Here is a 121,896-nt window from a genome sequence, read left to right as displayed (position 1 = left end):
GTTCGTTGTGTGCACACTACTCTGCCCTGTGTGGGTTACCTCAATAGCACCAGCCGGGGAGACCTATGCTTGTGTAACCTACTGCCTGATTACTGAGGGAATGGTATGTTATCCATGACTTGCTTGTGCATGGCTGCAACCCTACAGTATCATCCAGGCTTCACAAAAAATGTGGACACAGGAGCACACTATCAGTACTGTATTAAAGGGGCACTATGGCGAAAAATTTTAAAATTTAATGTATGTGCAAATAGACAAATAAGAAGTACATTTTTTTCCAGAGTAAAATAAGCCATAAATTACTTTTCTCCTATGTTGCTGTCACTTACAGTTGGTAGTAGAAATCTGACAGAAGCGACAGGTTTTGGACTAGTCCACCTCTTCATAGGGGATTCTCAGAAAGGCTTTTATTCTTTATAAAGATATTCCCTAAAAAGGATATAAACTGATGCTGGCCAGATTCCCTGCTTGCTATACCGTTTTTTGGCAGTTGGACAGAGCAACTGCCATTCACTAAAAGTGCTTTTGAAAATAAATCCCTGAGAATCCCCCACGAATAGATGGACTAGTCCAAAAACTTCTGATATAGCAACTTACTTTGCCCATTTAAGGGGAGTTTACTACAAAGGAATTCCACTGTACTTTGAAATCAAATGCATTTCAGAGCTTGGCCTCAAAAAAAAAAAATCTGACCACAAGTCCTGGGTCAACTGCAGACAATGGCATTTATTTTTAGTAAGGGCTTTTTCACACAAGGAGCTGATCCGTCTGTTTTGACTGATCGCCCCTAGGTCTTTCATGTTAACTTTCACATTAGTCAAAGCGTTCCAGAGCATTACTTTGTGACGTCCAGCGACAGAATTTTCCCGTCAGGTAAATCAGAACTACCGCCACTAATCAGCATCACACCGCAACTTCTCTGTGTCACGCCGCAGGTCATTCTGTTCCTGCACACGTTATGTAGTGTGAAAGAGCCCTAAGAAGATGAAGACTGCAGCCCATACATACTTCCTGGTCACGCCTACGCTCCATCATGGCTGCCCTGCCGATCAGCACAGATTTTGATTGGATGTTTAGGAGGATGCGCTATGCTGTGACATAAAAGCACAAAAGACACGGGACACTTCATTATATTTTATATTAACAGTTTACCAGAATTTTGTTTTGTAACAGTTATAGAATACAAGAAAAACATAATATATATATTTATATATAAATTACATGTATAAAATACAATTCTGAAGCACTTAATAAGAGCAGAAGCTTTTTACATGTCAATAAGCATGACCGAGTTCACATTGGGTGGTGTAAACAATTTTACCAAAAAACAAAAAGTGGGAGAAAGTAACATGTAAGTAAAATAATAATAATAATAATAATAATACAGACAGGTGTGTTTGTGTTATAGGTGCAAAATACTTCAATATTTCTTGTTATAAAATGGCACCAGCTGCCCTAAAAAATATCATCTTATTGCGCTGAATACAAAAATAGACCTTGGTGCCTTATATAGTAAAAATATCTGTACCTCATGGCCAAATCTGGCGACCACTCAAGAGACTCCATCTCCTGCCTCTAGTTGAGAATTTCCCAGAACCCTCTGCTGCTGTTTGGCGCTATGACAAGATGGCGGCAGCAGCAGACGAGATTGTGCTGCGCCAGTCGTAGACGCTTTCCCAGACCTTACAGTAACCAGTACTGTCTATGCATGAAGCGGTCTATAATCTGGCACTGCAGAATAAATGTAGCAAAACTCGAAAAGGAGAACGTTCTTTTCAGCAGGGTCTGGCCGTTTTTGAAGGGTTATTGCACTCAAATGCTTAATTTCAGTTCTGTGTAGATGCTGGTGGGGTGGTTTGTTCACTAGCCTTCTAAACTTGTCAAAAACTCTCAGAGCAGATCTTGTCCCAGGTGTCCATCTTCCTGCTGCCTTTATATTGAGGAAAATCCGTAGAAGCATTAAGACTCCTCCTGGCCAAACAAATATTAGAACTGACAAGAGCATCAACCCAAGGAAGGAGATCTCTTGATATGGAGTGGCTAAGATGAAATCAAAGGAATGTCACAAAAAAATTAAAAATGGGCTTGTGCTTTCCCCCCCTATATGAGAGTTAGTGAGTAGAAGCTTCCTAACCTGGGTCACAGACAGCAATACAAAACGACAGTGGTCCTAGAATGCCAGCCGCAGTATAGGTACACTTACATTGTTATTGAGGCACTCAATGCTGCTATAGTCTTGACCATAAAACATAAAATATTTTGGCTTCCATAGCTGTGATTCGAGGACGTTCCAACTGAAAACTTTTTGCCCCAGCTCTGTAAACAGGTAATTTTCAGCCTCAAAGGACAACTATCAATAACATGTATTTTGTAAAAACCACATTGATAGGTTTAAATTAAAGTGGGATAATACTCTGACATAACATTCAATAAAATGTTGTATTCCTTCTTTTTATTACAAATACAGTTTTATTTGTTTGTGTGCACAAGTAATATTGTCTGTTAACAAATGACAAATTCCCAAAGTACAATTTATCTGCTCTGAAAGCTGCCCTTGCATTTTATTGCATAGCTGCTGCATTTATATATTTAAATCTATCGAGTGCTCACTTCTCAGCTCTTTCTGCTTCTCAGTTCAGTACAGCTCAATTCCTGCAGTTTGCTAATGTTTTCACCTCTTTCAATGCTGCCAGAAGCTTTCCACTGAAGCAAGGAGCATTCCACTGAAGAACAAAGTGCTGTGTTTCACTGTTTGAATGCTGTTCTGCTACACTTTTTTGTGCTGTAAATATTCTTTTAGAATAAAGAGGAAATACTGAGTGTTATACCACTTTAAATTGCACATGCTCTTCGGTTATGTTATTCCCTGCTTCTTTCCATTTCCCTTCAAGAGTTGTTTAAGTTTAGTTTTAGGGCCCTTTTACACTTTATGCGTTAATTTGCATTTTAATGTGTTTTATTATTTCTCCATTCCAGTGCATTGTGAAAAAGTTTCAGTTTTTTCAGAGTATAGTGTGAAAGAGGCCATTGGGAAACATGGACACTGGACTGCACATCAGTCGTCCTTTCGGTTACAACTTCCGCAGTAACTGATATAGTGTGAAAGGGCCCTATGGTGATCTAGGCTGCCAGATTCTGCTGATCACCATGAAACAAATGTGCAGAGGAGCCTCTTGTCTCTCCAGTGGCACTGGCCCTGGGAGGAGATAACCAGTTGGACTGTCATACAGAGATATATATGCTCTGCCTGGCCGACAGAAGAAACTGGAGTAGCACAGTGTGCCCTTTCCTCTGCATTCCTGGGATTTATTGTTCCTGATTGACAGAAAGTAAACATAAGTAAATTCCAGGAATGTAGAGGAGGAAGCACACTATGCCTCCTTCAGCCTTCCAAGCAGAGGATATCGCTCTGTACTATTCGGCGGCTCTGTTCCCACTTGGTGCCGAAGCATGTGTGGCCAGCGGGAGTGGACAGTGTAATGTCCGCTCTGCTGGTCCGCAGTGATGTGGGCTAGAGCCGGGGCAGATGCGTGACCTCCACAGGCTATATGGGGAATGCATCCGCCTGCCCGGGATTATCACGTACTGCACAGGAGTTCGGCCCGCTTACCGCAACAAATCTGCAGATCCGTTAAAGGGTGACGAGTGTGAACGGCTCCTACTTAATACAATAGGAGCCATTCACTGTGGGAACAGAGCCTTACCACGAATGATCATCTCACTCCAGCAATCAGCACTAGTTTCCAAATGCTACAAAGATCAAAAATTCACACACATACAAGTGACCATCGGAGCCACTGCTGACCTGTGCACGGACTTTTTTGTTTCTTGTAAATGATAGTTGTCCTTTAAAGTCACACACCTGTGAAAACCAGGAGGGCCGGGTGATCTCTCCAGTGATAATACAGAGTTACAGACTACCCAGCAAGCTCTTGGTGAGCCAGAACTCCTAGGAGTGTCTAAGGGGCTACAAAGGACCAAAAAGCCCTCTTACTAAAATGCTATGAAAAACAAAAAGTTTGCTTTCTTAAAACAGAAAGTATTTGCGATACTTCAGGTTGGAGTGAGCTTGAGATGTCTCCCAGTGCATCACTGCTGAATATATGCAAATTATCCATGGTTGTCCCTGTAAGCTAGCCACACCTCCAGAACACCTGGAATGCATTGATGTATCAGCCTGTTAAATATAATACACATAGAAGTAAACTCTAAACGAGGTTCCACCCAGTCTACCAGAACAAACATTTTTACAAAAAGAAAGAAAAAAAAACTTGATCTCCAGCCTGTGGACCACCAACATCCACACATAACTGAAACGGCTATAAGTGGGATAACCCTTCAGAGTAGACCCTTTGTCTCCTGCGGTTTTGTGGGCTGACACGGAACTCTGGGTATGAATCCACCAGGAAGGAGATGGGGTAGTAAGTGCTTCCGCAAAGTGACGTCACTTCCGGGGGGATTCACAAGCCCTGTTCTCCTAACTGACCAGCTCCGCAGACAACGAGTTGAGCTCAGGCCCATCCTAAACTTGAAATACAAGGACCTGCCGACCACCTCCTCATCCGTTCACCGCAACGGCCAATGAACTGGATTGCACCTTTTAGAATATTCACAATATAAAATATTTATAACATTAAAAGATATTTATATATTTTCTATGTACATATATATATGTATACTCATTAAATAGCCACATGAATTATGTTGTCAATGTATACTTTAGACCGATTCGCTCTTTATATATATATATATATTTATACTTATATTTATCACCATCCCAAGTACCTTGAAAGATGTGGGACCTCATTGGCGTCATGGTAAAGTTTCTATATACACAAAACATTGCATAAACTTGTAATGCACATTACACATAGATTAGCACAGCATCACCAGTATTAGAGATGGGAATAGTGTATCTATATATTCAGAGTACAGACGTACGTTTCAAAGGCCTTATGGCTTGTGAGGGTCAGTGAGATGCAAATAATTCTGACCAGATAAAGCTTGGAACTGGCCAATCAGCCACACTTCCTGTTAATTCTGATTGGCCACATTCCAAGCTTCATATAATTTGCAGGGAGGCTGGAATGATTTGCATATCATCGATAATCTCTAATTCGCACAGACCTGAAGAAAGCTTTTTTTTTTTTTTTGGGAGTGAAACTAAATACAAACAGCCAGTCATTTTACAGAAACATGAAGACATCAAACAGAGGAGCTACCCAAGTGACAGAATCAGCTATGTAGGTGCGTCCGAAGAAATGGTTGGTGAGCTTTCTGTACTTGGATCCAGGTCAGTACACCTTCCATGTCTGCTACAAGGACTTGCTAACACACAGAGGAACTAATGCCAGGGGATCACCATGGTAAGAAGACAACTGTGCTGATTTACATCTACAAAGATCCAGTAATGTTTAACTGGGCTCTGAATTACTGGTTGCTAACTGAAATTCACTTATCTGCCTCCCTGGTGGTGCCCCCCTTTTCCAACCACCCTCAACCTCTCCCCGATTATACAAAAACTCTTAGCTCCACTCTCTTTCATGACCAATACTAATCAAACCTCCTTTCAGACAGCTACAACCCTATATGCAACCTTGACCCCTCCCAAACGCCTATCCTTTTACCCAAGTCTAACCCAGGCCTTTTAAAGGCCAACTGTATTGAGAGGTATATGGAGGCTGCCATATTTTTTACTTTTTAAGCAGTACCAGTTGCCTGGCAGCCCAGCCCTCTATTTGGCTGCAGTAGTGTCTGAATCAGACCAGAAACAAGCATACAGCTAATGTCAGATCTGACAATGTCAGAAACACCGATCTGCTGCATGCTTGTTCAGGGTCTATGTATAACAGTATTAGAGGCAGTGGATCAGAAGGGCTACCAGACAACTGTTATTGTTTAAAATGAAATAAATATGGCAGCCTCCATATCCCTCTCACTTCAGTTGCTCTTTAACCGTTACTTATTTACCAACGTACTGTTTTCCTAACCCAGCCTGGTACATTTCCCCAAATCGCAATGCTAAACCCTTGTTTGCCTTATTCTCTAACCAAATACGAGACTGCTTATAACCAAGCCCATCAGAAAGGACAGTGTTGATGGTTATTGTGGATGCACATGCATGCAAACAAATTATTGCTTTGTAAAATGTAGTCTTATGCTGGGAATACACAAGGAGGTTTTTTCTGGCAGATAATTGGCTCAATAGATAACCCACCCATCCACCTCTCTAGGTTGCCTATGGCAGCACATCTGCAACTTTCACAGAGTGAGGAGTGTGAACTCACCTCCTGCACACACCAGATCTTACTAGGAAAAGAGAGGACCTAACTCCCACATAGTAGTGTTCCCACACACAACCCAGATTTCAAAAGGTAGGGAGAACTCCATTCCATCAAATTTCAAAGACTCCTCCCCCACAAGGTAGAGCAGGGACATCCCTGCACTAGGAAGAGTAAGGACCACTCCCCCACCAGGAAGAGTAAGGACCACTCCCCCACCAGGAAGACTAAGGAGCAGTCCCCCGCCAGGAAGAGCAAGGTCCACTCCCCTACCAGGAAGAGAAAGGACCCCTCTCTCACCAGGAAGAGCAAGGATCCCTTCTCTCAACAGGAAGAGCAAGGACCACTCCCCCACCAGGAAGAGTAAGGACCACTCCCCCACCAGGAAGAGTAAGGACCACTCCCCTACAAGGAAGACTAAGGAGCAGTCCCCCACCAGGAAGAGCAAGGTCCACTCCCCTACCAGGAAGAGAAAGGACCCCTCTCTCACCAGGAAGAGCAAGGACCCCTCTCCCACTAGGAAGAGTAAGGATCCTGGAAAAACATTCCTCTCTGAAAGTAGATGGTGCTAGTCCTCAAGCATTATAAAAGCTTGTTCATAATTTGATCGTTCAACATTTACAATATGAAATGCCTCTGGCTGTGCGAGTAGATCAGTTTTGTTTGGACTTGGAGGAAGGAGACTAGAGCTTTCATATCTATTCTGTAAGTATGGGGCGATGCTTTAAAGTCCGCAGGCCTGGTGTGTATAAAAAGGATCACAGCTTATTGGACAGAGTTGGGACTATTGCTACTGCAGAAGTAAACTTGTAGTGTAGGTAGTGTTTAAAGCGAGACCAGAGGATAAAATGGAAATGAGAGAAGAACTCTTACTAGACAGTATGCCCATTGCTTTTCATTAACACCTCTAAAGAAACTTCGTTAAATCCCCAGAAAGAAAAACGTGTGGCAGTTTTGCATAGTGTGGAAAGGGGACAGAAACGTATGAGGTCTCGTATTGCTGTCCTAGGGACCTCCAATTAAAGGTATGGCATGTGGCTGAATGCTCGTAGCCTGGGGGACAGGAAATAAGGAACAGCAATATACATTTCAGGGGTTCTCTCTTTTCAACTGAATGAAAAGAGGTTTTATTTGTTGTCTTGCCTTATACTGTTTCAGAGTTATCCACATCCTGTCTGGACAGGAAGTGAATTTCTCACAGATAAAAGCCCAAGATAGCGCTTTTAAGTTTCCACCAATAGACCAATTAACACACTCTGTCTTTCAGTCAGGACAGGTTAAAACCTCTATGAGGCCAACTCTCTGGTATTTGTAGTCACCCAGCGTAGGGACAGACTAACAGGCAGCCACCACTAAATTAAAGACAGAGAAGGCGACAAATTCTGCAATTCACAGTATATTCATCCAAGCTTTTTTGAAGCATAAATACAAATAGGTATAATAAGTCCCTTACATTGTGGAGCCCTATGCACAGGACCAGTTTCAATAAAAACATTTATTAAGCAAATATGTAATGTAATGGTAGCGCCCACTCTCTAACCCGACTGGCTTTGCCCTTCCGGCATAGTCATGGGTATTCTTTCGCCGGAAGGGTGAAACCAGTCGGGTTGGAGAGGTGGCACTACCAATTACACAACTTGTGTTTTTACTAAATACGGTTTTATTCAAATGGGTCCTTTGTGTGTATTTCCCTACACTGAGTGACTACAGATACCAAAAGGATACAGGTTTAAGCCTGTCCTAACTGGAAGACCAAGTGGATTATTTGGTCTGTTGGTGGAAACATAGGTGAGTTGATCCTATTTGGAGTACATCTGCATACAATTGCCGATGATTGTAACCTCTAGCAGCTTGACTTGTGTTCTTGAGTACTATTTCTTCTGAAATCTCACTGAAAGTGGTTGTGGAACCAGTATAGCAAGCAGGGCTACGAAATCTGTTAAACTCAGACGTTTATGAAATGACAACTCCAGGTACCCCAAAAAATTGCCCTAACTCCTCGACTCCAACGCCCTGATAACAACTGTACTAGAAGCCTAGGACAGCAACAACAAAAAAAGTGTCTGTAGCCCCTTTATACAATATGCAAAACTAAAACAAAAATATTGCGTGAATGCCTAAACAGTTCACAGACCTCAAACTTTCAGTGAGGGTGGTTGGGTGCCCGTGCTTTCTGTGGGGGCATTCTAACAGTAGAGGTAATCACCTCTTAATTAGCCTCATTATGGATTCTAATAGCCTCAAGTTAACACTGACCAGAGTTCTTCCTCAAGTTTCCCCATATTTTGCTGTACACAGTTACATTTGGATTAGTAATTCTTAATTGAAGGTAGAAACCTCAGGCACTTGAAATAGCCTTCCATGGACTTTCCTCCACCATGGAAGTCATGACAGTTTATCGACAGGGCAGCATAGAACACTGCCACAAAACACATCCCAATAGATTCACACTTAGTGTTACAATGCTTTATAAGTAAAACAAAAAAAGATGTAGTCTTTGTGTTTTTGTAGTTTCCATTTTTTACTGGCAGACCAGCAGCCATGGCAATACGCGTCCGACTTGACCGCAGAGGGACATTTAAATAACCCTACAATACATCACTGAGCCGGCAGCCGATATCTTCCTCTACGAGGATACGTACCATAGAAGTGTTTATTGCCAGGAAATCCTGCCGTGCACGACGGGAGGAACTGTACACATGGAGTGCTGGCATGCGACGACACCAGACTGCTGTACAGGCGGAGACCCTCACGGGGTTAAAGGGTAAACATTCTTCTAATAAGAAGAGAATAGTGGAATGGTGAGCGGGGGAATCAAACGGTGACGTTCAGCCGGTTCTTACTCAGCTCTCGCTCCAGGTTGCCTATTAGAGTGTCTATGCTCTCCTGCAGGTCCTGGAGGTTGACGTCCGGCTCCTCAGGCCCGCCTCCTGCGCTGACGCTTAACGCGAAGACCGCCTGCGCTTCTTTGGCTGTGAAATGCTGATTGGTTTCTTCCACCCGGACAACGCAGGTGTCCCGTGGCAGGGGGCTCGCCGGAGGGACGTCAGCGTAGTCTGCTTCCTCTTTGGGGGTCGGTAGGTAGTTGCCCTGGCAGCTGCTCCAGTCTCCTGCATAGCGATTGCTGGAGGGGCTGTCCAGGCGGGCCGCCCTTGGCCTTAGCACTCCGGATATCTCAGAGCCGTTCAAATTAAGCATCTGTGGGCGTGGCTTCTTCCTGCGCAGGCACGGCTGCGGCTCCGCTCGTGGGCTCTCTGGGGTGGGGTCTTTGGAACGTTCGCTCTTTACTGCAATCAGATACAAAACAGCATTAGTTTACATTGATTAAAACTAGGTAACATTGTTTACAACTTTACACAACAGGAAGACCATATATTTGAGCTTTAAAGTGACCCAGAGAGGAAGCACGGATGCATCTCAGATCACTGACCTCCCGCATGCCACCGTTAAGCCACGATCAGCTCCCGGTATTCGTCTCAGTCGGGCCCAGTCTGACTCAGGGAAGCCAGCCGGGGTCTTCTGCACTTACGCAGATGGTCCACGCATGCGCAGAAGACCCCTACTGACATCACTGAGCCAAATACCGGGGCGGATTGCCACTAAACAGAGGCACGCGGGAGGACGGCGAGGGACGCATCTGTGCTTATGGAGCTGGAGGTAGTCCCACGTAAGTAAAAACCTTTAATATTCGTGGTCTTTGGTACATTTTAAATAAGCCGAAAAGAGGTAAGAACCCATTTTGGGGTTTTTAATTCTGTCTACACCCTACTAGGGAGATTTTCTTTTCTCTCCTGGCCTTAACATGAACCATGGCAGTGCTGAGGACAGGAAACTAAAGAGAAACTTTAACCCAGGATTTAACTTTATCCCAATCAGTAGCCGATAACTAGTTTTCCATGAGAAATCTTTACCTTGTCTCAAACAGATCATCAGGGGGTCTGTACAGCTAGTATTGTGGTGAAACCCCTCCCACAGTGTGATGTCAGAGCAATGTCATTAACCATTTCCTGGATGTGAACCCTGTTGCATTGTGGGAAATAACAGCTGTTCCCAAACGCCTAGTAAAAGCAAGCATCATCACCCCCGTGTGTATATATGTTACCGTCAGAACCTGAATTCTGGCCACTTCGGGTTCTGGCCGGTCCAATCTAGAGGTGGCCGTCTCACTGCGGCCAATGCGCGAAAAGGATTGAATCCTGGCCTCTCCTCCTCCTCCTTCCCTGGCTCTGGCACACACCTTTCCTAATTCATACCCATCAATTAATTTGAGCTGTGTCAAAAATGGGCAAGGACCTCGGCGGACCGGTTTTGGGTCGTTTAGCACCGTGATCTCGCATCCCCCTGCCGGGTGAAGAATGCTGAAATCCGCTGAATGCTTTTCTGCACACTCACAGAAAAGCATTAAGGCGAGATGCTGGCTGGCCGCTTGAGACACCCGTCTGTTTATAAGCAGTTCATATACTTTTCAGGCAAACAATCTGAATCGTGGTTATTCGGAAGTTATACACAAGAGCTGCTCCACAGCAATACAAACAATGCAGCCAAGGAGGGGGTAAGGGAAGTAGATTTATTCATTTACTACAATGACAATGGACTAAAATGAGATTCCAGATACAGAAATAGAACAGCAGCGCCCACAATGCCACGGGGCTCAACTCATCCTGCAGGTGATAACTGACTACAAACATATCCAAGGAGCAGAAGTTTGATGGACAGGCTATTGCGTCAAACAGCACAACGTTGCTGTTCGATCGATTTTCAAAAGATTTCCAGCTGTAATCTATTGGCAATCAATGTGCTGTGTGTAGGCAATTAATCACAATTCTAATCTGTCAGTGATCGATCGGTACATCAGCTCATAATCGTCGTGGATAATTTAATTGCCTTTATCTGCTCTGTGTTTGGGGGGTGGTGGGAGATTTTAGGAAATTGGAGAGGACGGAGAACTTTCTTGATCAACTTTGCTGAGGTAACATAACTGCACATTACGTAAACCGAAAATACTTTTTACAAGTAACCTATAATTACCCTAGATGGGGAGAGGAGGGACTATATGTTGGAAAACCGTACATATGGCGATAGGTACTTAGTGTGGCCTTTGTGGCAGAAAATGAAGAAAAAATAGGAATCCTCTGATGAGGTTCAAGGAGGAGAATGCTAAAGTTGATCTTAGTTGGCGGCAGCCAGCTCAGTGCCCCCCCCCCCCCCAGGGGCTGACTTTGTTGGGTTGAAGGAGGGGGGGGGGCTGTAGGAGGCTCCCAAGTTACCTTCACTCCAGGGCCCTCATGCCACTTAAACCAGCACTGCTTGAATTAATATGGTAAGTCTCCTGTAGAGAACATCACCACCCCAAAACCGCAGGTACACATCACATTTTCTGTTACATTTAGTTCATGTTAACAGGCCTTGTTAAGAAATAGAGAGAAAATGAGCTGCAGCATCTGATTCTTACAGGAAACGTGGCAGACAATATTGTAATACTGAACAAGAAGGCGGCGTACACACCAAAATATAATACCTGAATGATGCAAACCTGAGGATGCAGAATCAAAAGCTGCATGCCCAACTGATCCCAAAGGGAACAAGGCAAATTCTCAAAGCAGTCATGTTGATTAGCGTAGATTAGAAGTATTAACTCTGGAAACAAACCTTTATTACTGAAAAATCACGTTTGTCTGCAGCTGTTCGCCTACCCGCGATATCTACATGCTTACGTGATATAGGACAGAGTCTTCCCATTCTCCTGTCGGTCTCCTCGTTTCCCCGCAGGCAGGCACGGGCTCACAAGTAGTTACGAGTGGTATTTAAATGAGGCTTAATTGCCTCAGGTGTGCAGCTGGACGAGAAAGGGTTAGTTACCCATAAGTCCGTCCTCCCTGCGCTCCAGACAGATTGCTCGCATCCTATTGGACAAGCCTCACCACCGTCCACTTCCTCCTTCAAGCCAGAAGGAGGAAGTTGGCGGTGGTGAGGCTTGCAACGCGTCCAATAGGACGCATGCAAGCTGTTTGGAGCGCAGGGAGGACGACGGACATATGGGTAACTATCCCTCTCTCCCAGCCACACACCTGAGGCAATTAAGCCTCATTTAAATCACAAATTCCAGTCCTTAGGGACTCATAACTACTCGTGAGCCCGTGCCTGCCTGCAGGCTCCTCCGTTAGAATCTCCCGCCGCAAAAGACTTCGGAAGCGCTCAGGCTTCTGATGACCGGCGGCTCTGTACTGTGCATGCGTGAGTGCACCAGAGAGGGCGCTCACACGTGCGCAGTACGGAGTGGCCCATCTTTGGAAGCTGAGGTGCTTCTGAAGACTGCTGAAGTCTCCACAACCCAAAGAGAGCAAATGGGGGAGCCAGCAGGGGAACGAAGACACCGTGAGGAGAACGAGAAGGCTCTATAGGACCCAGAGCCTTCCCTCTCCTTAGGCGAGTGTCTGTTTTATTTATTTTTAAACTCAATTCAGTCTCCCTATAAAGTCGCGCTTAACATGTAGGAGCTGTGCATCCACTCCAGTTGGACAGGCACTAAATACAGCCTCATTGGTCAGTGAAACATTCCCCACTGAGTAAGCCATGCACACTGCACACCGGAACTCATAGCATCTCCATACTGCACGTGCGTTACCTGGACAGCAGTCTCCCTCCGCAGTGTCATCTACCTATCAGCAAACAGCACAGCCGGCTTTATCACCACGCCAACAGGTCACTGGATCACATCGCTATACTAACAGAAAGTGGGGTCTGTAGCATGCATGGGACACTTATATACAACTAATAGGCGAACAGATGATTACCTGAGATATTATACAACGATATAGTTACCTGCTCAGACGTTTTAAAGGGGACCCAAAATGAGAGGCATATGGAGGCTGACAGTTATTTCCTTTTAAACAATGCACATTGCCTGGCTGTCCTGCTGATCCTCTGCCTCTAATACTTTTAGCCATAGCCCCTGAACAAGCATGCCGATTAGATGTATCTGACAAAAATCTGACAAGATTGAATCACACACCTGAAACAAGCATGTGGCTAGACACTACTGACCTGAAAGATCAGCAGGACTGCCAGGAATCAGGTATTGTTTATTAAAAGGAAATAAATATGGCAGCGTCCATACATCTCTCACTTCAAGTGTCCTTTTAATTCTGAAGTTCCTTTGCTCATTGCCTGCCAGAACAGTAGGTTTGATAATATCATGTAAAATGTAAGCAGTAACTCCATAATACCCATATAAAATGTACATTTCCTCCCAGTGTAAAACACATTATAAAATTACTTTTTGCCAATTAACTGTACAATTTCTAGTATAACAATTATATTTTCGACCAGATTAAAGGGAAGGTTCAAGCAAAATAAAAAAATGAGTTTCACTTACCGGGGGCTTTTACCAGCCCCATGCATCCATCCTGTGCCCTCGTAGTCACTCACTGCTGCTCCAGTCCCCCGCTGGCAGCTTCCTGACCTCGGAGGTCAGCGGGACGCATTGCGTACATTTTTACGCATTCCCGATAGTGCAGGAACATTAACGCATACATTTTTACGCGTTACTGGTTCAATGCGTAAAAATGTATTTGATAATGTTCCTGCACTAGCGGGAATGCGTAAAAATGTACGCAATGCGTCCCGCCGACCTCCGAAATCGGCAAGCTGCCAGCGGGGGACTGGAGCAGCAGTGAGTGACTACGAGGGCACAGGATGGCTGCATGGGGCTGGTAGAAGCCCCCGGTAAGTGAAACTCATTTTTTTATTTTGCTTGAACCTTCCCTTTAAGGAATTCCTTTGAATCTCCCATCAGGACATGGACTAGTCCAAAATCTGTGAGAGGTATAATAACTTACCTACTGTAAGGTACACTGACAAAAGAAAAAAGTAATGTATGGTGGATTTTACTCTGGTACTAATGTACATCTTATATGTATCCATACACATGTATTTTTAATTTTACAGTTTTTTGTGAAAATGGTCCTTTAAATTCAAACTAAAATCCCAAGAGTGAATAAGGCAAATTCTAAAAGCAATTGTACTACTTTGTGTAATTTATAATTATAGCCTTGATGGAACTGTGTAACTGTGCTTGCTGCAGCTATGCACCAATCCGTACAAGCTGAAATCCTCTACAGTCCGTTTCCTATTACCAGAGGTGAGGTCTTAAAACTGAGAACATCTATTTTTCTGTGAACATAGTAATGCTGGGATTCAGGGAAGCGTAGTCTGGTATCTATTGCCCTTTCTACTTTGTGTGTCACATGATCTCACCTGATTGACCCGCCCAACAGTTGAATTCAGAGAGAAGAGGAAGAAAGCTGCATTGCAGTTTAGAGAGAACTTGGTCCATGAAACATGTATTCTGTCTGCCACATTACTTGTATAAACTACTAACATTCATTTATCGCCTTGATTGCTGTTAGAATTTGCCTTGTTAACTTTTGGATTTGGTTGAGATTTAAAGCCTAGCTTCATGCAAGATGACACAGAGTTCAGTTGCCACAGAGAGTCCTGCACACGGCAAAAGTAAAGCAGCTACTGGCACAGGACGCATTGGAAAGCTTGTCAAATTGTCACAAGAAAAGACGAGGTACTCCCAACACTGGGAGTAAAACAAGAGCCAAGCATAGGAAATCTAGAGCTGGCATCTGCAGTGCGCTAAAAGCCTCCACTGATTGGACAACAATAACTGTAGAGCGATGCAGGAGGTGGTGCATCACAACCTGCCCTCTCTGCTATTACCACACAGCAGTCTCCCTGCTGTATGTGGCCACAAGAACGTATATGACAAGCTTGTGACGGATGTGTTCTGAGAGCCTGCACGCGGCAACAGTGAGGGCGAGGCGTGCGTGCGTGCGTATATGTTTTTTATTTGCTGCCTTGGGTTCACTTTAAAGGAGTTGTCAGACAAAAATAAAAACAAAAAACAAAAAAAAACACAGCTTTACTCACCTGGGGCTTTCTCCAGCCCCTTGCAGCCGACTGTTCCACGCTGTCACCTCCGCTCCCCGCCGCTGTCCCGCTCTCGCCACAAGGTGCAGAGGCCTGCGCAAACCGCTGCTGTCAATCATGGCCACGTGGTCCGCGGTACACTGCGCAGTTGGCCGCGGGCCACGTGGCCATGATTGACAGTGGCGGTTCGTACAGGTGCAGTAAGGTCGACCCCGCATCAGCCTCTGCACCGTGTGGCGAGAGCGGGACATCAACGGGAAGCGGAGGTGACAGCGTGGGACAGTCGGCTGTAAGGGGCTGGAGAAAGCCCCTTTTTTGCCTGATGACTCCTTTAAGGTAATGGATTGTGAACCATCTTGTGGTGAATTATAAATTGCAACAATGACGGTTGTCACTGATAATTACAAAACAGCCATTTTTTTCTTTAAATAGGTCTTCAAAAATCAACCCTGACCTCTGCATGGACAATTTATATCTCCTCAGGAAACACTCCACATTATTAATACTAGAATCATTTCTAATGCCTAGCCAGAAATGGTCTCTTTCCAACCGCTTCATTTTCTCTCATTTAGGGCCCGTTTCCACTAGCGTAATGGATGAGGGGTAATCGCCTCGCATCCCCCCGCAAGTACTTATGTTTGCCATCCGTACAACCGGATGCGGCGTCATGCGACTTCCCGTCAGCCGCTATGGGGACTCGGATGCATGCTGCGGAAAACTGCAGCCTACTATCCATAATTTTCACCGCGTCGCATCGCGTAGGTCAATTTGCTTCAATGGAAACTACTCCATTGACATGAATTGGTTGCAGTTTCCTTGCATTGCGATGCGGAGCGGTTTACCGCATAGCAACGCGTCTAGTGGAAATGGGCCCTTAACAAGGATGGAGTCCCACTGAAGTCCACAAATCCTCTGCACAGCTGCATAAGATGTAACATGAAACGTCCCCAGTCTCCCTTCCAATATGCATGTTCCTGTATCTGCTTCAAGCAAAACATTCAGATTGCTGGTTCAGTTACATAAAGATGCAATTTCTAAGAATTAGTCAGGGTATCAGTTTATGAACCACTGGTAATCGGACATGTTGGGAAATCTCGCAGAGTCAGGGGAGGATTGGCGGGGAATCGATGACCACACAATGAGAGGTACAACTAGTGATGACGACTAATTTAGTGGTTAATAGCAAGGCCCCCGTACATACTATCATCAACAAAATTGCCACAAATGATAAAGGGGAACTGAAGTAAGAGGTATACAGAGGCTGCCATATTTATTTCCTTTTAAGCAATACCAGTTGCCTGGCAGCCCTGCTGGTCTATTTCTCTGCAGTAGTATCTGAATAACACCAGAAACAAGCATGCAGCTAGTCTTGTCAGATCTGACTTTAAAGAGAACCCGAAGCGAGGTTCTAACAATGAAATCCCCATAGAGAGGCTGAGTCTGCTTATATTGCCCAGCCTCTGTTGCCATTTAGATTCCCCCTAAGCCCCCCCCCCCCTGCTCAGCGAGACCCCATAATTCACAACCGCGCTGCCGACACTGAGCGTGTCAGCAGCTGCTGTGTTTATCTTTGTAATGCCAGTCCCCGCTCTCCCCCGCCTCCTGCATCGCTCCGATCCCCGCCCACATCCCTTCCCTCCACGCTGATTGGAGGGAAGGGACGCGGGCGGGGACCGGAGCTCTGCAGGAGGTGGGAGGAGAGCGGAGACTGACGTTACAAAGGTAAACACAGCCGCACAGCGCGGCTGTGAATAATGGGGTCTCGCTGAGTGCAGGGGGGGGGGGGGGGGGGCTTAGGGGGAATCTAAATAGCAACAGAGGCTGGGCTCTTTAGACAGCCTTCATTCCCAGAACCCCGCCTCGGGTTCCCTCTGAAACACCTGATCTGCTGCATGCTTGTTCAGGGTCTGTGGCTAATAGTATTAGAGGCAGAGGATCAGCAGGGCTGCCAGGGGACTGGTATTGCTTAAAAGGAAATAAACATGGCAGACTCCATATACCTCTCTCTTCAGTTCCCCTTTAAGGAGAAGAGTTGGAACAAGGAAAACATTTTCAAAAAAACCTTATAGTTTTTGAGAAAACTGATTTTAAAAATGCAAAGGATAAAATGTTCTTTACACCGTCATTATTCTGAGTTACAAAAAAAACAAACCACCACAAAAACACATTTTACCTTTGGATTTTTAAAACTGATTTTCTCAAAAACTTTAAAGGTCTTTTTGAAAAAAATATGTTTTTGCCTTGTTCCCACCCTTTTTATACGTAGCAATTTTGGTGACAATGGCACGTCTGGGGGCTCTGCTAAAGTCGGCACAAAATTAGGAAGGGATTCCACAAAATCAGTTGAATGTCCAAATCGTAATCGCGCATCGTCGTAATTGCGAAAAAGTTAAGCGAAATTTTGTGTAAACCTAATTAGCAGATTACGACCATCGCTAGGCACAACCACAAGCAATGCTATAGATTCTCAATTTGATTTCTTCTGAGACCCGAGATCGAGAGGACATGCGGGTGAAATCAGTCACTTCAAACTGATCAAACATATTGGTATGCAACCACACCCTCCCAGTGTTGCTTAAAGGGACACTTAAAGAGACTCTGTAACAAATTGTTTATCTTTATTTCTTCTATGCTATAAATTCCTATGCCTTTTCTAATGTGGTCTGGCTTACTGCAGCTTTTCCTAATTGCACAGTAGCTGTGTTATCTCTGTTATATGATCTAATCTTCTCTCTATAGTCGGCACAGTCAGGCTGAGGCAGTCAGACTGGAATGTGCAGGGCTGCTTGTGATTAGCTAGAAGCTGTACACACCCCCTGCAGGCTCTGTGTGACTAACACACTCTGCTTAGCTGAGCCTATTAGAAGCTGGTTAGTTTGTTTGTAAACACTGCCTAAAACTGGCAATTACAAGCCAGGTTTGCAGCAGAGAATGGCAGAAACAGCACAGAGGGGACCAGGAGCACATAATGAATAGAATGGTATGCTTTTTATTGTAAGAATTTCAGAGTACAGATTCTCTTTAAAGAGAATCTGTACTCTGAAATTCTTACAATAAAAAGCATACCATTCTATTCATTATGTGCTCCTGGTCCCCTCTGTGCTGTTTCTGCCATTCTCTGCTGCAAACCTGGCTTGTAATTGCCAGTTTTAGGCAGTGTTTACAAACAAACTAACCAGCTTCTAATAGGCTCAGCTAAGCAGAGTGTGTTAGTCACACAGAGCCTGCAGGGGGTGTGTACAGCTTCTAGCTAATCACAAGCAGCCCTGCACATTCCAGTCTGACTGCCTCAGCCTGACTGTGCCGACTATAGAGAGAAGATTAGATCATATAACAGAGATAACACAGCTACTGTGCAATTAGGAAAAGCTGCAGTAAGCCAGACCACATTAGAAAAGGCATAGGAACTTATAGCATAGAAGAAATAAAGATAAACAATTTGTTACAGAGTCTCTTTAAGTCAAACAAAAAAAAATGAGTTTTGCTCCCCTAGGGCTTCCAATAGCCCCCTGCAGCTGTCCGGTACCCTCGCCGTCTCCCTCTGATCCTCCTGGCCCCGCCGACAGCCACTTCCTGTTTCGGTGACAGGAGCTGACAGGCTGGGGACGCCAGTGATTCTTCGCGTTCCCAGACACATTAGCACCCTCTATGCTGCTATATGGTATATGGTATATGCTATAGCAGCATAGATGGCGCTATTGTGGCCAGGAACGCGAAGAATCACTTGCGGCCCCAGCCTGTCAGCTCCTGTCACCGAAACAGGAAGTGGCTGCCGACGGGGCCAGGAGGATCAGAGGGAGACGGCAAGGGTACCGGACAGCTGCAGGGGGCTATTGGAAGCCCCAGGTGAGTAAAACTCATTTTTTTTGTTTGACTTAAGTGTCCCTTTAAGGCCCATACACACATCGGACTTTTGCGAACGACGGGTCGTTTGAACGTCCCGTCATTCAGTCGTCCGCACGCGAAATTGGGCGTGTGTACAGACTGTCGTTCGGGTGATAAGACTGAGTTTGAGCGATCCGCCGGGCGGATCGCTCAAACTCAGTCTTATCACCCGAACGACAGTCTGTTCCGCCGGGCGGATCGCTCAAACTCAGTCTTATCACCCGAACGACAGTCTGTTCCGCCGGGCGGATCGCTCAAACTCAGTCTTATCACCCGAACGACAGTCTGTTCCGCCGGGCGGATCGCTCAAACTCAGTCTTATCACCCGAACGACAGTCTGTACACACGCCCAATTTTGCGTGCGGACGACTGAACGACGGGACGTTCAAAAGACCCGTCGTTCGCAAAAGTCCGACGTGTGTATGGGCCTTTAGCCTAGGCTGTTTAGCTATGCAGAATTCTCCTCCCAGTGCATTCTGGGACACCAGGCATTAGTTTCACTGGCTTCAGAACTCTCAGAAACAAACGTTCCGCAGAGCTCATCTGACAGGACTAAAGAGAACACCACCTGGGATTAATTTCAGTATGTAAATCAGGGTGAGGGAAGATTTTACAAACTCTGACTAAATGATTTATAAATGAATATTGGAAAAAAATTAAACATTTTATTCATTACGTTATTTTTACTACAGTCCCTCTAAGCACCCAAAGAATGAAAGGAAGGCGTTTGTGCAGCCTCATGATCTACCTGTACTGCAAAATAGCCCAAAGTAAGCATTTAAAGAGAAACCGTAACCAAGAATTGAACTTCATCCCAGTCAGTAGCCGATGCCCCCTTTCTCATGAGAAATTGTTTCCTTTTCACAAACTGATCATCAGGGGGCTCTGTATGGCTGATATTGTGGTGAAACCCCTCCCACAGTGTGATGTCAGGACCATGGTTCTGACATCACACTGTGGAAGATCCTTGTTGCATTGTAGGGAATAACAGCTGTTTACAGCCGTTTCCAACTTCCAAAAAAGGCAAGCTGCATCTCCTTCCAGTGACATCACCTGCCAGCAGTAAAAATGTCACCATGTGATAAATGTCAGAATGTAAATCAGGGAGAGGGAAGATTTTACAATGGGCAAACACTGACAATCATTTATACATAATTATTGTAAAAATGAACCACTTTTTTATTACATTATTTTCAATGGCGTTCCTCTTTAAGAAGAACATGTGAGCAACCCCCCATTGAAGCAAGAAGCTTGTCAGGCTGTTGTGCCTACCTGGCCATAACTGCAGCAAGTAATGAAGGACTTCAATGTGTTTCTTGAAATCTAAGGCACTAGCAAGCTCCTCCGAGTCGATGAACACTCGGTTGTTGTGATTGGACGTCTCCTGCCGCTGACTCAGCAGTACCGGTCCGAAGCACACGGCCAGGTTCTGACAGGTCATCTTGTTCACTTCATGGTAGGACGCCACCAGCTTCAGGTGATCCAGCAACATCTTCAAGGTGGCCTGAAGGACAGAAGGTAAGAGGATATGAACTCCCTGAAGGCTCTATGCATCGGGCGGTCAACATAAATCACACTTGTGGGCTTCTACCCAGCAAAAATGTGCCCTTCAAATGTAACCACCTACCTGACACACCTACTTCAATAAAGGACAATTGGCAGTTCCAAACCCCTTAAATAATAAATAGGAATGTGAGGGAACGGGACGGTGATGGGAGAGGGAGGGGAGGGTGAAGGGAGGGGTCTTGGAGGGTGAAGGGAGGGGATGGGGAGGGTGAAGGGTGGGGATGGGGAGGGTGAAGGGTGGGGACGGGGAGGGTGAAGGGTGGGGACGGGGAGGGTGAAGGCAGGGGACGGGGAGGGTGAAGGGAGGGGACGGGGAGGGTGATGGGAGGGGACGGGGAGGGTGATGGGAGGGGACGGGGAGGGCGATGGGAGGGGCCTGGGAGGGCGATGGGAGGGGCCTTGGAGGGTGAAGGGAGGGGCCTTGGAGGGTGAAGGGAGGGGACGGGGAGGGTGAAGGGAGGGTGATGGGAGGGAACACTGCCACAAGGCTGCCTTCTTCCTGTCTGAAAATTTGACTTCAGATGAAATTTTTCAAGGCGTGATTAAAGTGAACCAGAGACGAAGCACCCTCATGTATTTCACCATATATATCAGTGGGAACATTAGAGAAAACACCTACCTTGCTCTCTGTTTCATCCTTCACTGCTTAGCCTGCTTGTTATCAGCCCTGATAAAATCCCAGACTGAGCATTCAGTCTGGCTTTGCTCAGGAATAATAGCTGAGTCTGTCTTCTCTGGTGTCTTTTTAAGCCCAAGCCTGCCCCCTTCTGGCTCTGCTTTCCTGTTCTGTATACTTGCAGCATCACAGAGAGATGTGATGAGATGGGAGGAGCTGCTAATGTAAGAGGTATATTGAAAATGTTTTTTTTTATCATTTTTTTTTTTATCTATATTTGTTAGTCATTAGAAGTTTTTAGAAATGGTGATTTCATTTTGCACAAAGCCCACTAAATACGATGCTTTTCTGATGAACTGTAAGCCCGCAAGGGCAGGGCTCTCTCCCAGTTTTGTGTTTTGGAAATCATTATACATTTTATTCATCATGTTACTTTTATCACTGTCATTACCACTTCTGTATTTTGTATTCTGTATGCGGTGTCATTTTTTGTATTTTGTCACTAATTATGTATCTTGTATATTAGTGTGCACCATTGTCTGTATTATGTACCCCATGTTTGTTTCTTACTTTATACAGCGCCACGGAATATGTTGGCGCTTTATAAATTAATAATAATAATAATGTTTTGCATGGAGTTATAGTAAAAAACAAACAAACAAAAAAAAAAAAAACGGCACACCAGAGCAGCGAAAATAGCAGGTATAGTATTTATTTTGTAAAATCTATCAGGGGATATGTTTATTTAGTGCCAAAGTGTTAATCTCTGGTTTCCTTTAAGGGAGAACAAGGAGAGGAACGGACAATGCACAGAGGCATGCAGATCCAGCATGAATATTCCTATGAGCTTACCTTGGGTAAATCAGGTGTGCTTTAAGGCAGAAAGAGATTATACATGATAAGTCCAGGGCTGTTTTAACTACATCAGTTTGGTGAGAATCTCTGGCGAACTGGCAGCAGCTTAATACAAACTGAAGGCAATGGTAGATAAATAGTAGTTCAGCTGCTGTGAAACATTCCTTCTTTCACCTAAGGAATATTGCAAAAATTAAGCACCTCATACCTTCAGCAGATCTTCCAACCCTAGTTCACCCCTTTATCACATTACGGCTTGACTACTGCAATGCCCTCCATGCAGGCCTTCCAAATAAAGGCCTACATCACCTGCAACTAGTTAAGAATGCTGCCGCAAGACAGCTAACAAGCCAACCACACAACACCAATCCTTTGCACTACGCTGGCTACCCATAAAATGGAGCATCCTTTTCAGAATTGGCATTCAAATCCCTACACGACCTAGGCCCTTGATATCTGAAGGATTTGTTGCAACTGCGTCACGCCTCCCACAAGCCTCAGATCATAAGGATCCAATAACTTGACCACCCCCAGAGTCCAACTAAAACCTTTGGAGCCATAGCTTCCTGTCATGCTGCCCCTACCTTGTGGAATGCCTTGCCAAACTTCATCAAGACAGCTCCAAACCTGGACACGTTTAAATTTAAAACTGAAAGCCACCAGTTTAGACAGCCATTTATGATAACATCATTTTTTCCCCTGTACACATCACTATGTACTGATCTGAGACAAGCTTATGCGATTTGGGTCCTCAGGGAGAAAAGCGCTTCACAAATGTTTTGTTGTTGTAAAATTGTCAATTTTAAGCTTAATTTTTGTATAATATACTAGAATTGTCGCTTAGCCAAGTGTTTTTATGCCACCCTTTAATTGTCTGATGAAGAAGGGTTGCATATGCGAAACGTGTTGCATTGTGGAGTAGTCAAAGTTTTATACGGAATTGAAATGGACATATTCGTGTCTTCTGTTGGGGAGGCAAGTCCACCACTACCTCCCAATTTATAATTTTTAACAAAAGTTGTTTTTATTCTTTTGGCACCTCTGTTGAAGTTTACAGTGGAGGCAATAGTAGATAAACTGTACAGGGTAAAAAACACATGGCAGCGATTTCGCACGTACGATTGATAACCAGAAGTGACCATAGCAGCACTCACCCTCTCCACGTCCGGCAGGCAGCTGAGAAGCTCCACAGTGTGTTCGGAGTCCCGGGGGTCATTGTCACATCCGTTCCCGGACATCTTCAGCGGTTTCTCGGCCATGGCGTGCAGAACGGCCTCGTACAGCTGCTTGGTTATCAGAGGGGAAGGAAGCTCCCTCAGGTAATCCTTCAGCACTCCTACACAACGACAATAGGAGGAAAATCAGCCAAGCCTGCAACACTTAGCACTTATCTCCTATACAGATTAATATGGACAGTCCTATTTATAGCTCTTCTCCTGATGGAATTTCTACTAACAATTCTCTCCTATTCCCAGCACTCATGTAACATAAGCATAAACGTTTTAAAGAGACTCCGTAACAAAAATTGCATCCTGTTTTTTATCATCCTACAAGTTCCAAAAGCTATTCTAATGTGTTCTGGCTAACTGCAGCACGTTCTACTATCACCATCTCTGTAATAAATCAACTTATCTCTCTCTTGTCAGACTTGTCAGCCTGTGTCTGGAAGGCTGCCAAGTTCTTCAGTGTTGTGGTTCTGTGATGCATCTCCCCCCTCCAGGCCCCTCTCTGCACACTGCCTGTGTATTATTTAGATTAGTGCAGCTTCTCTCTTCTCTCTTATCTTTTACAAGCTGGATAAATCCTCCTCTGAGCTGGCTGGGCTTTCACATACTGAGGAATTACATACAAGGGCAAAGCTGTCTGCACTCTGCAGGAAGAAACAGCCTGACACTTCAGTGGAAGATAGCTGCAGGGGGAAAGAAACACACAAATTATCTCTTGAGATTAAAAAGGAATGCTGTATACAGCCTGCTTGTGTATGGATGTATTTTCTATGTGTGGACATACTGTACATCAACCTACTTCCTGTTTTGGTGGCCAGTTTGTTTATAAACAAACTTTTTAAAACTGTTTTTAACCACTTTTAATGTGGCGAGGAGCGGCGAAATTGTGTCAGAGGGTAATAGGAGATGTCCCCTAATGCACTGGTATGTTTACTTATGTGTGATTTTAACAATACAGATTCTCTTTAAAATGTACACAAATCCCTAAAATGTAAAGGAAACATTAGGTAAAAAACCCTGAAACAGACTAAATACATGTTCGTGTAAGGGTACAGAAGAGGACAGGTTCCTGACACACACCCCACCCCGTTATTTGGTCCAGACTAGGCACGACGCCCTGTGTCAGGCCTTTGACCCAAAGAGAGTATTCCTCCCAAGTTAGCGCTGTGCAGAAGGCCTTCGGGAACACAGCCACGGCGTCCTATTGGACCAGGCTGCACATGCACGAGATGTAAACGTGCCCCAACTGCGCAATCAAACACTGAAGAAAAACCATTGCAAACAAGCAAGGCTTCGGTAATTGCCCGTGTCATTTCTGGGAATCCCACCTGGGACACCAGTGCCACCACACTGCCAACTCAGGAAAAACGGAGCAGGGGTAGACAGATTCTTACAGCAGACCAGAACTCTTGCACAGCACACAATGAAAAGTCTTTATTCCACATAAAGTTGCTGAAGCAATTCACTTATCTGTGTTCCGTTTGTTTTTAGGCAGGTCAATGTTCCTAATTAGTTCTCATTAGCAGCTGTGAATAGACTTCAGGAGAGCTTTGCTGAGGCAGTTTCTACCTGTACAGTTAACACTGAGGCTTAAAACTTTCAGTGCTCCCTGCAAAAGTGAAACCAAACAAAAAAAATGTTTTTTAATAGGATTTCCATAAATTGTTAAGAATAATTTATTTTCTATAAAGGTTATGTTATGGCTAATCTATTAGAGCAGAGAGGAAGTTCTGAGTTTAGTTCCACTTTGAAGTGTACCTGAACTCACGCACGGGACACAAGGAAAATACAGATTAATCCACCCGGTTTGTGTTTAGTGTGAAGAGCCTGTCTAATTCCCCCTCAGCTGCAAGTAATCACAATTGTAATTTGATCTCTCAGCTGTATCAGCACAAGAATCTCTGCAAGCCTTCGCAGCCTCAACTAATTTGTAAACGCAGGATGTTAACCCTTTGTCTGCTTCCATGAAAGCAGAAAGTGGACACTGCAGATTTATTGCAAGAGTTCTGTGGGATGTAACAAAGACATTTTTTGGCAGTAATCCAGAGTTAGGGTCGGGGCGGAAAACCGCAGCTCAGAGAGGTAACCAACACATCAGCTGTCAGCAAGCTCTGAGTGAGGGGGGGGAGGAGCCCTTCACAAATCACATCTAGCCTGCACTATCTGTAGAACTGCTAATGAGCACTTCTTAATCTGCAGCAGTTAGGAATGGATTTGCACTTTTTTTAACTGTAGTGTAGCTCTAGAAATCCTCGCTAAACTGCCGCTATTACATAGGCTTTGGGAAGGTTCTTACTATCATGCAGAACTGTTCTTCTGCTGGTTAGAACAGTTTTAGTAGAAACAACTGTTGGTAATGCTTTGATAAATTTGGCCCATTCATCCATAACTAAAATATACATTTTGGGTGGACAGACATAAATGAACACATTTATAAATGCATGCAAGTCTATAGAACAGCTAAAAATATCATCCAACCATCATCAGAGCTTGCCAGAGGGTCCCAGAGGAAGAAGGTGGTCCCCTGTAGACCTGTTACACCCCAATAAAAGGTATTCCGCCATCCTGCTGCACAGTGTACAGCTGAACACTCACCTCACGACACAGGAAGGTGGATCCCCGCGACATCCCCTGACAACAAGCGTACCCTGACCCATCAACCTGCCACATGTATACGTGACGGCACACGACTGGCATGAACGAGAGTTCAAGCAATCGCGGTATTTTGCACAGGAGCTGTCGGAGATCTTAAAGATCTGATCCGCTGTGATGGTCGTTGTCGCTGCAGGTAGCCAAACGTCATTCACGTAATGGAGTGCCTTTACCAACGTCGCAAGATTGCAGAAACTCCCGCTCGTCGCTACAAAAATTGCCGGTTGAAAAAAATTGGCGGAAAAATCGCGTAGTGGGTATAGGCCTTAAATCCACTACAAGAACAAAAATTCCTCAAGCACTCTAGAACCACCAGCAAATACCATGGAAAACTTGAACAATACATTTTGAGAATCTGAAGCCCAAGACTAAGCTATTTCCTGTGGAAAGACATAATTATCCACTCAGTAAATTAGACAGGCTCTGGCTGAGGTCATGTTAGGCTGTTTAAACCACCAATCCTGTAAGCCAAAATTACAGTGTGGCCTGAAGCAATATTTCACTATAACACCAAGCCAGGTCTGACTAAGCACAGAGGAAACCCAACGTTTTCCCCTGAGGTTGGAGAATAACGGGATACGCATTCTTGTGCTCAGCCAGAAGCCACCTCCATCTTCCGATGCCTCAGCTTCTTCTCCATTCATGCTCAATATAAACACACACACCCCTAAAAACCGGTGTCTACAAACATCTTAATGGTTAGCCATATCTGAAAACCAGCGGTCAACTGGATGACTCGATATTTCCCATCTTTTTGGAAGCCAGAATAGCCCGAGGCTTGTGGAGGACTTCACACAGAGAAGGAAGCCTCAGGAGAACACATACCACCAGAAAACTCATCTGGAAGGTGAATGAAGCACACTGAGAACATCTCAGAGTATGGAGTACAATTTAAAGTAATTTCTGTTGTGATGCTCACATTGTTACGAACAGTACTTTCACCATATTTCCATAAGGAACGATACTGTACTCACATAGGAAGAGGGAAGGCTCTGAATCTCAAAGAGCCTTCCCAGTCCAACCTCCATTCCCTCGTTCTACAGCCCGGAACCCCAGGAAACCCCCCTACCCCATAAAGTTATCCAACTAGAATGTCGGAATATGTCTTTGGGGCACGTCAGAAGGTTTTAGAAGTACGGATGTCCCCAAGAAGCACTTGTCTTCAGATGCAATCTGGGATGCGAGTGCTTCAGAATCCTTCTGAGGAGTCCAGGAGACACAGACTGGCACAAATGAAAGGGGGACATCGCTGAAACAACAGGACAGAGAGAAGACCAGGAAGGCTCAAAGGAATCCAGAGTGTTCCTTTTCGCTTCAGGCTTGCTGGATGGTTCCCAGCAAAGGCAGCTGATTGGGGGTCTCCTCTACCAAGCATTTAGTGTGTGTATAGACTACCTGATACATCACCAAGAGATCCAGAGTGCCAGATTATCTCAGCCAAGGACATTATTCTCCTCCTTATCCGACCCACTGGAAGCGGCTCAGCCATGCTCCCCCCCACATAGTAACAGAATGCGTCACTAGTCTGTAGGCTAATGACACATCTGTACAGAACTTGGCCACCAATTAATCGCCCAAGAGACTGACTCCCGATCCCTGTGGGCGACAGTAATTGTGCATGGTATTTGAGATCAGGTTAGCCACTGTGGAAAGATCTGTAGTTTACTGTAATATCTGACGCAGCTGATGAGATAAGACAACTGCCACACAGAGAAGGCATTGTTTTCACTGAGTCAGACTGAACCCATAAACGTACATTGAACAAGGAAGGATATTTGCGTTCAGCACTGCCAAACTGTAAGCACACACATCCGTGTTCTCCCCAGGCTCTTTTAGCCGGTGGAACACCCGGCTAGTTTTGGTGAGCACCCGGCTGTTATCGGCTCAACTCCACCTCTGCTGTAAGCAGAAATGTGCAGAGAAACACTGTCCCTGCATTCTTTCATCTCGACCCACCCGGCTACTATTTCATGCCACCCGGCCGGAAAAAATTCTGGGGAGAACACTGCACATGAAAACCAAATTTCCCATGTTCCATATCCTTGCAAACTACTGCATCGTACATTTTATTTCAGTTTTAGATATTGTGGAAAGGGGCTACAATCTGTTGAGTTTTAATTGCTGTATCCAGGCCCGGATTTACATCACAGGAGCCTATAGGCACAGATGTCTTGGCACCATAGATTTTGCCCTCCATGAAGCTACAAACCCCCATCCAACTGCACCACAAGTGTGCTGGCTGGCCCAGCTGTCACTCCTCTTACTTCCCTTGCCCGTCATAGGTAGCTACAGGTGTCCCTTCGCATTAGGTACACTCAGTATTAAGTAACTAATGGTGCACCCGAATGGAGATCTCATCAGTAAAATGCAGAGAGCAGGGTGAGTAACCTCTCATGAGGTCTAAAGATAAAATAGCTCATCTCATCAGTTACTTTTCACTTCAGGTTATCTTTCAAGGATACAATAAAAAGGATAACAGAGGCGACGTGGTGAGGTGGACGTGAATGTACAGTGCCAAGCTCACAAATAACTAGACTGCGTTCCTTTTCTTTTTTTTCTGCCCGTAAGAGTTAACATTTAGGACAGCTTCTCTCAAGTCGGACTATAGCGTATTCCTCACTGATAAGGAATTAACACCATAAAGCGATTTCCTTGCGGAGAACAACTGAGAGCAGTGGATTGATAAAAAAGGTCAATTGATCTATATTTTAGCTTCTGGGACACTGAAAGACTGTGTCTGTGTATGAGACAATACAACATTAAACATTCTTTTCTTAGCGGATACGCGGGAAATAAAATCGCAGGAGTATGTGGACAAAATAGTTTATCTCATCAATTTATTTTCACATCAGATTTAGGACCTTTAAGGTCTGTTTTCACTCCCTACTCACTGTGATTGGCTCACAGTGATCATGTGGTCAGAAGCCAATGGCAACAGAACGCCGCTATCTTTAGACAGCGGAGATCTGTGCCAGCGGGGGCACGCTATTGCATCCTGTGCTCGGAAGCCGCAGCATCAGGCTTAGGTAGCCACAAGTATGGCGTAGTTTTAACTATCAGCGGTCCCGAGCCTGGTAACATGTATATCTTAAAAAAACCCATTGAGAAAAGTTTCCACGTAACTTTATCTCAATCAGGATACAAGATGTAGTAACCGCAGGAGTTACAACGCAATGGGTGACACATATTGGTCAGTTGTGCTTTGAAAGCAGAATTCCTCGACTGACCGCGATGTGTTCCCTTCATCACGCAAGTGGCTTACAATTCCCTGGAGTATTTTACACAAGCATGTGAGGGAGAGAAATTCTTCCACATGTCATGTTGTGACACGAGGAAGGAACCTGAGACAACACTGAAGTCATGCTGGACCTTCTCCTACGATCTGTTATTCCAGGGATCATCTCATCATGTGACCGCAAATCAGCCTGAACTTCCTGTCTGCTGCCATGATGGAATCTTCTGCAGAGAGCTGCCTGTGGCCCCAAATATGGCCCTGGACCCTCAAGAGACCACAGTAGCCTAAACCGTGGGAGGAAAACTAACACTGCAGGAAAGAACCGTGACGGATTTACAGGCTGGCAAAAGGAAATATTCCACAGAAGACTTTCAGAGCCAGGCAGAATACAAACTGCAGCAATTATCTAAAGCAAAACTCCGACCATAGCAGCAACCATCCCTCTACCAACAGTCTCTCATTCTCACACATCTGTAAAGGCATCTTTGTGTTTGACGCAGCAGTTGTGACTGTCGGATGCCTCTTCCAGGGAGCCTGTACCTTTTTTTTTTTTTTCATTTATATAGCGCAAACAGGCAATAAGTGAGAATGTTCTCATAAAACGCATTACCGCCCTGCAGTATGTGGGAGGCAAGAGCGAGGTGTGCGGGGGTTAACTCACCTACCCACTGCCTGCATTCTGATGCGCTCTATGCTGTGTGCCATCTTATTACACTTCCTTCTAAGTCGGAACTTCCGCTCCGAAGGTGGAACTGTACAGAGACTGAACGCAGAGTAGAGCGCATCGGAATGCAGGCAGTGGGTAGTTCACCCCCGCATATCCCTGTCCCACATCCCAAGTCACCAAAGGAGCACCACCCGTGCTCACACAATCTCAACTGCAATCAGACAAAAAGGAGACAACACCAACAGATCTAATCAGCAATCTGGAGCAAGGAGATGCACAACATGTCCTACTAGAAGATGGTGATTTGGACACTCTGCTCAGCAGGCGTCCAATTGTGGTTGTGGCTGGATAGCGTAATGGTTAAAGGGACACTTAAGTCAAACAAAAAAAAATGAGTTTTACTCACCTGGGGCTTCCAATAGCCCGCTGCAGCTGTCCGGTGCCCTCGCCGTCTCCCTCCGATCCTCCTGGCCCCGCCGGCAGCCACTTCCTGTTTCGGTGACAGGAGCTGACAGACTGGGGACACAAGTGATTCTTCACGTTCCTGGCCACAATAGCGCCATCTAAGCTGCTATAGCATATATCATATACCATATAGCAGCATAGAGGGTGCTAATGTGTCTGGGAACGCGAAGAATCACTCGCGTTCCCAGCCTGTCAGCTGCTGTTGCCGAAACAGGAAGTGGCTGCCGGCGGGGCCAGGAGGATCGGAGGGAGACGGCGAGGGTACCGGACAGCTGCAGGGGGCTATTGGAAGCCCTAGGTGAGTAAAACTCATTTTTTTTGTTTGACTTAAGTGTCCCTTTAAGGGCTCTGCCTCTGGCACAGGCAACTTGGGGTTCAAATCTCAGCTGTTCAGTAATGTAGAGCCCATTTAGTATGGAGTAACCAAGCAACTCAGGGTGACCCAAACTACTAGGAATGTATAGGGGGATAAAAGGAACCAAAAAGCCCTCCTACTAAAAAAGCAAAGCTTGGTGTAATTGCCTTCTTAAAACAGAAGGAAATTTGCAATAATTCAGTTATAAGTGAACATTTGTGGTTACCCACAATGCCCTACTGAATATGCAAATTATCCCTTTTTTGCCCTTGTGAAGCCAAGCAAGCATCCAGAACCACTGGTTTATAGCAAGCCTATAGCTTTAAGTTTTACACAGCCATATCAAACCCACATGTAGACAGCCTGTTTCAGACTTTTGGTCCTCATCAGTACATGGCAGGGATTGATAAGGCTGTATGAAATAGGGCTTGGACGAGAACAACAGAGTAACCAAGCAGCTTTAGTATGGAGTCATTGGGCTAGACTCCCTAACACTGCCACTGCCTACTGAGCGCACCCTAGTGGGTAGCTCAAGCGCTTTGATTCTGCCAGGAGAAAAGCACAATATACATGTTATTTGTCTTGTCTAATTGATGCCAATGCTGAATATCGGCAAGCCCAACTCTCTGACTGGGTGCGCGATATGGGAGTAGTAATCAATTGGCTACTATAGAGGTATGTAGTAGAATAGTCAAGCAGCTAAACATGGGGGCACTGGAGGGTAGATTTAGGTATTAGAAGGGGGGATTCGTTTTATTTAAGTGGTGTGTGTTTTAGGCTCCAGTGGGGTTCAAGTGAGAATGGCTGCCGGGTTTGTCTATAGTAAAGTATTGGTAATTTAAATTATGAATTTTTTATTGTTTTTACTATCGGCAACTCCTGTGTGCCCACCTCATGCAGCAGCGGCGCTATAGGTACCTGTCCAGCTGATACTTTTCCGTCTGGAGTTTGTGACGTAAATTTGGAAAAAGCATGCGGCCAGTGGGGTCAGTATGGGGTCAGAGAATCTAATCTGCATAATCATTCAAGGTCAATGATCCAGAAAATATTATCAGCAGCAGAGTTCAACAGTTCAGCTATTTGGGAGTGTCACCTGTTTTCCAACCAAAAACCAGTGAAGCTGCATCTGTGCCCAAGTCACCCAGCGTAGTGCTGCTCTAATGGTAAAGGGGGCGCTGTGGCACAGACAACACTCACATACATCATCATCACAGTAACTGCGGATAGACAGATGCGGCTCCTTGTAATACTTTATAGTCCTAGCAGGACATTTATAGGTCAAAGTGGTCACTCTGTAAACCTTTGTAGGCCAAAAGTGGAAACGCAATTAAACGTCACGTTTAAACATTTATTGCCATTGATCGCTGTAGGGAGTCGTCCCATTAGTGGCTGACTGTTACAAAGAGAATTTGGTATCAAATGTGTGTGTGGAGGGAGGACCTCCGAGTCCATAGGGGGCAATCACTATGTCCTCACTGATGTTTCTATCCCAGCGTTCTCAACATGTGACAAACAATCATTAACCCTCTGCACTCAAACACTCACAAGCAGCTGGAGCTCTAGTAATGTTAAAAAAACAAATTGAATGCGAGCTGTATTGGGCTGCACTCAATGGAGGATATTAATTTGGTTTGCAAGAAAAAGCAAAAGGCTACCAGACCCTTTCACCAGTGTTGAGGTTCCCCCAAGTGGAAAGGGTCCCTACTCTACCCAGTCTAAGATTTATGCATGCATGAGTTCCCTGGGATGGTAGAACCAGGCAGGCCTCAGCGTGAATCCCAGGTTATGAGCATGAAATGTTTGCTTGCTGACTGGTGTGGGTAGAGTTGGGACCCTTTTGACTTGAGGAAACCTCAACGCTGGTGAAAGGGCCAAGTACTTAAAGGGGAACTTCGGCCTAAACAAACATACTGTCAAGTTACATTAGCTGTATTAATTAAAATAGATAGGTAATATAATCTCTTACCCACCCGGTTTTAAAAGAACAGGCAAATGTTTGTTCATGGGGGCAGCCATCTTGATCATGGGGGCAGCCATCTTTTTGGTTGAAAGGAGGTGACAGGGTGCATGAGACACAGTTCCAACTGTCCTGTGTCCTGATCACCCCTCCCAGCTGCACACGCTAGGCTTCAAATCTCAAATAAAAAAAAAATTGCACCAAAACAGCAGAAGGAGAACAACAATATCAGAAATCCCATCATGCTTTGCACAGCATCAGGGGAAAAATGCCTGGGCAGTTTTCTTCTGTGCAGCTAAAAATTAGTTTTGGATAAGAAAAAAAAGTTCTGATCCTGTGAAACTAACTGTTCTAGAAACACCAAGCCTTTTCAGTGCTGCTGAGTAGATTTTTAGTCTGGAGGTTCACTTTAAATGCCTTTGCAGCAATCCATTTTGGAAGGGTATATCCTCCCTTTAGTGCAACTTGGCCAAACACAACTTACATTTAAGTTGTTTTTAACATTACTAGAGTTCCAGCTTGTTGTGTGTTCGAGTGCAAAGGGTTAATGATAGTTTGTATGTAAATAGACCACTCCCTTCAACACCTCCTTTCCCATTTAAATGACAACTGTGGCAAGAGGGATATGGAGGCTGCCATATTTATTTCCTTTTTTAAGCAATACCAGTTGCCTGGCTATCCTTTTGATCCTCTGCTTCTAACGCTTTTAGCCATAGACCCCGAACAAGCATGCAGCTGATCAGGTGTTTCTGATATTGTCAAATCAGACAAGATTAGCTGAATGCTTGTTTCCGGTGTTATTCAGACACTACTGCAGCCAAATAAATCAGCAGGGCTGCCAGGCAACTAGTATTGTTTAAAGGGAAGGTTCAAGCAAAATAACAAAAAATGAGTTTCACTTACCTGGGGCTTCTACCAGCCCCATGCAGCCATCCTGTGCCCTCGTACTCACTCACTGCTGCTCCAGTCATTTTTACGCATTCCCGCTAGTGCAGGAACATTAAGGCCTGAAACACACCAGAGGAGTTTTTCTGAGCGTTTTGAGTTTTTAAATCTGCTGCTAAGGTTATCCTATGTGTCTGTGCACACTGGAGCAATGAGGTTTTGTAAAAAACCCCATAGCATTACATTGGGATGAGGTTTTGAAACCTCTAAAAGCTCTTCCCAATGTAATGCTATGGGGTTTTTTACAAAACCTCATTGCTCCAGTGTGCACAGACACATAGGATAACATTAGCAGCAGATTTAAAAACTCAAAACGCTCAGAAAAACTCCTCTGGTGTGTTTCAGGCCTAACACATACATTTTGACGCGTTACTGGTTCAATGCGTAGATTTTTATGCATTGAACAAGTAATACGTAAAAATGTATGTGTTAATGTTCCTGCATTAGCGGGAATGCGTAAAAATGTACGCAATGCGGCCCGCCGACCTCCGAGGTCGGCAAGCTGCCAGCGGGGGACTGGAGCAGCAGTGAGTGACTACGAGGGCACAGGATGGCTGCATGGGGCTGGTAGAAGCCCTAGGTAAGTGAAACTAAATTTTTTATTTTGCTTGGACATTCCCTTTAAAAGAAATAAATATGGCAGCCTCCATATCCCTTTCACTTCAGTTGTCGCACGGTACAAAACTCTACTACTTCAGTTTTCCTAAGAGGTTCTTTGAAAGATGCAAACAAGTTAACTGGCCAGTTATGCTACATACACACTTGAGATAAAAGTCTTTGGAAAATGAAAGATCACAGACCGATTTTACCCCATTCCATGTAGTATGAGAGCCATACCTTCACAGTCTATTCTATGGAGCTGAACTCCCTATCAGATAAAATCTTTGCAAGATGCTGCACACAAAGATGCTGTACAGACACAAAAGATCAGTATCTGCAAAAGATCTGTTCCTGCCAAAGATCCATTCCTGCAAAATGCATTCATAGTCTATGATATCTGCAGATCATCATACACACCTTGTTTAACAGGCAATCATCTGCAGATCATATCCACCAGGATGGATTTTCAGATCTGAAGATGATTGCCAGAAATGCATTGAAGTCCGTTAAACAAGGTGTGTATGAGGATCTGCAGATGTCATAGACTATGAATGCATTTTGCAGGAATGGATCTTTTGCAGGAACAGATCTTTTGCAGATACTGATCTTTTGAATGTCTACAGCATCTTTGTGTGCAGCATCTTGCAAAGATTTTATCTGATGGGGAGTTCAGCTCCATAGAATAGACAGTGCAGGTATGGCTCTCATACTACCTGGAATGGGGTAAAATTGGTCTGTGATCTTGCCTTTTCCAAAGACTTTTATTTCAAGTGTGTATGTAGCATTAGATGCAAAAGGCACAAGGACAAGGCTGGGATTATCAGCTGGAGGACTTCATCTCCTCAGGCTTGTAGTCCCCTCAGACCCTCGTCAGGACTGGAGCGCTCTACTCACCAGCTGCATTGTTACACTGAGCCTTCTACATCTCACTTTTATTGCTACAAGACAAGCCTGTGTGTGTGCACGGCCGGGGCTGTCGGCTGCCAAGAAATAAAATTACAAACAGGAAGTCAATCTATCAAAGGCCTCTATTTCATTAGCAGGAGCTACGATTGCCAAGCTAGAACGGCTAATCCCCAAAAGCATGACAGAAATACCATCTGTGTTTGCTCTAAAACAAAGGGGGACTTGTTACACGGAGTCAATGTGGTCTGTGGAGCGAATTGAGAACCATCTCCACAAAAGCGATCCTTCGCAGTGAGAATTCTCTTTCTGTGAAGGCCGTGCTCAATGCGAAGGAGAACAAATGTGCAATCAGGACTCTGAAAGGGTCTTCGTCACTGTGGGCCTAGGAAGGGAGCGTTGTGGGATGGGTGCGCTGGAGCGGGGACATGAGTGACACGTGTGGTATAATGAGCACCGGGCCTCGGAGCTCAGGCCTCCATCCGGAGGAGGTATGCATGTTGCGGAGGACTGGGATACAGCAGCAGATACAGGGACTTGGCCATCACTGCTGTCTCAGTCACGTGAAGGAACATGGATTAGGGCAGATATGGGACATCAATATTAAAGAGGAGCTCCTACCACAGAGGCCTATATGCAATCTAATTTTTCACCGAAGTTATCTCCTAGGAGATAATTTTCATCTTCTCTTTAAACTAACTTTTCAGCATTTTACAATTCAAAAAGTACCCAAAAGTTGGTAAAAAAGTACTGTCAAATTAATTTTGAGCATTTTCTTGCCTGCTGGGGGCTTAAAGGGCATTTTATGACAAGTTGTGAAAGTGAAACCCCATTACACCCCCCCCCCCCCCCCCACTCCCATAGTTACCAAAATAAAACACTTGTGTAAAAAAAAACAAAAAACAATCCAGTACAATAATAGTTACCTTAGGGACTCAACTTTTTTAATATACATGTCATAATAGTGTATTACTGTTAGTTTTGTAACCAAGGGATTGTAATTAGAGCTAGAGTATAAACGAACGCAAAAGGGAAAAAAAAAAACTTTAAATTCCAAATAAAATATTGTCGCCATACATTGTACTAGTGCTGTGGTGTCGGTCCAAAAATCCACCGACTCAGACTCCTCAGTTTAGGATTCCACCGACTCAGACTCCTCGACTCCTCTAATTTGCATATTACAATTTTGTTGATTAACAGTATGTAACGTGAAATTTGTCTCTTAACTGCCAACGCTTAGGAATTTTACAAGACAATTGAAGTGAGAAGGATATGTAGACTACTATATTTATTCCCTTTAGACTAAAACTAGTCCTTGGTAAGAGTACTTGTAAAAGGTACAAACCGGAACAAAGAACATCTATCAGGCCCTAGGCAATGTAACTGTGGGTACATGTAAGAGTGATGTGCAGGTACTCTGCAGGGGAATTACACATTACACATTCTTCATGCTCAATCTGAACAAGGTTTATGGGTGACAGACATCTCTCTGTTCAATGTGCACAGCATTCTCAGTGGATTCCCTGCAGCTCTGTGGGGAGTGCATATGTAGAGTATAGTACTACTGTGTCACAAAGTAAACCTGAGACAGATGAAATTAAAGTTTTATACATACCTGGGACTTCCTCCAGCCCCCTTCAGGCTAATCAGTCCCTCGCTGTCCTCCTCTGCCACCTGGATCTTCTGCTATGAGTCCAGGTACTTGAGCCAGTCTGGTTTAGCGCGCATGCACTCCACCGGGAGCGTACTACACCTGCGCAGCACTATTGCGCAGGTGCAGAATGCTCCTGGCTGTGGAAGCGGCATGCGGCCGGACTGCGCTGACTGTCTGAATTACCAGGACTCATAGCAGAAGATCCAGGTGGTGGAGGAGGACAGCGAGGGACTAGCCTGAAGGGGGTTGGAAGAAGCCCCAGGTATGTATAACCAGGGCTGTGGAGTCAGAGTCGGAGTCGTGGAGTCGGAGTCGTGGAGTCGGGTAATTTTGGGTGCGTGGAGTCGGGTAATTTTGGGTGCCTGGAGTCGGAGTCGGGAAAAAATGCACCGACTCCGACTCCTAATGAATTTGTAATTGTAATTAAAATACAAAATATGATAAAATGTTCTATTTCTCAGATAATAGTCATTAAAAATAATGTATATATACAGTAATAGCTGTGCTTAGTCCACAAAAATGAAATAAACCAATCAAAATTAGTAACTTGTGCTGCTTCACAAGTCCCCGTATTTTTAAGGTCAGATATATATATCTGATTGTGACTGTATATATGTGTACACAGGAATCTCTTATATATACTAAATAACATCTATGCTGTAAGAATAAAGCCTAATGTGTAGCTGTGTCACAAATAGAGATGGTCAATGAGATGGAAATAATTCTGCACTGATGCTGATTTATGCAAATGTACGCACTCCCTTTGCTGATGAAATCAAATAATTTGATATGTTGTTAAAATTTGGTTTGGTGACTACAAATTAAAGGGTACCTGAGACGGATGAAAAGTAAAGTTTTATACATACCTGGGGCTTCCTCCAGGCCCCTTCAGGCTAATCAGTCCCTCGCTGTCCTCCACCACCCGGATCTTCTGCTATGAGTCCTGGTAATTCAGCCAGTCAGCGCTGTCCGGCCGCATGTCGCTCCCACAGCCAGGAACATTCTGCACCTGCGCAATAGTGCTGCACAGGTGTAGTATGCTCCTGGCGGCGGAGTGTGTGCATGCGCACTACGCCTGACTGGCTCAAGTACCTGGACTCATAGCAGAAGATCCAGGTGGTGGAGGAGGAGGACAACGAGGGACTGATTATCCTGAAGGCGGCTGGAGGAAGCCCCAGGTATGTATAAAACTTTAATTTCATCTGTCTCAGGTTTACTTTGTTACACAGTAGTACTATACTCTACATATGCACTCCCCACAGAGCTGCAGGGAATCCACTGAGAATGCTGTGCACATTGAACACAGAGGTGTTGTCTGTCACCCATAAACCTTGTTCAGATTGTGCATGAAGAATGTGTAATAGAGGAAGAATCTCCTCATTCCCCTGCAGAGCACCCGCACATCACTCTTACATGTACCCACACTTACATTGCCTAGGGCCTGATAGATGTTCTTTGTTCCGGTTTGTACCTTTTACAAGTACTATTACCAAGGACTAGTTTTAGTCTAAAGGGAATAAATATATAGCTGTCTACATATCCTTCTCACTTCAGTTGTCTTGTAAAATTCCTAAGCGTTGGCAGTTAAGAGACGAATTTCATGTTACATACTTTTAATCAACAAAATTGTAATATGCAAATTAGAGGAGTCGGAGTCGAGGAGTCGGAGTCGGTGGAATCCTAAACTGAGGAGTCGGAGTCGGTGGATTTTTGGACCGACTCCACAGCCCTGTGTATAACACTTTTCTTTTCATCCGTCTCAGGTACCCTTTAATTTGTGCTCACCAAACCAAATTTTAACATATCAAATTATTTGATTTCATGAGCAAAGAGAGTGCATACATTTGCATAAACCAGCATCAATGCAGAATTATTTCCATCTCATTGACCATCTCTATTAGTGACACAGCTACACATCAGGCTTTATACTTACAGTATAGATGTTATTTAGTATATATAAGAGATTCCTGTGTACACATCATATATACAGTCACAATCAGATGTGTATATCTGACTTTAAAAATATGGGGACTGCTTTATTGAAGCAGCACAAGTAACTAATTTTGATTGGTTTATTTCATTTTTGTGGACTGAACACAGCTATTACTGTATATATACATTATTTTTAATGACTATTATCTGAGAAACAGAACATTTTATCATATTTTTAGTTTTTAATTACAGTTAAAAAATTCATTAGGAGTCGGTGCATTTTTTCCCGACTCCAGGCACCCAAAATTGCTCCGACTCCACGACTCCAACTCCACAGCCCAGCATTGTACTAGGGACATAATGAAACATTGTAATAACCGGAACAATTAGGCAAATTAAATGTGTGGGTTTTATCTACAGTCGCACACTTTATTTTAAAACTATAAAGGCCGAAAACTGCGAAATAATGACTTATTTTTTCTTATTATTCCCGTTAAAATGTATGTAGAATTAAATAATCCTTAGCAAATATTACCACCCAAAGAAAGCCCAATTGGTGGGGAAAAAAATAATGTATAGATTATTTAAATGTGATAAGTAGTGATAAAGTTATTGGTGAATGAATGGGAGTGCTGAAATGTGAAAATTGATCTGGCCCATAAATGGAACACCACCTGTAGTGGTCAAGTAGTTAAAGAAAAGGGAGGCGGGGACTACAGAGACATTGGCTGGGAAGGCAAGTGTAAAATTTTCTCCTTTCACGTACAATTTTATATGGTTTCCCCAGGGTTGGCCTTTAAAGTACACTTGAACTAAGAAGGATATGGTGGCTGTTATTTTAATTTCATTTTAAACATAAACAATACCATTTGCCTGGCTGTCCGGCTGATCTCTTTTTTCTGCAGTAGTGTCTGAATCACACACCTGAAACAAGCATGCAGCTAATCTAGTCAGACTTCAGTCAGAAACATCTGATCTGCATATGCTTGTTCAGGGTGTATGGCTAAATGTATTAGAGGCAGATGATCAGCAGGACAACTGTCGCCAGTCGGGGGTACTGCGCATGCGCGGCCTGGCCATGCGACTGTCCCGCTCTGTGCAGGTGCCGAACCCTCTCAGCCGCGAGAGCGCACTTGGCTGTACTGCACCTGCGCAGACTGACCGTGGAGAGCGGGGCTGCTACGCGAGGATAGGAGCCTTTAGACTGTGGCGAGGGAGCGATCTGCGCGGAAGGAGCTGCAGGAAGTCTCAACTATCTATAAAACTTTTATTCCTCCTCGTCTCAGGTACACTTTAAGCTACGTGTAATGAAAAATTAGATGACATTTCCCTCCATTTCCGTAACATGTAAAAGTACAACTTTCCCGCCTATGTAATTGGCACTGCCAACCGGCAGCTTTCCAGAGCCAGCTGTGCATGCTGGGACTTGTAGTTCCTCCACAGCTGGAGCGCCGCTGGCAGCATTGGTCCGATGCCTCGTTCCACGCACAGGGAATGCTCAGTGCTGGAGCCAAATAAAGCAGTAATTGCTTTCCTGGCTGAACAATACAGTGTGTCATTCTTCCTCTTCTCAGTTCCTCCTCCAGTGACTTTTTACCTTGTTAATCCCTCCACAAAGGAATATTGTAGGAATTGGGAGATGCCCTTTGCCCTCTGCTAATCCCCCTGCGAGCTAGCTGCTCAATTAGCTCTGTTCCAGGCCTGCTTTATTTTCTCTAGCGCTAAGCTGCTCGGACCATCGCTGCCAGGCCGCCGGCTGCTGCATTCTCCTCCACGCAGAGCAAATTTAGACAGCAAGCAAAAAGCGCCATCCACCTCATTAACTCCTCATTTTTCAGAGCCAGTGAACTGTTCAGCGTATGACATGCTTTGCTTGGAGTCAGATTCACATGGGCGAGGGCAGACATGATGCAATGACCCAACTATGAGCCCCTCTCTGCAGAAGCAGCCCAGGAGCCGGTTTAATCATTCACACACAAACACACACACACATAAACAAACAGGCAGACAACACACAGACACACACACACACACACACACACACACACACACACACACACACGCACACAGGCAGACAACAGACACGCACACAGGCAGACAACAGACACAGGCAGACACACACACTGGCAGACAACAAACACACACAAACAGGAAGACAACATACAGACAGTTGCAAACACACAGACACACACATTGAAACAAACACACAGACAGGCACACAAAAACAAACAGACACAAACAAACTGACTGAGACCCACAAACCTACACAGACAGAAAAAACACACAGGCAGACAAGCAGAAAGACACACACAGATGATATAACAAAAGCTTCAGAATTCTACAACAGATCCACAAACACACAGAGCACTTCCCCCTCACATCTGTATTATAATATTATATAATCTACACACACACACACACACACACACACACACACACACACAAACACACGCACGCACGCACGCACGCACGCACGCACGCACGCGCACACACACACACACACACACACACACACCAGGGCTGTGGAGTCGGTCCAAAAATCCACCGACTCCGACTCCTCAGTTTAGGATTCCACCGACTCCGACTCCGACTCCACGACTCCGACTCCTCTAATTTGCATATTACAATTTTGTTGATTAAAAGTATGTAACATGAAATTCGTCTCATAACTGCCAACGCTTAGGAATTTTACAAGACAACTGAAGTGAGAAGGATATGTAGACTACTATATTTATTCCCTTTAGACTAAAACTAGTCCTTAGTAATAGTACTTGTAAAAGGTACAAACCGGAACAAAGAACATCTATCAGGCCCTAGGCAATGTAAGTGTGGGTACATGTAAGAATGATGTGCAGGTACTCTGCAGGGGAATGAGGAGATTGTAAACAGACAACACCTCTGTGTTCAATGTGCACAGCATTCTCAGTGGATTCCCTGCAGCTCTGTGGGGAGTGCATATGTAGAGTATAGTACTACTGTGTAACAAAGTAAACCTGAGACAGATGAAATTAAAGTTTTGTACATACCTGGGGCTTCCTCCAGCCGCCTTCAGGATAATTAGTCCCTCGTTGTCCTCCTCCACCACCTGGATCTTCTGCTATGAGTCCAGGTACTTAAACCAGTCTGGCGTAGTGCGCATGAACACACTCCACCGCTAGGAGCATACTACACCTGTGCAGCACTATTGCGCAGGTGCAGAATGTTCCTGGCTGTGGGAGTGGCATGCGGCCGGACTGCGCTGACTGGCTGAATTACCAGGACTCATAGCAGAAGATCCGGGTGGTGGAGGACAGTGAGGGACTGATTAGCCTGAAGGGGGCTGGAGGAAGCCCCAGGTATGTATAAAACTTTACTTTTCATCCGTCTCAGGTACCCTTTAATTTGTAGTCACCAAACCAAATTTTAATAACATATCAAATTATTTGATTTCAGTGCATACATTTGCATAAATCAGCATCAGTGCAGAATTATTTCCATCTCATTGACCATCTCTATTAGTGACACAGCTACACATCAGGCTTTATTCTTACAGCATAGATGTTATTTAGTATATATAAGAGATTCCTGTGTACTCATCATATATACAGTCACAATCAGATATGTATATCTGACCTTAACAATACGGGGACTGCTTTATTGAAGCAGCACAAGTAACTAATTTTTATTGGTTTATTTCATTTTTGTGGACTAAGCACAGCTATTACTGTATATATACATTATTTTTAATGACTATTATCTGAGAAATAGAACATTTTATCATATTTTCTATTTTAATTACAGTTACAAATTCATTAGGAGTCGGAGTCGGAGTCGGTGCATTTTTTCCCGACTCCAGGCACCCAAAATTGCCCGACTCCACGACTCCGACTCCACAGCCCTGACACACACACACACGCGCACACACACACACACACCTGAAGCAGAACTTTGGCACACCCCAGACCTTCACACATACATAGGAAAGTGAGTTTGAAGAAGTTAAAGTTCTAAGGCCTTTACTAATATGTGTACCCCATGTGGGGTAAATTCCCACACTTTACGCCCACCTTTTAGGTAGAACATAAGGACATAAGAACATAAGGAACATAAGAACTCCAGTCACATCAGTGAAAACGAGAGGCAGCAGGGCCACACCCACTTCCTAGTTTCTAATTGTAGGGAGAGGCAAACAGCATCTTTGGCCACGCCTCCTTCCTACAGAAGGCAACTCAGGCAGAGCAGGCCCAGCCAGATGGTCCACCAAAATTTACATCAAATTAAAGAGAAACCATAACCCAGAATTGAACTTTATCCCAATCAGTAGCTGATACCCCCTTTCCCATGAGAAATCTTTTCCTTTTCACAAACAGATCATCAGGGGGCTCTGTATGGACGATTTTGTGGTGAAAACCCTCCCACAGGAAACTGAGGACCAGGGTCCTGGCAGTTTCCTGTCTGTGAACCTCGTTGCATTGTGGGAAATAGCTGTTTACAGCTGCTTCCAACTGCCAAAAAAGCATGCAGCATTCCTTTCCAGTGACATCACCTGCCAGCAGTAAAAATGTCACCATGTAATAAATGTCAGAATGTAAATCAGGGAGAGGAAAGATTTTGCAATGTGCAAACACTGACTAAATAATTTAAACATAAATTGTAAAGATGAAGAACTTTTTTTATTACACTTATTTTCACTGGAGTTCCGCTTTAAAGGTACGTAAAAGCTTCTTTTCTCTCTTTTTCAACATTTATATTGCTCATCTAGTAGAAAGCAAAGGTTTCAATAAAATTAATATTTACCAGGATGGAGACTTTAACTACTTGCCAACCGGCTAACGCCAATGGGCGTGGCCACGGCAGCAGCCCCAGGACCGCCTAACGCCAAATGGCGTCAAGTCCTGGGGCTCTAATTTCCGTGAGATCGCGCGCACGCTGCAAGCGCATCTCATGCTCAGAGGGCGGAGCTCCGCCCCCTCTTCAGTCTCTGATTGTTAGACGGCGTGATCGCCGTCTATTTACTTGTACAACGCTGCGATCAGCAGCAGTGCTGTACTGGGGACAAGAGAGCGATCGGGTCTCATAGGCAGAAGCCTATGACAGCCGATCGCGTGATTGGCCAGCTGGGGGGGGGGGGAGGGAGGGGATTTCTTAGAAAGAAAAAAAAGAATTAGTTTAAAAACTTTAAAAAAACCTTAACAAATGTTTATTAAAAAATAAATAAACACAAGGGCTGCGGATCAGACCCCACCAACAGAGAGCTCTGTTGGTGGGGGGAAAAGGGGGGTGGGGAATCACTCGTGTGCTGTGTTGTGCGGTACTGCTGCTTGGCCTTAAAGCTGCAGTGGCCATTTTAGTTAAAATGTCTTTAGGGGGGTTTACCACTGTGGTTCTCAAGTGTTTAACCACCCTGGTGGTATTGACGAGCTCAGCTCGTCCAGGAAAAACTTGCTGAAAGCGGTATTGACGAGCTGAGCTCGTCAATACTGCCAGGGAGATTTATTGTTTCTCTGCCCCGCCGGCTGCACTTTTCCCTCATCAGAGGGATTCCCCAGGATGGCTGGATGCCTGTCAGCACGCTGTGGGTAGCGATCTGTGCTACCCACAGCGTGCAGAACTAGCATCCAGCCACCCTGGGGAATCCCTGTGCAGCCATCGGAGCAGAGAATGTGCTCAGCAGCATGCGGGATTCCCCTTCTGTGCTGCGGGTGGCTGGTGCGGGGATCCCCTCTGTGGGGGGGGGGGGGTCCCCTGCTGTGCTGCGGGTGGCTGGTGCGGGGATCCCCTCTGTGCGGGGGGAGGGTGTCCCCTTCTGTGCTGGCTGGTAGTGGCCGGTACCGGCGGGGATCCTCTCTGTGGGGAGGGGGGGGGGGCATCCCCGTAATTTGCGTGCGGGTGACCCTGTAGTGTGTGTGGGGGGGGGGGCGGGTATCCCCCCTATGGGGCGAGTCTTGGCCGGTCGGGGACACCCCCTTCTGTGCGGGGGGGGGGGAGGTGGGTGTCCCCTTCTATGAGAGCTGTGGGTGGCCTTTCCCTCCTCCCTCTCTGTCCCCCGTGCCCTCCTCACCCCCGATCCTGTGTCCCCCCCCATCCCGTGTCTCCCCCCTGTCAGTCAAAAGCCCTGCTTTACTCACCTGAGGGCTTTCTCCTGCGCTGGCCGAGATGCACACCCTCCATCTCCATCGCCGAAGTCCCGGTCTCTGTAATTACAGTACGCGGCTTGGTGACGTCACCAAGCCGCGTACAGTAATTACAGAGAACACGAGACTTCGCGATGGAGGAGGAAGTGCGCCGCTTCCGCCGCAGGAGCAAGCCCTCAGGTGAGTAGATCAGGGCTTCTGACGGGGGAGACACGGGATTGGGGGGGGGGGGGCACGGGGGATCGGAAGGGATGGGGGGAAGAGGAGGGAGAGGCCACCCACAGCCCTCATAGATGGGGACACCCACCTCCCCCCACAACAGAAGGGGGTGTCCCCGACAGACCATGACTAGCCCCCATAGAAGGGGATATCCCCCACACTCACAGAAGGGCCACCCAGCCACCTGCACGCACAGTATGGGGATCCCCCCCCCCCCACAGAGGGGATCCCCACCGGCCACTACCAGCCAGCACAGAAGGGGAGCCCCCCCACAGAAGGGACACCCGGCCAGAGTCAGGGGGCAATGGGGGGGCAGAGGCACCCGCAAACCTGGCTCCCTATACATCTGTCTCCTATACACCTGGCTGCACATCTGTCTCCTATACACCTGGCTGCACATCTGTCTCCTATACACCTGGCTGCACATCTGTCTCCTATACACCTGGCTGCACATCTGTCTCCTATACACCTGGCTGCACATCTGTCTCCTATACACCTGGCAAACATCTGTCTCCTATACACCTGGCTGCACATCTGTCTCCTATACACCTGGCAAACATCTGTCTCCTATACACCTGGCAAACATCTGTCTCCTATACACCTGGCAAACATCTTGCTCCCTATATACCTGGCAAAACATCTGGCTAAACTATTCCTGGCTAATACATCTGGCTAACTACACCTGGCTGCACATCTGGCTAACTATACATCTGGCTAACTATACCTGGCTATACATCTGGCTAACTATACCTGGCTATACATCTGGCTAACTATACCTGGCTATACATCTGGGTCTTATACTCACCATTGGCATGCTGATCCCTCGTCGCGTACCTCTGATAGCTTCCCCGGTGCCTTCTTCCATGTCCCTTGGCGGATTTTGCTTCTCCCTTGGAGATCACATGTCCCCCGTCGATTGGCGTTGATGGAACCAGTGTCACACAGCATCATCAAAATCTCGCAGCAAACACTTTTTTTTTTAATTTAATTCAATACAATAACCTGTATTGAATTCAATACAAAAAAAAAAGATTGCAAAAAAAAAAATTGGTTGAAAATTATGGGAAATTAATTGAACCACTTTTTGCACGGAAATCCTGGGGAAATAGAACGCCAGGGTGGCTACAGGGAACCCAAGGTGAGAGTGAAATGGAGGCTGCCACATTTATTTTCTTTTAAACAATACCTGGCAGTCATCCTCCTGTGTCGCTAATGCTTTTAGCCATAGACCCTGAACAAGCATGCAGCAGATCAGGTACTTACTCAGCTGACTCTTCTGGTTTTACTGGATTAGCCATATGCTTGTTCCAGGGTTTTGACACACTACGTATGCTAGAAGATCAACAGGACTGCCAGACAACTGGCATTGTTTACAAGGAAATAAATTTAGCAGCCTCAATATCCCTTTTACCTCAGGTGTCCTTTAAAGCCATGAAGGTAAAAGGGATGGCAAGTAAGATAAATTCTTGCAAATGAGGACACAGACGGCAATAAAAGCTTAAAGAGAGTCTGAAGTGCCAAAAATTACCTGTTTTTATTTCAGAATGCTCTTCAGCCGAGCAAAGATTATTTGCCACATCCCCGCGGCCTTAGGAGGTCGTTATCCCCCCCTCTACGACTTTCAAAGTCTCCGATTTTGCTGCCCGGGGGAGGCAGAGCTAAGCGCTGTAACTCTGCTTCCAGTCCATTCTACTCTCCTCGCCCCTCTCACTGAAAGAAGATCGAGAGGGGCCGGGAGAAGCGGAGATTGACTGGACTGGAGGCAGAGCTATTGCACAAAGCTCTGCCTCCTCCAGGAAGTAGCAGAGGATTTTGCAACAGGGATCGCGGGAGGAGGTTAGGGGGGTTGTAAAGACCTCGTACGGCAGAAGGGATGCGCGAATCATCTTTGCTCTTAAAGGGAACCTTAACTGAACGGGGGGTAAAGAGTTTTACTTACCTGGGGCTATTACCAGCCCCCTGCAGCAGTCCTGTGCCCTCGGCGCCGCTCTGGAATCCTCTGGTCCCCCGCTGTCACTTACTTTCGTTTTTGACGACTCACCAGTCGCCGGCCGCCATGCGTATTATTGGACGCATTCACCAATGCAATTAGCGCTATTGCGGACCGCAACACGTACAAAAATACGCGTTGCCGCATATCTACGCGTGCGGAATGCGGCAACGCGTATTTTTGTCGTGAGTCGTCAAAAACGAAACTAAGTGACAGCGGGGGACCAGAGGATTCCAGAGCGGCGCCGAGGGCACAGGACTGCTGCAGTGGGCTGGTAATAGCCCCAGGTAAGTGAAACTCTTTACCCCCCGTTCAGTTAAGGTTCCCTTTAAGGCTGAAGAGCATTCTGAAATAAAAAACGGTAATTTTTGTCACTTCACACTCTCTTTAAAGGTCGTAACATCTTCACACAATAACCAAAATCCATTTTACTTCTGGAGTTGGGTTTCAGGTACACCAACGCAAGCTGCAGAAGAGACCTCCTCTAAAAATATGTAACTTGCTTGGCTTTAAAGTGAACTGAGCAGTGATTTTCACTTTTTAAATAAATTAACCTCTCCATAAGGGAGGCGTGTGCCGGTGCGGCGGTTGGGTTGCCAATGGGTTGCTGCTGCTCTGGTCCCCTGCCCATATGGCATGCGCCATTTTTTTCACCCAACTGTCAGCTTTTGCTGTTATTTGTAATTCCCACCGGGGTTGCGTGCACTGCAGTGCGTGCTGGGAGATGTAGTCCCTGGATGTGAGTACAGCTCTGTACTCACATCTCTGGGAGGTAAGTAATGGTGCTCTCCTCCAACGGCACACACAGCTACAAACCTCCCTTCCTGGGAAAGTTAATTTTTCAAAAAAGAAAAAAATCGCCTAGTTAATCGACTCAGCCAGGAACTGCCACTTACATACCTGATATTTAATGCTTTCAGGCAGCGAAAGAAGAAAAGAAACACAGCCTAGTTATTTGTGTGCTTGGCACTGTACATACACATGTCTATCTCATCATGTCACCTCAAGTGCCCTTTAAGTAACAAGTGGGTGGGAGTGAAGCAGGTCACTAGTGCCATAGCGTGCTCCCCTCTCTAGGGTGATACAGGGGTTCCAGCGATTTAACGCCGCCAGGGATTTGAGCGGCAGCATGGTGATCCGTCATTCAGCTCACCCTGCGCCCAGCTCACCGGAGGCGGGTCAATATAAACGTGGGTGGGAGGCGGGAGCAGCCAAGGGGTCCATCGATCGCACAATGTCATCGCCGTGCACCTGACCGAGACCTCCCACCCATTGAAATCTATTAAAAAAAATCGGTGCGGAGTGCGTGGGCAAGTAATCGATCCCTCTCTGATCAGATTCAGTAAAGGAGAGATCTATGAGATGGTTGATCTGGTGTCCATCTAGTAATGTATGGCTGCCTTAAAGAGGAACTCCAGTGAAAATAACTTAATGAAAAAATTGCTTAAGTTTTACAATAATTATATATAAATGATTTAGTCAGTGTTTGCCCATTGTAAAATCTTTTCTCTCCCTGATTTACATTCTGACATTTATCACATGGTGACATTTTTACTGCTGGCAGGTGATGGCACTGCAAGGAGACGCTGCTTGCTTTTTTGGCAGTTGGAAACAGCTGTTATTTCTCACAATGCAACAAGGCTTCCACAGTGTGATATCAGAACCATGGTCCTGACATCACACTGTGGGAGGGGTTTCACTACAATATCAGCCATACAGAGCCCCCTGATGATCTGTTTAAGAAAAGGTAAAGATTTCTCATGGGAAAGGGGGTATCAGCTACTGATTGGGATGAAGTTCAATTCTTGGTCACGGTGTCTCTAACTCTCTGGGAGGAAGAAAGATTTGTATAGAAAGACAGGAAGAGATTCAGTTTAAAAGTTGTGGATGGGGATTACACAGAATATCCACACCCTCCGGAGGGCCGTCCCACTTAGAGCATTACCTGTAATAACGTTGATGTCCGGGTACTCGTTCTCACACAGTCCCACCGATTTACTGTCCCGCTCAAATGCTTCTCGCAGCTCTTTCTTCACCGCTGCCGATCCGCAGAGCCGGTACAACCCCACCACCTGCAAAGCAAAAAGCAAACACATCATTGGCTTTCCAAGGGGTAGAATGCCCATCAGCAGTATACTGACATCTCGCAGAGAGTGGGAGGAGCCAGAGGACGCCGCGGGAGCTGACAGATTACAGGAGGCCGGAAGAAGCCCCAGGTAAGTAAAAATACTGTTCTCTTGTCTCAGGTACACTTTAAGCTTGAATAGTTTAAGACTCAAGTATAGGCCCTTGCACGTATACAAGATTTCTCACGTGCTTTACCCCTTCTCTGGAATCCCCTTCCACAACACATCCGTCATTCTCCAACCTTTGATATCTTTAAGTGTTCCCTCAAAACTACTTTAGGCCATTCCCCCTTTTGACCTCTGGCCAAGTTGCACTCCTTCTAGATATCCTAAAAACACACTGCCTCTAGGTATGTGTTTTGTACACTACCCCACCTCTTGCTGCCCCTCCTATTTCTTTGGATTGTAAGCTCACAAGGGCAGATCTCCCTCACCCTTTTGTGTCTTGGAATTTGTTATACATTTTATTAATCATGTTACTCTTGTCACTGTAATTACGGATTTTGTACAGATTCTGTATTATGTACCTATTCAGCATTTTGTACTGTACATTTGGAGTATACCATTATCTGAAATTATTATGTACCCCGTGTTAGTAGCTTCCTGTGTACAGGGCCACGGAATATGTTGGCACTTTATGAATTACCGTATTTTTCGCCATATAAGACCCTCCAGAATATAAGATGCACCAAGGTTTACAGGGCAAAAACCGGGGGAAAAAATATGTAAACTAAACCTGGTGTGTCCATGTTCCAGGTGTCTTGAAGACGTTCTCCCACAGTTGGTATCCGCCTATATCCCCTTCTGTCCCCAGGTGTCCCTTTGTCCTCCCAGGTGTCCCCAGGTCCCCCCTTCTGTACCTAGGTGCCCCTCTTCTGTCCTCCCAAATGTCCACCTTCTGTCCCAAGGTGTTCCCGCTATCTCCCATGTGTCCATGTTTCTTCCCGTGTCTCCGCCATCTCTGCCATGTCCCCGCTATCTTCCAGTGTCTCTGCTTCTCTCCCCCATGTCCCTGCTACTTGCACGTGTCTCTTGCTCGATGTTTGAATGTATACAGTGTAGCGCTGCTGTGTCCCCGCTATCTCCGCCGCGTCCCCCGCTACTAGCATGTGTCCCTGCATGATAAATGTATACAGTGTAGCGCTGCTGTGTCCCCGCTATCTCCGCCGCATCCCCCGCTACTAGCATGTGTCCCTGCATGATAAATGTATAAAGTGTAGCACTGCTGCAGGCCCTTACCTCTCCAGCAGTGCCTCGTGGGGATAACCGACCTCTTCACCGCCACACTTCTTGCTCTCTCCATTTGTGGGGGAGAAGAAGTGCGTCTTATACAGCAGAAAATACGGTAATCATAATAAATAGGTGATCCCAAGAAAGTTAGTGGCTGCATACGGGACCAATAGGGGTAAACGGCTATCACGTGACATGCATCAGGAGCCAGAGGGGCACTAATACATGCCAACTGACCCGAATGGAGAGGAGATGAGAGGAGCTGGTGCCAGGTGCTGGAACAGGTACGTGGGTCTCTGCTGTGGCCACCCAACATATAGGCGCATTGGGTCAGAGAGGGAGGAGGAGGGCACATTGGTGTTGGGCGAGAGAATAGCACTGATGACGCGGGGGGAAGGGGGGGGGCGTTAACATACTGTGCACTCCACTGCTGCTGCTATGCTTAAAGAGGAACTCCAGTGAAAATAATGTAATAAAAAAGTGCTTCATTTTTACAATAATTATGTATAAATGATTTAGTCAGTGTTTGCCCATTGTAAAAGCTTCCATCTCCCTGATTTACATTCTGACATTTATCACATGGTGACATACAGCGCCCCCTGATGATCCATGTGTGAAAAGGAAGAGATTTCTCATGGGAAAGGGGGTATCAGCTACTGATTAGGATGAAGTTCAATTCTTGGTTACGATTTCTATTTAATGATGGGAATACACCATGAGATTTTTTTGGCAGATAGATGGTTCAATATATAAATTTCCGACATGTCCGATTTAACTTTCGATCGTTTTTCTGATTGAGTTCTCATAGAAGTGAATGGAAATCAATCAGAAAAAAAAAAACGATCGGAAAAACGATCTGACAGTAAATCTGCTGAAAAATCTAATTGTGTATTCCCAGCATTAGAGATGCCCGGACCCCATTTATAAGTCAGAAACTCAGGTCTGACTTAGTTATGGCTTCGATCTTGTACACAAGTACCAATATTCATTCCTGATTGAGACATGATCCAATAACGATAAGATTGTATGGTGGCTGGAAGTCAATTCTTCAGCAGCTGGATCCAGTGAGAACAGGACACAGGCTGTACTGCAGTTACACAGCACACATGAAACAAGTTTTCAGTCAAGCCTTTAGTCCCTATACACTGCTTCTTAACACCTGTCATCCCAATTGCTATTAGAATTTGTCTTGTTCAGTTTTATGCTTTATGCATTGAGCTTTGAAGGACACCTAAAGTGAGACACAACAGAGGCAGCCATATTTTGTTTCCTTTTGAACAATGCAAATTGCCCAGCAGTACTGTTATACTTTTAGCCATAAACCCTGAACAAGCATGCGGCAGAACAGATGTTTCTGACTGAAGTCTGACTAGATTAGTCATGCTTGTTTCAGGTGTGTGAATCAGACACTACTGCAGCCAAAAGAGATCAGCAGGGCTGCCAAGCAACTGGCATTGTTTAAAATGAAATAATTATGGCATCCTCCATATGCCTCTCACTTCAGGTGTACTTTAAAAGGGAATTTGAAGTGAGTAGTATATGGAGGCGGACATACTTATTTAACTTTAACCACCCTGGCGTTCTATTAAGATCGCCAGGGCGGCTGCATGAGGGTTTTTTTTAAATAAAAAAAAAAACTATTTCATGCAGCCAACTGAAAGTTGGCTGCATGAAAGCCCACTAGATGGCGCTCCGGAGGCGTTCTTCTGATCGCCTCCGGCGGCCAAAAGTAACACGGAAGGCCGCAATGAGCAGCCTTCAGTGTTTGGCTTCTCCTGTCGCCATGGCGACGAGCGGAGTGACGTCATGGACGTCAGCCGACGTCCTGACGTCTGCCGCCTCCGATCCAGCCCTTAGTGCTGGCCGGAACTATTTGTTCCGGCTGCGCAGGGCTCAGGCGGCTGGGGGGACCCTCTTTTGCCGCTGCTCGCGGCGGATCGCCGCAAAGCGACGGCGATCGGGCAGCACACGCGGCTGGCAAAGTGCCGGCTGCGTGTGCTGCTCTTTATTTCATCAAAATCGGCCCAGCAGGGCCTGAGCGGCACCCTCTGGCGGTAATGGACGAGCTGAGCTCGTCCATACCGCTAAGGTGGTTAAACAATACAAATTGCCTGGCTGTCCTGCTGATCCTCTGCCTCTAATACTTTTAGCCATGGACCCTGAGCATGCAGATCAGATTTCTCTGACAAAAAGGCAGAGTCAAAATTAACTTACGCACGCAAATCCTCATGCAAATCCATTCACAAAAATCCTGCAGCAATCAGTGCTGTCCCTACAGCTAAGTTAAAAGCTGGGATCTTCGTTACAAGAATAAAGTCTCTTGCGCAGTCACATACACCACGTAGAGGTTATGTGCTCCTATTCCTTATATAGGTTTTGATTCGCTGAATGCGTGCATGTTTGTGCTATGCATGTTACAGGGCCAGAGTTAGGACACATACGACACTGGGCTACCTCTACGCGGTGTATGTGACTACACAAGAGACTTTATTCTTGTAACGAAGTTCCCAGCTTTAAACTTAGCTGTAGGGACAGCATTGATTGCTGCGTGATTTCTCTGGATGGATTCGCATGAGGATTTGCATGAGTGTGCGGAAGTTCACTTTCGACCTTTAAACAATGCACATTGCCTGGCTGTCTTGCTGATCCTCTGCCTCTAATACTTTCAGCCATAGACCTTGAACAAGCATGCAGCAGATCCGGTGTTTCTGACAATATTACCAGATCTGACAAGATTAGCTGCATGCTTGTTTTTGGTGTTCAGACACAACTGCAGCCAAATAGATCAGCAGGGCAACCAGGCAACTGGTATGGTTTAAAGCAGACCTAAACTCAGAACTTCCTCTCTACTCTAAGAGTTATGCAACAGCATAACCACCTTTAAAGAAAAAAACAGTTTGTTACAGCGGATAGAAATCCTGCAATACATCTGCAGTGTGTCTACTCCCTGCTTTCATAGAAGCAGATGTATTGTTAACATCCTGCGTTTACCAATTAGCTCTTTGCCGTGGCAGTCAGCTGACAGATAAGGGATCAAATTACAACTTGGGCTTAATCACAGATGAGGGGGAATTAAGACAGGCTAGACACTCTAAATACACACAGGGTGCATGTCTCTGTTTTCCTTCTGTCCTGTGCAAGAGTTCAGGTCCACTTTAACCTCTTTAGCGGTAACCCCGTGTGTGACACGGGGTAAGCCGCCGGAGGGTGCCGCTCAGGCCCTGCTGGGCCGATTTACATAATTTTTTTCTTGCTGGACGCAGCTAGCACTTTGCTAGCTGCGCCAGCACCCGATCGCCGCCGCCCCGCGCCCGATTGCCGCTATTGGGTGCGGAGTGCTGCCCCCCCCCCAGAGCCCGTGCGCTGCCTGGCCAATCAGTGCCAGGCAGCGCCGAGGGGTGGATCGGGACTCCCAATGACGTCCCGACGTCGGTGATGTCATCCCGCCCCGTCGCCATGGCGACGGGGGAAGCCCTCCAGGAAATCCCGTTCTTTGAACGCCGAAGGCGATCGAAGAGGGCGGGGGGATGCCGGGCCCTGGGCTCGCTACATGATCTAAACAAAAAAAAACAAAAAATGCTGCGCTTCCCCCTGGCGGAATGTTTCATACCGCCAAGGGGGTTAAAAGGAAGTAAATATGAAAGGCTCAATATTCTTCTCACTTCAGTTGTCCTGTAAAATCCAAATAGGCAGCAGCTTTAAAGAGGAACTGTCGCGAAATTATAACATTTAAAACATATACAGATAAGAAGTACATTTTTTTCCAGAGTAAAATGAGCCATAAATGACTTTTCTCCTATGACAGGTTATGACTTTTGGGTTAGTCCATTTTTTCATGGGGTATTCACAGCATGGCCTTTATTCTTTATAAAGACATTCCCTGAAAAAGATTTATACAGAGATGCTGCCCAGCCTCCCTGCTCACCGTACACTTTTTAGGCAGTTAGACGGAGCAACTACCATTCACTAAGTGCTTTTGAAAAGAAAGAAAACCATAAGAACCCCCTATGAGAAGATGGACTAGTCCAAAATCTGTCGGTAATGTCAGATTTCTACTACCTACTATGAGTGACAGCAACATAGGAGAAAAGTAATGTATGGCTCATTTAACTCTGGAAGAAACGTACTTCTTATTTGTATATGTTAACACGTATTTTAAATTTTAGGATTTTCGTAACAGAGGTCCTTTAAGCAAGGAAGCAAACAGCAGAGAACACACCAGGCCCACACACTGCCGAGCTGCCTGGAGACACGCGGACACAACTCTGCTGGAAAAGACGAGTGTTTGAACAGACTTTGAACCCAAACTGAAAATGCAGAGTAACCAGGTAACGCTTTCCCACAAACAAGGCCGACATCTGCTGCCAACATGTGCAAACATTTGTGTACAAGGCCAGCGGGACGCTCTGTAACACCTGGCAGCTGCTAAATCACAAGACAGCAGTTTTCAGTTGAGTAAACACTGTGCAGACTGAACACGAGCTGCTACGGTGTACACACAACTCCAGGAACACACAGCAAGCTGCACGGCGCAGACTTAGCACTCGCTGCTACGGTGTACACACAAGCTGCACGGTGCAGACTGAGCACTCGCTGCTACGGTGTACACACAACTCCAGGAACACACAAGCTGCACGGTGCAGACTGAGCAGTCACTGCTACGGTGTACACACAGCTCCAGGAACACACAACAAGCTGCACGTTGCAGACTGAGCACTCGCTGCTACGGTGTACACACAACTCCAGGAACACACAACAAGCTGCACGTTGCAGACTGAGCACTCGCTGCTACGGTGTACACACAACTCTAGGAACAAACAAGCTGCACGGTGCAGACTGAGCAGTCACTGCTACGGTGTACACACAGCTCCAGGAACACACAACAAGCTGCACGTTGCAGACTGAGCACTCGCTGCTACGGTGTACACACAGCTCCAGGAACACACAAGCTGCACGGTGCAGACTGAGCACTCGCTGCTACGGTGTACACACAGCTCCAGGAACACACAACAAGCTGCACGTTGCAGACTGAGCACTCACTGCTACGGTGTACACACAGCTCCAGGAACACACAAGCTGCACGGTGCAGACTGAGCACTCGCTGCTACGGTGTACACACAACAAGCTGCACGGCGCAGACTGAGCACTCACTGCTACGGTGTACACACAGCTCCAGGAACACACAACAAGCTGCACGTTGCAGACTGAGCACTCACTGCTACGGTGTACACACAGCTCCAGGAACATACAACAAGCTGCACGGTGCAGACTGAGCACTCGCTGCTACGGTGTACGCACAACAAGCTGCACGGTGCAGACTGAGCACTCACTGCTACGATGTACACACAACTCCAGGAACACACTACAAGCTGCACGTTGCAGACTGAGCACTCGCTGCTACGGTGTACACACAGCTCCAGGAACACACAACAAGCTGCACGGTGCAGCAGACTGAGCACTCGCTGCTACGGTGTACACACAACTCCAGGAACACACAAGCTGCACAGTGCAGACTGAGCACTCGCTGCTACGGTGTACACACAACTCCAGGAACACACAAGCTGCACGGTGCAGACTGAGCACTCGCTGCTACGGTGTACACACAACAAGCTGCACGGTGCAGACTGAGCACTCGCTGCTACGGTGTACGCACAACAAGCTGCACGGCGCAGACTGAGCACTCACTGCTACGATGTACACACAACTCCAGGAACACACTACAAGCTGCACGTTGCAGACTGAGCACTCGCTGCTACGATGTACACACAACTCCAGGAACACACTACAAGCTGCACGTTGCAGACTGAGCACTCGCTGCTACGGTGTACACACAACTCCAGGAACACACAAGCTGCACAGTGCAGACTGAGCACTCGCTGCTACGGTGTACACACAACTCCAGGAACACACAAGCTGCACAGTGCAGACTGAGCACTCGCTGCTACGGTGTACACACAACCCCAGGAACACACAACAAGCTGCACGGTGCAGACTGAGCACTCGCTGCTACGGTGTACACACAACTCCAGGAACACAATACACACTGCACAGGGAAATGTGTCATGTGAGCCAACTCAGGGGGCCATTATCACACAACAGGCTGCTGAGAGATGCAGTGCAATCACCTCTAGATGTCATGAAGGGCCTGAGAAACATCACAACTGTGAAACAACATACTTTTAGTTCTGGACAGAGTGGGATGAAGTCATGGCCTCTAATAATAGTGTATTCATACAGCAGTGACATCTCCTGCAGCACATTACAGAGTACATAGTCATGTCACTGACTGTCTTCAGAGGAGCTCACAAGCTAATCCTACCATAGTCATAGTCTAATGCAGCCTTTCTCAACCTTTATACACTGGAGGAACCCTGCAAATAACTTTTGGATCTCAAGGAACCACTGCATATATTTTGCAGGTGGCAACTGCGACTACCTCCTATTATACTGACACTCATTATAAAAAGTCTCCTTATTCATGTGCTCATAATTATTATGACCCCCAATTTAGTGCTTCTTGTTACATTACCCCCTATTATAATGTGCTCTATCATACTTCCCCCACAATAGTGGAAAATGCCAAGGAACCCCTGTAGAGTACTCGAGAAAGCCTGGTCTAACGTCCTAACATATTATTCTGTGTTTATATAGCACCGACATCTTCTGCAGCAGTTTACAGAGTACACAGTCATGTCACTGACTGTCCTCAGGGGAGCTCACAATCTAATCCCTACCATAGTCTAATGTCCTACCGTATTATTATGTGTTTATATAGCACTGACATCTTCTGTAGCACTTTGCAGAGTACATAGCCATGTCACTGACTGTATTCACACCCTAATCCCCACCATAGTCTTATGTCCATATTGTCCATGAAGGTTAGTTTCGGAGAACCAATTCAGGATTTGACTACTGTCTGTGTACCCCATTCCTCAATTCCTGTTCCTAGGATCTCCATAGCTTGTATTGGAACCCAGGTTGGTTGGGGAAAGGAAAGAAGGGGTCCAAGTTTTCCCCCACTATGCAAAAATAATAAATAACAAAATAATGAAAAAAAAAGGTTTTATTTGCAGTTTTCCCAAGATGATTGGCTTTAGTTGCCAGAGGCAAAACCCAAGCGAGGAACTGATTAAACTTTAGTTGGCTGTAACGGTTTGTGTTTGTTTTCATTGTTTAAAATAATAATTAACCACTTCAGGATTCGGCGTACGCTTAACTACGCCCCTGAATCCTGAAGTGGATTGCATGGAAACGGCCGCTCGTATGAGCGGCCGTTCCATGTCAGTTCACGGAGGGTGTCTCCGTGAACACCCTGCGAGCCTCCGATCGTGGCTCGCAGGGTAAATGTAAACACACGGGGAAGATCTTCCCCGGTGTTTACATGTATACGGCGCTGCTGCGCAGCAGCGCCGTGGCGGAGATCGGCGATCCCCGGCCTCTGATTGGCCGGGGACCGCCGGCACCTGATAGGCTGAAGCCTATCCTATCCGGCGCAGGACGGAATTCCGTCCTGCGCCGCTCACAGGGGGAGGTAGAGGGAGGGAAGGGGAAGGCGGCCAGGAAGCGCTGCGGAGGGGGGCTTTGAAGAGAGCCCCCCCGCAAGCGCAAGCAGCCGGCGGCGATCAGACCCCCCCAGCAGGACATCCCCCTAGTGGGGAAAAAAGGGGGGAAGTCTGATCGGCCTGGCTGCTAGCTGATCGGTGCTGCGGGCTGGAGAGCCCACGCAGCACCGATCAGCAAAACCACCCGGTATCCGGAAGTGGTTAAATGTATTTTTTTAAAAACAAAAACAGGTCTTAACTACAGCCCCATCTATACAAAAAGGGAAAGGAATGGGGGATAAGGATCAGGGACAGTGCATAGCACTCTCGCCTTGTAGTTGTTGAGTTGAGGGGTTGGACCCCCGGCCTGGATGCTGTCTTCGTGGAGTTTGCATGTTCTCACCATGTTTACGCGGGCCATCTCCGGACACTCCAGTCTCTGCCGACACCCAACAAAACATACTAGTAGGCTAATTGGCTTCCCCCTTAACTGGACTTATGCTATTGTAGAGACATTGGGCTATGGCTATTGTAAGGACATTAGATTGTGAGCTCTTCTGAGGACTGTCAGTCACATGAATAATTCAGTGTACTCTGCACTGCTCTTTAAAAATATTAGATAATAGTTGGAAAAAAACACGAGATATACACCTTAAATAGAAACTCCAACCTAGAATTGAACTTTATCCCAATCAGTAGCTGATACCCCCTTTTACATGATAAATATAATGCTTTTCACAAACAGACCATCAGGGGGCGCTGTATGACTGATTTTGTGCTGAAACTCCTCCCACAAGAAGCTCTGAGTACCGCGGTACTCTGGGCAAACTTCCACAATGTAACAATGTTCACAGACAGGAATTAGCTGTTTACAGCTGTCTCTAACAGCCAAAACAGCTAGGAGCAGCTACATAACCTGCCCACAGTAAAAATGTCACCATGTAATAAATGTCAGAATGTAAATCGGGGAGAGGAAAGATTTTACAATGAGCAAACACTGATTAAATCATTTATACATAATTATGGTAAAAATGAAGCACTTTTTTTTTTACTACATTATTTTCACTGGAGTTCCTCTTTAAGCCTGGTACACAATTTAAATTTTAACTGGCCAATAGTTGGCCAATTATACCGCCTTCATGTAGTATGAGGACCAACAGATTTTTAATACTATGAATAGATTGTGTAGGTAGGCTCTCATACTACATGGAAGTGGTAAAATAAGCCAATGATTGGGCAACCAAAATTGGATGTGTGTACCAGGATTTGCTGTATTTGATTGGCCCATTTCCAAGCTGCTGAAATTTGCATGATAATGGCATCAACTCAGGATTAATAGCATCTCATTGATCATCCCTAGTCAGTACTGATAACAAAAAATGTAGAGAAGTAAAGATATGAGAGTCAGCGTCCCGTTACCTGGCAGCCTCTCTTCTCGATCTCCAAGATGCATTTCTCCATGAGAAGTGGGACCATTGATCCCGTATTCTCCTTCTCGACCACCAGGTGGGCATCCACTCCGAACACAACAGGATCCCGGTCCACCCCTAGGCGGTCCGACGAGTTCTCCCACTGCTCCATGAGAGTAAGCTTCACGTAAATCAACCCCCGGGGTTCCAATTTCACCGCCAGCTGGTGAGTTTTGGTCACCCTGAAAAGTGTTGGCAGGACCACGGTGCCGTGGCAACAAACTCTATTCCGCTTTGGGGTCGGGTCCCAACTAAACACAACCAGTTTTAAGTGCTGGGCGTTTTCAAGTTCGATATTGAAGGTGTGATCCATGTCTAGGAATGACGTCCTGCAGGTCAGGAGCGCCGTCCTGGCTTTGTTAACCGAATCGACTTGTATAGCGCAAAACACGTCCTTGGAGTCTATCCTAGGAGGCTTCAAGTCCTCCGCCCCGTAAAAGTGAAGGCTCATCAGCCCCGAAACGTACTGGAAGCACTTGGGTTGATCAGAAAAGCTATAGTGCCGAAAGGCGTCAATGTCCATCTCCACCTTCGTGTTATTGCTTGGTAGGGATTCTTTTCCCTTTGTCGACCGATTCTCCCCACCATGTTTACCAGACTTGGTTATAAGTTCAGGGGAGTCTCCATCGCTGAGGTAACCCCCTTTGCTGGAGGATTTGGAAGTACCTGAACTCTTCTTCTTGTAGCTTTGTTGGGAAGACACGCTGCTGTCAAGGTGGTATCGGCTGATGACGTTCCTGCTGGCGGCCGACCTGGAAGACGACAAAGATTGGGCATGGCTTACATCCTGGCAGTTTCCTTTGGAGGTGGAAGATGATGGGTCAGAGTTGGCATGGCTCGATGTCCCTTTAACGCTCAGCTTTCTACTGAGCTCGGGCAATTTTTTCATTTTCATAGACAGTTTCCGGACTGTCCTGGGGGACTTGATTTTGTCAGGGAGGGACCAGTTAATGCTACCTCCTTTCTTTGAGGGGTTGGGGCTGCAAGGGGGAGAGAAATCTGCTGGTGACATTGAATGGGACTTCTGGATACTGCAGACAGCTGGTCCTGGAAGAATAAAAACACAAAGAAATTAGGCTCTATAACACGGTCACCATCAAAAAAAGCTACAGCCTGGTAGACACATCCATTTTGATTGGCCAATAGTGATGGTCTAGGAGAACTCAGAGAAGCAGGTGATCAGTGTGGTCAGGTGACTAGGTGACAGGTTTGCTAGTCATGATCATGTGCTAAAGCAGGATGTGATAACAGCAAATCAAAGCTTTGCAAATCTATCAGCTGATCAAACAAATCACACAATTCTCCATGTGTTCTCCTAGACACGACCATCACTATTGGCCAATGACTGACCAATGCTACCACCTCTATGTAGTATGAGGGCCAATAGATTTTGAATACTATGAGCAGATTGTGTAGGTAATCTTGTATACTACATGGAAGAGGAAATATTGACCAATGAAAACTGGATGTGTGTACCAGGCTTAAAGTGGATCCGAGGTGAACTTTTACTCATTGCATAATTGTGTTCCTTTCCTATTGTTTATAGGTTATTCCTCAAGCCAAACACTTCTCTAATTCCCTATAAACTAAATAAACCGCGCCCACAGGTTTTCAGAGAGCCTTGGCAGTAGCAAGGGCTCATGGGAGCTCAGTCTGGGCAGGAGAGGGGGAGGTGTTGCTAGCCATTGATTTCAGAGGCAGAGGGGAGGAGAGAGGAGGGGGAATTCGTTTTTTTTCACAGGCTGAGTGCTCAAGATACAGATCAGCTTGCCTCTGTGTAATGTTTACAAACAACATGGCTGCTGTCATTGTATCACAGGAAGAAATAATCATTTTCTATTAAAGCTGTTTGCAGCTAGATTTGCTGTGTAAACTATCTAAACTTTAGATAAGATATATAGACAAGTTACTTGTTATAGTTAGTTTTTCATCTTGGATCCGCTTTAAAGCGAACCTTAAGTCTACTAAAAAAAAATGAGATTTACTCACCTGGGGCTTCCCTCAGCCCCCAGCAGCCGATCGCTCCCCGGCGGGTCCTGGGACATCGGAGCGGAGCTGCGAGGGCACCGATCGGCTGCTGGGGGCTGAGGGAAGCCCCAGGTGAGTAAATCTCATTTTTTTTAGTAGACTTAAGGTTCGCTTTAAGTAGGCGTACATACATCCAATTTTGATTGGTCAATATTACCATCTAGTACAGGCATGGGCAAACTCAGCCCTCCAGCTGTTACGGAACTACAAGTCCCACAATGCATTTGCCTTTATAAGTCATGACTGTGGCTGTCAGACACCTGCAATGCATTGTGGGACTTGTAGTTCCTTAACAGCTGGAGGGCCAAGTTTGCCCATGCCCGATCTAGTAGAATGGCCCATAGATTTTGACTACTATGAACATATTGTGTAGGTAACCTCTCTGACTAGATCGAAGTGGTAACGTTGGCCAATCATTGGGCGATCAGAATTGGATGTGTGTATGGACCCTAAAGCCCCATTCAAATGAGGAACGTAGCACGCTGGGGATCAGGGCCCGATCCGTCAGGTAACAGTGCAGGGCCGAGGCTGTACAGATGTCTAGCAATGTGTTCTGTTGCTATGTGGGGGGCGGTGGGCCAATAAAACGGCACCAGAGTGACATCACATGGCAGGGGTGAGCGGGCAGTACCAGGTAACATTGGTGGCCACTGTACTCCCGCTAAATTATCAGTAGAGGGGGGTCATTATCTCCTACCTCAGCTGAATTCTGCATAGCTAAACAGCCTAGCCCAGCGCTGGGCAAACTACGGCCTGTGGGCCAGTGCGCTGCTCCTCTGGGCCACCAACAGGCGTCCGGATCACCCTCCTTCCCTGCAGAGTTGTGAGCGGGCACCAGGGGGTTTGAGACTGACCTCGCTCAGCAAGGTCTTGCGTCGCATCTCCATGGCAACAGGATGTCACATGACGTGACGTAAGGATGTGCCAGCATGTAATACGCTGGCGCACCCTGATGTCACGTCATGTGACGTCCTATTGCCATGGAGATGGGACGCGGGACATTGCTGAGCGAGGTCAGTCTCAAACCCCCTGGTGCCCGCTCACAACTCTGCAGGGAAGGAGGGGGTTGGAATTTAAGGAATGTAGCCCGCACAATGCAGCCCGGGGCGCATAAACCTTTGCCCAGGCCTGGCCTAGCCTAAACATCATTGGGAGGGTAGGGTTGTATACCAATGTACAGCTATATATAGCTATTGGAAGTGTTTTTGATGCCGAAACCAGAAAGATGACTGTAAAAGTGGCTATCCTGAACAACTTACTACATTCTATTAGATGTCACTAGAGTGCCTCTTTAAAGGATATCCTAGGTGGAACAAAAGTTTGGTGCATGTACTTTCAGCTCATAACCACGCATGCGCAAAACGCTCCCGGCTACAGGAGCACGATCAAGGAGGCTGGAGAGGACTTGGTAAATAGAGCTCACATTCTCCAACGCCGGACATCCACTACAGATTGCTAATTGCAAGCGCATTCGTTCAGCGATTTTGCTAGCGTTCGCAATTTAAAAAACAAACAATTTTAGAACGATTTCCTGTGACTTTTGAAACAATTTTTAGTGCTTGTGCTTGCAGAGCGATTCAAATTCAATTTGCAATATCTATTTTTTTGTGGGGTTGGGGAAGTAAAATTGCTGCAATGGCTTCTGCAATGGGGGTTTTTTTTGGGTCGATTAACGGATATTTTGTATTGAACATTTATGCGATTTTTGAGCGATTGCTTTTGCACAGTGACTGAAAAGTGATTTTGCAGTTTTCCTATCTTTTGCATTAGAGCGCTTCAAAAAGAATGCAGGATCAGGCCATTGCGACTTCACTAGACTATGACTATAGTAGGGATTAGACTGTGAGCTCCTCTGAGGTATGTCAGTGACATGGCTATGTACTCTGTAATGTGCTGCAGAAAGTGTCAGCTCCATATAAATGCATAATAATATGGTAGGACGTTAGACTAGGATTATGGGGTGAGCTCCTCTGAGATCAGTCAGTCACACGACTACCATATGTACTCTGTAATGTGCTGCAGAAGATGCCAGTGCTATATAATAATAATAATAATAACAAAATAATAATATTGTAGGACATAAGACTTGACCATGGTAGACATTAGATTGTGAGCTCCTCTGAGGACAGTCAGTGGCATGACTATGTACTCTGTAAAGTGCTGCGGAAGATGTCAGTGCTATATAAATACATAATAAGGTAGGCCATTAGACTATGACTATGGTAGCATTAGATTGTGAACTCCTCTGAAGACAGTAACATGGCAATGTACTCTGTAAAGTGCTGCAGAAGATCCCTGTGCTATATAACTACATAATATACAGTAGTAGGACATTAGACTATGAATATGGTAGGATTAGATTGTGAGCTCCTCTGAGGACAGTCAGTGACATGTCAATGTACTCTGCAAAGTGCTGCAGAAGATTTCAGTGCTATATAAATACATAGTAATATAGTAAGACATTTGACTAGGACTATGGTAGGATTAGATTGTGTGCTCCTGAAGCCAGTCAGTGACATGACTATGTACTCTGTAAAGTGCTTCAGAAGATATCAGTGGTATGTAAATACATAATGGGGTAGGAAATAGTGTGTGATGTTCTGTGAGGGACAGGCAGTCAGTGACATGGCCATGTACTCTGATGCACTGTGGAAGATGTCAGTGCTATATAAATACCCAGCAATGACCAGGCTTTTGTTGCAGGGCAGGCTTTGGTGTGTGCCTATATAAGGCATCTTGTTTCTTGCTTGTGTGATCCTCTGTGGAGTTGTGCTGACTTGTTACTCCTGAATGAGAGGGCCTTTGTCCTGCGCTGGTAAATAGTCTGTCTGGGACGTGCCAGCACCACACACGGTCCTCCCTATATAAACATCTGATGTGACCAGTCAACCTCAAGGCCTCATTTCACACACAGCAGGAGAAAGTGGAAACCTCTGGACACGCCCACCCACTCTGGACACGCCCATCCGCTGGCCAGGCCTGTCCTACTCACAACCTCAGATTTACAACTCAAGTTTGTGTTTTTTGCTTTTTAATACACACTGGGGCACGATCCTATTTACTTTTCTCTTAAAAAGTTTTGTCCTGGGAGATAATTTATCATCTTTGCTAAGGGGTTTAAAGGGCATTGTATTGACAAGGTGTGAAAATATAGTCCTAGGTGAAATAGATCATAATTTGAAATACACTAAATTTTGAGCATTGCACATAATACAAAAACATTTTTAACTGCCAGTTTGCAATGCTGACTTCCTGTGCCATGTCAGATACAGCTTGGTTGGACTGAACAGCAGTCTATGAGATGTCCAAACCTCTACGCCTATCCTATTATCTACAGAAGGTAGACAGGGAGGAGTTAAGGGTTTGGGGTGGGGCAACAGCCAGTCTTTTTCTCTGAACAGAGTTGACCCCGCCCACAGAAGGGAGCAGAGGGATGGGGTGTGATCAGATGATGGCTCAGCGCATACAAAGAAACCCACTCTGGGTCATGCGAGTGGCTTTTCCAAAGAGAATTTCCTTAGACAGCTGCACCAAATAAGAACACTGCGCAAGCAACAGTTCTCTATTCAAAGCCCCCCCCCCCCCCCCCCCCGAGGCCAAGGACCCACAGAGCGCTTTCAACGATTAATGCTTTCTAGGAATTGCTATCTCAATGAAAGTAAATGGAGATGAGCCCAGTGCAGCGATTGCGATTTGGCCTAATCCCATTCACTCTACTTGCACCATTTTGCTAGGGATTGCAAGTCAATGTTACGTACAGGATTGCCGCAAAATCCCTTTTCAAATCAATATACGTAGCAATTGCAAAGAGATTTTGCAGCTTACTACCAAAAAACAACCACCTTACCCACAATCCCTTGCAGAACTGCAAATTGTTAATCACAATCGCTTTGCAATCTCTAGCACTAAAATAAAATCGCTACTAAAAATGCCAGGAATCGCTGCTAAACTGCGATCAGCAATCTATAGAGGGTCCCAAAGCCTCAGGCCCACTAGATATTCCAAAATGCAACCAGAATCACTAAACGCTTTTTGTAGCGATTTTAGCAGCATTTTCTGGTGCTTTTTAAACACTTTTAAATTTTATGCTAGCGACTTTTATCCTGTAAATTCCCTTTGTACAGCGATCGAAAAGTGCTTTTGCAGCGATGCCATCATTGGTTTTGTAGTAAGATCACTCCATATATGCTTCTGGACCAGAGATTATGATTTGTGGAAATTCCCTTCATTGCCTTTCATTAGTCTGGTGATTTCGGAATTGCTGGCGATTCCAAAGTGCCGCTGAACCAGCCCCTGGGGGTCCCAGCCCTTAGGGCTAGGCCGAGATTCCAAAAGCGCTAGGCTAACAAAAGTCAATGGAGGCGATTCCGTTTGCAGTTTCCCAAAAATCGTAATCTGTGGTATTGCAGTTTATATGGAGTAATTGCACTCCAATACAGAGAGTACGACGATCGCACCACTGAATACGTGAAACTAGCCGGAAAAAAACAAAACAAAATAGTGTCAGCGTCCACGCTCCTCTCACTTCAGATTCCTATTAAAGGGGAACTGAAGTAAGAGGTATACGGAGGCTGCCATATTTATTTCCTTTTAATCAATACCAGTTGCCTGGCAGCCCTGCTGGTCTATTTCTCTGCAGTAGTATCTGAATAACACCAGAAACAAGCATGCAGCTAGTCTTGTCAGATCTGACATTAATGTCAGAAACCCCTGATCTGCCGCATGCTTGTTCAGGGGCTATGGCTAATAGTATTAGAGGCAGAGGATCAGCACGACAGCCAGGCAACTGGTATTGCTTAAAAGGAAATAAATGTGGCAGCCTCCGTATACCTCTTACTTCACTTCCCCTTTAAAGTACACCTAAAGTGAGAGGGATGTGGAGGATGCCATATTTACTTTTTAACGAATACCAGTTGCCTGGCAGCCTTGCTGATCCTCTGCCTCTAATACTATTAGCCATAGCCCCTGAACAAGCATGCAGCAGATCAGGTGTTTCTGACATTATTGTCAGATCTGAGAAGATAAATTGCATACTTGTTTCTGGTGTGATTCAGACACAACTGCAGCCAAATAGACCAGCAGGGCAGCCAGGCAACTGTTTAACAGGAAATAACCATGTCAGCCTGCATATCACTCTTGTTACAGTTGTCCTTTAAGCAGGAAGCATACATAGCCAGGAAAGGAGTGTTTGGGTCAAAATGCAAAAAAAAGAATATAAAAAACCCCCACTCAACTCAGACGTCAGTCAGGAAAGAGGGCGTGAAAGGGTTAAACATGAAAATGGGCAGCGGGAAACGACGTCTCTAACAAGTAAACAATAAGAAACATTGTGACTTCACATAAAGATCTATTCAGCCCGGCTCTCCACTGCTGCAAACGCACCGAGCCAGATGAGGCAAGCCGTGCAGCCAAGAGCCCCGCGCAACAACAGAACACAGCACGGCCATAAAAGGCAAACAGACCAGCAGCGTGTTTATGCTGGAAAACAGCACAGGAAGAAGAATCCCGTACTTTTTTTCATCAGCTGTACCGAGTAATCAAAACCAGAGCTGTGGAGTCGGTACAAAAATCATCCAACTCCTCAGTTTATGAAACCAACAACTCCAAGTGCTTAGCTATGAATTGAGACGGACGCCAGAATATTTGGGCGCAGGGTAAAGCCGATAAACGGCTCGCCCTGCTCCTGCACAAGTCCCGGCAGCGTTAATTACTATTCCCCCTTCAGGCCGCCGTGGAGAGTGGGGAAAAGATGTAGTTTGGCTACCAGCTATTGCTAGCAGACGAATTACAACGTTTTTGTAATAATTTGTGCTCCGGCTTTCTTTTGACGGCGCTCAAATTACTCACTGAGCGCCGCTATAGTCGTAATTCCTATTGCGGCCTATGGTGGCGCTGGTTGCGCCCAAATCTCTTGCGCTGTCTTTACAGCACTTGCTCCAGGTACCTAAAATCAGGGCTGTGGAGTCGGAGTTGGAGTCAGAGCAATTTTGGGTACCAGGAGTCGGTGATTTCATAAACTGAGGAGATGGATGATTTTTGTACAAAATCCACAGCCCTGGTAAGTATTAGACTAAGGAGTTGGAGTCGGAGCCATTTTGGGTACCTGGAGTTGTACCGACTCCACAGCCATGCCCAAATTTGCTCCGACTCAGACTCCTTATGGTGCCCATACACGGTATAATAAAAAAAAATTGACTTTCCCATTTATTCGACCAAAACGATCGAATTAAAAAATAAAAACCGAACGATTATAAAGTTTTTTCGATAAAAATACGGACATGTTGGAAAAAATCTTTATATTCGATCATTTTTTATGACAAACTGAACGTTCGTGTATGGTACCTCGAAAACAACTATGCGATTTTTTATCTATTTGAATCTAGTTGAAAAAAAAATGATACCAATTGTACCATATATGGGCACTATTAGTCTAATACTTACCAGGGCTATGGAGTTGGTGCAAAAATCATCCGACTCCACAGTATATGAAACCACCGATTCTGGCTCCAGGTACCCAAAAACGACTGACTCCACAGCCCTGATCAAAACCTGATGTTAACTGTGCTAACCTACTAACCTATGAAGCGTCTATATGTCCTGAGGCGCAGCAGAGTGCCTGCAGTAACGCAGCACAGAATAGTCACGTCTCCAGGCCTCGCCATGCAATAAAGGTTACTCTTTAACTCGCTGGATTGGCCGGGCTCCGTGACACGCAGGGCGTTAATCAGCAAATACGTGTAACGGTCTTCCGATGCGATTTATGACAAGAGACGTGCAGTGAAGCAAGTCCGTGTTGTTTTGAAACAGCCAATCGTATGCGGAGTCCCACTTAAGCACAAATGGATCGAAGCGGTACTCCGTGACAGAACTCTAAGCCCCCCGATAAGCTGGTATCAAATAATTCACTTCTTCAGGCCGTCACACGGAGAATAAACTTTATAGAACCCGGGTTCAAAGTGCATAAATTAGGAGGTAGTGAAACCTATAGATCCAAAAAAGTGCTAAGTGTAAACAGTACAAAAACATTTTGTACAAAAGGGAAAATCGCCACATACATATAATCCTTAAAGTGACACTTAAAGGAGTACTGTAAGGCGGTAGGAAAAAAAAAAAAAAAGAGTTGAACTTACCTGGGGCTTCTAATGGTCCCCCGCAGACGTCCTGTGCCCGCGCAACCACTCATTGATGCTCCAGTCTCCAGTTCACTTCTGGAATTTCCGACTTTAAAGTTGCAAAACCAATGTGCCTGCATAGCCATGTCCACGCTCCCGCCAACGTCACCTGGAGCGTACTGCGCAGGCACAGACTGTACTGGGCCTGCACAATACACTCCTGGTGACATCAGCGGGAGCGTAGACATGGCCATGCAGGCACATTGGTTTTCCAACTTTAAAGTCGGAAATTCCAGAAGTGAACCGGAGGCGGGGCCGGAGCATCGGTGAGTGGCTGCGCGGGCACAGGATGTTAGCGGGGGACCATTAGAAGCCCCGGGTAAGTTCAACTCTTTTCCCTCTACCCCCCCTACAGTATTCCTTTAAGCCTGAAAAAAAAATCAGTTTTACTCACTTGGGGCTTATACCAACCCCCTGCAGCCATCCTGTGCCCTCGCAGTCACTTGTGGATCCTAGGGTCCCCCACCGGTAGCTAGTGTCGTTTTCGGCGACAGGCCCAACAGGCCTGGCCATGTGTCTGTTTCTTTGTGCTCCAGTCCGCAATAGCGTCATGCGCCTGTCAGCCGAAAACGAAACTAGCTGGCGGCAGAGGACAGGAGGATCCGTGAGTGACTGCACGGGCACAGGATGGCTGCAGGGGGCTGGTAAAAGATCCGGGTGAGTAAAACTGATTTTTTATTTCAGGCTTAACGATCCGTTTAAAGTTTAGGGGAATGAGGGGAAAAAAAAAAAAAAAGCCAGATGCTTTTCTCAGGAGAGGGAAGGCTCTGGGTCCGATAGAGCAGGGGTCCCCAACCTTTTCCGGCCCGGGGACCGCGATCCAGACCAAACTTTTTTCTGGGGACCGGGGGAGGGGCGGACGGGGAGAAGGATGTTGGGGGTTACCACAGCGGTAGAAGTAGGAGGAGTTGAACAGCAATTCCCCCCCCCCCCCCCCCCGATTTGCCCCGGTATAGAGAGTACAGTTACCCCAGGATTTTTAGTATAGTTGCTCCAGTATAGCTACCATAGTTGCCCCTGTATAGTTAGCATAGGTGTCCCCAGTATTGCTACAATAGGTGCCCCCTGTATAGTTAGCATAGGTGCCCCAGTATAGCTAGTATAGTTGCCCCTATATAGTTAGCATAGGAGTCCCCAGTATAGCTAGTATAGATGCCCCAGTATAGTTAGCATAGTTGCCCCTGTATAGTTAGCATAGGAGTCCCCAGTATAGCTAGTATAGTTGCCCCTGTATAGTTAGCATAGGAGTCCCCAGTATAGCTAGTATAGTTGTCCCTGTATAGTTAGCATGTGCCCCCAGTACAGCTAGTATAGATGCCCCAGTATAGCTAGCATAGTTGCCCCTGTATAGTTAGCATAGGAGTCCCCAGTATAGCTAGTATAGTTGTCCCTGTATAGTTAGCATGTGCCCCCAGTATAGCTAGTATAGATGCCCCAGTATAGCTAGCATAGTTGCCCCTGTATAGTTAGCATAGGAGTCCCCAGTATAGCTAGTATAGTTGTCCCTGTATAGTTAGCATAGGTGCCCCCAGTATAGCTAGCATAGTTCCCCCTGTATAGTTAGCATAGGTGTCCCCAGTATAGCTAGCATAGGTGCCCCCAGTATAGCTAGCATAGTTGTCCCTGTATAGTTAGCATGTGCCCCCAGTACAGCTAGTATAGATGCCCCAGTATAGCTAGCATAGTTGCCCCTGTATAGTTAGCATAGGAGTCCCCAGTATAGCTAGTATAGTTGTCCCTGTATAGTTAGCATGTGCCCCCAGTATAGCTAGTATAGATGCCCCAGTATAGCTAGCATAGTTACCCCTGTATAGTTAGCATAGGAGTCCCCAGTATAGCTAGTATAGTTGTCCCTGTATAGTTAGCATGTGCCCCCAGTACAGCTAGTATAGATGCCCCAGTATAGCTAGCATAGTTGCCCCTGTATAGTTAGCATAGGAGTCCCCAGTATAGCTAGTATAGTTGTCCCTGTATAGTTAGCATGTGCCCCCAGTATAGCTAGTATAGATGCCCCAGTATAGCTAGCATAGTTGCCCCTGTATAGTTAGCATAGGAGTCCCCAGTATAGCTAGTATAGTTGTCCCTGTATAGTTAGCATAGGTGTCCCCAGTATAGCTAGTATAGTTGTCCCTGTATAGTTAGCATAGGAGTCCCCAGTATAGCTAGTATAGTTGCCCCTGTATAGTTAGCATAGGAGTCCCCAGTATAGCTAGTATAGTTGTCCCTGTATAGTTAGCATGTGCCCCCAGTATAGCTAGTATAGATGCCCCAGTATAGTTAGCATAGGTGCACCCAGTATAGCTAGCATAGTTCCCCCTGTATAGTTAGCATAGGTGTCCCCAGTATAGCTAGCATAGGTGCCCCCAGTATAGCTAGCATAGTTGTCCCTGTATAGTTAGCATGTGCCCCCAGTACAGCTAGTATAGATGCCCCAGTATAGTTAGCATAGGAGTCCCCAGTATAGCTAGCATAGTTGCCCCAGTATAGTTAGCATAGGTGTCCCCAGTATAGCTAGCATAGTTGCCCCTGTATAGTTAGCATAGGTGCCCCCAGTATAGCTAGCATAGTTGCCACCAGTATAGTTAGCATAGGTGCCCCCAGTATAGCTAGCATAGTTGCCCCTGTATAGTTAGCATAGGTGTCCTCAGTATAGCTAGCATAGTTGCCCCTGTATAGTTAGCATAGGTGTCCCCAGTATAGCTAGCATAGGTGCCCCTGTATAGTTAGCATAGGTGTCCCCAGTATAGCTAGCATAGTTGCCCCAGTATAGTTATCATAGGTGTCCCCAGTATAGCTAGCATAGTTGCCACCAGTATAGTTAGCATAGGTGCCCCCAGTATAGCTAGCATAGTTGCCCCTGTATAGTTAGCATAGGTGTCCCCAGTATAGCTAGCATAGTTGCCCCTGTATAGTTAGCATAGGTGTCCCCAGTATAGCTAGCATAGTTGTCCTTTGTATAGTTAGCATAGGTGTCCTCAGTATAGCTAGCATAGTTGCCCCAGTACAGTTAGCATAGGTGCCCCCAGTATAGCTAGCATAGTTGCCCCTGTATAGTTAACATAGGTGCCCCCAATAAAGCTAGCATAGTTGCCCCTGTAAAGTTAGCATAGGTGCCCCCAGTATAGCTAGCATAGGTGCCCCTGTATAGTTAGCATAGGTGTCCCCAGTATAGCTAGCATAGTTGCCCCAGTATAGTTATCATAGGTGTCCCCAGTATAGCTAGCATAGTTGCCACCAGTATAGTTAGCATAGGTGCCCCCAGTATAGCTAGCATAGTTGCCCCTGTATAGTTAGCATAGGTGCCCCCAGTATAGCTAGCATAGTTGCCCCTGTATAGTTAGCATAGGTGTCCCCAGTATAGCTAGCATAGTTGCCCCTGTATAGTTAGCATAGGTGCCCCCAGTATAGCTAGCATAGTTGTCCCTGTATAGTTAGCATAGGTGTCCCCAGTATAGCTAGCATAGTTGCCCCAGTATAGTTAGCATAGGTGTCCCCAGTATAGCTAGCATAGTTGCCACCAGTATAGTTAGCATAGGTGCCCCCAGTATAGCTAGCATAGTTGCCCCTGTATAGTTAGCATAGGTGTCCTCAGTATAGCTAGCATAGTTGCCCCTGTATAGTTAGCATAGGTGTCCCCAGTATAGCTAGCATAGGTGCCCCTGTATAGTTAGCATAGGTGTCCCCAGTATAGCTAGCATAGTTGCCACCAGTATAGTTAGCATAGGTGCCCCCAGTATAGCTAGCATAGTTGCCCCTGTATAGTTAGCATAGGTGCCCCCAGTATAGCTAGCATAGTTGCCCCTGTATAGTTAGCATAGGTGCCCCCAGTATAGCTAGCATAGTTGCCCCTGTATAGTTAGCATAGGTGTCCCCAGTATAGCTAGCATAGTTGCCCCTGTATAGTTAGCATAGGTGTCCCCAGTATAGCTAGCATAGTTGTCCCTGTATAGTTAGCATAGGTGCCCCCAGTATAGCTAGCATAGTTGCCCCAGTACAGTTAGCATAGTTGCCCCAGTACAGTTAGCATAGGTGCCCCCAGTATAGCTAGCATAGTTGCCCCTGTATAGTTAACATAGGTGCCCCCAATAAAGCTAGCATAGTTGCCCCTGTAAAGTTAGCATAGGTGCCCCCAGTATAGCTAGCATAGGAGTCCCCAGTATAGTTAGCATAGGTGTCCCCAGTATAGCTACCATAGGTGTCCCCAGTATAGCTAATATAGTTGCCCCTGTATAGTTAGCATAGGTGTCCCCAGTATAGCTAGCATAGTTTCCCCTGTATAGTTAGCATAGGTGCCCCTGTATAGTTAGCATAGGTGTCCCCAGTATAGCTAGCATAGTTGCCCCAGTATAGTTAGCATAGGTGTCCCCAGTATAGCTACCATAGGTGCCCCCAGTATAGCTAGCATAGTTGCCCCCAGTATAGTTAGCATAGGTGCCCCCAGTATAGCTAGCATAGTTGCCACTGTATAGTTAGCATAGGTGCCCCCAGTATAGTTGCCCCTGTATAGTTAGCATGGGTGCCCCAAGTAGAGCTAGCATAGCTGCCCCTGTATAGTTAGCATAGGTGTCCCCAGTATAGCTAGCATAGTTGCCCCTGTATAGTTAGCATAGGTGTCCCCAGTATAGCTAGCATAGTTGCCCCAGTATAGTTAGCATAGGTGTCCCCAGTATAGCTAGCATAGTTGCCCCAGTATAGTTAGCATAGGTGTCCCCAGTATAGCTAGCATAGTTGCCACCAGTATAGTTAGCATAGGTGCCCCCAGTATAGCTAGCATAGCTGCCCCTGTATAGTTAGCATAGGTGTCCCCAGTATAGCTAGCATAGTTGCCCCTGTATAGTTAGCATAGGTGCCCCAAGTAGAGCTAGCATAGTTGCCCCTGTATAGTTAGCATAGGTGTCCCCAGTATAGCTAGCATAGTTGCCCCTGTATAGTTATAGCATAGGTGTCCCCAGTATAGCTAGTATAGTTGCCCCTGTATAGTTAGCATAGGTGCCCCCACAGTATAGCTAGCATAGTTGCCCCTGTATAGTTAGCATAGGTGTCCCCAGTATAGCTAGTATAGTTGCCCCTGTATAGTTAGCATAGGTGCCCCCACAGTATAGCTAGCATAGTTGCCCCTGTATAGTTATCATAGGTGCCCCCAGTATAGCTAGCATAGTTGCCCCTGTATAGTTAGCATAGGCTCTCCATACTGCGCATGCGCGAGCACCCTCTCTCGTGCACACTTGCGCGTGCGCAGTATGGAGCCGTCTGTCTTCGCGAGGAATCACCTCCCAAAGTCCCCCGTGGCGGGGGATTCAAACGGGGAAGCTGCCGCTGCAACAGGGGGACCGTGCGAGGAGGAGGAAGGCTGTATAGGACCTGAGCATTGCCTCTACTTAAGTATCAGGCTTTTTTTTTTCTTAAATCAGATTCCCATTAACTTTAAGCACACAACCTTAACCTACTAAAGTACATATCTGAATGGAGCAGCGTACAAATGTACTAGACAGTAGTGTAGTGCAATGCAGTGGGGAATAGTGATACTACACCGGGTCCGTAGTGAAGTGAATGCCAGGTTTGTAGTTAGCAGCCAGGAGGTCTGCGATTCATCCTGAGGATTGCCCCACAAGTATCGCGGGAGTCATATGGGCCCTCGAGAAAGCGAATGTGGACTCCCGCGATACCTGATGGGCATTCCTCAGCCAGTGGGAAATCATTTGTGATGTGTGAATCTATGCTGCAAGATTTTTTGTGCATGCAAAAATGCTAATTTTGGCAGAAGTGCGATCCTCCATTGAGTTTCATTAGCGAATTGCATGCGTTTTCACTCATTTGCAAAATGCATTCAAATTTGTGGACCCTGCCTAACCGTCTCTTTTCGGGGTGGGGTGAAATTCCCTCATTTCCTATTCCTGTGAGATCAAAGGTGTAGCCAGAAAAAAAAGATGTTTTTCAGGAGTTCACAGATTCCTTCAGAGATGCAAATCTTTATGATTAGCATTGCCCCGATAGAAAGATCATTTCGCATTTTAATGTTAAATGCACTTAATCATATGATGTATATAACAGATGTATTGTACTGTCCACGTTCTAATTTTGGTGAATTTTATATAGTAAATAAAGAAAAAACTGTTCCTGGCGTTTGCCATTTTGATTCCCTCTGACTCAAGCCAATCACGATGTCATTTCCTCCCTTACTTTTTTTCTCTCTCCTAGAAACAGCACGGTCAGATCAGATTTCAGCAGCTCACTGAACTGCCCTCAGCCATTCAGTGAGGAGCAGTAATATGGGAGGGGTGATGACAAGCTTCCTTCTTGTTGGCAATGGCAATACAGCAGAAACATTTCTGATTAGTTTGGAATGCTTGCAATGCAGGGCCAGGATGTAGACTACATAAACATAGAGCAGTGGGTAAATGGAATTTGATTTTGTGGCTGACAAAAATGTTTCTGCAAATATGATTTATGCTCGAATCAGTACCATGAACATTTGTTCTCTTTTGACACAAAGTCTACCAGCCTGTAAGCAAGAGACCTAAGGTAAGAGCTACTTCTATCTGAAATTTGAGGTTGGTTTCAGCATAGTTCACAGGGAATCCGTGTTGTATAAACACAAGTTTATAACTGAGAAGAAGCAGCTTACCGTGGTCATGGGTTCGATAGACAGGAGCGTCTTCTGAAGACTTGCAGACAGCCCTCTGCTTGCACAGCTGCACGCTATAGTCCATGGAATGTGAGGAATCTCCGACATTATTCTCAGAGGAGAGAGGCACCTGTAACGGGTCCGCTGTGCTTAGAATACCTCCAGCCTTCCTGGTTGCCTCCACAGCCTCATGGCCTGGATCAGAAACCGTCCGAGACGAAGGCTGAGCCGGGCAGACGAAGGCATCATCATCTTCCGGGATGGGGTTATACCAAATCTCTCCTTCGTCGTCGGCGTCGTTCTCTTCACTGAGGTCCGTGGCGGGCATGGCTGAAGGGCTGGCGGGAGTGGTGGGGACGGTGTCGGTCTCCGGAGACTTGAGGGACACATCTCTGTCGGTTCTACACAAGTGAACCTCGGGATCTTTACTTGCAATGGTATAGAAAATAGAAGTCTGAAAAATGGCTTTGTTTTCATATCGTTGAGTGCTCTGCGTTAACCAGTTACGTTTTTTCGACACAGTAATGTGGTTCCTCTGCAAGTTGTGCTCATTCACCTCTGTGACTTTAAGATCCCTCTTGATGACGGAGGAGGTGTAAGAGTTTTCAATAAAATCTGCAACAGAAAAAAACAAAGAAAAACGTAAAACAAAAAAAAGTGCACGAAACCTGGCAGTACAATCATTTTCCAAAAACATCTGTCTGGTAGGAAAACAAGACCCATCTTTCTTTGGGAACACAAAGGCTAAGGAGATGCATTGGACATAACTGGGGACAAAAACAGCTGGTTAAAAAAGATAAACAAAACATTCTACAGTATATCGGAAGCAAAGTCTAATTGTAAGACTGCAAAATAAATAATATTACGTGGTCTAATAAGAGACGAAGAAGCTAAATGCAGAATTTGGCAGCCTAGTAGGCAAATGTAGTCGCGAACCTTGATTGCACGGGAAGCCAAATAATTGTTTGGTCTTCTGAAACGCAGTCCAATAAAATTACAAAGGAAATATTACTTCCTGGCAGAATTCAATTGGGAACAAGTAAATACTCCATTCCGAAGCACAATAGTCAAAGGCAGGTGCCAAGCACAACACCGAGAGATCCAAAGGAGATGTTCTAACCTCAGAAATTGGTCTTCACAAGAGATTTATGCCCTGCCTTGGCTATGTGGTTCCTGAGAGCTGCCCAGCTCTGGTCTATTGCTGTAACTATTTTATGCTGGGTACACACCATACGTTTTCCCGTACAATCCGCAAGTCGATCGGGATCGATTCGATTATTTCCAACATGCTCGATCGGGTTTCGATCGTTCCAGCCATCGATTTTGCATGTTAAGTATGCAAAATCGACAGCAGGAACGATCGAAACCCAGAAATAATCGAATCGATCCCGATCGACCCGTGGATCGAGCGGGAAAACGCATGGTGTGTACCCAGCATTACAGATTTGGAAGCTTAGTAGATCACAATGATAAGAGTTTCAGACCTGGGCCAATACACAATTAACTTTTTTGAGATTTCTCCTAGGTGATATTTTCACATTGTCATAAAACGACCACTCACATCTTGGCCACCGCTTCTTCAGTCAGCTACCATCAGGCCGCAGGTTATGGACCATCTCCAACAGAACTTCAAGACACAAAAACTCCTTCCCCTCTGCAGTGAAACTCTTGAACTCCCTCCATGCCCTCCAGTGTTCGCCACCCCCCCCCTCCCCCCCCCCCAGATTTCAAAATTGATAGACTATGCAGTGAAGTGCTGTTTTTGTAATTTTACTGTGCTTTGTTGTCCTATTCCTACCTCTACTCTGAGCCATGCAAGTGCCAAACCCAATTACAGACACAGCCCGGTTGTGCTTGGCCAGTAAAATGTTTATGATTCTAAAATGCCTTTAAAGCCACCAGCAAACAACAAAAGTTATTTAAAAAGTAATCGAAAAAAGATCTCATATGTGAAAACTAGCATATTGGCCCTGGTGGTCTTACCACACCTGTCCTCTTGGTCAAGCATGGTACCCGAGAGATGCTTAAAGGGACACTCAAGTCAAACAAAAAAAATGAGTTTTACTCACCTAGGGCTTCCAATCGCCCCCTGCAGCTGTCCAGTGCCCTCGCCGTCTCCCTCCGATCCTCCTGGCCCCGCCAGCAGCCACTTCCTGTTTCGGTGACAGGAGCTGACAGGCTGGGGATGCGAGTGATTCTTCGCGTTCCCAGACACATTAGCACCCTCTATGCTGCTATATGGTATATGATATATGCTATAGCAGCATAGATGGCGCTATTGTGGCCAGGAACGCGAAGAATCACTCGTGTCCCTAGCCTGTCAGCTCCTGTCACCGAAACAGGAAGTGGCTGCCGGCGGGGCCAGGAGGATCGGAGGGAGACGGCGAGGGCACCGGACAGCTGCAGGGAGCTATTGGAAGCCCTAGGTGAGTAAAACTCTATTTTTTTTTACTTAAGTGTCCCTTTAAGTTCTTAGGCTCAATCGATCTGCTAACCAACAAAAAGCATAATTCAATTTCAATAACTATTTGTCCTTAAGCAAAGTACCGTACATCAAGCATGTAATGTAGCATGAATTACATATATATATATATATATATATATATATATATATATATATATTGTCTAAATCATATCCCAATACAATTACAATCCTAAAAAAAAAAATGAATAACGATCCCCATTACACCCCTATCCCATTCATCCACCTATGGCAGGCATGTCCAAAGTCCGGTCCGGGGGCCAAATGCAGCCAATGAGCCTTTTCTGGTGGCCCCCAAATGTCTACAGTTGTTTTTGGGTTTTGTGCGGTCCACAGCTGCTGTGCCGCATTCAGGGCTAGCAGCAGTAACAGCCACCACTATGCCAGCAGCAGTAACAGCCACTGATTAGCAGCTGCCACTGTGCCAGCAGGGGTAACCACCACTGATTAGCAGCTGCCACTGTGCCAGCAGTAACAGCCAATGATTAGCAGCTGCCACTGTGCCAGCAGGGGTAACCACCACTGATTAGCAGCTGCCACTGTGCCAGCAGTAACAGCCAATGATTAGCAGCTGCCACTGTGCCAGCAGGGGTAACCACCACTGATTAGCAGCTGCCACTGTGCCAGCAATAACAGCCAATGATTAGCAGCTGCCACTGTGCCAGCAGGGGTAACCACCACTGATTAGCAGCTGTCACTGTGCCAGCAGTAACAGCCAATGATTAGCAGCTGCCACTGTGCCAGCAGGGGTAACCACCACTGATTAGCAGCTGCCACTGTGCCAGCAGCAGTAACAGCCACTGATTAGCAGCTGCCACTGTGCCAGCAGCAGTAACAGCCACTGATTAGCAGCTGCCACTGTACCAGCAGCAGTAACAGCCACTGATTAGCAGCTGCCACAGTGCCAGCAGCAGTAACAGCCACTGATTAGCAGCTGCCACAGTGCCAGCAGCAATGCCAGCCACTGATTATCAGCTACCACTGTGCCAGCAGCAGTAATAGCCACTGATTAGCAGCGGCCACTGTGCCAGCAGCAGTAAACAGTGCTAACCCCGCCCCCTCAGACTAACTAGCATTCCTCCTTATACTGGTGACCCCACCGGCCCCTTGCCACTCAGCCCCTGGAGGTCATCCCCCCCAGATGGAAAAAGAAGATCTGGAGAGGACACGGATGACAATAAAAGGGATTGTAAAGGGTTAAGTTTTTTTTATTATCAAATCTTAATTTCTGGTTGTTCCCTCTTAACATTTTTAATCAGAGATAAGCAAACCAAACTCCCGTAGTCATAAGGGGGGGAGGAGGGCGCTGTTTCCTGTTGCAGTGTGCGGTGTATATAGGATTACATAAGCCCTGTATAATACTGTGGCCTCTCTCCGTGGCTGGCCCGTTATGTCCCCATGATAGACAATGGCAGGATTATACACACTGCCTGTGGCTGCTGCAGACACTGAGCAGGCCCTCAGCACCGCCCGGCACTCAGCTCCTGCCTCACATTCTTAGGGAAGCGGAACATTGCCAGCATACAATTCGGCCAGACGAGTTCCTTGAAGTCCTAACAGAAAGTCTTTTGACACAGGAATGGGTACGATACCTCAGGCACGTTGTGACTTGTGCTACATTCCATGAGGAAGCACTGTGCAGGACTGCTACACAACACAGCAATACCTGGCTACCTCCAGCAGCCACTCACAGGTTTATTATTAACCACTGCTTACTGCACACACTAACTATATACACTACTCTAGCTTGTAAACAGCCAGAAAAAGAGGTCTTCTAGGAAAAACAAGGAAAGACAAATATACAAGCGGAAGTGAGAGAAGTATATGGAGGCTGCCATATTTTTTTCCTTTTAAATAATACCAGTTGCCTGGCAGCCATACTGATCTACTTGGCTGCAGTAGTGTCTGAATCAGGGCTGTGGAGTTGGAGTTGGACTCGGTGATTTCATAAACTGAGGAGTCGGAGTCAGATCATTTTTGTACAAAATCCACAGCCCTGGTAAGTATTATACTAAGGAGTCGGAATCAAGGAGTCATTTTGGGTACCTGGAATCGGAGTCAGTTATTTCATAAACTGTGGAGTCGGAGTTGAGGAGTCTGAGCCATTTTTGGTACCTGGAGTTGGAGTCGGAGGTTTCATAAACTGAGGAGTCCGAGTCGGAAGATTTTTGTACTGACACCACAGCCATGCAGGTTAATCTAGTCAGATCTGACAATAATATCAGAAACACCTGATCTGCTGCATGCTTGTTCAGGGTATATGGTTAAAAATATTAGAGGCAGAGGATCAGCAGGACAGCCAGACAACTGGTATTGTTTAAAAGGAAATAAATATGGCAGCCTCCATATCCCTCTCACTTCTGGTGTCCTTTAACCACTTTAAGACAGCGTCACGCCAATTGGGTGGCTCCCCCAGGAGCGCCTAACGCCCAGTGTTCTCCCCAGGCTCTTTTAGCTGGGTGCTCCACCCGACTAGTTTTGGTGAGCACCCGGCTGTCATCGGCTCACCTCCTGCTATGCTATAAGCACAGTTGCTCACAGAAGCACCGGTCCTGCATTCTCTTATCTCGTCCCACCCGGCTACTTTTCATGCCACCCGGCTACTATTTCATGCCACCCAGCTGGGAAAAATTTCTGGTGAGAACACTGCGCTGATCAGCGTAAAGTCCTGGGGGAGTGTTTTGCAGGGGATCGCAAGCGCCGATGCACGCACATCTCCGCTTGGATGACGGAGCTCCGCCTTCAGTCTCCCAGCAGCAATCGCTGCTCGGAGACGGTTAGACGGCAAAACTGCAGTCTTTTATTGCTGTACAGCGTTGCGATTTAAGGCAGCACTGTACTGGGGACAGCCATGTGACACAGCTGTCCCTTCCAGAGTCAAAACAGTGATCGGTTGTCATAGGCTGAAGCCTATGACAGCCAATCACGCTGATTGGCTGGCGGGGGAGGGAGGGGGAATTATTAATTGAATTAAAAAAAAAAAATAGTAAAAAATATTACCCTGTTTCATTTGAGCTGGACAGCTGAGCTCAGATGTGACTCAATGCGGGGGCCTCCTCTCCACTGCCCATATCGAGCAGCAGCAGGCCGATGTACAGGAGCAGCTGACAGGTGGTGGATTCAACACCCTTAGCCTGTGAAAGGCGGGTTTAAGGACAACTGAAGAGAGGTATATGGAGGCTGACATATTTATTTCCTTTTAAGCAACAGGTGCCTGGCAGCCCTGCTGATCCACTGCCTCTAATACTTTTAGCCGTAGCCCCTGAACAAGCATGCAGCCGATCAGGTGTTTCTGACATTGTCAGGTTAGCCGTATGCTTGTTTCTGGTGTGATCCAGACACTACTGCAGCCAAATAGATAAGCAAGGCTGCCACTGGTAATGTTTAACCTCCTGAGCGTAACGCCGCTCAGGAGGTGATGCAACTTTGTGCCCCCCCCCGCTGAATAAATGTGCTGTAATACCTGCAAAACCTTCTGCTAGCACTAGGCTAGCTAGTAGAAGTGTCCGACACCCTCCGCTCCCCCCGTTTATACATTACCCCCCCTGGATCCACTGATTGGTGCTGCCTCCCTGCACAGCTCCGGTCTTCACTATGGGGAGGATCACACATGACGTCATGCGCAAACCCGATCCTCCCCATAGAGAGACCGGAGCTGTGCAGGGAGGCTGCGCGATCGCTGGATCCAGGGGGGGTAATGTATAAACGGGGGGGGAAAATCGCAGGAGAGCGGAGGGTGCCGGACACATTTACTAGCTAGCCTAGTGCCAGCAGAAGGTTTTGCAGGTATTACAGCACATTTATTCAGCGGGGGGCACTCAGAAGGACAGATAGCAGTATGCCCGACAGTGTTGGGCATACCGCTAAAGAGGTTAGCAAGAAATAAATATGGCAGCCTCCATATTCTTCTCACTTCAGTTGTCCTTTAAAGTTTAACCAAAGTGGTTGCCAACTAAATAGATTTGCCTACGAAGACAGAAGCCTTTGGATCCACACAAGAAAACTCCCGGAACATATACAAGAGCTTGTCAGATATGTGGCCGAGCTCCCTACTGTGTACCAGCGCAGCTGTACTGCACCTGCGCAAGCATGGCCGCCCCTGTGCAGTAAGCGGGTTCTCTTTAACGTGCTAAAATGACAGCTGCCCCATTTGTAGTGTGAATCTTTCCTGTGTTCCTTGTACATTGGCACAATTTTCTAGTACTCTAACGTACCCAAATTTCCACCGCCCATGTATTATAATCCAATACCAGCACCTCTAACTCTCCCAGCTTTCTAGTACCAGGCTCCATATTCTTCTCACTTCAGTTGTCCTATGAAATCCTAAAGGGCAGCAGCTTTAAGCAAGTTCAGGTCTCTGAGACCACCTCTGACTTCTTCTACCTTGAACAACAGAGTAACCAAGCAGCTCAGGGTGACCCAAACTACTAGGAATGTATAGGGGGATAAAAGGAACCAAAAAGCCCTCCTACTAAAAAAGCAAAGCTTGGTGTAATTTGCCTTCTTAAAACAGAAGGAAATTTGCAATAATTCAGTTATAAGTGAACATTTGTGGTTACCCACAATGCACTACCACTGAATATGCAAATTATCCCCTTTCGGCCTTGTTAAAGAGACACTGAAGCGAGAATAAATCTCACTTCAGTGCTTATATTCAGCAGGGGCACGTGTGCCCCTGCTAAAACGCTGCTATCCCGCGGCTAAACGGGGGTCCCTTCACCCCCAAACCCCCCCCCGCAAAATCAACAACCAAATTGGTCGTAGATTTTGCTGCTGCTGGAGGCAGGGCTAACGGCTGCAGCCCTATCTCACAGCACGTCTATCAGCTGTGCATCGCCGCCTCTCTCCCGCCCCTCTCAGTGAAGGAAGACTGAGAGGGGCGAGGGAGAGGCGGAGATACGCGCTGACAGACGCGCGTGGGGCAGGGCTGCGGCGATTAGCCCTTCCCCAATGCGGAACCGCTCCCCCGCTGCATGGAGGGGATTTTGAAGGTAAGGGACCCCCGTTTAGCCGTGCGATAGCGGCGTTTTAGCAGGGGCACACATGCCCCTGCTAACTATGAGCTCTGAAGCGAGATTTATTCTCGCTTCAGAGTCTCTTTAAGCCTAGCAAGCATCCAGAACCGCTGGTGTATAGCAAGCCTATAGCTTTAAATTTTACACAGCCATATCAAACCCACATGTAGACAGCCTGTTTCGGACTTTTGGTCCTTGGTTCTGGATGCTTGCTTGGCTTAACAAGGGCAAAAAAAGGATAATTTGCATATTCAGTGGTAGTGCATTGTGGGTAACCACAAATGTTCACTTATAACTGAATTATTGCAAATTTCCTTCTGTTTTAAGAAGGCAATTACACCAAGTCCTTTTACCTTGGGGGGGGGGGGGGGGGGGGCTGCACTGTAACAGCGGGAAGGGGGGGGGGATAATGGGAGGAGGACCCAGTCAGTAGCAGCTCAAGAGGACCCTGAGGTACATCAATTCCCAATCACATGCAGTCTCCTATCCCTTCAGCATACACATCATGTCAGCGAAGTTACACTGTGGAGTGAAAGCTAACTGCAGAGCTAGCCCATGTGATTTTCCACCCGCCGCAGCTGTATACTGACTGCATTGTATCAGCAATAGCTGCTGTCATTTCCTGCGCTGTGCACTGCCATACCCGGGAACTGCTGCAGATATCACCAGGAACTAATTAAGCCCCCAGCTTGGACACAGATCTGACACCACAAGAAGCCAATGCTGACATTTACATACAAAGCCAATAAACATCCTGGAGTGATTCTCAGCAGCAATAAACAGACAGTAATTAAACATCTGCAGCATTACCATGGGATGGAAGCTACTACTAGGCAAGGCTCATTTACATCCATTAGGATTTCATTCAAACCCAAGTTGAGCATCCCATTTTTTTAATGTATTGCACATGAATATGTTCTGCAGAAAAGTATGTCAAATAACTTGGCTGACTTAGCAGTGCAATTTTACTGGACAGAAAGCGGACCTGAACTCAGAACTTCTCACCTCTAAAAGATAAGCAATGATAGAAATCCTGCAATAAATCTTCAGTTTCTACTTCCTGCTTTCATGGAAGCAGACATAGGGTTAACATCTTGTGTTTACAAATTAGCTGCTCTGCTGAGGCAGCCAGCTGGCAAAGCTGAGAGATCAAATTACACTTGTGATTAATCACAGATTGGGGGGGGGGGGGTTTTAGACTGGCTAAACTCTCTAAATACATACAGGGTGCATTTCTCTCCGTTTTTCTTCTGTCCTGTGCAAGAGTTCAGGTCCACTTTAAGGGAGCCATTAAACCAATTAATTCGATTTCCCAAAATTTCGACAGACATACGCTGATAGCGACTGCTCAGACTAAAAAGAATAGTTTCAAAAATCGGATTGAAGAAAAATCGATAAAAGGATTGTATGACGTTGATCAGCACCATTAATGTTACCCGATCGATTGTACAGCCGTTCGGGAGATTGTACCATAAATGGGCACCATTATGAAAACATGATCAAAATGTGGCAGTTGAAGGGGGGTGGCAGTTGAGGAGGGGGGGAGGGGCTGCTTCCTAAACCACCATCTTCTTCAGCCAGATTCGCAGCTCCATCGGTTTTAGGCTCCCTGCACTCTGCAAAGCCTATATTTGCAATTCGATTTGCGATTCTGATTTTCCCTGGATGCCATCAAAGCAAGAAGAAAAAACGCAGGATAAATGCAGCATGCAGGACCGATTCAAAATCCCAAATCGGAATTGCATCTAGGGCTTGATTCACTAAACTGTGATAACTCAAATATCACACCTTACCAAAGATGTCACACCTTATCAAAGATGTCACACCTTATCAAAGATATCCCACCTTATCAAAGATATCACACCTTATCAAAGATATCACACCTTATCAAAGATAACACACCTTATCAAAAGATAATATGCCTTATCAGAGTAGCATAGCGAGCGCTACGAACTTATGCCTGCTGTTTGGCAATAGCACTCGTCCTGCCCTGAGCCCCTGCAGGTTTGTAGCGCCCGCTGTGCTATCTCTGATAAGGTGTTCTATCTCTGATAAGGTGTGCTATCTCTGATAAGGTGTGCTATCTCTGATAAGGTGTGATAAAGTGTGCTATCGTTGATAAGGTGTGATATCTCTGATAAGGTGTGCTATCTCTGATAAGGTGTGCTATCTCTGATAAGGTGTGCTATCTCTGATAAGGTGTGCTATCTCTGATAAGGTGTGCTATCTCTGATAAGGTGTGCTATCTCTGATAAGGTGTGCTATCTCTGATAAGGTGTGATATTTGAGTTATCACGGTTTAGTGAATCAAGCCCCTAGTGTGCAAGATCCCTCAAGATGCATCCGCAATGCATGCTGGAAAACATAGTCCTTCCCAGTGAGTACAACTCCTAGCCCAGTGAGGGCAAGTTATCCCTCACTCCCTCCCAACAGCCCAACTGTTTACATTTGTCCCGTAGTAGCAGGTTCCTTTTATTTTTAGTCATTTACGTAGTGCCCAGTTGCTTTTCAGATTTCTCTATTAAATCTCTTTCTGCTGTTTTTTTCCCTCCTCGATTTCCAAATGTGCCCCTAGTCCACTCATTGTCACATATCCCAAAGGATGGCCTTTTAAACAAACACCTGTGAAGGGCTAATAGCAGCTGTCAGTCCACATGGCTCATTTCATTAGCTGACCTTTAGGAAGCAGAATCTGTTTCCTCTTCTAAATGTGTTTTGCATTATAAATAGCTCAGCAGAGGGCCTGCCCGAGCCTAATAAAAAGGACAGGAAATGCTTCTCCTGGATGGCCTGGACTACACTGCAGCATTCAGAGCACTGCACCAACAAGGCCAGAGACCACAACAAAGACCACTGCGTCAACACCGCCGGAGACCACAACAAAGACCACTGCGTCAACACCGCCGGAGACCACAACAAAGACCACTGCGTCAACACCGCCAGAGACCACAAAAAGACCACTGCGCCAAGATCGCCGGAGACCACAACAAAGACCACTGCACGAACACCACCAGCGACCACAACAAAGACCACTGCGCCAACACCGCCAGAGACCACAACAAAGACCACTGCGCCAACACCGCCAGAGACCACAACAAAGACCACTGCGCCAACACCGCCAGAGACCACAACAAAGACCACTGCGCCAACACCGCCAGCGACCACAACAAAGACCACTGCGCCAACACCGCCAGAGACCACAACAAAGACCACTGCGCCAACACCGCCAGAGACCACAACAAAGACCACTGCGCCAACATCGCCAGAGACAACAACAAAGACCACTGCGCCAACACCGCCAGAGACCACAACAAAGACCACTGCGCCAACACCGCCAGAGACCACAAAAGACCACTGCACCAACACCGCCACAGACCACAACAAAGACCACTGTACCAACACCGCCACAGACCACAACAAAGACCACTGCGCCAACACCGCCAGAGACCACAACAAAGACCACTGCGCCAACACCGCCAGAGACCACAAAAGACCACTGCACCAACACCGCCACAGACCACAGCAAAGACCACTGCGCCAACATCGCCAGAGCCCACAACATACGCCACTGCGTCAACATCACCAGAACCCACAACAAAGACCACTGCGCCAACACCGCCAGAGACCACAACAAAGACCACTGGGCCAACATCACCAGAGACCACAACAAAGACCACTGCACCAACATTGCCAGAGACCCAAACAAAGACCACTGCAACAACAAATGTAGAGATATATATGTATATACAAACACTTGCATATACACAGGGATCCAAACAATGTAAACGCACTTTAATGCTGGGAATACACAATGAGTTTTTTTCTGCAGATTTACTGGCCAATTGATTTTCTGATCGTTTTTCAGAAAGATTTCCATTCACTTCTATGAGAAAATCAATCAGAAAAATTATCAAAATCAGATCGGACCTGTTGGAAATTATCTATCGAGCCATCTATCTGCCGAAAACAACTTATTGTGTATTCCCAGCTTAAAAAGGAACCGAGGTGAGAGACACACGGAGGATGCCAAATTTATTTCCTTTTACACAATATCGGTTGCCTGCCTGAGTTACAACGTAACGAGTGCACACTGTACTGCAAGCGGTAACTTTAAAACTATGGACTTTCAAGTTAAAATTCAGATTGCACTCAACGTGCAGTGCACCATAACTGACCTGATGCACTAACCAGCAGTAATATTGCCATGCAGATACAGTGCACGGCAATATTAGTTACCACTAGAGCAGTGTACTGCGAGTTGCACTATTAGTGCGATACGTGGTACCAAGGCACCGCGAGTGTTGCTCCAGTAACGCACATTACCATAGCAACGCTTGCATTACTCGCATAGCTAATTCTGAGCATAACTAACGGTACACTTCTGCGGTAATCCTATATAATAATCTTCAAGTGTCTCTGCGTCCCCTGTCCCTGTGTCCGTGCGTTTGCGCTACTGCACATGTGTAGTGCAGACAGCCGTTGGGACAGAGGGAGGACAGAGCCAGGTGGGCGTGTGCGCGCGCTGGCATGCGGCGGACACAGAGGCGTGAGTGAGTTGTGAAACAGACCGGGAGCCCGTTATATTTACAGGCTTAGGTCTACTAGTACTGTTAATATTGCTGTACACTGTCTCCGAATGGCAATATCATAGCTGGTTAGTGCATCAGGCCCATAGTGTCAACTAGTCAAGGAACATTCTATTACATTATTATGCATACAAAGTTTTGTAAAAAAAAAAAAATATATATATATATATATATATATATATATATATATTTTTTGTACAATATGGGCATATGTAAGGAAGCGCTATTGCTTTGTCAACTGACACCATGTCTCTCTGGTGACTAAAGCCTCATACACACGGGGCCCGTTGTTGCTGTTGCTAGCACACAGGAGACGTGTGCGCAACAGCTCGGCGACAGCTCCGCCTGAGCGACAGCCGTCTACACGTCTCTGCCCAACAGGCAGAGACGTGGCGGAAGCTGTCGCCGAAGGTTCGGCCCCCCGCCGGAAGCTACGTTAACAGTGTGTGGGCAGCTGTCGCTAGTCCGCATATACACGACCGCACCGACGTAAGACTAGCGACGGTTCCAGCGACAGCTGTTGCCGGCGATTGGCCAAGTCAATCGCCTGGCGACAGCTCTGACTAGCCAGTTTGTGGCGCGCGCCTCACACACAGAGGACCTGTCACCGCAACATGCGGGCGCCATGTGTATCCAGCGACAGTTGTAGCCCGTGTGTATGGGCCTTAAGGCTTCTTTCAAACAGGCTTGCTGCCCCCCCCCACGGAGTCGCATCTGAGTGCAGCCGCAACCATGCCCAGCGATGCAAAATGCATCGGTTTCCTGCTGCCAGGTAATGCAACTGCATGGCAGCGCTTGACAAGCCTGGCGTTACAACCACTGGCATTTGGCTGCATTTAAATTGCACTTGCAGGCAGGGTAGGGGATGCTGAACTGCTCGGCTTCGCACTCATTGGGTTGCTCAACGCAGGGTTGGAAGGAGTGAGCAGGCAGTAGGAAGTTGCTGGGAGGGAAAGGAGTGAGCAGGCAGTAGAAAGTTGCTGGGAGGGAAAGGAGTGAGCAGGCAGTAGGAAGTTGCTGGGAGGGAAAGGAGTGAGCAGGCAGTAGGAAGTTGCTGGGAGGGAAAGGAGTGAGCAGGCAGTAGGAAGTTGCTGGGAGGGAAAGGAGTGAGCAGGCAGAAGAAAGTTGCTGGGAGGGAAAGGAGTGAGCAGGCAGTAGGAAGTTGCTGGGAGGGAAAGGAGTGAGCAGGCAGTAGGAAGTTGCTGGGAGGGAAAGGAGTGAGCAGGCAGTAGGAAGTTGCTGGGAGGGAAAGAAGAAGATGTGATTTAAAAAGGAACTTCCCCGAAAGACAGAAATAGGGTGAAATAGGGTGAAATTGAATACATTGCAAAGTGAGGAGTAAAAAACTAGAAAACAGAACAAAAAATGATTAATATTCTCAATGTAATTCATTCATGTTGTTTGATCCACAACATAGCACCAACTGCCCTTATCTATAAACACACCCGCTAGCAATGTGATAGGCTGAATGTGATTAAAACAAAAACGAAAATTTTGCCATAAAGGACCACTCAGGCGAAAAAAGTATGCAGTTAAGATCTGACAAGTTTTGGACTAGTCCATCTCTTCATGGGGGAATTCTCAGGAGTTTTGTTTACAAAAGCATTTCCTGAACAGCAGTTTAACTGTCAAAATAGTAGGATGCCAGCCAGCCTCCCTACTCACTTGCCCTCTATTCTGACAGTTAAGCCTTAGCAACTGCCGTGCAGGAAATGTTTTTGAAAACAAAGAAAACCCCAAGAATCCCCCATGAGGAGATGGTCTAGTCCAAAACTTGTCGATTGTCAGATTTTAACTTTTTTTCCCCCACTGGAATGGTCCTTTAAGTTTTAGCAAAAAATGTTTCCATTAGATGTATACAGTATATGGACTAGTGAGTGGATAGCGTACTGGTTAAAATGAGCCTAAACCAAAGTAAAAAAAAAACTAAAAAAACTAAAAAATAAAGTTCACTTACCTGGGGCTTCTACTGGCCCCCTGCAGCCGCCCTGTGCCCGTGCCGTCACGTAACGATCCTCCGGTTCCCCCGCAGCGGCTCAGCTTCATTTTAGAGTGACTGGCCAGTCGGTGGCGCCTGCGCGGCCCAGGTTGTGCACGTCCTTGATCACGCTCCTTGCCAAGAGTGTCCTGCGCAATATGAAATTTTCTAGGGAGCGTGAACAAGAACGCACGCGGCCAGGTCCGCACAGGCGTAGCGGCCATCAACCGGCCAGTCGCTCTAAAACAGAACTGACCGGAGGATCCTTCAGAGACTGTGCGGGCACAGGGTTGCTGCAGGGGGCTGGTAGAAGCCCCAGGTAAGGCCCCGTTCACACTTGCGTTTTGGCAAGTAAACGGACCGGATCCTGATTGGATCAGGACCTGATCCTGATCAGAACCGTACGGTTCCGATCCGGAGCGTTTGTATCAGGCATGCATCAGGCTGCCATCTGGATCCGTGGGCAAAAAATAGTAAAATTTAAATAAAAAAATGTTGGGGTCAGCAGAAGGTGCACCTGGTGCACCTGTAGAATCAGGTTCCTCCGCTGTAGGCCTCACCTCCACCTCCGACATTCTGCCAAACAGCTCCAGCACGTCTGTCACTGCTGCTCCACTCCAGACATGCTTGGCCCATGTGTCCCCATCCGAAATGGCCGCTTGGATACGCATAGGAAGTGGGGTAGAACGTCAGGTTTTTGTAGGCAGTGTGTTCTGCGCCTTCCGTTTCCCATTGGTTTCTGTTTTCCGGATGGTGCTGTCAGGCTCAGGTCCAGCTCCGGGTGCGTGGGCCGGAGATCCGGACCCAAAAAATAGCACATGTTGGAAAAGTGTCCGGAGTCCGGATCCGGTCCGGCTCCGTACTGTACGGAACGGACACGTGTGAACGTCCGCATAGACTTTGCATTGCTATGCGGAACGTACGTTCCGTTTGTACACTATACGGTCCGGATCAGATCAGGAAAATCCGGACAGGGAACGCTAATGTGAACCGGGCCTTAGTGAAGTGTTTTTTCTTTACATTCGGTTTAGGTTCACATTAAGGGCTCTGCCTGACACAGGAGATCAGGGTTCTCTGCTCTTCCTGTTCAGTAAGCCAGCACCTATTCGATAAAGAGACCTCGGGCAACACTCCCTAACACTGCTACTGCCTATAGAGCGCGTCCTAGTGGCTGCAGCTCTGGCGCTTTGTGCCTGCCAGGAGAAAAGCGCAATATAAATGTTCTGTGTCTTGTCTATACATAAAGGAAAAAAAAAAACCCTGAACCCGATGTGAACTGCAACGCGCTTATCCGCGACTTTTAAGCCTTTTTAATATAAATGCACTCCTGAGGCAAAGCACACACCAATTTAAACAATTTTGAGTTATTTGCCCATACCTTAAAAAAAAAAAAAAAAAGCCTTGGTGTAAAAACTGTAAATCTCTGTTTTGTTGAACACCAAACACGGCAATAACGTGCAGCAAAGCAGGAACGCAGATACCCCTCCCCCCACCAGCTGCCGAGAACAAGCGCCGCTCAGTGCGGGGAACAGACTTACATTATAGGCCTGTTTTCCTTTTCACACATAAATAAGACGTGAGGCAGCCAGTCTGCCGGCGTTCTGAAGCCACAATTACATCGGCAGTTCCAAGTAACAGCTCTGAATGACCCCCATACACATGTACACATTCTTATGAGATGCAGCCCACCTCAGCACAGGAGTGCCGCAATCTGACCGTGCAAAAGAAAACGGCCAAACCGGGCACTGCCAAGCACAGCGGCCTGTATACAATTCACTTTCTATGCTGAGTTTTCTCCTGGGTGATATTTTAACACCTTGCTAATAAAATGCATTTTAAAAACACCAGCAAGCAAGAAAATACTCAGAATAATTTTTACAGTTTAACATGTACCCAAGGCGACATGTGACATAAGATAAATATGTGCATGTACGGTGCAAAACATTAATAACCAGGCCTTGTCAGGAAAATAGTAAACATCACTGATAAGCAAATTACAGCCATAAATGTTTTCCTGGTAGAATACAACTTCTGAGAGCAGAGGAAGATAAAAAAAGGTCAATTGTTCATGTATTTTTCCTCTGGGACTCTTAATAGGCTGTCACTGAGCAAAGGCAACAACAAAACATTCAAACTACATTGTAAATGTTTAAACATCAAATAAAACCATGTCATTTTTTGGAGTAGGAGGATATATACAATAGTTGATCTCATCAGATTGCATTCACCTCGGGTTCACTTTAAAGAGAAGATTATCTCCTAGGAGAAAAAAAGTGAATCCAAGAGACAACTACAGATTATTATTATTATTATTTATATAGTGCAGACATTTTCCTCAGCACTATACAGAGTATATATAGTCGTCGCTAACTGCCCCTCAGAGGGGCTCACAATCGAATCCATACCATAGTCATATGTCCACTGTAGTTTAGGGACAATTCTAGGGGGAAGCCAATCAACGTATCTGTATGAGGTCATATCCTCTTCCCTCAGCTGTTCACATCCTGTGTCAGTTTCCCATACATCAGAGCGACTTCCTGTGGGAGTGGCCACTTATTACACACACTTCCGCCTTACACAGCTGAACTCTTACACCACACTAATGCTCCCCTCTAATATACCTTCATCCACCATCCCCTTGTAATGTAAAAATCTACATTCACATCCCTACACACAACCCCAATGTCACTTACACTCTACCCACATCCCTCCACCATACACAGTGTGCCCCTACCCACTATCACATTCCCTTCCTGGTGGTCTAGTGCCGCCCCCATTGCTTTCCCTGGTGCATACAACTTTCATTATTCATACATTGCAAATATACATTTAAAGAGACTCTGAAGCGAGTCTAAATTCTCTTTTTTAACCTGTATTCATTTTAAGAACCTTAACCCCTGCTAAACCGTCGCTATCCCGCAGCAAAACGAAGAGTTTATACCCCCAAATCCCCTCTGCAAAACCCACGACTTTCTTGGTTGTGAATTTTGCTGCTCATGGAGGCAGAGCTTTGAGCTGCAGCTCTGCCTCCATGCGTGTCAATGTGCCGGCGGATCTCCGCCTCTCCCCGCCCCTCTCTGTAAAGGCAGATTAAGAGGGGCGGGGAAAGGCGGCGATCAGCGGGGATTGACGCGTGAAGAGGCAGAGCTACAGCCATAAGCTCTGCCTCATCAGGACTGCTCCCCGGACACAGGAGAGGGGAGTTGGGGGGTATAAACCCTTTGTTTTGCCGCGGGATAGCGGCAGTTTAACAGGGCTTATGGTTCTTAAAATGAATACAGGTTAAAACAGAGAATTTAGACTCGTTCAGAGTCTCTTTAAATGAGTCATCCGCCAAAAATAACTCCCCCCTGCTCTACTTACTCGGGGCTTCCTCCAGCCCCAAGCAGCTGAGACAGCTTCGCGCGCAGCCACTGAAGAGTTATTTTTGGCTGATGACTCATTTAAGGATACCCGAGGTGACATGTGACATGATGAGATAGACATGTGTATGTACAGTGCCTAGCACACAAATAACTATGCTGTGTTCCTTTTTTTCTTTCTCCGCCTGAAAGAGTTAAATATCAGGTATGTAAGTGGCTGTTTCAGCCCTGACTCAGACAGGAAGTGACTACAGTGTGACCTTCACGGATCAGAAATTCCAACTATAAAACACTTTCCTAGCAGAAAATGGCTTCTGAGAGCAGGAAAGAAATAAAAGGGTCAATAGTTCATAGATTTTAGCTCTGGCATACTTCAGTGAATGGGTCATTGAGCAATAACTTAAAAGGTAGATTTAAACATAAAATAAAACTGTGGAATATCTTAAAAAGTAATTTTTAGGAGAAGGATGATAGATACAATTGTTTATTTCATTAGTTTATTTTCGCCGATCTGTAGTGAAAAGAACGATGAATAAAATTGTTTATTTTTTACAATATTCATTTATAGATTATTTAGTCAGTGTTTGCCCATTGTAAAAATCTCTCCCCGATTTCCATTCTGAAAGTAATCACTGGTGGTGATATGTTTAGTTTGGCTGTGGCGGAGCCGGGAGCCCCTTTCTGCCATGTGCACCAGTGTTTGTGTTTTCACATGTATGTTTTGCAGCTTCTAGTATGCAGAGGCAGGTTAGTGGTTAGGGAGGGGGCATTGAGAGTTATACCTGTACATGGTGCCTCCTGCTGGTCATATAGTCTGCGATTATGTGCGACTGAACCTCTCACTTGTTATTTGCTGAATCTATGCAACCCCTGCTAGATTTGGTACTACAGACAAGGGTATATACCATTACACTTGACTGGCTGACAGACTGTCTGTAGACCATATAAAATATCAGTTTGCTGGCTGGGAGTGAGCATTTGCTTCTCTTGTGCTTTACACCTTTCGTTCCGTCAGGTGATCTGTATGGAATGTTTATTGTCAGTTGGAAAAAGACGTTATTTCCCAATGCAATGAGGTTCACAACAGCAAACTGTCAGGGTCATGACATCACACTGTAGGAGTGGTTTCACCACAATTTCAGCCATACAGACCTCCTGACGATCTATTTGAGAAAAGGTAAGGATTTCTGGTGGGACAGGGGGTATCAGCTACTGATTGGGATGACGTTCAATCTTGGATTACAGTTCCTCTTTAATAATAAAGTTGCCCCATTCTTACGGTGGCCATACACTTATAAAATTGCAGCAGATTCGATCTGCCAGATTCCTGGCAGATGCCTGTCAAGTCCAATCTGACAGGAATCTATCGGATGTGTGCCACACACTAGGAACAGATTTCCAATAGATTTCAGAATGATATCTCTTGTAAATCGATCTAAATGCATTATTGAACTATTAGATCCAATGCAACTCTATGGGTCAGCGATCTGCAGCCAACAGCAGATCGTCCTAGATTTTACATCCTGTCAGATAGATCAAATTGATTGCAATCAATCGAAACCGGCCGCAAATCGATTGAATGGGGAATTTGATAGAATTGATTTCTGATCAATGGCTGAAATAGACCAGCGTATGGGCCCTTTTAGGGTTCTGTTGGTCATATCATCTGATATGTGTAACAATCTCATTACTCACCTATAGTCACATCAATACTTAGTTGTGGACATGTATACGCCCGGCGGGCACTAATTTGCTAGTACTTGTTTGCTTGTGGCTGGAGTGACACTTTAACTCAAAAAAAGAAATCAGTTGTTGCAAACTGTAGAGACTCTCTGTCTGTAAACAGCGCAGTTATGCATTTCTACCCCGGAGTGAACCAATTACAGCATATCTGACTGTCCCACCAGAGCCGGCAGAGCGATAAATCTCCAGCAATCTGTCAGATAAGCCCAGAGGCCTGTATGAACAGGCGGCTGCAGATTCCAGGCCTCCTCTGCCCACAGCAAGAAGCTCCCAACAACTGGCACTACAACACCAGGATATTTACAAGCAGGACACAGCCAGCAGTGAGAGAATCCGCTCCACTACAGAGCCACCCCCCTCCTCTCCTCAGGGACACCAGGCTGTGACAGAGCCAGTCTCTATACCACAGGTGACAAGGCTCCGGCAGTCCAGTACAGCTACACAGCTGCTCTTCTCTGTGCTGGATTAAAGCGAGATCGTCAGCCACAAAATCATATTCTATTTACCCACTTCTCTGTGTTTCTTATGCAGTCTATATCCTAACCCTGCAGTGCAAGCATTCCAATATAATCATAAATGTGTCTGCTGTAATGAATCTTATCTGTCAGCCTGGCTCTATTCTGGAGCATTGCCGGAAGAAGGAAGCTCGTTTTACTCCCCTCCCACATTCCCGCTCCTTACTGATTAGCTGAGGGCAGTTCAGTGTGAACCTGTGCCCATGCAGCCACTCACCAATGCTCTGGTCCCCACGCCCCATTGCAAATTCCAGAAGTGAACCGGCGGCGGGGCTGGAGCATCGGTGAGTGGCTGCGCGGGCACAGAACATCTGCGGGGGACCATTAGAAGCCCCAGGTAAGTTCAACTCTTTTTTCCCCCGACCCCCCTACAGCACTCCTTTAACCTCCTGGGCGTTACGCACGCCGAAGGGTTTGCAGCCGACAATCGATTATAATTTTAAGCGATCAGATAGCTGTAATAGCTTTAGCTTGCACTAGGCTAGCTAGTAGTGGTGGTCGGCATCCTCAGATTACTTTTAATCCCCCTGATCGCCGCTAAATACATTACCCAGCCTGGATCCAGCAATCGGCGCAGCCTCCCCGGACAGCTCCGCTCTTCTCTATGGGGAGGATCGCACATGACATCGGCGACGTCATGCGTAGACCCGATCCTCCCCATAGAGAGGACCGGAGATGTGCAGGGAGGCTGCGCCGATCGCTGGATCCAGGGGAGGTAATATATTTAGCGGCGATCGGGGGGGGGGGGGGGGGGGGAATCAAAAGTAATCTGAGGATGCCGACCACCACTACCAGCTAGCCTAGTGCAAGCTAAGGCTATTACAGCTATCTGATCGCTTAAAATTATAATGGGGGACTCCTGGGGACAGCCGGCGGTATGCCCAACAGTGTCGGGCATACCACTAAGGAGGTTAAAGAGGAACTGTGTTCAAGGGTTGAACTTCATCCCAACGATTAATTGATGCCCCCTTTCCCATGAGAAATAGTTACCTTTTCTCAAAAAGATTGTCAGGGACGTCTATACGGCTGATACTGTGGTGAAACCCCTCCCACAGTGTGATGTCATGACCATGGTGCTGAAAGTTTCCTGTCTGTGAACCTCATTGCATTGTGGGAAATAATGGCTGTTTCCAACTGCCAAGCAACCAGTATCTCCCACTGTGCATATGTATAACTATATAAAAAAAAACAAAAAACCTTTTAGCCTATCACAATGTTAGTGGGTGTGGTTATAAATAATGGCAGTTGGTGCTGTCTAGTTTTTTCATGTCTGCCAGTAGTAAAGATGATGACCTGCAGGCTGATTGTGGATCAAACAATATGAACAAATCACATAGCGAATATTAATCATTTCTTGATCTTTCTTCTAATTTTTAACTGCTCACTTTGCAATGTATTGATTTAATTTTTTTCCCCTTTTCGCTAAAGTTCCTCTTTAAATCAGCGCTAGTGAATACATGCTGCCTCTCTGACAGCCAATAACAATGGTAATATACATTGTGGTAAGAAGCAGTAATAGAGTCTCCAGTTTGGAAACCAATACCATCTTGTGCACTGGTCTACAAATACTGCAAAGTAAAGCGTTGCCTTTTTAAAGGACACAAAAAGTGAGAGGTAAATGGAGGGTGCTATACTTTCTTCATAAACAATATCAGTTACCTGGCAGCCCTGCTGATTTCTTTGGCAGCAGTAGTGTCTGAATCACACACCTGAAACAAGCATGCAGCTAATCCAGTCAGACTTCAGTCAGAGACACCCGATCTGTACGCTTGTTCAGGGACTATGGCTAAAGGTAGCTATACACTGGTCGATTTGCCATCAGATCTGACCAACAGATAGATCCCTCTCTGATCGAATCTGATCAGAGAGGGATCGTATGGCTGCCTTTACTGCAAACAGATTGTGAATCGATTTTAGCATGAAACCGATCAAAATCTGTGGTGGTGGTGGTGCTGTATATCGGCGGGAAAATCGTTCGGTGTATGGGCCCCTTAAAAAGATTAGAGGCACACGATCAGAACGACAGCCTTGCAATGTCCATTGTTTAAAAGAAAAATTCCATATTTTTTAGACCAGAAGATGCACTTTTGTGCAAAGTAAGTGTAAGAGAGTATGAGTGTGTGAGTAGGAGGGGGGGTCCCTGCATTTTATGGTTTGAATAATACTTTGGGATCACGCCCGGTGTCTGTCCCACCCACACACATCCAGCTGCAGCGGTCTGCTCCTCGGATCACTTACCTTCCATGGGAGCAGCAGCATGTGTAGGAGGCCAGCCAGGAGATGATTTGTGGTCAGACTCAGCAAGTGCATTGATTGGCTGTAATGACGGAGCCATGGTCCCGCCCTCGGCTACAGTGACAGCGAAGTAGTGGCTGTGATTGGCAGCATCCCCAGCCCGATTGGCTGCAAATCACCTCCCGCCTGGCCACCTGCACACGATGCCACGTAGGGTGAATGACGCACATGCATGCATACAAAAGATCGGATCAGCCGAGAATTGCTCTAGTAGTCCATTTACTTCTTTTTCATGCATGTGCTGTGCACACGACAGCTAAGAAATATCCAGCGATCTCATACACAATTTGTTTAAAGAGAACCCGAGGTGTGTTTAAAGAATGTTATCTGCATACAGAGGCTGGATCTGCCTATACAGCCCAGCCTCTGTTGCTATCCCAAACCCCACTAGGGTCCCCCTGCACTCTGCAATCCCTCATAAATCACAGCCGTGCTGTGAGGCTCTGTTTACATCTGTAGTGTCAGTCTCAGCTGCTCCCCCGCCTCCTGCATAGCTCCGGTCCCTGCCCCCGTCCCTTCCCTCCAATCAGCAGGGAGGTAAGGGATTACAGGCGGGGACTGGAGTTCTGCAGGAGGCGGGGAGAGCAGCAGACTGACACTATAGAGATAAACACAGCCAGCTCTGACAAGCTGTTTGTCAGCAGCGTGGCTGTGATTTATGAGGGATTGCAGAGTGCAGGGGGACCTTAGGGGGGTTTGGGACAGCAACAGAGGCTGGGCTGTATAGGCAGATCCAGCCTCTGTATGCAGATAATATTCTTCAAACCCACCTCGGGTTCTCTTTAACGAACGATCGTCAGGAGACCACATCTGCCAGGACAGATTTGAAGGATTGACAAACAAATATCTGTGGTCTCTATCTTTGTAGGTCTTCTGAAAATTTTTTACAACGATTATCAGCAGATCGATCGACTTATCTCACGTGTGTATGCATTTAAGTGTTCGGAAATCCAGATATTTGCAGGACCTAACCTTTAAACCCAGCAAGCTGCTTTGTAAACCTAAGTCACCTCCTAAGGGTAGGGTATAGATAGCTACAAACTCTGCATCTCCTTCTCTGTAGCATACAAAGGTTCACAACTTAGGTGCAGATAGCAGGCATGTTAAAGCGGACCTCAATTTAGAACTTCCTCTCTTCTCTAAAAGATAAGCAACAGTATAATAACCTTTAAAGAAAAGCATTCCTTTATTACAGCATATACAAATCCTGCTCTAAATCTGCAGAGTGCCTACTTTCTGCTTTCATGGAAGCAGACATAGGGTTAGCATTCTGTGTTTACAAATTAGCTGCTGTGCCGAGACAGCTAGCTGACAGCAGAGAGATCAAATTACAGTTGTGATTAGTCACATATGAAGGGGGAATCAGACAGGTTAAACTCTCTAAATACATAGAGTTCAGGTCCACTTTAACCACTTTTAAAATATACTGCACATAAAATTCCCTTTATAGCACCAAAAATGTGACAGAAGTGTGGCCTCCGCCCCCATACAGCCCTCGTCTCCCTTGTCTTGTCTCTCTCCGTCGCCGTGTGAGCGCAGCCAATGCTGTCACGCAGGTCACATGACTTGGAAGAGCTGACTGCTTTTTTCATTCTGTATTCCAAACATTCCTTCCTCTTCAAGATCCCTCCTGGAGATTACTTCCAAACAACATCCTATGCTTAATTAATTGTTACTGGCATTAGCCGTCCTGTGTGCCAGTAAGCAAGCTTCTCTGTTCATTGTAACACTTCAGGAATGCCATGCTCCAGAACTTATTTTTAGCATTAATATCACTGCATGTGGTTAAAGAACTCAGATTAACTAAAAAAAAAAAAGGATATGGTTTTTAAGTCATGCCCCATAGAGAGCAGAACTTAAAGGGAACCAGAGACGAAGCACCCTTGTGTATTTTACCATGTATATCAGTAAGAACATTAGAGAAAACACTTACCATGCTGTCTGTTTCGTCCTCACTGCTAAAAGTGTATGTTATCAGCAGTCACAAGAATCCCAGACTGAGCAATTAAATCTGGCTTTGCTGGGAATGATTATTGCTGAGTCATTATAGCAAAGCCACAAGGGGGCAGGCTTGGGCTTGAAATAACACCACAGAAGACAGACTCAGCTATAATCTTTCTGTAGCAAAGCTAGACGGAGCAGCCTGACTTCTCAGTCGGGGATTCTTATCAGACGTGATAACAGTCAGATTACACAGAGAACAATGAAACAAAGGGCAGATTAGGTGTTTACTGTCATGTTCCCACTGATTTATAAGGTAAAATACAAGAGGGTGCTTCATCTCTGGTTCTCTTTAAAGGGGTTCTGTGGGGGGTGTTGAAGATAAAAACAGATACTTACCTGGGGATTTTATCAGCCCCCTGTAGCTGTAATGTCCCACGCCGTCCTCCTCCGATCCGCCGTTCCCTGCCGCCGGCACCGGGCAATTATTCGTCTAACAGGCCGCGCAGCCGCAGTTGGATGGCATGCCGCGCTAGACCAGGGCCGGCGGCGGAGAATGGCGGATCGGAGGAGGACTGCGTGAAACATTACTGCTGCAGGGGGCTGATAGAAGCCCGAGGTAAGTGTCTGTTTTTATCATCATTACCAGTGTGGATGCGCCCGTACTTGCACATGCCCAGTGTGGACGCGCCCGAACTTGCACATGCCCAGTGTGGACGCGCCCGAACTTGCACATGCCCAGTGTGGACGCTCCCGCACTTGCACATGCCCAGTGTGGACGCGCCCCCACTTGCACATGCCCAGTGTGGACGCGCCCGCACTTGCACATGCCCAGTGTGGACGCGCCCGCACTTGCACATGCCCAGTGTGGACGCGCCCGCACTTGCACATGCCCAGTGTGGACGCGCCCGCACTTGCACATGCCCAGTGTGGACGCGCCCGCACTTGCACATGCCCAGTGTGGACGCGCCCGCACTTGCACATGCCCAGTGTGGACGCGCCCGCACTTGCACATGCCCAGTGTGGACGCGCCCGCACTTGCACATGCCCAGTGTGGACGCGCCCGCACTTGCACATGCCCAGTGTGGACGCGCCCGCACTTGCACATGCCCAGTGTGGACGCGCCCGCACTTGCACATGCCCAGTGTGGACGCGCCCGCACTTGCACATGCCCAGTGTGGACGCGCCCGTACTTGCACATGCCCAGTGTGGACGCGCCCGTACTTGCACATGCCCAGTGTGGACGCGCCCGTACTTGCACATGCCCAGTGTGGACGCGCCCGTACTTGCACATGCCCAGTGTGGACGCGCCCGTACTTGCACATGCCCAGTGTGGACGCGCCCGTACTTGCACATGCCCAGTGTGGACGCGCCCGTACTTGCACATGCCCAGTGTGGACGCGCCTGTACTTGCACATGCCCAGTGTGGACGCGCCTGGACCATCCAGAGGCTTCCCACTACTGAGATACATATCTAACTTTTAAAGTTTTTTTCCACAACAGATTAGGGGCCTTTTGAGGTATATAAAAAAGGTTTTTGGCATTTGCCTGGACTCCGGCCCAATTACACCTTCTGAGAGTTGAGTAAACACAGTGCCCGGCTACCTTTTTAGTGTCTGCAGATAAAAATCCCAGACAGTCTGGTCGTGTGACCTGAATTAACTCCGCTGACAAAATTCAAGGCTGAATCACCTGAAGGTCTAATGCTAGGTACACACTATGAGATTTTATGGTCGATTTACTGTCAGATCGATTAGTTCCAACATGTCCGATTTGCTTTCCAACCGATTTCCAAGCATTTTCCAATCGATTTCCGTTAACTTTAATAGGAAATCAATCAGAAAATGCTTGGAAATCGATCGGAAAGCAAATCAGACATGTTGGACCATAAAATCTCATAGTGTGTACCCAGCACAAGCCGTGTGACTCAAACACCGATCTGCTGAGAAGTGGGTAACGATTGGACATGCTGCAAGATGTAGGGTCGACATGCTCTATAGGGTGCGCGCGATAACAGCGTGCGATATCGTGATGGGCTACAAACGCCATGGAACCCCCAGCACTGTCCCCCCCCCCCCCCCCCCAGTGTAAAATGTACCTCTCGGTGCCCCGCGCACTATACTTTACCTGTGTGTCTGCTGATGGCTCCATCCATGTGGTTGCCGGAGTATACAAGGACCTGTGTGCGACATCACACACGTGCTCATGTTGCGCTGGCAACCACGTGGGGTGTGTATACGGATGGAGCATGGAGCCAGCAGGGAACAACGACAGGTAAAGTATACTAACACGGGGCACATGTATACTAACACGGGGACAACAGCTCTCTCTCCAATCAGAGATATGGCTGTGTAAAATTTAAAGCTATAGGCTTGCTATACACCAGCGGTTCTGGAGGCTTGTTTGGCTTACCAAGGGCGAAAAAGGATAATTTGCATATTCAGTAGTGGTGCATTGGGGGTAACCACAAATGTTTACTTATAGCTGAATTATTGCAGATTTCCTTCTGTTTTAAGAAGGCTAATACTAATCAGAGAGAGATGTTTTTTGGTCGATCTGCCTATACATTGGCCTCAATTCACTAAGCTTATCTCCTGTCTTTAATAACTCTTCTAGAGTCGTTACCATGGTGATAAGGCATGTAGTATTCAGGAAAAATTTTACCTCAGGCAAACCTAAAGTTAACTCTTCTGTCTTTAAGTTAACTCTTCAATCCTTAAAATAACTCCAGAGTTAAAGACAGGCTGTTAATTAACTGAGTGTGAAAATAACTACAGAGGAGGTAAATTAACTACAGATGAGGTAAATTAACTACAGAGGAGGTAACGTAAGGAATGAAGAGATAAGATAACTCTCTCACTGTGTGAGGTAAATTTTCTCTTGCCTTATTATCTCCAGCATGATCTTAGTGAATTGAGGCCATTGTCTGATGTACCTTAAAGTGTACCAGAGAAGAGTACATTTAAAATTGATAAACATACCTGGGGCTTCCTCCAGCCCCATCCACTCAGATCGCGCCCACGCCGCCGTCCTCAGTCTTCTCCAGCTCAGATACCGGGTCCCATAACTTCAGCCAGTCTGCGCAAGCAGTGCGCTCCCTCCGGCTCTCTCTGGCGGAGAATAGCACTGCGCCTGCGCATGCATAACACTGGTCGCAACTGGCCGAAGTGACGGGACCCGGAGCAGGAGAAGGCTGCGGACGGCGGCGTGGGAGCGATCCATGCGATGAGGCCGGAGGAAGCCCCAGGTATATATATAAATTTTAAGTGTACTCAAACAGTGTAATAAATTTCCACAGGCGCCATCATACAGATTTTTACAATCGATTGGTACAGAAAATGGAGCAGTATGTGGAGAAAATCTACGTGAACCGATTCTGCAGTCAATTGGAATGTTGGATTTTACAATCATATCTGAAATCAGAAAGTGCTCTAAATGACCCAATTGGGAATGGGAAAAATGGATAATCGCCTTCCTATCGGAAATCAGATCGGACATGTTGGAAATAATCGATCTGACAGTAAATCTGTCAGAAAATTGCATGGTGTGTACCTGGCATTAGGGACAGACCCTGATGAGCTTTCCCTGGCCTCAATCCATGGCTCAGATATTTGGCGTAGTCCTCTGGGTCATAAGTTTAATGTGCCGGTTTAGCGTGTCTATTCGGATGTCCCAGACATTAGGGACATCCTGGTTGAGGTGTTTATTTTCTTAAAACTGCATTCATGTAATAGTTTACTGTATGTTGAACGACTTCATGATGTTAACTTTTAATACAAAAACTGTCAATACAAAACTTTGAAACAAAAAAATATTGTACTGTTAAAAGGTGTGTACACATATGCAATTTTGATTGACCAATTTGACTACCACCATGTAGTATGAGGGCCAACAGATACTATAAACAGACTATGTAGGTAAGCTCTCATACTACATGGAAGTGGTAAAATTGGGCAATCATGGGCCAATCAAAATTGGATGTGTGTAGACACCCTAAAGCCTGATACACACTTTCAATTATGATTGGCCAATCACTGATCTTTTTCTAACTCTGGGACACTTAATAGGCTGCCACTGATTAGAGACAGTAAACATTCAACCTACTTTGTATAAAATAAAACCGTGAGAGATCTAAAAAGTCATTTTTAGGAGTAGGAGAATAAATAGAATTGTTTATCTCAATTTATTTTCACCTCTGGTTCACTTTAATTTCAATATAAATTCAATTCGTTATTCGCATTCCTGCCTGCACCACAACGTCCAAAGTCAGCTTCCCCAGTAAATCCGCAGACAAACACCACCGTATACTCTCAGCTAATTGTCTAACCCGAAACAAATTGTTAGCTGCACAAGAGTATAATTTGCCTGTTGATCTTCACGCCAGGAAAACAAATCTCTGGCTCAAAGTCCTAATTTTGTGAAGAGCACTTAAGATCACCTTCAGTCATTGTGCAAGCTGTAAGCAAATACAAGTTCCGAAAAAAATGGATATTTGCGCATTGTGCCGGTCTAGACCCAGCGTGATCTGTTGCGTACTAGTGTGGCACACGGCACTAACCGACTATAGCTTTATATGGTATTACCAGGCAGACGCAGCAGAGGAATTCACTTTGTTTAATCTGCTTCGTGACAGTTACAAACGTAACGTATACAAGCGTTAAAGTAAAGCGCAACACTCTAAATACATCGTATAAACAGCATACAATAATGTAAAGCATAAGTGCCCTGCAGATCTTTGGCTGTTGGGAGACTACAAGTCCCAGCGGGCTTCCCTGGCCAGCAGGCAAAAGTCACACTGAAATATGCGTCTCACCCCAAAAACCCTCAGGAACAATCACAAGCGAGTCTTGCTGGGATTTTTAGTGCATTGTGCAAGGTCTTTGTCGTAAAAAAGGGGGGGGGGGGGGGGCGCTGTTCTGCAACTCAGCTAAATCCCAGAATGACCTAAAAAAACATTTTTTTACGTTGCAATGATGGATATGAAAGCCGCACTTAACCAAACATCTTCCAAATACTTCATAATCCACAATTTAACCTCAAATCATGAAAGCAAAGCCTTTGTACAACAACCTGCATAAATGTCAGCGGTGATCTAAAACATAACATACTGTACATTGCATGTCATTGATAAACAGCTGTAAAAATATACTACTAAACATGCAATAGGGACAGAATAGGCAAAACCACCAAGAGAACTACTCAAAAATACATCTAAAAAAGCAGTTTGTTCATGCATAAGCCAGTGATACAAAACATATCATGAGCATACAGGTGCTTAAATAAATGGAATAGGACCCGCCACCACTTCACCCATTAGTACAAAGATATTGGGGAGTTATCGGACTTGTGCCTTTCCACCACCCAAACAGAGAAGCTCTGTGGGACACTAACAGGCCTGGAGCGGGGCCCGTGCCCTGCTCGCCTACCTGTGGCCGGGGGTCTTTCCATCTCTCCGGGCAACTTCGAAAACGTGGCCGCCGAGCTATCCTGGAGATGCTCGGACTTGCAGCTTCCGGTGGGGCTTGCCTCCCGCTTGTTGGGTCCGCCGGTTTTCTGAGAAGATCCGATGATGCGTTCCTTCACCTCCAAAGACAACAAGCGTCCTTTGTACATCCATTTCTGCATTTTCTTCACGGCAAGGCCCGGCGGCTTCTGTGAAACACTGTGACCTTCTGCACTCATGCCTACGCCGTGCCCGCCTGCGGAGCCCGTGAGCGAGGCCCCCGGCGCGGGATGCATGTAACCGGAGTAACCGTCAGTGCCAGACTGCAAAGCTCTCCAGTTCACAGAAGATGCTAACTCTCGGGGGCTGCCCTCGCTATCTGCATCTGTGTGTTGGCCAATGGAGCCCTGGCTGTACTCAAAACCACAGTCTGATGACGAGCTGCTATTGATGGGGCTGTACTTTATTTGGCTGTCGCTGTGGCACTTGTGCAGGGCTCGGAAAGTTGGCAAGTTGTGCACTGCATCAACACTTTTGCTAAATGTCTGCATCCTGTTAAGCTGGGGGCTTATTAAGGCATTCAAAGACACCAAATCGCTGCGAGAGGCTTGGTTGGGGCTAGCTTCATCAGACGACCAAACGTCGCTTTCCACCACTCTGGCGGAGGACTGGGAATAGACACTATCTTGGGACTGGGAGCTAGAGGGACATGTTTCTAGCCTGGACCCTATCTTGCTGGAGTTGGTCTCAAGAGGCATGTCATGCATGGCATGAATTAATAAATAGTAAGCCTCTTGCAACTGAGATCTCAGTCTATCAGTCTCTAGGTACATGTCCAGGTTGCTTTTCCGTTCTTGGTGGCCGTAACCGGCCACCGGGGAGGTCACAGCGCTGGTCATCATTGGTGTCTGGGGTGAGGCTACCTCAGGCCCTGGAAAAAAGCTATTGCACCGACCTTCGCTTGTGGCGGTAATCAAAAGTTGCTCGTTATCATAATAGTCATCTTCCTCGCTGTCCTCTGAATGGTTTCGGGTGGTCCCATAGTAAGGGGCGCCTACGAGCCCCAGGGGAGGTATGTGGCAGTTTGTGGCAAAGCCACCGCTTCCTTGAAAAGTATCGGGTGACCATGGCATAGGTGCAAAACGGCCCACCCCGGCATGAAAGTCCTGGGGCAAACGGGTCTCAGATTTAGGATACATTAAGTTCTGAGGGTATGGTGGAAAAGGTGCATGGTGAGGTGGCCATTGTCCATCAAAACAAGTGTTCACGGTATAAGGGGCGCTATTCGGGGGTTGCAACTGAGCCACGGGCCGGTTGTGGAAACCTCCGTAAGAGTAGCGGCCCATGTAGACATCCTTACCATTAACAGCACATGAAAGAGGGTGTGAGTTGAAGCTGCATTCTGTTTCCAGGCCATTGGGCATAAGATCTGAGTCGCTGATATTGCTATACTGCGAGTATCTGCAGCCCAGCGCGGGCTGAGCGGGAGGTGAGGGTCCTGACGTGGCGTCCCATTTGGAGGTATTAGAGTAATTGTTATTATTGTGATTCTGAAAAGACCATCCTTGGGTAACGTCTGAAGCCAGTCTGCTGTCCTCTGCGGTCACCGTCTTGCCTCCGCATGGTGGTCCTGCAGACCCCAAGAAAGTGTCAACAGAGCTGCCTAGATAAAAAATCCCCCATGAAGCTATCTTGGGACTTGTACCTTCATCCCCTTCCATTACTTTTCAATTATGCCTTTTTTCTTACAGGTGTTAGGGGGTTCTCGTCATACCAAGCAGTCCAAGAGCAGTCAAGCCAAGACCACCTTCAGGGAGCTAGAATGTGTGTTTAACCCCTTTAAGGACCATTATTCGCTTTGTATCCTGTGGTGTACATGTACATTGCAACTATCAGGATGTGCTGTCTTAGGTTTACCACAGGTATCTATAATAGTTCTCGGGTGTCCAAAGTATGCCTCGTGTATCACATGACTAAGTGGCCCTATTATGCTGCAGTCTGGAAGCGGTTTGGGATGATCAATGAGACGCAGATAAATCCGAGTTCATGCACAATTATGCACATTTTGAATGCAAATTTTTGCAGCTTGAAAATGGACCAATCGAAATCCTGCTGTGGTAAAATTTGGTCTATTTTCAAGGTGCATAAAATTTGCATAATCCAACATCAACTTGGCATTATTTACCTCTCATTGCCCATCCCTAGAAGTCTTTAGTGGACTCTAATTTCCATAATCTAAAAGTGGGATGTGCCTGCAGTGAGGCCCCATATAAGAATGTAGTTTTGGAGTTAAGAAAAGAAACTATCTAAGGGGTGTTTCCCAGGACAACCTCTTGCTTACATTATGAACACAAACATTGCCATAGAAACCTAGACTACCTCAGGTCCCAGATATGTAAAGACAGGTGTACTTCTACATGTGATAAACCAGCACCAGACTGCTGAATACATCACTGATTGTTTACAAATTCTTCTATTCTAATTCTATAGCACCCTGTATAATGCATATGAGGCACAATTATTCTGTATCCTTGTGAAACCACTTTATCTGAAGGGCTTGTAGTTCACCTGCTCTTTGCTATCTGCACTGTGTGTTTCCTGGGGACAGACATGATAAGCAGAAAGCAATGATCAGACCTCTCTATAGATCCCAGATATGCGAGTAGAGCCTGGGGTAGCAGTGGGATATATTCCAAGCAGAGCTGGTGGCTATTGTACACAGCCTGCTGCGGAGAGATATGAAATAGGCAACCAAGAGATCCTCAGGTCTCCTGAGAGGAAGAAAAATCAGTAACAAACTATACTGTAACAATATTACTGATCTGGAAGAAATGAGAAGGGGGCAATGCCTGTCGACTGTCACTTGGACTCGGCATGCAACATTATAGACTGACCTTCGTAAATACCTGTACTAACGCTAGATTATCAGCCGAGACAGACCCAATTGGCTGCCTCGTCTGAGAAGAGTCTAGAGCCATTACTGGTCTTAAAGCAGACCCGCAAGAGAGACTACCAATGTCCTCCTTGAGACCACCGATCCAGCGCTGGAAGTTCAACTCGTGGAAGGGTGTGGCCACACTGCAGGATGGCTCGTGCCTGTGCAGTAGCAGAAAGACACGAATCTGAGTGGCTCCATTCTACTGCGCAGGCGCAAGGCATCATGCGCAGTGCGGCTGCGCTCGTTCAGACGGGGGTCCCAGCCCTGGATTGGTGGAGGCGAGGCAAATGTGAGTAGCCTCTGCATTATCCAGGGGCTTTCCTCTGCTGAGGTATCTAAATAGGGCATTTTTCCCCCCTACAGGTAACACGTGCTTCACAGTTTGTGATAGATATCAATATCTCAATGACACAAAGTGTACCCGAGATGGGGTTGTGGGGTTATTTATACTTACCTGGAGCTTCCACCAGCCCCGTAAGGTGCATGTGGTCCCTAGCTGTTCTCTTCGTTCTCTAGGAAATCCCGCCGGCTGTGCTCTTCTCCGCATGCGCGGCTCAGCTCTTCACCCACCCCAGGTTGCGCTCCTGCAGCAGGGACTGTTCTGCGCCTGCACAATAGTACTGTGCATTTCCAGCTGTGGGAGCGTAGGGGTGCACACGCGGCGTGCATGTACAGAAGCGTATGACTGCCCAGATTAGTGGGGGGGATTTTTGAGAGTACAGAGCATCCGGAGAGGACCGCAAGGGACCCCATGCCCAGATTACCGGGTGGGAGGGGGGGGGGGGGATTTCTTAGACAACAGAGCGTCCGGAGAGGATTGCAAGGGACCCCATGCACCTAACGGGACTAGAAGAAGCTCCAGGTAAGTGTAAATTGCCCCACAATGCCCATCTCGGATACACTTTAACATTTACCTTGTCTACCGCCACTGCCATCTTTGTACTGCCCGATGCAGTACAAAGCTATTGGACCCTCAACTACACATTTCAGATGTTCGCCACAACTCCCTTAAAAGACAACTGAGAAGAATATGGAGGCTGCCATATTTAATTTCTTTTAAACAATGCCAGTTGCTTGGCAGTTCTGTTGATCTTTCTGGCTGCAGTAGTGTCTGAATCATACACCAGAAACAAGCTTGCGGCTAATCTTATCAGATCGGACAATGTCAGAAACTTCTGATCTGCTGCATGCTTGTTCAGGGTCTATGGCTAAAATTATTAGAGGCAAAGGATTAGCAGTATAGCCAGGTAACTGGTATTATTTAAAAGGAAACAAATATGGCAGCCTCCATATCACTCTCACATTAAAGCAGACCTGTGAGAGAGGCTACCAATGTCCTCCTTGAGACCATCAGTCCAGCACCCGGTCTGGCAATCGCTGGTACCTGAACTACACTGCTGCACAGCAATAGGCATAGTAACATATCTATGGTGGCGCCCAAATCAGCGGCAGCGCCGGAAAGTGCACATGCCAAAATGACCTGCTTTGCTCACAGGCCCCTATGCAACTTATCAGGGGCTCAACTCAACATCATATCTACAAACTCCTAGCGCTGCCTGCAGTGCATCTGTATCTTCATCTGTTCCTCGCAGCCCCAGAGCTCTGCCCCCCCTACACTTCCTAATCTGTGGAGCTACTTGGCGCTGCCAGGTATCCCTGCAAGGGTGGGTGAAACTGGTAATACCAGAAACTTCAGTGCTAAGCTAATTTAGGGTCCCAGCAGGAAATCTAATAGGACAATTCCACTAGCATGATTGGGTGGACAGCACCCTACTCAAAGTGCTAGGCTTCAGATAGGTTGATAGTAAACACGCCCACACTATTCGGCCAATCACAATGCCCTATTCTGGAGAGGGTGCTGCGATTGGAGAACTGTTCCCTATGAGGCTTCCTGCTGAGTCCCCTTAACTTCTGCTCCGTTTGAACCTATGTGTGACCCCCTGAACAGGGCTCGATGTATTCGTGATGCCCGCTGTCAGCGGTGGATGCCTTCTGGTGCTGATTGGAAGTATCTGTGGGAGAGCAGGGTGCTGCTATGGTTTCCATGGCAATGTTTTGGAGCTCTCTGGTGCTCTCACCCAATAGTTATTAGAGTATCATGTGTCCCATCTCCAAATAGTTATGCAAGTATGTCTGGTGCAATCTGGCAATACGGTTGTCTGTGCTGCCTGGCAGTGATGGAACTCTCCTTGGTGCCCTCCTGGTAGTGTAGTGTCTGTGTGGTGGTTGTCAGGGGTTCTCCTGTGTGTTCTGCTATTATTGGTAAGGAGTATGTCTGATGCAATGCCTAATGCTAGGGGTCCACTAGTGCAGCCTAGTAATGCTGGGATTCTTTTTGGTGCATCCTGCCTGCGTACAGAGCCTCTAGTGCTCATTAGCAAGTCTGAGGTTCTCTTAGTTGTGCCCTGTCAGTGTTTGGGGGGGAGGGGGTCCCTAGGTGCACCATGTCACTGTCAGGGGTCTTGGTTATGCACTGTCAGGGATCATCCCTGGCAATTTATGTAGTACTTCTATCAGAACTGGTGGCTTATGAAGTTTACACTGTCAGTGTTGGGGGTGCCTAAAGTGCACCCTGTCAGTGTTGAGAGCCCATAAGAGCCCATGTAGTGCACCCAGTCACTTTTGGGGTCCATTCCTATCAGTGTTGGGAGTCCCTATAGTGTGCTCTGTCACTATTGGGGGTCTTTGACAAACTCCTGTCAGCGTTGGGAGCCTCTGTAGTGCAGACCAACACTATTAGGGGTCGCTGTGGTGCAGTCTGACACTATTAGGGGCCTCTGTGGTGCAGTCTGCCACTATTAGGGGTCTCTGTGATGCAGTCTGACACTATTAAGGGTCTCTGTGGTGCAGTCTGCCACTATTAGGGGTCTCTGTGGTGCAGTCTGACACTATTAGGGGCCTCTGTGGTGCAGTCTGCCACTATTAGGGGTCTCTGTGGTGCAGTCTGCCACTATTAGGGGTCTCTGTGGTGCAGTCTGCCACTATTAGGGGTCGCTGTGGTGCAGTCTGCCACTATTAGGGGTCACTGTGGTGCAGACCAACACTATTAGGGGCCTCTGTGGTGCAGTCTGACACTATTAGGGGTCACTGTGGTGCAGACCAACACTATTAGGGGTCTCTGTGGTGCAGTCTGACACTATTAGGGGTCACTGTGGTGCAGACCAACACTATTAGGGGCCTCTGTGGTGCAGTCTGCCACTATTAGGGGTCTCTGTGGTGCAGTCTGACACTATTAGGGGTCGCTGTGGTGCAGTCTGACACTATTAGGGGTATCTGTGGTGCAGTCTGACACTATTAGGGGTCTCTGTGGTGCAGTCTGACACTATTAGGGGCCTCTGTGGTGCAGTCTGACACTATAAGGGGCCTCTGTGGTGCAGTCTGACACTATTGGGGGTCTCTGTGGTGCAGTCTGACACTATTGGGGGTCTCTGAGGTGCAGTCTGACACTATTGGGGGTCTCTGAGGTGCAGTCTGACACTATTAGGGGTCTCTGTGGTGCAGTCTGACACTATTAGGGGTCTCTGCGGTGCAGTCTGACACTATTCGGGTTCTCTGGTCCCTGCTGCTGGTCTCTGTGGTGCACTCTGCCCCTGCTGCTGGTCTCTGTGGTGCACTCTGCCCCTGCTGCTGGTCTCTGTACTGCACTCTGTCCCTGCTGCTGGTCTCTGTACTGCACTCTGTCACTGCTGCTGGTCTCTGTACTGCACTCTGTCACTGCTGCTGGTCTCTGTACTGCACTCTGTCACTGCTGCTGGTCTCTGTACTGCACTCTGTCACTGCTGCTGGTCTCTGTACTGCACTCTGTCACTGCTGCTGGTCTCTGTACTGCACTCTGTCACTGCTGCTGGTCTCTGTACTGCACTCTGTCACTGCTGCTGGTCTCTGTACTGCACTCTGTCACTGCTGCTGGTCTCTGTACTGCACTCTGTCACTGCTGCTGGTCTCTGTACTGCACTCTGTCACTGCTGCTGGTCTCTGTACTGCACTCTGTCACTGCTGCTGGTCTCTGTACTGCACTCTGTCACTGCTGCTGGTCTCTGTACTGCACTCTGTCACTGCTGCTGGTCTCTGTACTGCACTCTGTCACTGCTGATGGTCTCTGTACTGCACTCTGTCACTGCTGATGGTCTCTGTACTGCACTCTGTCACTGCTGATGGTCTCTGTAGTGCACTCTGTCACTGTTGCTGGTCTCTGTAGTGCACTCTGTTTCTGCTGATGGTCTCTGTAGTGCACTCTGTCACTGCTGATGGTCTTTGTAGTGCACTCTGTCACTGCTGCTGGTCTCTGTAGTGCACTCTGTTTCTGCTGATGGTCTCTGTAGTGCACTCTGTCACTGCTGATGGTCTTTGTAGTGCACTCTGTCACTGCTGCTGGTCTCTGTAGGGCACTCTGTCACTGCTGCTGGTCTCTGTGGTGCACTCTGTCACTGCTGCTGGTCTCTGTGGTGCACTCTGTCACTGCTGCTGGTCTCTGTGGTGCACTCTGTCACTGCTGCTGGTCTCTGTGGTGCACTCTGTCACTGCTGCTGGTCTCTGTGGTGCACTCTGTCACTGCTGCTGGTCTCTGTAGTGCAAGCTGTCACTGCTGATGGTCTCTGTAGTGCACTCTGTCACTGCTGATGGTCTCTGTAGTGCACTCTGTCACTGTTGCTGGTCTCTGTAGTGCACTCTGTCACTGCTGCTGGTCTCTGTGGTGCACTCTGTCACTGCTGCTGGTCTCTGTGGTGCACTCTGTCACTGCTGCTGGTCTCTGTGGTGCACTCTGTCACTGCTGCTGGTCTCTGTGGTGCACTCTGTCACTGCTGCTGGTCTCTGTTGTGCACTCTGTCACTGCTGCTGGTCTCTGTTGTGCACTCTGTCACTGCTGCTGGTCTCTGTACTGCACTCTGTCACTGTTGCTGGTCTCTGTACTGCACTCTGTCACTGCTGCTGGTCTCTGTAGTGCACTCTGTCACTGCTGCTGGTCTCTGTGGTGCACTCTGTCACTGCTGCTGGTCTCTGTGGTGCACTCTGTCACTGCTGCTGGTCTCTGTTGTGCACTCTGTCACTGCTGCTGGTCTCTGTTGTGCACTCTGTCACTGCTGCTGGTCTCTGTACTGCACTCTGTCACTGTTGCTGGTCTCTGTACTGCACTCTGTCACTGCTGCTGGTCTCTGTAGTGCACTCTGTCACTGCTGATGGTCTCTGTAGTGCACTCTGCCACTGCTGATGGTCTCTGTAGTGCACTCTGTCACTGTTGCTGGTCTCTGTGGTGTCCGGCGTCAGTCTCGGCAGTTCTATCAGTGTCGGGGATCTGCAGTTTGCCTGCTGGAGGTCTCTAGCACTTCGGGCTCCCCCTCTCCCCCCGGCCTCCCCTTTACCTTCTCCGTTGGGCTGGAGTCCCCCCGGCGGCCCCTTCTTGGCCCTCTTGGCCCGCAGTTTGGACAAGGTCCTCCGCAGGGGGTCGGCCATGGCGGCCTCAGCGGGTGTCCCGGGCGGAGGGTGCCGGGATTCCGGGCTCCATCATGCCGCAGCGCCGCTCTCCGCCGCACATACCTGGCATAGTTCTGGGGTGAGAGGCGGCGCATGCGCACTACGGCCGGGGGCGGGGCTGGGGCGGAGCTTAGTGCTGGGAGCTGCTGCTGCGTCGAGGGTCCCGCACAGATAGGGGGCGTAGAGCAGAGCCGAGGAGGCCCATACACTTCCCAAGTTCCCAGGGATGGCTGTTGTTGAATGTCTGTGTATACGTTGTCAGCTTACTGGGGTCTTCATGTCACCCTCTGTCTGTGCGCTGAAATCCCAATCTGGCGCTAACTAGGGGGGGTGATTATTGCACTTCTAATAACAAAAACAGCCAAAGCGCCCATACAGCTATCTTGGCCGCAGATAGACCATCCGATTCGCTATCTTATCGAATCAGATGAAAATCATTGTCACTGTGGTTAAAGGTGGCAACTTAAAGCCCCATCTACACGATACGATTCTTTGTGCGATTCGATTACGATTCTATTAAATACCACATGTCCGGGATTCGATTTGCCATTGTTTTGCAATGGAAAATCAAATTGAATCGAATCCCGATCGGACATGTCAGATTGTAGATAGAATCGTAATCGAGTCGTACAAAGAATCGTATCGTGTAGATTGGGCTTAAAGCCGCATCTACACGAGTAGATGCGGCCGCGATGCTCCTTATCAATCGAGCCGCTGATGCGGCTCAATTGATAAGATCCGACAGGACGGATCTCCGCACCGCCGATTCCCTGCTCGCTCCCCGCGAGGGGACAATGGCAGGGAATCGTGCGGGAGATAAGCGGGGACGAGCGGGGAATCGAATGCAGCGCACGAGCGGGGACGCGGCGGGCACGCGGAAGAGGCGATCCGGCGGCTAATCGAGCCGCCGGATCGCTGCAATATGGCATGGTGTAGATGGGGCTTTAAGCCTCATCTACACGCATAGATGAGGCTCCGATGTTACTTAACAGGTCGGATCTTGCTACCGCCGATTCCCTGCTCATTCCCCGCAAGGGGACAATGGCAGGGAATCGAGCGGAAGATAAGCGGCGCGGGGACGAGCGGGTATCGAATCCGGCGCACGCACGGGCGAGTGGGGACGCAGAAGAGGCGATCTGGCGGCTAATCGAGCTGCCGGATCGGAGCCTCATCTACGCGTGTAGATGAGGCTTAAGGGTCCCATACACTGAGCCGATTAGCGGCCAATTTCAATCGATGTGACATGCTGGAAAATCTAGGTTGATCTGTTAAGATTGCTTATCATTTTGCATTGGACCTAATGGAAATCTGATGGCAAAAAATGGCATCAGATCGATTTTCAATAAATTTCATACTGAAATCTTTTGGAAATCGGTTCCTAGTAACAATGTTCCTAAACACATCAGATAGATCAGAATGATCTATCTGCCGCTAATCCTATGCGGGGAATACACGGGTCCTATGCTGGGAATACACGGGTCAATCCGGCGGCCAATTAACCGCCGGATCGACCCCAGCCGCGTTCCCGCTCGTCTGCGCAGATCGATTACCGCTGGTCCCCGCCGGCGCCCCTTATCAGCTCAATTCCCTGCCATTGTCCGCCGGCGGGAATAGAGCGGGCGAGGGTCGAGCAGCGTGATCGGACCAGCTGAATATTATCAGCTGGCCGGATCAGCTGGTAGATACACTGTACAGAAACGTACCGTGTATCCCCAGCATAACGAGTGTATGGCCACATTTAAACTTTATAAGATGTTGCAACCGGTTGCAATAATTTATAGGCATATTAGAAACTGCAACCCGACCATTGACTTCAAGCTATTACCATCAGAAAACGCAACCCAACATAACCCTAATCTATCTGATGTGTGCCACACACTAGGAACAGATTTCCAATAGATTTCAGAATGAAATCTATTGGAAATCGATCTAAATGCATTATTGGACCATTAGATCCAATGCAACTCTATGGGCCAGCGATCTGCTGCCAGCAGCAGATCAACCTAGATTTTCCATCCTATCAGAGCAAATCAATCGAAATCGGCCGCAAATCGATCTTGGAATTTGATAGAATCGATTTCTGATTGATCGATCGATTTTATGGCTGAAATCGACCAGTGTATGGGCCCCTTAAGATTGTACAATCAAGGTTGTATCATTAGATCATTAGTGGACACCTTTAGGCTTGGTTTACACTGCAAAATGCAATCGCTAAGTGCTTAGCAGTTGCAGATCGATTTTTAAACGAATGAGCATTTGAATCACTCTGAGAAATGGTACAGTTTTTAAATCTGCTGCTAATGTTATCCTATGTGTCTGTGCACACTGGAGCAATGAGGTTTTGTAAAAAAAAAAAAACCATAGCATTACATTGGGAAGAGCTTTTGAAACCTCTAGCGCCCAAACGCTAGAGGTTTCAAAAGCTTTTCCCAACTGTAATGCTATGGTTTTTTTTAACAAAACCTCATTGCTCCAGTGTGCACAGACACATAGGATAACATTAGCAGCAGATTTAAAAACTCAAAACGCTCAGAAAAATTCCTCTGGTGTGCACCAGGCCTTTCTGTCTGAAATTGAGATTTTGATTTAATTCACAATTTCCTTCAAATCAAGCTTTGTTGCCCCTATGTGCCTCTCCGTTCCCCTGTTTCTCTTTGTAAACCCTCTGTGTCCTCTTTGTGCCCCCTTTGCCTGTGTACCCTCTGTGTCTCTCTCTTGCCCCCTTTGTGTCTCTCTTTGTCCCCCTTTTGTCTCTCTGTCTGTGCCCCCTTTGGGTCTGTCTGTGCCCACTCTGTGTTACTCTGTGCCCGCTCTGTGTCTCTCTCTTGCCCCCTCTGGGTCTCTCTCTTGCCCCCTTTGTGTCTCTCTTTGTCCCCCTTTTGTCTCTCTGTGCCCCCTCTGGGTCTCTCTCTGTGCCCACCCTGTGTGTCTCTCTCTGTGCCCCCTCTGTGTCTCTCTCTGTTCCCGCACTGTGTCTCTCTCTGTGCCCCCTCTGTGTCTCTCTGTGCCCCCTCTGTGTCTCTCTCTGTGCCCGCACTGTGTCTCTCTCTGTGCCCCCTCTGTGTCTCTCGGTGCCCCCTCTGTGTCTCTCTCTGTGCCCGCTCTGTGTCTCTCTGTGCCCACTCTGTGTCTCTCTCTGTGCACGCACTGTGTCTCTCTCTCTCTCTCTGTGTCTCTCTGTGCCCGCTTTGTGTCTCTCTTTGTGCCCACTTTGTCTCTCTCTGTGCCCACCCTGTGTGTCTCTCTCTCTGTGTCTCTCTGTGCCCGCTTTGTGTCTCTCTTTGTGCCCACTTTGTCTCTCTTTGTGCCCTCTCTGTGTCTCTGTCCCCGCTCTGTGTGTCTCTGTGCCCGCTCTGTTTCTCTCTATGCCTGCTATGTGTCTCTCTCTGTGCCCGCTCTGTCTTTCTCTGTGCCCCCTCTGTGCCTCTCTCTGTGCCAGCCCTGTGCCCCCTTTGTGCCCCAAGCTGCAGCAGTGCTGGACATACCTTCCAGCACTAGTCCAGCGATGTGCGTCTATCCACTTCACCTCCTGCGGGCTCTAATGCACGGAATACTTTCTGTATGTCATGTGACATACACTTTCTGTATGTCATGTGACATACACGAACCAGGAAGTATGCCATGCACTAGAACCGGTGATGTGTCTGATAGCACTGCCTGTTAATTTGCGCTGCCCCGCATGCGCACTAGTAGGAGACTGTGCGGCCACATTTCCTATTTAATGATGCTGCTGGTGGTGGTAAAATACTAAATATCTCCCCTTCCACCCATCCTACACTCCCCAAATTTTCAGGGTAGGACCACCCCAAACAACCTCCATGCCAAAGGTTTCTGTAATCTATCTTGGGAACCAGCGGAGCACGGGGGCTGCAATTTGGCACAGAGGTAGATGTGGAGGTCCCCTCCCTACCCTGAAAATTTGGGGAGTGTAGGATGAGTGGAAGCTGAGATATTTCGTGTTTACCAGCAGCAGCATAATTAACTTCACACTGAGCATGCGTGCTACTTAGTGTGGAAGGGAGCTTCCGGGCAGCACGATCAGATATTACATCGGCAGACGACGAGAGAGGACTGACAACGTTGGACTCGTGGGGAAGGTATGTCCAACACTGCCAATGCTTCTTCAAACCTCCCCCATGCAGAAATGACGTCATCGCAGAAATCGTTGCTTTGACAATTCCGAAATCGTGATCTTGGTGATCGCGACTTTCGTTTAAATCTGTCGTTCAGACCTACTGCATATATTTGCATACAAATTTACATAATCCTGCATGAACTCGGAAATATTTGCATCGCACTGATCATCCCTAGTCCTTGGCAGGCTTTGTGGCTTCATATAAATTATATATAAAGTGCTTGTGGGGGGCCCATGTAAAACTTGCACTGGGGCCCAAAGCTCCTTAGCTATGCCACTGGAAAACTAGTTACAGACAAAAAACTACAGTGGTGCCAGTCTGTTAGTTGGTAGTGCACAAAGCAGTGTGTTACAATGTTACAATCATCACCGGAAGTCTCTACAACACGTCATGTGATGAGGAATATAAATCATCTGCCATACAAAAATGTTGCTCAGAAATAATCATTTTCCCAAGGCCAAAGCTTGACTCGGTCAAGTGTCAGTGTCCGCCAGCGCTAAATTTATATCAAGGCTGTTTTAAAAAGCCTGACTGCATCAACCAACGTTTCCTTCCTCTGAAAAACAATCCGAGGTTTATGAGCTGTTACAGGAACGTTTTCAGCACTGAGGAGGAGATTAATGTAAAACGTTTATAGCGGACAGGAAAGGGATCTGGCGATATGATTCTCACCTGACTGACATGCATTGATTGAGGTACAGATTGTCACCGTGGTGACTTTTCATGTTCCCGCCGCTATCGGCAGTTATATCGAGTGCAAGAAGCCTTTCATTGCCTCTTCTGTATAATGAAATTTAGCAATAGAAACTTCAGAGACCAGCATGGTGGTGTTGTGGTTAGCGCTCTTGCTTTGCAGCGCTGGGTCTAGCTGGGTCAACATCTGCAAGGAGTTTGTATGTTCTCTGTGTGTCTATGTGTGTTTCCTCTGGGTACTCCGGTTTCCTCCCATGTCGCAAAACATACAGATAAGTTAATTGGCTTTCCCCTAAATTGGCCCTAGTCTAGGATATGTGCACTACACGATACATACATAGACATATGACTATGGTAGGGATTAGATTGTGAGCCCCTCTGAGGTACAGTTAGTGACAAGACAATATACTCTGTACAGCGCTCTGTATTAAGCTGGCGCTATATCAATACTTAAATAAATAAATCAGTCCTCTCTCTATCCCTGATATATATTTTTCAGTTAGGAGTCCTATCTCACTATATGGGTATGGGCCTGATCTAATTCACCTTTTCTCCTTGGAGATAATTTTTTATCTTCTGTGTAAAATAACTTTTCAGAACTTTGCAATTGAAAAAGTATAAAAAAGTAGGTGAGAAAGTACTGTCAAAATTATCCTGAGTATTAGCTTGCTTGCTGGTGGCTTAATAGGCTCTATAGGACCCAGAACCTTCCCTCTCCATTGGAAAGCAGGGCCGGATCTAGAAAGGCACATATGAGGGGGCAGTCAGAAATGTGAAGGGGGCATCATGTTCTAGCACATTTTTTCTCAGTAATGCTAGCGCGTCGAAAAATGGGTGTGGTCATGACATCATGTGGGGCGGAGCTAACTAATGTAACAGTGAGGCGGCAATGCAGGAACCAATACTTCCGACACATGAATGCAAGAACCATTACCTCCAACACATAAAATGTAACAACCGTTATCTCCGGCACATGAAATGCAAGAATTATTACCTTCCCACACATGAAATGCAAGCAGTGCAGCAGTGTTTCACCATAAAATAATCGTAACGCAGCAATGATTCACTATAAATAATCGTAATGAGGCAATCTTGCCCCAGAAAATAATCGTAATGCAGCAGCGTTTCACTAGAAAATAAACGTAATGCGTTTCACCACAAAATAATTGTACTGCAGCAATGTTTCACTAGAAAATAATCATAATGTGGGCAGCGTTTCACCAAAAACTAATGATCACCTGTAAAAAAAAGCATTTACTCACCACCAGCAAAAGACTCTTCTGGGCACAGCTTCCCCTGACGATCTTCTTGCAGCAGCGCAGCCAGCCTGCAAAAGTCCCACGCTGACAGGCAGAGAGCAGGGCTACGGGAAGATGGTGCCCGAAGCCCTCTACTGGAGTCACAAATAAGTCTCCAGTGCAGGGCTTCAGCCACCATCTTCCTCTCTGCCTGCCGGAAGACTATGCAGGCTGGAGTGGTGGGCTGCGGGGATGAACTAGCGCATCGTCTATTAGACACTTCGGCCAGTTCACTATGGGGGTCCCACAGTCTGGCGGGGGAAGGTGGGCACGTACCCTGCCCGCTGTTATGCTGTCCCCTGCCGCCCCTCCTTGCCTCCCTGCCTTTATTTGAGGGGTCCTGCCCCCTCTCGCCCAGCGCTAGAGCTGTCCCCGTTGGTAAGTATCTGGCTTTTTTTTTTTTTAAACATGGTTTCCATTGACTTTAAGGGCACTGCCTTTGACATGGGAGACCAGGTTTTGAATCTTGGCTGGGGTCAGTCCATATTCAGTAAGACGTCCTTGGGCAAGACCCCCTAACACTGCAGGGTAGCCCCTTGAGCGTGTCACTTTGGCTGCAGCTCTTGAGCACTTTGAGTCCGACAGGAGAAAAACACTAAACAAATGTTATTGTTATTATTATTATTATTTTAATCAGAACAAGCCAAATAATACATTTTGAGGTGTTTCATAACGGTGGCTCTTGTCATGTGAAAATTAAGAGGGGTGAAAAATTTAAAAAATGTGTATTTTCTGCATTTACACCTATTTTTCCCCTGTATAATGCCTATAAAATAAATGCAGACATCAAACCAACGAGCGTTGATTCCGGTAATATCTTTAACGATTAACTGTACATGGTTTATTGCAAGCTTTCAAAACTATAAGTTTCTTCTTCAGGAATGTTACAGAACTGGGTCAGAACCGGTTCTGATTTCTGCTCCTCAACTAACACCAGACCACACTTCACTTGCTATAAAATTTAAAAAAAAAACTCTGGAAAAAAATATTGCCCATAGAAAGCCTAAATTGTCTCGAAAGAAACAATATGTGTATCACTTTGATGGCATAAGTAATAAAAAAGTTATTGCTGTATCAATAGTGACAGCTGAAATGCCAAAATTGTCAAAAATATAGGGGGACGACCCAGGAATGCAAAGTGGTTTAGGGCTCAGACACACTATAAGCGCTTTTCTGAGCGCTTTGTGGCTGTCACAGCTTTCTGAGAGCTCTATAAAAAAAGGCTCCCATTGACATATTAAAATCGCAATTACTTTAAAATCGCGGGATTTTATTGCGATTTTAATGTGATGGGAGCATTTTTTAAAGAGCTCTCAGAAAGGCTAAAAGGCGCTCAGAAACCGCTTATAGTGTGTCTGGGCCCTTGAAGAGGATTTTTTTTTTAACAATATTAATTTATAGATTATTTAGCCAGTGTTTGCCCATTGTAAAATCTTTGCTTTCCCTGATCTTCATTCTGAAATTTTTCACGGGTGGTGACATCTTTAGTTCTGCCAGGTGATCTGTACAGAATGTTCATTACTGAGAGTTCTATGCACAAAGCAACCGCCAAGCAAGCAACATATTGCTTGCTTGGCAGCTAGAAAAAGCTGTTATTTCCCACAATGCATGAGGTTCACAGACAGCAAACTGTCAGGACCAAGGTCATGACATCACACAGTGGGAGGGGTTTCATCACAATATCAGCCATGTAGACGTCCCTGAAGTTCTATTTGAGAAAATGTAAAGATTTTTTTGTGGCAAAGGGGGTATCAGCTACTGATTGGAATGAAGTTCAATCCTTGGTTAAAGTTCCTCTTTAAAGGAAATCTAAAAAGGGAATCTGAACTAAACTGAAAAAAAAAGAGTTTTACCTATCTGGGGCTTTTACCAGCCCCCTGCAGCCGCCCTGTGCCTGTGCAGTCCTGGAACGCTCCTCCGGTCCCCCTGACTGCGTGCATCCTCGATCCCATTCTACACGGGAGTGTCCTGCTGCACATGTGCAGTGAGAGAAAATCTCGTACTGAGCATGTGCAGGTTGCTCCCGAGGGCCAGAGTGTGATCGAGGAGGCATGGGTGCAGTGGCCGGCAACTGGCTCTTTTGCCAAGATCAAAACGTAGCCACTGTGGGGGACTGGAGCATCGTTCCAGAACAGCACGGGCACAGGGCGCGTGCAGGGGGCTGGTAGAAGCCCCAGATAAGTGAAACGATTTTTTTTTTCAGTTAGGTTCCCTTTAACTTCTTGCCAACCGCTCCATGCCAATTAGTGTGAAGGCGGCGGCAGCCCCAGGACCGCTCCACGCCGATTGGCGTGAACGGCCTTCTATGGGGCTAGCAGGAGAGTGAGCGCACGCATCTCCGCTAAGTCTCCCAGCAGCGGTCCAATATACCTGTACAGCGTTGAGATCTAAGGCAGTGCTGTACTGGGGACAGCCGTGTGAGAAGCAATCGGCGGTAATAGGCTGATAGGGGGAGGGAGGGGGGGAAAAAATAAGCATTTTTATTACTAAAAAAATAATAAAAATATTTGTAAAACAAAAAACAAACATTGGGGGAGCGATCAGACCCCACCAACAGAGAGCTCTGTTGTTGGGGAGAAAAGGGGAGGGGGGTCACTTGTGTGCTGAGTTGTGCGGCCTTGCAGCGAGCCCTTAAAGCTGCAGTGGCCCAATTTATGAAAAATGGCCTGGTGTGTAGGGGGTCCTCCAATGGTTAAAGAGGAACTCCAGTGAAAATAATGTAGTAAAAAACGTGCTTCATTTTTTTACCATAATT

At 46.6% G+C, this 121,896-nt stretch overlaps 1 protein-coding gene across 4 annotated transcripts; it reads right to left on the bottom strand.

The window, feature by feature from the left end:
• Positions 1 to 706: 706 nt before the first annotated feature.
• SYDE2 (synapse defective Rho GTPase homolog 2) lies at positions 707 to 113,093 on the bottom strand. 4 transcript variants are annotated; one of them, XR_011021934.1, is made up of 9 exons: positions 112,903 to 113,093; positions 104,588 to 106,267; positions 75,245 to 75,859; positions 59,370 to 60,466; positions 48,999 to 49,125; positions 23,295 to 23,476; positions 20,376 to 20,607; positions 5,223 to 9,568; positions 707 to 1,091 (listed from the first exon to the last, which is right to left on the bottom strand). XR_011021934.1 is itself a non-coding variant. In XM_068239117.1 (8 exons), exons 1-8 carry the CDS (start codon positions 112,991 to 112,993, stop codon positions 9,096 to 9,098), a joined length of 4,497 nt encoding a protein of 1,498 aa, XP_068095218.1. In that variant the 5' UTR covers positions 112,994 to 113,093; the 3' UTR covers positions 1,155 to 9,095. The 4 variants fall into 4 exon arrangements, 2 of the variants coding, with proteins under 2 accessions (XP_068095218.1, XP_068095220.1); XR_011021935.1 differs by having other exon boundaries at positions 8,924 to 9,568; XM_068239117.1 differs by lacking the exon at positions 707 to 1,091 and having other exon boundaries at positions 1,155 to 9,568.
• Positions 113,094 to 121,896: the final 8,803 nt, after the last annotated feature.

The sequence above is a fragment of the Hyperolius riggenbachi genome, chromosome 6 (assembly GCF_040937935.1).
Source record: "Hyperolius riggenbachi isolate aHypRig1 chromosome 6, aHypRig1.pri, whole genome shotgun sequence".
Taxonomy (NCBI): domain Eukaryota; kingdom Metazoa; phylum Chordata; class Amphibia; order Anura; family Hyperoliidae; genus Hyperolius; species Hyperolius riggenbachi.
Note: the sequence above shows the minus strand (reverse complement) of the source record. Positions and strands in the feature narration are given on the sequence as shown.

What these genes read in the sequence shown, in the direction of transcription:
- SYDE2 (XM_068239117.1), bottom strand. Translation starts at nt 112,993, where the DNA reads ATGGCCGACCCCCTGCGGAGGACCTTGTCCAAACTGCGGGCCAAGAGG. An exon ending in GGAAAGACCCCCGGCCACAG is followed by an intron (nt 75,860 to 104,587) that starts GTAGGCGAGCAG and finishes TTTCTGTTGCAG; the next exon opens with ATTTTATTGAAAACTCTTAC. An exon ending in CTATCGAACCCATGACCACG is followed by an intron (nt 60,467 to 75,244) that starts GTAAGCTGCTTC and finishes TTATTCTTCCAG; the next exon opens with GACCAGCTGTCTGCAGTATC.